At 37.0% G+C, this 122,001-nt stretch overlaps 7 protein-coding genes across 8 annotated transcripts; 3 read left to right on the forward strand and 4 right to left on the reverse strand.

Annotated features, from left to right (window-relative positions):
* The first annotated feature begins 16,301 nt into the window (after positions 1 to 16,301).
* On the forward strand, positions 16,302 to 17,925 carry LOC128866229 (guanine nucleotide-binding protein subunit beta-like protein 1). Its single transcript, XM_054106793.1, has 4 exons — positions 16,302 to 16,664; positions 16,726 to 17,242; positions 17,309 to 17,669; positions 17,741 to 17,925. Exons 1-3 carry the CDS (start codon positions 16,527 to 16,529, stop codon positions 17,635 to 17,637), a joined length of 984 nt encoding a protein of 327 aa, XP_053962768.1. The 5' UTR covers positions 16,302 to 16,526; the 3' UTR covers positions 17,638 to 17,669; positions 17,741 to 17,925.
* LOC128866228 (double-strand break repair protein MRE11) lies at positions 17,852 to 22,013 on the reverse strand. The gene is made up of 7 exons (XM_054106792.1): positions 21,793 to 22,013; positions 21,596 to 21,719; positions 20,581 to 21,523; positions 20,403 to 20,516; positions 20,185 to 20,345; positions 19,618 to 20,122; positions 17,852 to 19,549 (listed from the first exon to the last, which is right to left on the reverse strand). The coding sequence occupies exons 1-7, from the start codon at positions 21,881 to 21,883 to the stop codon at positions 19,460 to 19,462; spliced, it is 2,028 nt and encodes a 675-aa protein (XP_053962767.1). The 5' UTR covers positions 21,884 to 22,013; the 3' UTR covers positions 17,852 to 19,459.
* Positions 22,014 to 22,312: 299 nt separating this feature from the next.
* LOC128867997 (uncharacterized) lies at positions 22,313 to 79,473 on the reverse strand. 2 transcript variants are annotated; one of them, XM_054109681.1, is made up of 4 exons: positions 79,336 to 79,473; positions 75,838 to 76,165; positions 29,429 to 29,996; positions 22,313 to 25,124 (listed from the first exon to the last, which is right to left on the reverse strand). In XM_054109681.1, exons 2-4 carry the CDS (start codon positions 76,036 to 76,038, stop codon positions 22,927 to 22,929), a joined length of 2,967 nt encoding a protein of 988 aa, XP_053965656.1. In that variant the 5' UTR covers positions 76,039 to 76,165; positions 79,336 to 79,473; the 3' UTR covers positions 22,313 to 22,926. The 2 variants fall into 2 exon arrangements, with proteins under 2 accessions (XP_053965656.1, XP_053965655.1); XM_054109680.1 differs by lacking the exon at positions 79,336 to 79,473 and adding an exon at positions 77,401 to 77,638.
* Positions 77,974 to 80,782, forward strand: LOC128868001 (LYR motif-containing protein 2). Its single transcript, XM_054109685.1, has 3 exons — positions 77,974 to 78,169; positions 80,033 to 80,387; positions 80,455 to 80,782. The coding sequence occupies exons 2-3, from the start codon at positions 80,349 to 80,351 to the stop codon at positions 80,752 to 80,754; spliced, it is 339 nt and encodes a 112-aa protein (XP_053965660.1). The 5' UTR covers positions 77,974 to 78,169; positions 80,033 to 80,348; the 3' UTR covers positions 80,755 to 80,782.
* A 70-nt stretch (positions 80,783 to 80,852) lies between these two features.
* Positions 80,853 to 83,218, reverse strand: LOC128867999 (membrane-bound transcription factor site-2 protease). The gene is made up of 3 exons (XM_054109683.1): positions 82,937 to 83,218; positions 82,417 to 82,872; positions 80,853 to 82,362 (listed from the first exon to the last, which is right to left on the reverse strand). The coding sequence occupies exons 1-3, from the start codon at positions 83,009 to 83,011 to the stop codon at positions 81,265 to 81,267; spliced, it is 1,629 nt and encodes a 542-aa protein (XP_053965658.1). The 5' UTR covers positions 83,012 to 83,218; the 3' UTR covers positions 80,853 to 81,264.
* A 343-nt stretch (positions 83,219 to 83,561) lies between these two features.
* LOC128868000 (serine protease inhibitor 42Dd) lies at positions 83,562 to 85,871 on the forward strand. The gene is made up of 4 exons (XM_054109684.1): positions 83,562 to 83,927; positions 83,994 to 84,913; positions 85,426 to 85,567; positions 85,623 to 85,871. Exons 2-4 carry the CDS (start codon positions 84,053 to 84,055, stop codon positions 85,751 to 85,753), a joined length of 1,134 nt encoding a protein of 377 aa, XP_053965659.1. The 5' UTR covers positions 83,562 to 83,927; positions 83,994 to 84,052; the 3' UTR covers positions 85,754 to 85,871.
* A 27-nt stretch (positions 85,872 to 85,898) lies between these two features.
* Positions 85,899 to 89,280, reverse strand: LOC128867998 (recombination repair protein 1-like). Its single transcript, XM_054109682.1, has 6 exons — positions 88,519 to 89,280; positions 87,990 to 88,457; positions 87,826 to 87,921; positions 87,438 to 87,530; positions 87,161 to 87,372; positions 85,899 to 87,100 (listed from the first exon to the last, which is right to left on the reverse strand). The coding sequence occupies exons 1-6, from the start codon at positions 89,273 to 89,275 to the stop codon at positions 86,441 to 86,443; spliced, it is 2,286 nt and encodes a 761-aa protein (XP_053965657.1). The 5' UTR covers positions 89,276 to 89,280; the 3' UTR covers positions 85,899 to 86,440.
* Between the last annotated feature and the right edge of the window lie 32,721 nt (positions 89,281 to 122,001).

Here is a 122,001-nt window from a genome sequence, read left to right on the forward strand (position 1 = left end):
GGTATATGACTGCTCATGTAAGAGACCACTTGGACAGCTTTTGAAGCATATATATTGCTTTTTATTTCAATTGTTGCTGTGAAGGTAGAGTTTTCTTGGCTGTAACTACACTCTAGGGTTAAATAAGTAGGTATTTTTTCTTTTAGTTTAGCTCAGCGCACTTTAATGCCACATACCGCCATTCCCCATTTAAAGGGTTAATCAAATATGAGCATTCCATTTCACTTAATTTAAAGCATATCACTGACACAATCCCCTATTGACAGATTTTGCTTGCAAGTCTTAATGTTCACATGCCCTCAAACACCTCCCAGTGGGATTGATGCGTCTACATACTATGCTGTGTGCAGACTCAGAAGTGTCAAAACAATTTTGTCAAAAATAATAACGGTACGAAAATTTTTAGAATGCCATAGGTGACACAGGCAATGCGAGGATAGAGGGGAGGGAAAAGTGAGAATAATGCAAATGTTCAGCACGCAATATATGTCAGCCTAAAACACGGTTTGACACCTCTCTGAAGTGAAACAAAAGACCCTACAATAACAAACGCAACACAGGGCTAGCAAATATTGGGACAGGCAAGACATATTTAGTATCATAAGCTGGACATCAGTGAATGGCACACCTATGCGAACTGAACTGCAACAACAACACGGAGCTGTTGGTGATGCGAAGATGTGTTGCGGCGCTGTTGCTATTGTTTTGCTTGTCGGTTGTGCACGCCGATGATACTTGACTTAATTTTTGGCTTCACAATAACTTCAGCTCCATTGAGCTGTCAAAGCCGATTGTCATTGTTCGAAGAGTACGACCAGCACTGCAGAGCGCAGGATATAGATAGTCACTGAGCAGAGCAGACGAACATGTGAGCGGTCAGGTGGTCGGGCAGATGAACCAATTGCGATGTTTTGGCGTTGACAAGTGAACAACACAACATAGGAGCACAATGGGAATTAACAGATAAATTGGCGAAGCGAACAGACAAATTTGCACGGTAGTTGTGCCAGGCATACATCCTTACATGCGTTAAGCTCTGTACATACATCCATACGAGTATATATGTATAAGTAGGTGTGTGTGACTTTTGCAGCTTTGATTGGCAAATTTGCATACTGCTGCGCTGTGATGCAATTCCTGTCGATATTTTTGCTTTTGCCTCGTATTAAATCACCTTTTCTTCATTAATTTTCGATAAAAGCAACAACAACAATAACGGCAACAAAAATTATGCCGCCTTAATTGCGTGAATTAATGTTGTAAATCATTTATGGTTAAGTGGTCCCTTAAAAGCCACTTTAACGCAACTCATTTGCAAATTTACAGGAATGCAGCGATGAAGTAGCTGTGAAAAGTTGCCAAGGCAACAACAGCAGCAACAATTGACAACAAGTAGCAGTAACAATTTACTGACCTGCTGAATTATTGGTGTTGCCACTAATTTGTTGGAATTTCACTGACACTCGTCGCCCCCACTACTTCGTCGTGCGTACAATAAATTTTGTTGCCAATAATGGCATATTTAAAACGAAATGCGCTTGCGGCTACAATCACTTTTGACATCATCGTCAATTACGCGTAAGTCAAGTGTCAAGTAAGTGGAAGAAGAAGGGTGAGAAATGTTATGTGGCTTAAGTGCACTTTAGCAATTTTCACAGAACCGCAACCAGGTTAAGGCAAGTGCTGCTTTCTTTTTAGTTTTATTGTCAACAAAGTAGCATCGCTCTCGGTAGTTTGATATTGGACGGCATTTATCGGCTTTTTATTGCAAAATTGTACGTGAAAGCCAGCATAAGGGTTTGAAAATAGTAGGGAACCACAATCACCAAACTAACAGAGGTAAAATAAGAAAAATTTAGGGGAATGTCATGGAAAAGAATTCGCCATAGACATATATATATGTAAGGGCGTGCTGCAAGCGGCGTCCTATGAAGCCATTGATAAAAGAAACAAATGAAGCAGTAATGATTATCTGTAATGGTAAAAATGCAAGAAGGCTGGTGCATTAGAATGTCAAAAAAAAATTATACAGCTTATTTCCTTTTTTTATATTTATCAGTGCCATCAATGCTTTGAAATTTACCATTGAAATCACTAGGGAAAATTTACTTTTAAAATGCTTACAGAGCGATATTATTTCATCTCCTCTTTTAACGTTGCTTCACAAATGTCCTTTATTAAAAAAAGAAAGAATTTAAACTTTTTTTTAAACTTAAACTTTCTCGGTAAGATAAAAGAATTTCAAATGAACAACAAACAAATAAAGAAGTTATATATAACAATAAATTGTTTATAAAATTATTGTAAAAAAGCGTTTAAAAAATAGCATAATAAAAAATACTTTTATTATTAAAAATGTCTTAGGCCCAAAAAACATATTAAATCGAGATAAATATTTTTGTTTTTTAATTTGTACTATTTTTTTATTTTTTTTTTTTATAGTCCCCATTTATTTTATACATCCATTAAGTTCCATGTTCCATTGACATTAAGTATGTTGTTTAACAATTTGGTCAGGATTTATATTCATCGCTTAATGGCCAGTGTCAAAAGCGATAAAATTAAACTAAATGAAATAATATACAATAATACAATACAGGTTTCACTTTACAGGATTACATTTTACAAGTATTTTTAATTACTTTTTTTTACATATTTATGGTTTTTGCGTTTCTTTCCCTTTCAAGAAGTTTGTTGATTTCTGCATTACTGTATGTGTGTTCAAAGTGCCTTGTTGTTATCTCTTTGATTTCTTCGTCTACTCTTGCTATATTAAAACTCCTGTGGATGTCATCATTTTTCGTGTACCTGTCAGACATGGTCAAAATTCGAAGAATCTTGGATTGCAGTCGTTAGATTTTTCCATATGAGTTTTTTTTAGCCGTACCCCACCTGTAGCCTGTAGTCCATATAGCCAGATTGGTTTAATCATAGTTTTGTACACTAAGAGCTTGTTCTGTATAGTGAGTCTGGATTTAGAGCAGACTAACCAATGAAGTTGTCGAAGTTTTTCTTTTATTTGTTTGACCTTTTGCTTCATGTGGTGATTCCAATTTAGTTATTTATTTTGTAATTAAGAGAATTTTTTTTATAGGGACTCAATTTTTTTTAATTTTTTTTAAATGCTAGAAATGTTTTTTATTTTATTTTTTAACACATTGTGTTTTAACTTGTAATATTTTTCAATTAAGAGATTTTTTTATAAGGACCCTATTTTTATAGCGACCCAGAAAAAAACTAAAACTTTTTCGGTAAGATAAAAGCGGTTAATAAATATCAATAATAAATTGCTAAGCAATTTAAAAATACGTTTAAAAAATAACTTAATAATAAATATTTTTGTTACTAAGAATTTCTTAGGCCGAAAATAAAAAAAGATCGGGATAAATATTTTTTTTTTTTAAGTTAAATAATTTTTTTTACTTAAAAAAAGTTATTTTTTATTGTTTTTAGCACTTTTTCTATTTTTCAACATATTTTGTTTTTTAAACTTACTTTAAAGAAAGTTCTTTTTTATTATTGTATTTTTAGCACTTTTTTAATTTCTAACATATTTTGTTTTTAAATTTTTTACATTTTTTATCAATTTTTAACATTTTTTTCTTAATTTAAACATTTTTTTATTTTTATTTCTAACATTTTGTTTGTTTGTTAATTTGGAAGGTTTTCATTGAACTTATTTTTAATCAAGAAAAAAACAAAATTTTTTTTGGACCATCCAACTGGTGCATATATCCATGAAAGGTATATTGATAATGCGCCTCCAATTTATGATTTGTGAATTTATGTTGGCCTATAAATGGAATACCATTCGAATGGCTTTAGCCACTGAGTCAAACTATCTAAGTGAGAGGAATTCGCTGAAATATGTATTTTTTAATAAGATCTGCTTTGAGCATGTTACGGCATGAGATAACAGCAAGAAGCTCGAAGCTCATGAGGCTGAAGCCAAGCACAGAGAATCTACGATGGGTTGCTATTACTTATCCAATGCATTCAAGTTCAATCAGAAAGGTTGTACATGACTATTAGCACCTGTTATGAACAAAGGGGACCTTTCAAGCTGGATACCTAATGAAAGCTGACTGACGAGGTTCAAAGTTGTTATTGAGATCCTGGCATGAGATACTGGCACAGCTGCGTTCTAGATACTGTGGCCATATTTATCGTATAAATTTATTTTTTATTACCAAGTATATATTCACGGCACTAGTCTTCCTTTCTCTAAATTGCTTCTAAATCCTTATTCCCCATTCAATCAATTCATTTCAATTACGGTTTATTACTAACAAATTTCGAACGCTTTTCGTTAGCGGCGCAGTGTGTGCAACAAATTGCCAACATGTTGTACCAAAGAATCAAATTAAATTTGTGTCTAGTCGACGACATGCATTTCCATACATATTCAGACACACATATGTACATGTGTTGCTTGTCGAGTTAGCTCCACAAAAAGCGACAAAATTCTATTAACTGCGAAGCGACGGAGCGCAAAAAAAGCACGAGTCAATAACAGCAGCAGCTACAATAATGGTGACAACGATAAAGACGACAAAGGCAGACGCGGATACCGCATTGCAGCACTGGGACAAGCTCACATACATACATAGGCTTACAACTGTACGCACATGCAATTTTGTGGGTGTCACTGCGTTTGCTGCAAGGCGACAATAAGGCAATCAAGCAAATAATTCGATTAAATCGAAATTAAAAGCGATTTACTACAAAAGCATAGAACCGAAAGTGTGACTGTGTGGTTGTAAGATGGTGATGACAGCAATGGGAAGCTTAAGTGAGTGCTTGCACCGCCCATACGATGCTATGCCTAATAGATTTTGTATTGATATGACATAGCGGATGTGACTCCCGTTCCTTAACCCCATAGCGGCTCCGGGGCCACCTACAAAAATAATTGAGTTATTGGATAATGGGCTCTGCTGGACGTACTAAGTTTTAATGGCGCGTGATGTAAATGGGAAGAAATGCTGTTCCTTCCTTCCTTTCTTCCTTTGGTCGACTAAAACATGATCATAAAATTGCGCTTACGAGTATTTTTAGGGCGTGTTTAGCTTAGCCAAAGTGAAGAATCAAGGATTGAGAGAGTTTTGCTTGAGCCTCAAAATAAGTCGTTGATTTATTTGAAGCTGATAGCGCGTAAGGTAAGCACACCATTGTGCTGCGGGTAAACACCATTTGACAAATTTATTTATTCTGATAGCTCGGGACTCTTGGAATGAAGTGCTCTTATTGCGAAGAGCTTCTCAATGCGAAGCGTTGGCTCATACTCGTAGTATGCACGTAGTATGCAATGTAGGTTCTCAATCTTTCATTTTATAAGCCCTTTAAAGGTGTAGCAAGTGAAATTATAAACAAAAGCGCAACTTGGTGCATACTTACAGGCTGGAAAGAAATTTAGCAGAAGAAGCATAAACAAGGCAACCGCCGAAGCCGAGTGAATTCATGGTCGGCACGCAGGTAAACAATTTTGGATACAATTCTCAGGGAAGTAAAAAGGTTTTTATAATAACGGTCGCGGTGAGGAGGTAATTAATTCAAATAAATATGTTTCCTTATTTTTGAAGAATTTCTTGCAAGCGGAGAGAATGCCACAAATTGGAGGACAAACGCAATCAAAATCTAAACAAGGATTTGCACGTCAGTTTGTCCAGTCTAATCGGCGTAGCAGACCCCCTGACCTTTTCTTGTGAATGTCGGCCTTAAAACGCGTCACACAAAAAATTCATTGTAAGAACCTGTATCTAACACTAAATCGTATACTGCATTATTCAATACTTTGGAATTTTATCCTCTAAACAACTGCGTTACATATAATCGTACAGATATTGCGCCCGTACGGTCAGTTAGTGAATTTCAAGTGGAAGTATTACCTCAACGTGGTTGTTTAACGTAATAAAGCTGCATGAAATAGGTCAAATGCTTTTGAGCATCTATATACGGCAGAAAACGTACGGTATGTGACAGAAAAGGTGCAATACAGATTAACATATTTGCTTGTTAACCTAATGAAGTCATAAATTTTGCGCCATCCGCCACAAAACCGAACGATACACACACAACCAAAGACGCTCTAACATTTGTAGGAAGATCTTGCTTGGTTATTGGATTTCAAAGGTGCTAAACACACACAAATATGTACATATATGTGTGCATACATACTCCCCACACGCATAAGGCGTGATTGCGTCGTTTTTTCTATGAATTTCTTGCTTAATAACTCTTTTTGTGGTCATTGCTGCTGTGGGGCGCCGATCGATCTATAGATTTAGAGCTTCCTTTTCAGAAAGAAATAAGAGCCAATAGGAATTCAGGACTTGAATAGTTTCAGAACAGTATAGAATTTGTGTAAAACTTATTCTTTGAAAATATGGAATTTTTTCTTTTTATTTCATTTATTTGCTACAATTTGTTCGTGCCTCACATTATATTAGCCGCAAGTGGTTTCTGCTGTATAGTGGGTCGCACCATTCGCGTCACGGTCCCCTAGTATTCGTTACTTTTCTCACTGGCTGCTGGTTTCGCGCTGTTGGTGGCTCCTGACTGGGAAGAGTAATTTGCTGCCGTTTATGGCATGATTATTTTTTACTCACATTTTTTCTGACTCACAATGGATATTAGAGCGCGTTACTCTGTCGCAATGTACTGGTAAATACGTTCTTACCACCCGGCCAATCGATGATATTCGACAGAGCGGCGAAATTCATCTCCCACCCGCTGTTTGTTAGGTTCGTATTTTTGTCTTCACCTTTTTCATTTTGCATGGCTTAGGAGCTTGAATACGTCTTTAATGCGACCACAACTAATCACACAAACACACCGCAAATGAAGTTATCATTTTGCCAAACATTGCATCCACGCCATTATTGGGTTTAAAGGAAAAAATAAAGCAGCAAATAAATTAAACATTTTGCGACTTTAGGGAACTTGCTTGGAGAATTTCGACATTTGTGTGTTTTTTTTTAGTTTTGTGCTTGTTATTCCGGTTAGGTGAAGGTATTCTGTGCATTAGCTGCTGTTTTTCAATGTACTTTACTTGCTTTATGTTGTTGCTGTCGTCGTTAAGGTGCTTGCAAAATTTATGTGATACTTTAATTCATTAATTTTTTCTTGGCATTGGTGGTTTAAAAGGAATTCGTGGCGCAGTGTAGCTTAGTCGAACAGAAAAAAGTTCCAATTTTTTTCCAGAGACTCTTTTCGCTTTACACAAAATTATTCTTTATTTTAAGCTCTATTGATACACTCATGTTGTTGTACGCTTTTACGAACTTTTTTTAAGGCGAATCTCTTTCTATTCCAAGTAAAAATCAAAATTGAATCCTTTTTAGCAAAAGCTCACGTTAAGTTCGCCTAAGTAGAGTCATAAATTTTGTCGGTAAACATTTCAATGGCATGCAAGACATTTCTCACTTTTGTAGCTTCACTTGTGTTTTTTTCTTAATTTATATAAACATTTTCGCACTTAATTAAATTTTCTTTGCCATTTCTTGGCAAAACAAATTATTTTTAATTTCTTAGGCGTCGATGGACGTACGAGAATGGAGAATAAAATTTCAAGGCCATGCAACGTTTTGGACATTTTCGTTCCGCGGGATAGAAAAAAGATATAACGTAAGGGAAAAGGAGAGAGAGAGCTACACCTTATATATATTTTAGATACTCTTTAGGCTATTCTTCCTGAGTTATTCCTTGTGGTGGCGAGTTTCTAATGAGAAATAACACAGCCCATTTTTGGCGCTTATTTGTTGAAGCAAACTTGTAGGAAAAATATTTTTGGTGCCTACTTTTTGGCGTTATATTTCCTTGATGCCTACTGTTTTGGGGCGTTTTTTGGTGGCGATTTTTTTCGCGTTTTTTTGGCGTTTATTTCCGTTTCGTGACTAGTGCTTGAGCGTACTATAAAGTGCTATTCATTCCGGCGTCGGATTTATTGGTATTACCTTGCGGTAATTTGTGCCGTTGCTGCGGTCCTGGAATCACTGCGTTTGTGCGGGCGATAAACGGTCGGAGTAGTGCGCGTTGTTATCACGGTTTGTGTCCGGCGTTTACCTACACCGGTCGAACCTTCTCCGTTTTTTGTATAGATATAGTATATATATAGATATATATTCTTTCTCTCTTTCTCTCTCTCATTCTCTCTCGGGTCTCTCCCGCTTTCTTTGTCTGCCTTGAAAGTTTCACTTCAGTTATGTGTATTACACTACACGCACTAAAATTTATGCAATAGTTTAGAATTAGTGAATGGTTTACAAGTTAATGAATTCATAACAAATTTTTTCTGGCAAAGGAAATATTTATATAAAAACAAATCATCTGCCAGAGCGTTTGTATCCATTCGAACTACATGACCTAGCCAACAAAGCCGCTGGATCTTAATTCGCTGCGCTATGTCGTCGTAAAGCTCTTACAGCTCATTGTTCCATCCTCCAAAAATCTTCCGCAGAGTCTTTCTCTCAAACACTCCAAGCGACGCTTCATCAGATATTGTCATTGACCACGCTTCTGCGCCATACGTTAGGCCGTCATGCCCGTCGAGAGGCTCATAAAGATGAGAGCCTTATAAAGATGGGAACTTGCAAAATAAAAAGAGTTTAAAATATTGTTAACTTATTAGTAGTACTTATACATCAAGTCAAACCATAAGGCTATAAATATTTACGAAAAAGTTAGTCCTCGTGTATTAACCCATTTGATCCCATTGAACTCTCTTGAGTACAGAAAAAGCATCTTTTTTGAAACGACGTCAAAATCCAACGCTTACAAATTTTTAAATGTACTTGCCACTTTATAATACAGAGCAATGTCGAAAAGGAATACACATGTTCCTCCTTCTTTTTTTTGAGTCCCGTTTTCCGTTATTCACTTGTCTTTGCGTGCATGTTTGCTATTTTTCTTCTTTTCATGGTTTAGTTTGGTTTATCACGGAAAAAGTTCAGTGTTGAAATATTCATAATAGATACATATAATTTGTATACTTTATAACAAAAATACGGAAAAAGTTGTGGCAAAGTGCATTTCGGTAGGTTTAAATTCTAGTGTACTCGCATGGGTACAGTGGGAACATTAATATATATTTTGTGTGCATATTTCATGTAGATTTGGTAATGGATGTAAAAAAATTTTACGGAAAGAGGTTTGACAACCTTTCTGCAGCCACCGACTATATTGAATCAAGCGACCGTAGTCACTTCGACTTCGCTATTATACCGCCAAATACCCACTGTGACACAGATGGGGAGGACATTGAAGAGGATAATTGCGTGATGATATTTCAAGGGATGTTCCGGGCGAAGTTGACTTATTTTTGAGCAGTGTCAGTGACAGTGATGATGATATTCCACTTGCAAGCTTACAAAAAAGGCAAAAGTTGCCAAATATCTAAATCCAAAATGGAGAAAGAGAATAACAAGTGCGCAAATTCCAGAAACGCATTTCTACGAACAATCCCAATTTGAAGCGTGTTCTTTATTGGTAACTAAGAACCCAGTTGAAGTTTTTGAAACAATTTTTGACGATGAGGTGGTAAAATTAATAATCGATCAAACGAAAATATATGCCTTGCAGCATAACGAGCATGATTTTTGTTTCAATGAGGAGGATCTTAAAATTTTTTATCGGAATTTTACTCTATAGCGGCTATCACTCAATGCCAAGAGAACGCATGTACTGGCAAATGGATGAAGATACCAGAACACCTTTTATAGCCAACAATATGTCGCGAAATTGCTTTCAAGAAATTAAACAGTTTTTGCATCTTACTGATAACCCTAATTTAGATTTTAGCGATAAAATGGCAAAGATAAGACCACTCTCTCAAATTTTATGTAAAAAATTTTGTCAGTTTGGTTATATGCACCAAAAGCTGTCTGTTGACGAATCTATGGTTAGGTATTTTGGAAGCCATTCCGCAAAACAATTCATACGAGGTAAGCCAGTTCGTTTTGGTTTCAAAAATTGGATGATCACGAGTAGCAGTGGTTATTTATATGAGTTCGACACATATTGCGGTGCGAAAACGGTTGAACGTCAGAAAGAAAGTCTCCCATTAGGTTCAAGGGTCGTCCTCGATTTTGGCAAACATTCCACATCCGACCGATCACATCGTATTTTTCGACAACTTCTTTACGTCATATGACCTTCTTAGAATTTTGAAAGAACAAGGATTTAAGGCTACTGGAACTGTTCGTGAACGGCGGACCAAAAAATGTCCTCTGAAAACGAACAAAGAACTACAAAAGAAGCAACGAGGAGAGTTTGATTTTATGTAAGTTTATCATAATGATTTATTTGAATAGTGGTTTTGTATCAAATTTTGTAGGTGTTCTGACTCAGTAATACTTTTTGTGACAGTGGGAACAAACTTTGATAGAATTGAACCTTTACATACCGTCAAACGATGGTCAAGACAAGAGAGGCGCAAGGTGAATGCCCATCAGCCGAAGTTGATAGCGGAATACAACTCAGGAATGGGAGGAGTTGACCTCCACGACCAAGCTTTGAATACTTACAATATAAAGTTTAGAGGAAAGAAATGGTGGTGGCTTCTTTTCACCACAATGATAAGCTCGTGCGTAGTAAACGCATGGAAGCTTTATAAAATGGCAAGTAAGAGTCAATGTGACTTGTTGACTTGACTAATAACCAAGGAAGTCTTTGAAAGTGTCTTTTTATTTAATACTCCTTATTTTCATATACAGGCAATGTATATACATATTATCCCATTGTACTCGTTTGGGTTCAGCCCAAAAAATGCATTTCTTTGATTTTTTTCGTGTTTTTTTTTTTTTTAAGGAGCTTAATTACACTATTTCAATAAACGTTTTATAAACGCATTTAAAAAAAAATTGTTTTATATAAGGTTGGGATTTAAATTAAAAAAAAACACTGGAATGAGGAAGAATTTTCAAAATACAACTTTCTATAGTGGAATTCAAATTGATAAACCAAGTTCCAAGACAGCTTAATTTATTTTAGTTTTATTATATTAATATAACATTTAATTTTTTTTCTTATTGTAAAAATTTCGAATAAATGCCTAACCTATAGTAGACATCGAAAACTTATTTTTGACAATTTAACGTAGTCTCGATTATTTGTGGATACTTTTGGAAATTATTAAAAATATAGTTGAAAGATACAAACACATAATTTTTTTCTTGATTATTTTCAACAGCAAAGAGGTTAGGTTAGGTAAGATTGTAGCGGTTGTCACCTTGGGATACACCCAGTCTCATAGACAATTGTGACCCGTTCAGAAACTTTAAACGACCCTTGATTTCCATCGAGCTGCGATCTTTCAACTTTCTGAAAAATTTTCTGCCTAAAACAGTAAATATGCGTCGGAATAGTCGACCACAATTGTCAGGCTATTTTGCAGGTAGGTCCATAACGCCATCGTTCGCTATTCAAAGCTGAGTAGCTCAACTAAGGGAATGCCTGTCTCGCTAATTCATCAGTCCTACAGTGCTCCTCGGTCTCGCAAGGGGCAAAAACTCCGGGGGCATGCCAAGAAAAAGCTCATAAAAAACCGCCTGCCGATCGACCGACTGTAGATCCATCCATTTATGAACAACATCAAGGCGTACACCACAAATCGGAAATAAAATGATATAGACTTATATGTACGTCAATTATATATACATATGTACATATAAAAGTATATACATATGTACATATACAATAATTAAATTCTCGCTTATGAATTCCGCTCTCTGGTGTTAATTGACTGCTTTCTATTGCACTGCCTCTTTCTACTTAATATTACAATGTCACTACACCATACGATTGTTATAACAGCATAAACCTTCTCCATGCATATGAGGAGAATGCTGCTGAAGTGACAGTCCTTGGCTGGATATAAATCCGGATCGTTCCGATTAGGTAGAACTGACTGTCGTGGGAACGACAGAACCACACGATGTTGTTGTTGTAGCAGTATCTTCGCCCTGTCAGTGTAGTGTAATTACCGGTCGTCTTCGTCTAGCTCATCTAACGGTAGGCCCAGGAAACTGGCTGTTTCGACGGGTTGGGTCCAGAGGGAGAGAGGTGTTAGATGAGTGGGTTTGATGGGGCATGTGAAGAGGTGGTTAGTGTCGTGCGGGGTACCTTCACATGCTGGACATATGTTTAGTATGTCGGGGTCGATTCTGGATAGGTAGGAGTTTAACCTGCTACAGTATCCAGAACGTAATTGTGCCAGGATTACGCGGGACTCTCTGGGAAGCTGGAGCTCTTCGTCTGCGATAGGTGGTGGTTGGACTCCGATAACGGCATTCGGGGGTCGGGAGCTTAGGAAGGTGGTAAGGGTCTCCCGATGAATGTCGTTAATGGCCTGTCTGTACACTGTCTGATCCTGGAGTGGTCTGTCCGTTTTGTCCTGGATCTCGTCCACGTAGTTGAGGAAGTGTCTCCTGATGTGCCTGGGAGGTGGCTCGCGCTTGAGCAGGTGTCTGCATGGGTGAGGCCTACGGTGACACCCAAGCAGAAAGTGCTTGCCGAGCATTTGGTTGTGCTCCTTAACAGGGAGCATGCACGCCTCGTCATGCAAGTGTTGGATAGGGGACATCAGGAGACATCCTTCCAGGCGACCAGACAGGCGCGGCATAGTTCAGAACGGGTCGGCCTATTGCTTTGAAAGTCGACAGCAACATTTCTTTGTCTTTGCCCCAAGTGCTGCCGGCGAGCGACTTGAGGACCTTGTTGCGATTCTGTACTCTCGTTGCAATAGCGGTTGTGTGCGCTGAGAAGGAGAGCAAGCTGTCAAAGGTGACTCCCAAAATTCTGGGATTATTAACCGTCGGTATTGGGGTATCATCGTCGTGCACCTGTAGTGGCAGCTTGACCTCCTTTGTCCAGGTGGTAAAAAGGGTCGCCGTGGATTTAGTGGGAGAAAGTTTTAAGTTTCTCGCAGTGAAGAAGCGAGAAAGGCGGGCGAGGTAGTCGTTTACTTTAGAACATAGGCCATCAATGTCATTGCCCGACGCCATTATCGTGCAGTCGTCGGCATATGAGACCAGTGAGACTCCCTCTGGTGGCTGGGGGAGTTTCGAAGTATAGAAATTAAAAAGCAAGGGTGAAAGGACACCACCCTGCGGTACTCCTTGCTTTATTTTTCTCTGTTTTGAGGTTTGGTCTCGAAATATTACCGACGAGTGACGACCACTCAGGTAGTTCGCGGTCCACCTCTTCAGTCCTGGCGGTAGTGTCGACGGAGATGTAAAATGTCATCTAATAGCGTGGCGTGGCTGACTGTGTCGAAAGCCTTTTGTAGGTCCAACGCTACTAGGACAGTACTCTCGCAGGAGCGGTTTTGGTTTAGTCCGCGGTTTACCTGGGTGTTTATGACGGTGAGTGCCGTGGTGGTACTGTGCACTCTACGGAAACCATGCTGGTGTGGGGCTGGAGTCAGGTGTTCAGTGAGGAGTGGGAGTAGAAGGGCTTCAAGCGCCTTCACTACTGGGGAAAGGAGAGTTATCGGACGATAAGACTCCCCTTGGTTGGCGGGTTTCCCAGGCTTCAATAGTGGGACCACTCTCCCTAATTTCCACTTATCAGGAATGATGAGAGTGGCCGTGGACAGGTTGAAGACCTTTATGAGATATTCTACTCCCAATGGACCCAGCTTTTTCAACATCAGCATGTTTAGTCCGTCGGGGCCAATGGCTTTAGATGGTTTCATGTGTTTGATGGCCCCCTGAACCTCGTCACTGGTGAAAGCAAGCGGTGCACTATTGTATGGCAGTTTGTGCAACCGTCTGGTGGCACAACGTTTGGATCTGTCGACCGGAGGATGCAGTATAAATTGCCGGCTAAAATAGCTCACGCATCTCTTCGGGTCCGACGAAGTACGATGAAGTACGGTGATATCCACCTTGTCGTTGTGCTTCGTCGGGTTCGACAGGGACCTTACGGTGGACCAGAGCTTGCTCACACCAGAGGTGAAGTTACAGGACTTCAGATGCTCTACCCATTTGGTCCGCTTATGTTGGGTGACCAGTTGCCGGATCTCCGAATTGAGCTCCTTTATACGAGGATCCCCGGGATCGGCCTGGCGTAGGCGGTCACGCTCGTTTGCCATAACGGCTGCTTCGGCTGGGAAATTGGGACGTAATTCCCGGATCCGTCCAGCAGGTATGAAGCGAGCCGCGGCGGCTGTAATCGCCTTGCGGAATGCGCGTTCGCCTGCGCGCACATCGGTGGGAGTGGGTAGGGCTGCGAAGATGTCCTCAGTAAATTCCGCGAATCTGGTCCAATCAGCTTTGTTAAAGTTGATGTATGACCGGTGATCCGCGGAAACAAAGTCGGCAGGTCTCTCGATCGAGATGATAATGGGCAAGTGGTCTGATGCAAGCGATAGCATAGGTCGCCAGGTTATGCTATTTATTAGGCCAGCGCTAGCAATTGTTATATCAGGCGAGCTGCTACAATTGCCCACTACCCTAGTGGGGGCGTCGTCGTTTACAGTGCTGAACGTCGAATCGTCTATCTGCTGATGCGCGTTGAAGTCACCTACTACCAATCGGTTTTCTCCCCTGATGAGCGCACCAATATCGGGGAGATATCCTGCCGGGCAGCAGGTGACAAGGGGTATGTAAATATTTTAAATTTCGAGCTCGGCATCGGCAGACCGGACAGCTATACCTTGACGTTCTAAGGTGCTGTCCCTGCGGTCGATGCCTTCATCAATAAGACGATACTGCACTGAATGGTGTACTATGAACGCTAGGCCACCACCGTTGCCTCGCTCGCGGTCCTTTCGGGGCACGTTGTAGCCGTCCCTGATAATCAGGGGGGAGCTAGCGTGCAGTCTTGTCTCCTGGACCGCAGCTATCTTGATTCCGAACCGACTCATGAAGTCGACTATCTCGTCAATCTTGCTCGTGAGTCCGTTGCAGTTCAGTTGCAAAAGCTTGAAGCTTCGCAGGAGTGTCGTCGTAATTCGGGGGGTGAGGGATGCGTGATGTTGTCTGCGTTGGTCCTGCTGTGCGTTCCGCAACATGGGTAATGGCCTGATGTTGTCTGATGGCCGCGCCACGGGGGGCGGTTGCGGGTGCAGAGCTCTGCAGCAGGGGGCAACGTAGTCGCGTGTCCACTCACGGGTGGTGTGCAGGCCGGAGCACCTCCGAAAATGACACCAGCCTCTGCAAAAATTGCATTGAACAGTTGTCAAGTTCCGAAGAACTACGGTCTGACACACGGAGCAGACTGTGCGGAGGACCAAGAGCTGCTGGTTTGTCCCCGCACTGGGGTAGCAGCAGGAGGGTTGTGGGTTGGAGAGGGAGTTGTGTTGCTCTTGGGGGCTCCTGACCGTTAAGGTGTTGTTAGTGGCGGCAGTGTGATGTGCCGGCACTGAGGTCAGTGTAGCCGTGGAGGCGGGGGCCGCCTGTGAGCGGGAGCAACACGTGGCCACATACCTTGTGGACCACTCCCTGTGTGTCTTAAGGCCTGAGCAGGTCTTAAGATGGCACCACCCGTTGCACTGGTTACACCTAACTGAGGTGGAGTTCGGGTGGAGCCGTTTGTGGCGAATGCAGCAGTAGAATACTTCAGGTCCGGGGTTGAGTTCGACGCCAGCCCGGAAGAGAAGTATTTGGAGCAAACTGGCTGCAATGAGTTGCTCCTGTGACGAGAGATTTAGGGTAAAATACGGTACACTAGACAGGGCTAGTATACTGGGGCGGCAGCCCTTGGTCGGGAGTAAAAACCCGAGTCATTCCGGTAACGTAGAACCGGCTGCCACACGATCTATTATATTGGTTTCATTCGTCATGTTGACATTTCGAGAATTTGGTTTCTCCATTTTCAAGAATTTGGCTTCTCCATTTTTTGTAAGGGAATTTTCGAGAAATAACCGTTTACCGCAAAGAGACATATTTCCATTTCGATTGAGCCCTATGCTCCACGAGGTGATCAAGAGAGCAGTAATTAGTAAGAGCACCACACTCACTTAAACCAACATTTTCAACATCATGAATTATTTGCATTAATCAAAAACCCCTCATTACAAAATTTGAGCAGCGTGCCAAATGATTGTTTCATTTTACTTCCGAAAAACGTTGTTTTAAAAAGTTGCCATGGTTAACACAGGTGTCCCTGATATAACGTTTTTTAATTCCCCACTTCCGTTTAACAGCAGAAATTCCGTAACATGAAAAGAAATCCACTGAAATGGAGTGCTGCCACATTTTAGCACCGAATTTTTTTTGCATTTAGTTTATTTTCTGTGACTCGCTTTGAAGTTCTATTTGTTTTTGTGGCATTTATGCTTTGCGCTTATTTTCTGTTTTTATTTGTTCAGCGATTAGGCGGTTCCATTGACAGCTAATGTTTTGTCGGGTGTCAGCTGGACGTTTCTCTTATTTTTTTAATGTTGCATTTTCTTAAAGAAATTTAATTTACTTTCGCAAACAATTGTGATTACACTAAAACAACCTGTTAGATGTGCCAATAAAATAAGTACAAAATTTTATATTTTCATATTTATCCGAACGTATTGAGTTGCCTACAACGCCATGGCCGTTTTGCCGCCTGATCCAGTTTTCAGCTTGCGTTGTCCTGAAATGGGCCCAGTACATTCAATTTGCTTTCATTACTGTGACCGTTTGCTAGCTGGCACGGCCAAGGGTAGTGTGTTTTTGTGGGACTTGCAGGTGTGATAATATATATACATAAATATAAGAATTAACCTAAAAGGCTCTTGCTCTTTCGTAGACAAATCGATCATCATTGCATTTTGAAGTTGGTCAGCAGCCTATCACCAGCCTTCACCACACCGATGACATGTTGATCACCCAAGAGAAGGGTGGCACAGTGACTCTATGGTCAATGTCAAACAGTGGCTACGTGCGCGAACGCACGATTGAAGGAAATTTCGCTGCATTTTGTCGCACTACGTTGTACACACCACCAGCGGGCACCACAGAGCCATTACTCTTCTATCCATGTGATGAGAATTCCATTGGCATTGTTCATGTTAATGATGATACTACTGCACCGCCACAAATGCTTGTACCGAACGATCCACAATTGCCTAAGTTGGGCAGCGTATCTTGTTTGAAGCCATTTGAATGTGCTTCACAGCTGTTTCTACTTGCCGGATATGAGTCCGGGCATTTCCTAACGTGGGATTTAAGTTCTGGAGTTATTGTCGACTTGTTGCAACTGGATGCCGAGCCCATGGCAGTGGATTACGATCCGCAAACAAACCGCGGAATTGTTGGAGGGCCATGTGTGTATAATTTATAAAAATTTTATATATTAAGTTCTGTTTTAATTTTTTAACTTTAATCCACAGCTGAAAAACTAACGGCCATCACATACCAACGGCAATCGATGCGACTACAACGGGCAAACGACATTACCCTAAAAAATTCAGGCATTAATTGCATACGCATACGCGACGACCAAAAAGTATTCTCCACAGGCGGTTGGGATGGCCGTGTGCGTATCTTTTCATGGAAGAGTTTGCGTCCACTCGCTGTGTTGACTGAACATAAGACTGCTTCTGGTGGGGGCATTATGGACATTGCGTATTCAGAGGGTAAAGTATCCATGTGGAAAGCTCCTATTATGGCGGCCGCAGGCACAGATGGCCAAGTTTCCCTTTGGGATTTGTACAATTAATTCATAGGAGAAAAGCTTTGCTTTAAAGAAAGGTGGGTTAATGCACTTCGCGGAGATTTACTTTTCATTTATGAGGAAAATGATTATTTTACTCCTTTAATAGTCCTGCAACAGGTCAGCTCTCTTTTCAATGCCATTACAATAAAGATGAAAACAAGCCCTGAAATGCTATAAAAATGAAACGAAATCATGGAATGAATAAAAAGTTGTGAAGTGAGGGTTATTATTCCAATTATTTAATATTGATTCAGTTTATAAATATAATGTAACACAAAATTAAATAACAAATGGACTTAATATTTATTTGGAAAAATTAGAATTGGCGATTAACAGCGGAACAAAGAGACACAACTGGCATACAAAATCATAACTGCTTAAATACAGGGTGGCTGATGAAAGCCGCTACCAAAAAAAAATTGAATAACTTTTTTTCTTTTTAAGTTATCTGTTCCATTTTTGTTTTAATTTGCAGATTGATCTTTAAAATTTATTAAAATGGATAACTGGGACACGCAAACAAGAATTTGGATAGTCCGCCGCTATCACGCACTGGAGTCCGTAGTTTTGGTACAGAGAGAGTACAGGCGGATGTTTGGCGGCGATCCCCTGAGCAGATGGACCATAATGAGACTGGTGAATAATTTTGCTGAACAAGGAACAGTCGCAAGAAGGCCTTATCATCGAAACCCACCAGTTCGGATGGAGGAAACGATCGCTGCTGTAGCTGCAGCTATACAAAGCAATCCAAGGGTTTCAACAAGAAGCTTATCTGCTCAACTTGGTGTCAGCCGACGGTCTTTGCAAACAATAATGCACAAAGATTTAGACTTATTTCCCTACAAAATTCAAATGGTTAACAAACTGCATGCAGCAGACTTGCCGATTCGCTTGGAATTTTGCCAGAAGATCCTGCAAATGGTGGAAGAAGACCAAAACATGTTAAACTGCCTTTTCATGTCTGATGAGGCCCATTTCGATTTAAACGGCAATGTGAACAAACAAAATTGTCGAATATGGAGTACTTCTAACCCACAGATACTCCACGAGACGGAATTGCATCCTCTTCGCGTGACAGTGTGGTGTGCGGTTTCTTCACGCTGTATTGTCGGGCCTTATTTTTTTGAAGAAAATGGTCACACCGTTACGGTTACTGGAGACCGTTATTTGAAAATGCTGAAAGAAGTTTTCTATCCAGAACTACGCCGAAAGAGAATTCCTTTCAACTCTGTGTGGTTTCAAGAAGATGGGGCAACGTCTCACATAGCCCAGACTGTTATGACAGAGTTGCGACGAAAATTTCCCAATAAACTGATTTCAAGAAACTCCGAATTTCGTTGGCCCCCCAGGTCGCCTGACCTTACTGCACCTGACTTTTTCTTGTGGGGTTTATGTAAACAAGAAGTTTATAAAACAAAGCCAACAAATTTGGATGAACTAAAACAATCCATTCGGGCAACAATTGCGGCTATTCCTGTCGTAACTCTCAAAGCAGCAATGAACAACTTTTTACTAAGATGCCGCACTTGTGTCAACGAGCATGGGGGCATTTAAATTCAATTATTTTTAAAACTAGTTAAGCTACATTTAATAAAATTTAATGACCTTCAACTTGAAAAAAAAAATAAATGAATTCCATACACTAAAAAAAAAGTTATTTGAGTTTCTTAATGTAGCAAAATTCATCAGCCACCCTGTATTATATATCTTCCCGTCCATCGGGCCAAAATTAAGTAAGGTCTAACTGGAAATTGTATACATTTATGGGTGTGTAACTTATACTAGATAGCAAATCATTTTGCTTGAAATAATACAGAAAAAAAATTTACTCCGAATCGGAAATGTCAATAACTTGCGCAGTTTTAGGACCACGCTTGGCACGTGCATTTGCCAATGATTCCAATAGAGTGGAACGCTGCAATTCAAAGGAAACATATAACGTCTTACTTTAGAGAAATTAGTAAATGTAATGAGTTGACTAACCGACGAGTTCACCGAGACGTTCAATGCCTGACGTGTGGAGCGTGTTGGCGCAGCTGCTGTGCCGCGCCCTCGTCCTCTACCACGACCGCGACCAGCAGTTGTTTTGGCACTAGTCTCAGCTTTGGCTGTTTTACGGTCACGTGTAGCTGCTTTAGAGGGCGCTGGCGCCGCTTCCATATCACTACCATCGCTGTCATTAAAGTACAAGTTTTGTGCTTTGCTTGTGGTTTGCTTTTTCGTAACTTTTTTTGCAAGCGGTTCAACATCACTATCGCTTTCATCTTCGTTTTGCTCAATGTACGTATTTGAACCTCTCGTGGGTTGTCTACTCCTTCCGATTGTGACACTGCTTGTATTGGCTTTCACCTTCGCCCCTTGATTGTCTAGGCGGTTTATTATATCATCGAGTGATAATTTTTGATTGAATGCTTCTAGGGATTCTTCGACCTCATCATCGGCTGGGAGGGTTTCCATTAAATGGTCTAAAGCGCTTTCTTTACAATGTCTTCGAGAAGAAATAAATAAATAAACAATGTTTCACAAATTAGTTTGTATTAGTGGCATTACTTGATAATTCCCTCAGCTGCGTTCACATCGCCCTTTTCGACAAGCCGATTGCAAATCTCCGACAATATTTTTGGAGTCAGCACCTTGAGCTGGCGCTTGGCAGGTATCTCTTTAAAATAACTCTCAATGAAATTCTCAATTTTCATTTCACTGTTTGTATCCTACATGAAGCAAAATTATTTTGTATATTTTGGTGAGGTAATCGCATTCAATCTTACAATTTGTATGTCATCTAAGGCACCACGTATTGCATCTTTGTCTGCATCGGAATACTCCCCTTTAACGCGTCGAATCAACTTTTTGAAATGTATCATATCTGCGGGATTAGCCACCTAAGATTCATTGATATTATACAAATGGGTCTGTTAATCTTGCCTAAATTCCCAACCATTTTACCTGCTCATTGTACGACTGACCGAAACGTATAGCATTGAACATCTGCTCCTCATTAGAAAATATAATGCGTAGTCGGATAAGCGGCAATGTCGGTTGCTTGGGATGACCAGTTAATTGTTCCTTTGCCTTAGCTATCATTTCTTCTACACGCTCCTTTGCCATAGCTATTACTTTGTTTGTTACATCTCCTTCGTCCAACTTTAGTTCTTCGATCATTTGCGATAAATCAACCGAATCGAATACAAATGGACGAATAGTTTGCAATGGTAACGGTTTCATTTGAAAGCGTGTTTTATGTATTTCTAATAGCCCCACGTGTTTCTTAAGCGCCTCGCCTTCAGCTAATGACGTCGCAACAGATGAACCAGGTTGGCTAACGTAAAAGTTACGTTTCGCATTGAACTGTGGTTCAATATGGCAATCGTGTTCATGTCCCCAAACAATTAAATGCAAGAAATCGGGTAGCAGTTCTTCTGGTATATTACTTTTTGGACCACGATCAGCGTGATTCTGATGCAGCACCATTAAATGGAACCATTCACCCTCCTCAGAACTAGGGCACTCTATGCTGACTTTGAAATCTTCGAACAGTCGTCGCAAACGCGCATCATGTATGTGACTCAGCCCATACAGCGCTAATTGTGTTTGACCTTTACGCAACAATACCGGATTAATAGTTACTTTAGTAAGATCAGTCCAGCGACCAAAGTAGTTGACCAAACCAGTGGTTGAGAGTAAATCAAGAGAACTAAGACGCCCAAAACCGCTGGGATCATCGTGGTTGCCATGTATAGAAAATACAGGTATGGCTACATTCAAATTAGGATCCTCATAATTGACAGTGTCATTAGCTGCATTATGGAAATTTATCGACTGATCGCTGAGCACTTCAATGTTAATAGGTTTGTCACCAAAGGTGTAACGCCGAAGCAGCTTCATGCAGCTGTATGAAAGAATTACAATACAAAACCAATTCACATAAATGTATTTCCCGTTTAAAAATTATAGCACTTACTTGTGTAGCGTGTTCTGACTTGGTACGGCATCATGAAATAGGTCACCACCGAGCAAGATGAAATCAACATCTTCCTGCACTGCCATTTCGAGTATTTCCTCAAAAGCAATGAAGCTGTCTTCCCCTAACATGATGAAATACCAATTTTGAAACTCTAGAGCCCCTGCTCTTAACTTTTTCAAACAACAACCACTTACCGCGCACCGCATTCTTTTCGGCATAGCCCAGATGATTATCCGTCGCCACCATTATACGCAGCACATCTTCGGCGTCCACTTCTTCGCTCATTTCGCTTGATTTTCGCTTTCCTAACAGATATATTTACTGAAATAAATAAATTACAATCTAGCGTTTCTTAGTATTTGTTGTTAGCTGCAGAAATTAGCAAAATTGCGCTTTGATGCAGGGTTGCATGTCTATTGTGAATCACATTCAGTCAAAAAGCGTTGCCAATTTGAACTTCAATTAAGAGTAAACAAACTCACCACAGCCAAAGGAAAATATATATATATGGATTTGTCATTCAATTAAATGCCTTTTTTAATTATAGTTGACGTTGACGTCTTGTTCTACATAATATTCAGCCATATGTGGCATATGTCCTATATGACACATGCGAATTATGGTCGGTTAATCTATAGATATTTTACTAATGATCCATCCCCTTGTTTTTATAAATAAGACGAACAGAGTGAAGCATAAAGCAAGTTTTATATATTTAGATTTTTATTAGACATTTATTGTTTTCTTTATGACTGATTTTCCAAAATATTTCTTATGTACATTATCAGAATATAAACTAATTTTTATATAACCTTATATATAATTGCATACCCATAAGCATGAGATTCGGTGTATTAAGGTAGTAGAAAAGTAATTTTTCAATAAAAAACTCAAGCAATAAATGTGTATTTCTATTTCTTTCGGTGTAGAACTTTTTAAGTACACTCACCAATACAATAATTATTTTGTCTTGAAAGCAAATGAAAAAGTAAGATAAACACTTTCTAATATTTGTATTTATTTTTTAGTTTAAAATTTAACTTAAATTATTTCAGTGATTAAAAGTCGAGCCTAATAAATATTTTTTGTTTACTATACTATTTTAAATTTACTGCAGCACAACATTCGGTTTTTCTCAGCGTAACTAAATTTTAAGCGGCTTATGCCTTCTGTAGCATATGCGATTTTATCTGAGTAAAGTTTTTAACTCTTATATTAAATTCTTTGAACTCACATTAATTACTTTAAGCTATTTTTATAAATAAACATTCAAAAATTATCTTAAACATTTTAAAAACTAAAAATCAACTTCTATTTTTCAAAACTTTCTATTTTTTGCTTTGCGTTTTAGTATTGCTATTGCACGCTGTTGTTACTACACTGGTTGTTGTTGCCTTCGTATCAGCGTCCACATTGTGCGTTTCGGCAACCTCCTCAACATCGCCCTCCAACGTTGTAGCCTCCCTCAGAGCAAACTTTTGGAAATCGCAATCGATTATTCGTTTCCGCTTGCGCAGTGGGCGGCTGCATTCGGCCGCAGCTGTAGTAGGGGTGGTGGGTAATTCTTTGGTTTGTATGAGCGTGCGTTTCGTTTGGAGTCGTGTAATTTTGAACTTCGGTAGTTTTTGCTTTGCATCGTCCAATTCGCCGCCAACGGCGTTTGAGTCATCTATGTTCATGCTTAGATCACGTCTGGACGTTTCCGATTCATCTGCGCGCACTATGCAATGAGTTGCCTTGACGGATGTTGTTGGGGAGCACGATGAGTCTTCGGGCGAAGGTGTAACAGCTGTTGTTATGGTGACATTAGTTGTGGGTGTAGCTGGTGTGTCTGGTGGCAATGCTGTCGGCGTTACCCTCAAGTGCTCATCGGACAAAGTGCGTTTAAGATTAGATGCGTGCTCTTCTTGCTGATCCTCAACACGTTGGGAATGCATGCAATCTCTGGATTTGGTGAAATCTAATGGCTCTTCGTTTATAGCTTCTTCCGCCACTTCGATTTTTTGCTCACAATCACTATCACCCGATATATTTCTCGCATCGGACGCCTCATCTACAACTCCTTTGGTTTCGTTCTCTTCTTTCTCCTTCATTTTCGCACGCTCTTCAGGCGACAGATAAGCCTTGTAGAAGTCCATTACTGGCAGCGGCACTGGTATGGGTATAGGTAATGGTATAACTATAGGATATGGCACCATAACCGTAACAGGTGGAGGAGCACCCAATAAGGCTCCCAGACCCAAGCCACCCAATAAATCTGGAGATGTTTGTACAGCATGCGGAGGTAGTGGAAAAGTCGGGTATCCACCTATACCGAAAAATCTCGGAAGCATACCAGGTGCTGTTGGCGCTCCTGGATTTGGCAGAAAATGTGGTGAGTGTGGTGGAAAAGCGCCATGTGGTAGTTGCTGATGTGATACCGCGCTGTTCGGTGGCTGCCCTCCAGTCGGCGTGGCGAAGAAAGCCGGTGGTATGCTTGTAGCACTACGTCCGCTCGCATTCATCGTATGTGATGGCAGTGCATGCGGAGGAGTTTGTTGTTCCAACATGGGTGAGAGGGGCGGCACGCTCATATGCAGATCCTGCACGCTGGAGCCAGCAAATTGGCTTAGGACGGATGCGCCCGACTTCGCGCTGGATCCACTAGCACCAGCTACCGGTAGATGAATACCAGGACTTGTACGTAAGTTGCTGTTCGAAGTAGCACCAAGCAATGACTTTGCCTTACCTAGCAAACTGGATGCGGCAGATGTCGTTGAACCACTTAAACTGCTAACATCGCGCGCCATTGCACTGTGATTTCCTTTTACGCCAGCAGTGGACAAATCGGCATGATTACCGGCGCTGACGCTCATGCTAGAACGCAACGGTCGTTTCTTGCGGTTGTGCTTCGGTGAGACACGATTCGATGTCGGCACTGGCGTTGAACTCAACATGCCCACACTCTTCGACATGAGTTTCGATACGGGTGCTACTGAGATCATGGGCTTGTGTGGCGTGGCATTGTGTCCCAAATTTGAAGCAGCCGATGAAGCCGGTGATGACGAAGAGCCAGTGGCTAAACTGGTATTATTAGGTATAATTACTGTCGGACCCGACGGACCCGGTGAGACGGAGAGTGTGGACGCTGGTGAAGCAGAACGACTGCGACAATTACGCAGCCATAAGTCGGGTGTTATGAGACCGACGCCGTTGCCGGACGCCACCGCTTCCAGACCTTGTTCACGCAGATGAGGGTTCATGTCCAGATGTGCTTGTGTCTCCTTACAGAAAATTTGCATTTTATACTGATTCAGGCATTTGTCGGAGCAAAATTGGAGCTGTGAGGCACCATCCTGAAAGTCAACATAGCTGATGGCATGTCGCACGTGCTTACACCAATCGCAGGTTTTGGCCTTTTTGAAAGAGGCGCGACGAGATTGCGTGAAGCAGGATTCAGAACAATAGCGTGGGCCGTCGGAAGTGGTAAGAAACTCGGGTGCGTTGTCAGGCACAGGACGGCGACACCAGCAGCAGTTCTGGAGATCTGAAAAAGTGAAAAATGACATGATGAGTCAAAGAATTCAAGTGTACATACAGGTAAATGTATTATTATTACATAATTTTCGCACGGCACACTTTTATAATTCTAATCAGGCCCATGTAAGTCGACGTACAAAAAACGACCGATTATTTATGCAACTGCCTGGGCAATAAGTCTTAAAACCAAAGGGAACAACTCTCGGCAATTGTTAGCTTTGAGGGCAACTGCTTATTTAAATGCTTTAAACTTAAATAAGTAGGTTAAGTTAGGTTAGATCAGGTCAGATGGGCTGCTATTTAATTAAGTATAGTCTTTAGCCATAATACCCAATTCATCAAATTAATCAAAGCTCAGTATGCTGGTTTCAAATGTAATGGCATGATATATGTATTTATATATTTTTACCTCTATAGATGGCAGAGTAGCAGATGACGTTCAGTCTAGAATCGCCAAAGCCCGTGGTGCGTTTGTGCAACTTAACAATGTCTGAAACTCCTCAACGATTTCTCCACTATTACTAAGTTGCGCATTTTTAAATCTAGCGTCAAATCGGTTCTTCTGTATGACTGCGAAACTACAAGTTTTCGTCACCAAGTGCCTACGGTGGTTTCTGCGCATCTGGTGGCCCAGAACAATCTCCAGCGCAGATTTTTGGGATCAAGGCAAGCAAGTACCTAGCCAGTCTGAGATAAAACCATACCTTACAAAAATACCCAACTGAAATCTGCAGGCAGGCGCTAAAATGGAACGTGCAAGGTAGCAGATAGCAAAGTCGGTCCAGGTGCACATGGAAGAGAATGCTTGAAAAGGATAGTCATTTAAGGAAATTAAAGTCATTGTGCAGGACCGTAAGCGATGGCAACGTTTTGTGGAGGCCCTATATTTCGTTCGGCATAAAAGGAATTGATGATCATGACAAAGCTCCTCTGTGTAGCCGGCGAAAGATTACCCAAGCCTTATCCCAAGATGTAACTCAAGCATACCAACTCATTGGCGAGCCCAAACTTGCCTTCTAGTGAGACTGCGCTTGAGATTATTGAAAACGCGTTGCCTCAGAAAGCGGCAGCTCCTTTTTCGAAGGGAATGAAATTTAACGCATTTTACAAAATTCTTTATTTGAAGCTCCAGCTCTGATGGCATATAGTGTCAAAAAGTCCAATGCTCCGTTAGTATTCAGAAAAAAGTTGTATATTTCATTTGGAGAGTTTCATTAAATTTGGTGTTATTTGTTCATTGAATGCTGCCCAAAATGTGGGCCATACTCTACACGTGCTCATATTAGTCAGCTTTCTATTCTTAACTGTTCAAGTTTTCTCTTCCACTCCGAAATGTAATTGACTATCTATGTAAGAAGCCAACAACAGGAAAATGCCTTAGAAAAGATTAGGGAATTAAAGCTTACTGAAAAGTGCATAGGTAAACAAATATTTTCCATTAATTACTCCAATGCCCAGGCGTTTCGAAGCGAATAGCAAAGGATTTTAATTATCATTCGTTTTCAGTGTCGCTTACCGTGAAAATGAGAGGAGTATAAAACTATTGGCAACTTGATTACTTACTAATTTTGTTTCTGCTTGGGTACGATGAGCAGAAAAATGAGCTTGTAAAAAGCAAAAATCGGATAAAATCATTAAAAATGCAAAATTTGAAATTTTACACCACACAATATGAAAACTATGAACTCGATGCACGGCAAGGCTTCGACTACTGGCAAAGGATAGCGGGGGAAGAGAGCGGTACTCATATTTGATTTTTCATGAGCTTGGCTTCGTAGCAGTACACGAAATATGAGTGGTGGAAAGAAGAGGCGGTATATACAATACATAGTATATAAAGTTTTGTTATGCACTTTTATGTATGTGCTCGTGTGTGTGTGCACAACCTCCATTTGGTTAAGTTCAGCATATCATACACACGCTTATGCAATCATCCGCCGTCGCCCAGCTGAAATGGATCCTGCATACTTTTACCCAAAAGTATCCGTATATACACATACACACCATATACATATATGGCATGTACACATGCACACTTCCAATAACTTTTGCGAGTGTGAAATTGTGTGATGATGAGCTTAACAGACCACCGCAGATAGTCAAATATCCAGGTGGCCTGCAATGGCTGCTTTTACGAATTCAATTTTAATAATTACTACTATGTGCATATACAAATATGTACATGCGCACACATTTACATGTCCGAGCACACTTGTTGGTTAATGCGATTGAGCAACTGGCATAGGAGAATATGCCAAAAAGAAATAAGAACTTTTAGAGGACCAGCAAATGACTCATGGCTGAGTTTTCTCAAAAAGGTGCCCAACAACGCTTTTCACCTTTGCATACACATACATACATACACAACTAAACATTCATTGCAGTTGTATTTTATTCGTACGTGGTGATGTGATATTTACGTGTGCGCTACCCTTATACTTTTACATTTGGCATTTACCAGAATGTTAGCCCATCGATTTTTTGTTTTTTGAAATTTATTTTATTTATTTTTTTGTGAGTGAGCTCAACCGAGTAGTCAACATACTATCATATATTTCTTTCTACGGATACCTCAATCCGCTTGCGTTAGCATCACTCTCCCTGTGCCCTGATTCGTACAATATTTAGCGAAAGGTGGGCGGGTGCTCAACATTTACATGCACAGCATTGACAGTTGGCGAAAGCACACTGAACCGCACAGTGTGCCATAACTATTTTTTCTCTGAAAAAAATCGTAGTTTTTAAATATTTTTTCTGAAATTTTTGGCATGCTGTAGCTAATTATTTTTAATTTAAAAAATATTTATATTTATTTAAATGTTAAAAAAAAAATTTTTGATACGTCTTACCTTGTATTTCTAGGTAAAAATAGTAGTAGAATTAAGTATTTCACTCAAATAAATTTTGTTTACCGGAAATGACAAGGTTTGAACTTTTAAGCTTTACAACAACAAAAGTTCAGCCTTTTTGGGACAAAACAGCACGTCAAACTACTCGATCACTACATCTTAGATAAAAAATTGTTAATCTTTTGTTCGATGTTAATTTCTTGGAACACATTAACCCTTCAACTCTCATTGTGAAGGTAGTTTTGACCCCTTCAGAAGAAATATATAGGCGAAATTCCATAAAACATCTTTTAATATAATACAAAAATGTTTTTTATACAATTTTGCCATTTATCCTGTATACATAGATAAACTGAATATAAGGGTTAACTTCTTACTAATTTGGAGTTACTGCCAAAATGTCACACAAAGTCATTACCACACTTTGAAAACGTCGATTTGTGAAATAGGGATTATTTATAGTGTTGCTACAGAATTAAAATTTTGTAATTGTCATAAAAACAGTCTTTTCCCCGAAAACTACAAACTAAAGGAATGATGATGAAACTACAGATGCTAAAGATTAAACAAATAAATTGCGTACTTTTTACCTATTTACATTTTTTTTATTTATTATATTTTTTATCTTTTTTGTTATGCATATATTTTTTTGTGTATGAAATTTTTTAAAATATAAGAAGATTTCACATCAAAAGAATGATGAAACGTTAAGGAGAAATCTTAAAGAACTAAATTTTGTATTTTTATATTACACATGCATGTTGAAATGCTATTCCTATTTATAAACTTAAAATATTTAAGCCATATTTGCCTCAAACTAATGGTGGCTTAAAACAGTTATCTGCTATTTATTTTACGCTGTTTGAAAATTTTGCTTTTACCAATTCCAAAATTTTTAGTTTTCCCTAAATAACCTTCACGCAAGTACATAGATAGAATCAACACAAAAAGCTGTAGCTAGTAAAATTGTTGTTCTTTTGTACCGCTAATTAATTTAACACCATTTATGTAAGCATTTGCCCACTGTGCAGCATATCACCGACATTTGATGCATTACTCAGTATAAACCTACGTATATATATATCTGTTTCTATGCAGCAAGCGGCATTACATAATCAAAACTAGCACTCATTAGAAGAAAAGTGAAACCAATTTTGTTGGGGTCTATATAGGTACATATATTCAAGTTGAACAAAAATCACTTTTTCCAATATTAATTGTGAAGGTAATCGAGACTCATTAAGTTTATTGCTAAATATGTGAAACTCTACTTCCTGTTGTTATTTTTGTAATCAAAAAAATTGTAAAAGAATATTGATAATTACTGATTGGGTCGTATATTTGGCTATTATACTGTAGATATTTGCACGCAAAATTCTGCTAGCCTATACGAAATTCCACGCCATTGTACGCCGCACTTCGTTCTTCACTTTTTGGTTTTTGTTTGCCTTTTGCTACTCACCAATTTTCTCTTCCAAAACAGTATTTTTTCCCGCTGAAATCGGACTCTTGGAATCCTCCTCACGCGAGCTACGCGTATCATGATCCGATGCTGTGCTTTCGCCACCTCCACCGCTCGCATTTCCTCTGTTGCTGGTGCGATAATTTCCGCTACCACAGTTGAGCGCCATTTTTCTGCTGTTGCTGTTGTTATTATGTTTGTTGTTCGCGTTAATAATACCATTGTTGTTATTGTTATTGTTGTTGTTGTTCATTATATTACGCATATGTTCGTTCTGTTGTTGCTGCTGTAATTGCAATAATGTAGCTGCCCGACTGCGACTTCGTCGTTTCTCCATGCAATGCCGTTGTTGACTTATTGCGCTGTTATTACTGCCACCCGAGTTGTTGTTGTTTGTGTTGTTAGCGTTGTTGCTGTTGTTATTGGCAACACTCAATGCAGCATTGTTTGCTTGAGCAACTGCCGCCGATTGCAGCAAACGGCTAGTTTTTGTAGACAAATCAAGCCGATCCACACCATCAAATCCATACCAGCCGAGCAGTTCGTTCATTGTGTTCTCGGCGTATTCCTGCAATAATAAAGGGGAGTGCGTTTAAGTTTGGAAGCTCATTGATGCAAATTAATTTAAGAAGCCAAAAACTAGTACTACTACTAAAGGCGCACTTGGCTTGAGTTTAAAATTTAATATTTAAAGGACTTTGTACTGAATGCGAAGTGAAAATATAAATAGGTAATAATTGAATTAAAAGCAATAAATAAAAAGAAGCTTGTTTGAACCAGTATTTTTTTAAATATTTAATGGATAAATAAGCTATAAACTATAAACTGGATTTTTTGGACAAACTTTTTAAGCTTTAACTTTCATTACATATTTTTACCATTATTTTTATTATTTTGCATGGTATTATATGGATGTGTATACATAGATATGGTATATGATATATATTTTTTAAGAAAAGAAAAAAAATAAAGCATTCAGTAAAATTCGATTCCTGTTCAAACTATAATAATTTCTACATACGTTCATATGCATTTGTGACCACAAAGACCCACAAACTCATGCTGAATACGACACCTCCATGGAATAAGGATCAAATTAAAGGCGTACAAGTCGGAATGGAAGGCTGAACATACGTGGATATAAATGCATATAAATTACATTTGTAGGTAAAGTCATACATACATATTACCCTACAAAGGAAACCCTATACGAATGTAGGCTTCATAAGTCTGTTGTGGTAAGGGGCGAATCTGCAACGCATTTGCTTTTTTGCTTTATAAAAACCCAGAAAAGCTACAAGGATGCATTAGTTTGTCGATAGTTTCACTACTCGATGCCAACAATTTTTACGATATTACGATACGATAGTTTAATATCCAAATTTTATTGGAATGGCGTACGTAAGCCCCAACAACCTATGAATTTTTCAAAAAAAAAGAGTTTTATAAAAATTTCCTCGCTTTATTAGGTACAATAAGAATATATTTTCTTTCTTTAAGAACATTTTTAAGAACAGGACACTAGCCTCTACATGCCTCTTCGAATTAATGGCGATTTTTTAAAACGATTTCTTAAATGAGTACCATATCCCTAAGGTCATCTGCTACGTACGAGTAGGTCCTGTATATATGATATTCTGCAAAGGGCTAAAATATATACCAGAAATCGCAAATATGCAGATGTGCAACATTTTCAGAAATTTTTAAAATAACAAAAGTTCTAAGAGCTCTGAGTTGAAACACTCCAGAAGGTCCAAAATTCAAAAACTATTTTTGTCAGTTGTTGTCGGTGCTTTTGGGTTTTTTCTATTGTTCACGTCACTTGGGTATTCGGCAGCCAAATTCTGCATGATCATTTCACATACATATATTCACACATTCGTCCAATCAGTCGTTGTTCAGACGGTAACGAAGTGTCATTGATTAATTTTTTCGTGTATCACCAACACAATCTTTGTTTTTTTTTGTAAACACACCCCAAGTGACGTCAGCTCATCACTGATTCCGTAAAATTCGCTTAGAGCCGAAGAGCAGTCTGTTAAAGAGCTCACCTTTAAAATCGTTACATCATGAGGTGAATCTGCACAAGGTTGAATTGTTTCGTCAGCTGATTGGTGCCTGATTGTCAAAGTGAGAGTATAGCAAACAAATTTGACAATAGCCCACCAAATGTTTACATTTGAAGAATCGATAGCAGGTGATGCAATAGTTTTATAGAAAGCCTCTTCAAATATCTGTTTTTCATATTGTTTTCAATTGACATGATTTATGTTGAAAAATAAAACTCTTCTCCCACAGAGAGAAAAAAAAATTCTGCTAAAAGTTTTGGATTCATTCCAAGTTGGTGCGTTGAAGAGGTAAAGGCAGTAAAGTAGTTGATTTGAATTTTTTCTATTTATTTGATCCCTAAATTGTAAATTTTTTAAATCACTCTATACAATCAACCTGTTTTGTTTATAGGCTTTGACATTCTAGGGACCAAAAGCTAAAAGGCAATACATTGCTCTTGTTATTTTTACTCCACGGCTACTACCGGTTCCACGTGCCTTGATTTCAACAAACTTTGTTATAAAGCGTCGCCTAGATGTCAGTAGTGAATAATTCCTAGACTGTACCTTTTTTTATATCATCTTTGAGATTTGTCAAGTAGGCAGATGTAAAATTTTAATTATTGAAATTCATTATGAAAATGGTCGATCTTTAAGAATGAATTCTGTAATTTTTTTTTTTTTTTTTTGTGGAAATAATCGTCCGAATGAGTCGACAGTTCAGAGGTTGGGAAAAGAATTTCAATAAACTGTTTCCGTCGAGGATAGAAGAAAGACTGGCAGAGCAAAAACTGCACGTTCCTTTGAGAATATTGCTGCTGTTGCACAAAATGTGTCTGAACACCCTTCAACATCGATACCTCGACGTTCTCGACAATTAGGCATTCATGAATCGATTGTTTGGCGGGTTTACATTGGCGGGTGGACATTTAAATGATGTCATTCTTCGCATATGATTGTTAAAAGTCGTATATTGGATACAAAATTTATTTTAAAACAACATCTAGGCGCGACTCAGAAGACAATTTTGTATTGGAATATTTACTTCTTTGACTCAGATAAATTTTTTGCTTTGTCAGAAAATATACTGAATGAGTCATATGAATTAAAAACAAATTTTGTATATAAAAACGTTGACGAATTGATACAGAAAAACGCCCAGACGCGTTTATCTTAGTTTTAGTCCCACTCTCAAATGTCGCATGCTGGTGCTGATCGTAGGAGCCCAGGACGTGACCGATATTTGGCTCTTTCCACTATCATGATAGTAGCATGATTAAACTCTGGCTTATTCCCCTCTTTTTCCCAGATATAACACTGTGGGACAATTTTGGGGTCATCAAAATCAAACCACACCGGACCTTTTTTTTCTGAAAATATACCTATTCAGTAGCAAAACCCTCGCTGTGTTTTTAAAAGTTAGCTCGATTTTTTTTTATAGCGTTTTGAAGTTTTCTATTTTCATGAGATTTTGGAGTTTTACCTGTACGCTAAATTTGACTTATAAATCGACCTTTGTTTGATTTAATCGATTTATTTTGTCATAGCTTGATGCAGAAATTTCGTATATGTACAAATAAACTTATTTTGAGAAGAACCTATATCTCAATACGCAATTTTGAATACCAAAATTTCGAAAAATTGTATGTTTTTACCATTTTTTACTGTAATTATGAAAATAATTAAAATTTCTCACTATTTCTTCTAGCAAAAATGTTGCAAAATATACTAAAAAAGTCATTTATAAGATAAAAACATAAAACTGAACTTTAAGTTTGTTATTTTCTAAAAAAATAAATTTTTAACAAGATTTTTCTTCATAAAAATAATTTTTTTATACTCTGATTTAAATTTTTTTTTAAATATCTAAAAACTCTGTAGGTAAAAATATTAAATAGATTAAGTAAAAAGAATATAGACTTGAATTCTTATAATTTTTTTTTTTTTTTTTTATTAAAATAAAGAATGTTTACGTACTAAAACCTTAAAGACGAGCTCTTTTCGACAATTATTGAATTTCAACATCATCATTATCAGAGTAATCAGATTCATCAGTAAATAATTCCATAATAATAATTATTTTCATAATTACAGTAAAAAATGGTAAAAACATACAATTTTTCGAAATTTTGGTATTCAAAATTGCGTATTGAGATATAGGTTGTTCTCAAAATAAGTTTATTTGTACATGTACGACATTTCTGCATCAAGCTATGACAAAATAAATCGATTAAATCAAACAAAGGTCGATTTATAAGTCAAATTTAGCGTACAGGTAAAACTCCAAAATCTCATGAAAATAAAAAACTTCAAAACGCAATAAAAAAAAAAATCGAGCTAACTTTTAAAATCCCAGCGAGGGTTTTGCTATTGAATAGGTATATTTTCAGAAAAAAAAGGTCCGGTGCGGTTTGATTTTTGATGTCGCACTGTGTAATTTGTCGAATCCAATACTGGTTTAGAATTATCTAAAAAGGGCTGTAACTAAGAAAAATTATACTTTTCAAGGGCGTTCCTTGCATTTATCCAAATTGGTTATAAATTTAAATTCACTAGCAACGCAGTACAAGTTCGGTAGTGTATAAAAATATATACACGCAAACATATGCACATGTATGTGAACACACTCGCATGTGCAATAAATTCATATTAAATACCATTTTTTAGCATTTCATTGTTAAGTGACACCAACATCGTTGTGTCGGTCTCAATAACAAAAAAATTACCACTCTCATCCAATCCAGCAGTCAACATTTGAGACCCCATGATTTCCTTCAGCTTCCTTTTCAAGCTCCTCCCTTCTTGATTTCTTCCCTTGTCTGCTGCTTATCGCTAACTGGTGACCAGTATTGATTTCCTCGACGCAAGCAATTTTACATCTGCTTTCTTGCGATAAATAGCAACTGATGGCACCAACGACACCAATCGCGCAATAGGTGCTTGGCACTAAAATCGTACTTCAGCCACAAACGTACATACGAATGTGCACACACGTACATATTTTTGTGATTCCTTGTCACCGATACCATTGTGTGTCTCACTTTTCTTAGGTTGGTGATATTTTAATTGTAGATACTTATTTGTTTTTTCTCTTCTGGATTTGCTGACAGTTCGTACCAGTTGCACGGTGCAGGTCTCGCTGCTGCTGTTGCTGCTGCTCTAATTCAACACAATCGTTCAAAACAGCAGCGTGCTGTTGGAGCGTCAACTGATGCCTTCAATCATGCACTTCCATGCGCGACCAAGTATCAAATTTGATATCACACTTCCATTGGACTATGTTTAGTGGCAGCTAAAAAATATGCACAGCGTGAGGCATACAATGATGCACATAGTCATATTAATATGTATTTTTTCGCTGTTTAATGTGCGCAAGTGAGTGTGAAAATGTTCCAATTTCAATTACTAATTCGATCGCTTGTGAGGTGACATGTGTCAGTCAGCCGGCCAGGCAGCAAGCAAGCACTCGACTCCAAGGCTGCCAAGTTCCATTTGCTTTTTGTTGTCGGCAAATCGCCCCACAACTCTGAAATTTTTGTTGTTGCCATTATTGTATCATGTTGACAAGAGTGCTTCTGCAAAGTTGAATTTCATTGCTGTTCGTTACTGTTTCAGATTTCTTTTTTCGCGCCTCTTTTTATGAAAACCAATTTTTTGTTTCAACGTATCAAATAACGTGTTTGGTTCCTTTTGAAAGTACACAAGCAAAAAATAGTTCAAAATCGAGAGACAGCAAAGCAGAACGAGTTTCAGATATGAGAGTTACTAAGAAAGAAATGCTAATACATATATTTTCTCTAATATACATATATATTTGATAATCAAAAGCAGGAACTACTCTCTGGAGAAGTATAAAAAATGGTAATAAGATTTTCTAGTATGGCACTTTCTTCTCTGAAAAGGGGTTCCTGCAACTGCCCTCTTACATTAATATAGATTAAATTACATAAGGTGTAGAAGAGGCCTACTGCTTCGCCTCTCAGATAAACTATAAGGTACTGTAGATGACTACTGATTCCAAGTGTGCTAGACATCCAAAGAAGTAAGGGCTCAGACAGCGGTGCTGCGTTCTCGTCGTTCCTCCAGCTGTGACAGAAGTCAGTAGAGAGAAAACTCATACATTACCCATGTGTTACCAGTAAACAGTGCTTTGTGATGATACCAACCACTGTACTAATGGAAGCTCCATTTAGAATCATGAGGAACCTAGTTCGCTGTCCATTTGTTCTTGGCCAGATCTACTTAGTTATCAGCTCACTTGGATGAGCTCAGGCTTTTATATTTAAAAGTACTTAATCCTCAGAAAAGAGTGCAATGATTGTAGGGCGCACACTGTTATATTCCATGTTTCGCACCCATATACGACTATTGATTTCACATTAGCGTCGAGTATTCCTATATTCGTACCTCTGGAAATGTGGTTAGTTGTCCATATCTTGTCTAGCATACCAAACACAGCGCATCCCTTAGATATTCGAGACCAATGTCGCAATCTTTCCTTAACCAAGAACGAGCAAATTGCCATTCTGAGCGAGAATCAGATGGCACTTAAGGCATTGTCAACCTTTGACGTTAAGCCCTCACTGAAACTTGAGTGTATCGAGAAACTGAATTTGTGAGATACGCACAATTGCATCCAGCTCACATGGGGCACAGGGGTATAACAGGGAACGAAGTAGTGGATGCATTGGCTAGAGACTATAAACTGAGAATGTTCACGAGCATTCTGACAGGTCAATGCAGATTGCACATTCGCCTGCACAGGATTGGGATATGGTCTCCTGACCTTGTCATTTCTGGGATCATTTCCAAGAGACTCCCGGCCAATTGCAGCCAGAAGAAAGGTACATACTCTCAGCGCTACTCAGCTCTGTCTCAAGTTTAACAAGGGAGCTGGGTTTGGATGAGGTACTGTGATGAGTAGAGGGCCCAAAAGACCATGAGGTCGATATGCAAATCTCAAATTTATTCTATTCTATTCTCGGTGATCCGATAAAAAAGCTACTATAAAGTTTGTGGAAAAGTTCTCTTTTGAAAACTGAAGACAATGAAATGATAAGCTGTAAGTAGTTTCCTGTCCCTTGCGAAGATTACGTCACCCACATTAATCCAAATAATCTATTTGGTGGTGTTCGATTAGACAGCTATTGCCGGTGGTGAGGCATACTCTGCATTGGAAAGTTCGGTTCTCCTATCTTGCTCAAGTCCACATACATATAATGGTGTAACTTCGCATTTGTGGCGTTGTTCTCAGCTCAAAGGTAGGCAAATTCCCACAGTAGAACTCATTGAAGAGCAAGGTAATGAGATTTTGCTTAATTGTGGCACTGGTATTTTTGAATTTCATTATATTTGTTCTGTTCAATTGTAGAGAGTTCACAGGAAATGGCCAGATAATTGCAGCAGCAACGAAACTGGAAGGTATGAACTGTAAAGTAAATTTTTTCGTACGATACGATAAAATTATCCGAGAAAAATAAGCCGAACCTTTCGTCGTAGCTAATCGTGAGCTATGAGTCACCCAAGCACTGGTCAAACTAGCAAGCAGACTCACGACCATCACACCGTTTCAGATATGCAACAGCGAATGAAATCTGCATGAAATACAGAGTACCTATATCTACTATTGAGTTTTAGTTTAATTAGAGGAACAATTAAATAAATTCTTATTTTATGAGGTAGGTGGTTGTGAGGATTCGAATCATCGAATGCGTCTTATATTTCAAAAGTTGTAAATCTAAAGCGGAATTGCAAGTCAATGTGATTAAATAAAACAAAATTTTTATATTGGTGGCATGCTTCTATCGTGAAGGCTAGTTGTGCTTGGAGAGTAGAGTAGCAAAAAATGCAGCCAAACGAAAAAGCGTACATTGCCATCGGAACCAAATCTAAATATATCACATTTCCTTGCAGCTTCATTTACTTATTTCTACTTTAAATTAATTTATATATTTTTAGCTATAAATGCAATTTAGCAGCAGTTTCTTTTCGCCTGGCCTAATTCACTCTCTTTCGCTTACGTTCGTCTCGTTCGCGATCAAGTGGTTTCAGTTTCATTACAGCACCCAGAGGCAGTTGGGTTCTACCATTCACCGCCAACCAGACAAATAGCTAAACAGTCACAGAGTGCGTCAGTCAATGAGCCAACAACCAACCAGCTAACCAGCCAACCAGCCGGCTAGCTAAGCTGCCTATGCCTGTCCGCATGGCGATTGGGGTGGTATTCCCGGCTCATAGGCAGCGTAATCGAATCGCATTCATATCGCGAAGCGCACAAATCAGAAATTATAAACCTCACATAAATTAAATTTAATAAAATGGAAGAAGTATATAAGGTAAAAAATCTACCGGTTTGTAATTTGAGCAGCTGAGAGATCTCATATCGTTCGTCGTCAGCGTCATTGTCGTAGGCTTCGTCGTCGTCGTCATCGTCATTATGGTATGCTGGTGATTGAGTTGCAGTGGTTGTGGCGGGTAGAGGCAAGGGCAGCGATAGACACTTCGAGTGTGTGTGTGTGTGTGTGATTATTATAGAGCGCGAAAGGTATTTGCAATGTTTACATGCGTAAAGTTACCAAGTTTGAAAGCGAATCTACTGAATTTTCATGGGAATTTAAGTTATTAATTAAATCAATGCGCGCTTGGTTCGTGTTCAATGATACTTATGAGCATATGAGGCGTGTGTATATGTGCGCATGTACTCGTGCAGATATACTTTATTACTTCAGTTATATGTACTTACCTGTGCCCACAATAATAGCAGCGCGTCATAAAGAAAAACATTTTACTAATTTTTTTAATTATTTTTTTTTTTTTATAAAAATAAAGTTTATGCTGCAACAGAAACTATGTAACTGAAAGTTTCAAACTTTGTACAAAATGAAAAAAAATTACAACAAAATTTCAAACTTTTTAGTCAGAGCTTTTAGAGAAATTCTTGTCATGCAGTTTTGTCTTATTATGAAGTGATCTTTTTCGTGTCATTTTTTGGATTTGATTGCAGCGTTTCAACTTGAGCCAATCGTTTCAGTGACATAAAACATATTGATTTTTCATAAAAATTATTAATTTCTTTGCTCATTAGGGTTGCTTTATTGGCATTTTTTTTTTTTAATTATAGTTGAATGTAATCGGCGGTCGATTGCTGGAGGTGTGACCAGCTTAATTGTTCCACAAAAAAAAAATCTTATACAAGTATTAACACCCCTAATATGCATATCATTTTGCCTCCAAATTCACAATAAGCCTCTTACAAGGAGGCGCACCCCATCCGCAGATTTATAATTTTTGCAAATGGTGTCGTATGTCAATTCTATTTGGCACTTGTGCTCTAGAAAACTGCAGCGTAGGCGCGAAAAAACAGATTTCCATTACTCAAAATCATTTCTATTTTATTTAATAACAAATTATTCAAAAACAAAATCGGATTATTAATTTTGCGCCACCTTGCATATACGAACACATATGTACATAAATATGTATAGTGAGGTATTGCGCACGTCTCGAAATGGCGCTTGACTGCCAGCGTCCGAAATTCGCGAACTTTAAACGGCTTGGTATTACAACAAATTCTGCGGAACTATTTTTAAGTAAACTGAGCGCCCGTGCGAAGAAGTATTCAAAATACACACAAAGCACAGGAAAAAATGCTGGAATGCACTGATGTTAGTATTTGATATTTTCTGAAAAAAAAAAAACAGCTACAGGGGAACCCAGCAAGGTAAGTCAGGGGCAATGCCAGCGGGTAGGCTGACTATTGCAAATCCGAATACCTTCGACCATTGTAAAATGAGGAGTTGAGCATTTAATGTAATAAAATATTTGAAGAATTATTGTTATTATTAATACTTGAATTTTGCGCTTTTTCACAAGCAGAAAAAAAAGAACAAAATCAACAAAGTTTAGCGAAAAAAGCGTGTAATAAAATACATTGAAAGAGCGCGCCGAGCGAGGCACACGTGGCTTGGCACGAAAATATCAGAAACAACAATAACAACAACACCTAAAATAACAACAGTCACAGTGACAGCACTGAGCAATGGAAACTTCAAACCTCCGCCTCTGCATAATCACGCAACAGCAATAGCAACAACAACGATAGCAAGATACCCGCTAGCACCAATAACAACGATCGGTGTAATGTTGAAAAATTAATTTTATGCCAAACAACGAAACGATGTGTAATCGGAGACGCAAATGTAATAGGATATGCTTGCAACAACAATACCAACGCAACAGCCATAATAAAGAGTAACACAAGCAACAATAACGCACATATATGGAAGGAATAATGATAAATTTAAACAACAACAACATGGGAAAGTGATTCGCATAAAATATTATAATGAATGAGACAGGAAGAGGCGGTTGGAGTTGAAATGCTGATTTGCACAAAAGTTTGAAAGCGGGAAAATTGAGAGGCGTTACAAGGTCCGATTGGATTTGCCAAAATGCTGAGGGTAAATATGTATGTATATGCATATGTACTTAATATCCAAGGAATGTACCTCGATAGTGAATAAAATTTTATTTGAGTACATATTTTAAAATTAATGAATAAAAGTTGGTGGCATTTTGAAATGTAAGTGATTTTGGAAAATAAAGATGCTGTATTTTTCGATAGAAATTTGCTTTATAGAACGTAGCTCGAATTTTTTGTGTATTTCTTTGAAATAAAATCTTATGAGTGTTGAATTTTCTTATTTGTTACTCATCTCAAGTAAATTTGCCGCTTAGTGAAGCGTTGCATCAGCCGAACTTTCAGCATTAGCCGCTACTTCGAGTGGTATGCTGGGGAAAAATTCGAATGACAAAGTCGGGGTTAGCTATCACCTCTACCTCTGCAGCTATGTATAAGTTGTGGCGTTTCTTCACAATATCAACTCCAGTTAAAATGCAATACCCGAAAAGTTTAAGCATTCAGAAGTAAGAACGAAATTTTTTCATGGCGAAAAAAATATCATAGGTATAAATGAAAACAAAGTTGGAATTATAAAACCTTTTTTTTGTAAATATGACAATAAGATATAAAATATTGTTTTAGTGTGAATCATTTCTAAATTTCAAGGCATTTGGTAGAGCTTATTAGAAAATAGTGTCACTAAAAATAGTTCATGAACCATTCAACCAACTTTCACAAGATTATCAATGAAAATTTCTGTATCCGACCAACTGCGAATCACTTTGCTATGTACAGGGTTGTTTGTGTTTAATTGTGTGTTATTTTTATCTTTTTCGCTGGATATCTGGACAAAAGTCAGTAACGTAGCTACAAAATGAATCGCTTTACGCGTGAACAACGTTGGTAAACATTGTAAACTTATTTCTAAAGTCAATGTTGTTTAGCTCAAGTGGAGCTAGATGAATAAAATTGTGTTGGAAAAAAAGGAGAATGTTGGCACTTTCGTATAAAGCAATAATATAGCGAAAAACACTTATTTTTGTTTGCTGAATTTTCGAAAAGAAACCACTGCCTCTGTATTTTCTGACAGAAATTCATATTTTGATTTCACTGAATCAGAATCTTGACTTATGCAAGAAGATGATGAGATGCAGCGAAGTATTAAAAGACAAGATATACGATGTGAGTTCAAAAAGTATAGCGAATTTTGTGATTTTTCAAAAATTATTTATTTATTCATTAATATCTTTTTTGTCCCCTTCAAAGTAATCCCCATGAGATATTATGCACTTGTGCCAACGTTTTTTCCAATCTCCGAAACACTTCAAAAAATCATTTTTTTTTTTATCTTGTTCAGCTCCTCCTTCGATGCCATATTTATCTAGTCAATCGTAGCGTAGCGTCGTCCTTTCATGGGCCTCTTCGGGAACAAGAAAAAGTCAGAGGGGACCAGATCTTGGGAATACGGTGGCTATGGCATCATTAGTGTGTTGTTTTTGGCCAAAAAGTCGCCCACATGTGTGAGCGGGGGCGGTATCGTGATGCAAGAGCCAATTTTTGTTCTTCCACAAATCCGGGCGTTTCTGGCGAATTGCTTCGCGCAAATTGCGCATAACTTGGGTAATATAACCAATATTAACCGTTTTACCCTGTGGCAAGAACTCATGATGCACAACGCCCCTGCAATCGAAGAAAACGGTAAGTAAAACTTTTACATTCGACCGAACTTGGCGCGCTTTTTTCGGTCTTGGTTCGTGCAGCAGCTTCCATTGAGATGATTGAGCTTTGGTTTCCACGTCATAACCATATACCAACGAACGTCACCAGTTATGACTCTCTGGAGCAAATCGCACGAGCCTATCGATGTGTCTAGGTCCTCAGCAACTTTTCTAACGGTGATTCGGCGATTGGCCAATATCATTTTCTTTACTTCATCAATTTCCGACACGCTTTTCGTCGTTCACACTTTTTCGGCCTTCTGAGAACATTTTGTACCACGATAAACGTTGCTTTGGTCCAAAGTACCTTTCCGTATGACACAGAAAATATTCGGAATGCATCCGCGCACTTAATTTCGCTTTTCACACAAAATTTCATACAGGTTCTTTGATCCATCTTTTTGAATAGGTAAAAATCGAGGACGAGCCGAAACATGTGCAAGCAAAGCAGCTGTCAATAATTAACTGAACATTCAAAATGGCCGAATGAGAGGCATGAGTACCAACATATCGGCAAAAAAAATTGAAATTCGAATATACGTAACCTGCAAAAATTCATAATTCGGGATACTTTTTGAACACACCTCGTATGTAGTTCAGATGTAAGGCTTTACTCTCAGGGTACTGAAATGCTGTACTAAATCTATGGATGTTGAAGTGTTAACACAATTTGGCATTTGGAAACAAGACCTAAAGAACTTGTCTGATTGAATGGTTTGCTTAGGAGTCTATGGTCAAGAGCTCCCCATAACATTAAGTTTATTATTAATTCAATAACCAAGTGGCAATCCATACCCTTCGCTCCCTGAGGATGCATTAGAAATTAGTCAGAGAGCGCCTGACTTCTCTTTCGGACGCTTTTAAATACTTTACTATCTGACTGCAGGGCTTATGAGACTGATGATCAGTACTGGGGGAAAAAAGTAGTATGCAAGTTTGCAAAGTTCATCTAGGCAAAGGCAGTTGGCGAGTTTATAAAACTAACTAAGCCACAATCCTCGTTGGGTGGCCACTATCCGATGGAGTTGCTTCTATGGTAGCTGTCTGGATGATAATGAGTTTGAATCATACTAACATTTACTGCTCAGGTTCTATACTTTCCAAAATGATAGAAAGTATTTTCTAATAGCGGTCGCACCTGTGTCTTTTGTTCCTTTTTTTTCTTCACTGTATTGTGTTTGGTGTTACTACAAAGTGAGCGCCACTTCTTAAACCCTCCGTTGGGACCCCGAGCTTGGGCGTGAATTTATCATATTTTTATTATAGCCAACGACTTAAGCTTCCAGGTAGCTTCCTAAAATTTAATTTTCTATCGATTTATGGATATAACATTTAAAAAGATCCTCGAAGAGGACGAAAAAAGGCCAGTCCCACCCAACCGAAGGTTTTAAAAAAGGTGTTCAACGGACGGTTAAGGGCATCTACCTAACTTAAACTAAAATAAACTAGCGTTAGAACAGCAGCTGCAACAACAACAAATCCAAGCCCCATCATCAAAGCAAATGGAATAAAGAAGGAAGCTACGTAAAATGATTTAAAATGGCAATGAGCTGCAAATATGTGATAAAAACTGAAATAAACTTCAAAGGCTTTGGATTAAAATTGTCTTAAATACCATATAAAATATTAAAACTAACTGCAATACAGGCAAATCAATTTTCAAACATTGCATAACAAAAAAAAACAATAACAAAGCCAAAACTTTTTCATTCCCACTATAATTATTTCCTTTGTCATTTAATTAATTAAATTATATATGATATTTTTCTTCAAAATTTGTTGCAAATTATCGCCTCGTAACGTGCAACCTAATATCCTTTTCATGTGTTTTGCTCGTACATTCAATTTCATGCCGATTGCAGTCTCTGATATCAACCTATGCGTATCCATATTCACATCTGTATGTACACACACATACGTGCATACATACACGCATGTTATTCACACTCATTCTTGCACTCCTGCCACCTTACTCCTTGTACGCCAGCCACATCCCTACGGGTCCGAAGCCAGCTTGCCGGCCTACCAGCCTTGCTGGGTTGCAGTAAAAACCAGAGAGAGCATATCAAATATCAGGGTAATGACAGTTTTGCTGTTGCTATTTCTGTTGCTTATTTACCTTCCTTGTGCCTTTGCATGTGATATGGTTTTAACCGTGTTGCATGCAATTGTAGATGTGTGTGTATGTGTATGTTGGAGTATTTATTATTATTCATTGCTTGTTGTTGTTGTTGCTGGTGCTTTGTAATCGAATTGCCAAAAGGCAAAATACTACAAGCACTGCGGCAATATTAAGAATATAAAAAGAAGAAGAAGAAGAAGCATTCTTGGGGCTGTGCTGTGGCATATTTATTATTGTATTTCGTTTACATTTTCCTATAAGCATTGCCGGAAAGTTTGTTTATTGCGAAAATGCACATTAAGTTGCATGTGAGTGTGTGCTATTATGTGCCTTGCAACATAATTCCTTGGGTCACACGTACGCACCCCAAACACTATCGAATTTCTTTGAATGCCTTAACCTTTCCTTTCCGCACTCAGATGCTGGCAAGCGATCATAGCAACACCCAACTCCAGGCTATAGTTTGAGCTTGAAGGTGCAGTTTTAGCTTTCGAAATGCCTAATCGAACCAAAGCCAACCGAAAGGGGGCCGAGATTGCGGTGGGGGAAAGCTGCCACAAAGGCATGTGTTGCATGCCTTGCGCCTGTGGATGCCTTATGCCTCGTTTTTTTACAATTCTTACTTTTGCAACATTTGTTGCTGCAACATACACTCACATATTCATATGTATTTGCTCACTCACATACATAAGTGCAAATGCAGTTGTATTCTTCGCTTGCATGCGTGTGTGTGTGGCAGTGTGCTTGTGCTCAATTCATTATAAAATAAATATGATATGCTTTTGTAAGCTGAGATTTCACAAACGAATAGGCAAAAAGCGCAACAATAATAGCTATAACTGCAACAACAACAACAGAGGCAACAAAAGCAGCAGCAACATCAATGGCAATAAAAGCAAATGAGTGAGTGAAAAAATTTCACGTAATTATAAACTGCCATAAATATTGCCAAGTCGCATTGAACTGCGGCAAGGCAACGCATATGAGGACTTACATACATACATACATACAAGCAGGCAAACAAAACTGCAGCAGCTATGGAATCATTGCACATTTGAAAATACTGAAGCTTTTCTATATGTGAGATACACACACACATCTTTCTATGTATGTATGTATTTTGTAAACAGCACCACTCAAATTGTAGCCGTTAAATTTTAAATGATGACAGTTCATATGGCTGGTGTATTTTTGCGCTGCCCTCCACCATCAAACACTTCGCAAGACTCTCGACTTTTCGTTGCTTTGTGTTTTTTCCTATACATTTTTGCTTAAAACAAGGAAATTTGTAATTGAGAACTTCAAAAACAAGTACGTTTGGTTTTTAATGCCCACGCGAATATTTCGTAAGGCATTCCAATGGAGTAAAACATTAACTTCCGTTATTGAAAGTGTTGGCTACGATTTGTAATACTAAGAAATTCGAATATGCTTGAATACATACATACTTACATATAATTAGCCTTAATTAAAATTTAAGAACAATTTAAGCGCCTTTTTCAGGTATGCATGTATATGTGTGTCGACTTTCAGAAATCTCGTAACTTTTAACTTCAACTTGGCTGACCCAGAGTTTGCCTGTTTGATGTGAAATAATAGTAAAAATTACTTAGACATCTTTTAGATACAGAAAACTTAGCCAACTAACAATTAAGTCAAGGCGTACATTAGGGTCACCTCTTCATGTCGGTCTCCTTGCCGCGGGGATGAGGCTTAAGTGGCGAGTTAACCCCATGCTATGGAGATTAACTTACCACGAACTAAGAGGGCAGCTTCATATAGGAATTGGGTATCCACTCATCCGCGGAACGGCGGAATTGGTGGCCACCCAAGTACTATGTGGAGAGTACCGTACCGAGAACCTGGCAGGAGGTATAAAATGCATTTTCCTACGATGTGGAGGCTAAACAAGAATCTCTCTGCACGAGGTAACCCACTTTCGGGAAATCCTACCGTCGAACAATCGACGGGTCGGGCATCGGATGTGCAGGCCCGAACCTCACATTCCCCTATGACCGGAACTGACACCCAGGGTTCCGGAGGAAGCGCACTACTAGTGGTGAAACATGGCACATTGGTTATGCCAATGGAGAGCCGAGTGAGTGTGAGCGATATACCGTCGTCGAAACTATCTGAAGCAACTGAACAAGTTGTGGAGGATGTGGAGATGGCGGACAATCTCTTAGTAGACTCAGGCGGATCTCTGGTACCGAATAAGCCTTTGACAACGGTTAAACCTGGTGTGAATCAGGTAAGTACCGGTAAAAAGACTGAAGTTATTGGAGAGTCGAACGCAGGTGTTGGTCTAACCGCAAGGCAGATCAAACGAAGAAGACAGACGGCGAGGCAAGCACTAGCTAAGGCAAGGACTCAAGCTCCCTCAACTTCGACACCTGTAACGGAAACGGGAAAGCGTGGCAGAACAGAGGATTCCTCTGTAGCGCTGCGCTCTTCCGGAAACGAAACGGGGTCTGTGCCAACGACCGGGAAGAGGAGAAAGGCAAAGAAGAGGAAATTCGAGAGACGGAATTCGGAAATGCCTGCATCCTCGACCCAATCCAAGGCAGACAAACCTTTGCCTGACAAGGCAGAGGCTAAGGGACCTCAAATGTCGAATGACACTCTTCCGTCAACGTCTGGCGAATCATTCGCGAGAATGGCAGCAAAGGCAATGACGGTGGAGATACATACCGACAAACAAGATGGTCTACTGTCCAAAGGGCAACAAGACTATCTTGACAGCTATCTTTGGAAAGCTATCGGTGAGCCGAAAGACTTTCGAGGGGAAAAGCGTGGTGGACGGCATCGTAAAGGTGCACTCTTCCCATGCTTTTTCCCGAGAATGCCTAGAAAAAGCGATAGCAAAGATTCCAGCCTGCGAAAACAGCAAGTTTATTCTTGTTGAGAGTAGCAAAGAAAGGCTGGTACGAGCGAGTGTCTGGATTCCGGGTCCTTCCTGTAATTCAGCAGAACTACTCAAACGCATCCGTGTTCAGAATAAGGATCTTGACACGACTCTATCGAGAGTATACTCGTGCATCAGGCAGAAATCCGCCACCACTTCGGAGGCGGGTTCCCACCTGGTACTGGGTATCGATCTTGGGTCCCTCGAGGTTCTTAAGTCGAAGTACGGGTGCCGTCCTCACCTACATCTGGGGCGAATCCACTTCCGTGTCCAGGATAAGGTGGAGGACAAAGCGTAAATATACTCAGTCTCATGACTGAAGTAATATTTACACAGATAAATCTGTAGCATAGCAAAGCGTCTATGGCTCTCTTGTGCCGTAGGCATGCAAAACTGCAAAAAGCCCACACATAATACTTATACAAGAACCATGGCGTATCTGTGGTCTAGGTGCTATGTCGTGGGGACAAATATTTCATTGTGAAGGGAATGTGAGACCGCGAGCATGTATTATCATGTCGAGGTTGATCGAACACACGATGTTAAAAGAGCTATGCTCCGGAGATATCGTTGCTGCAAAAATAAAGTACTTCAAAAGTGGGAACAGTGTCGAAGCTATCGTAGTTTCGGCCTACCTACCCTACGACTCTTTACAGCCACCTCCTTCGAGGGAGCTAAGAGAAGTGGTCAAGTACGCAGAATCCAATAATCTGGGGCTAATAGTGGGCTGTGATGCAAATTCACAGAACATTGTGTGCGGAAGCAGCAAATGCAACCCCAGAGGTCTCAAGTTACTGGATTTTATCCTGTCATCCGATTTGGTTATTCAAAACACTGGTAACTAACCAACTTTTGTGACCAGAAGGAGACAAGAGGTGATTGACTTAATACTTACCAATAGGTCAGTTGGAAATCAAATCAAACAGCGAGACTTTGTAAGGTCCTTCATTTAGACCGCTCAGTAAGGCTGGATTCCATTCGAAAACCTGATGGTTCATACACCATTTCCAAATCGGAAACGTTTAATGCTCTACTCGAAACTCATTTTCCGGGTAGTATAACTCTCTCTGAAGTTGAGAGTGGCATGAACAATAACGGTATCAACGGTGGAACCTCTAGGTACAGCTGGTATATTGCTAGTCGGATAGTGACAAGGGAATCGATAAGATTTTCCTTATCTTCCTTTGAGAACTTTAAGTCCCCTGGACCTGACGGAATATATCCAGCAATGCTTAAAAAAGGAGGAGACAGGCTGATTGAGGCCCTGAAAAGGATCTTCACAGCCTGTCTTGCATTTGGTTATATACCATCCCAATGGCGACGCGTAAGAGTAGTATTTATTCCGAAACCAGGAAAAGATGACTATTCCCTAGCAAAAAGTTTTAGACCAATCAGTTTGACATCGTTCATGTTGAAAAGTCTGGAACGAGTGGTGGAGAAACATATTCGAGTGGGGGTACTGCCGAGAAGTCCACTTAGTAGAAATCAACACGCTTACCAGAGTGGAAAGTCATGTGAATCAGCCTTACACGATCTTGTTAGCAAGATTGAAGCTGGGCTGGAAGCTGACGAATACACAATGGGCGTGTTCGTGGACATTGAGGGGGCTTTTGATAATGCCACTTTCGGCTCGATATGTTCTTCTGCCGAACGACACGGAGTTAATCAAGCCATTATAAAATGGATATACTCTATGCTCTCTGAGAGGCTGTTAACCGCTGGTGAGAGCGGCGACGAGCAAATCACAGTCAGGGCCAAGCAAGGATGTCCCCAAAGGGGTGTTCTTTCTCCGCTGCTGTGGTGCTTCGTTGTAGACTCTATTAGTGGAGATGCAGGAACTCGGTTTTCACGTCCAAGCATATGCGGACGACGTCTGTGCGCTAACATCGGATAAATCCTTAAGGAGGCTTTGCACGAAAGTGCAGAGGATTCTTGACAAAATCGATGACTGGTGCATGAGACAAGGTCTTTCCGTTAACCCGGACAAAACAACCATAGTCTTGTTTACGAGAAAACGGAAATTGGATGGACTCATTCTTCCAACACTGAAAGGTGTGACACTTGGTCTTTCCAACGAAGTTAAATATCTAGGAGTAATCTTGGATAAGAAGCTGACTTGGGAGACACACGTTTCACTGAAGGTGAACCGTGCATTGAAGATTTTTCAGCAATGCCGTAGAGCCTTTGGCAAATCCTATGGATATACGCAGCACTTATCAAACCAATCATCACTTACGCTTCTGTGGTCTGGTGGCGACGGAGCATGGTTAAGTCCACAATCCGGGAACTATACAGGCTGCAAAGAAGTGTATGTTTATGCATCACGGGTGCCATGAGTACAACCTCTGGTGATGCCCTGAATGCTATGCTTGATTTGCTCCCCCTGGATCTTAAGATACAACAAGAAGCAATAAAAGCAATGTGTAGACTCCATAAATATGGTTTCTGGCACGAAGATGGAACTTCGGGACACAGAGAAATCTTTAAGTTGCTGTCGGAGCAGTATCCACTGTTTTTGGCACCTAAAGATGACCTGATACCCACCGTTTCATTTGGAAGAAAATTTTATGTCAGATTTCCATTGCGTGAGCAATGGAGCAATCCAGAATGCATGCAGAAGTTTTTGCCATCCTAAAAGTAGCCGAATAGATAATCGAGAGGAGATGGAGCGGGAGACAGATTGGAGTCTTCAGTGACAGTCAGGCTGCATTGAGGCCCTGGAGAACGCGAAGCAAACCTCAAAGATTGTTCAAGAATGTAAGAAGAAGCTTAATTCTGTCGCAAGACAAAACAGGCATGTACTTATATGGGTTCCAGGACACTCCGGTGTTCAAGGAAACGAAATTGCCGACGAATTGGCCAACCGTGGATCAGCGGTGCCTCCACAGGGGCCAGAGTCAATAATCGGAATCAGTCCCGCAGGAATCAAGAATTGGATCAGCGATTATGTAGGCAATCTACATAAAGAGCGATGGTCCGGTCTAGAACGCTGCAGAACTGTAAAGTGTTTTGTGACAAGTCCGAACAGAAAACTGTCAAACTTTCTACTAAAACTTAGAAGGAAAGACATTCGGTTGATGGTCGGCATCATTACAGGACACAACCCATGGGGTCAGCATATGACCACCATTGGAATCATCGAGGACCGGGTATGCCTGTCATGCTTGGAGGAGGCGGATAGCACTGAGCACTTTCTCTGTGAGTGTCCTGCCTTTGCTAGAGCAAGGCTACGAGTATTGGGTTCCGAAGTCATGAGAATGAGTGATATTCGTTCTCTAAAACTGGAGGATATTTACAGATTTGCTAAAGAATCTGGAAAATTCTCTCAGGACTAACTATCTCGATCTCTGTCTCTATTCTTCTCTATCTCTTTCTCTGATACTTTTCTCCCTCCCTTCTTGACTATCTACCCCCTTTCCAGAGCTTTACATACAATGGGCCCTTTAGCCTGAGTGTTTTAGGAACCATCAAATCTCCTGGTGCTCCTTGGCTCGACCTTTTCAAATTCAAATTTAATTCAACATTAGGGTCGAGTGATTTTTGTTTATAAATCGCGAAATAATATTTGCCTGACCGTATGTTAAGAGGTGCCACCGACATCATTAATTTTTGAAAAAACATTAAATTCAACATTTGGTTGTTGTTAGTGTTTACATTGATTCCAATGCGTTTTCGTCACCTTCTAAGGGAGCTTATAATGCGCTTTAGTGGAGTTGATGTAAAGGGTTATGTAGTAGAAAAATTAATTTTTTTATTTGAAATTTTCTGATGCGAATCATAAGAATGGTGAAGCAGATGAACCAGAGTTTCCACGGAAGAACAAACACGAGACTAACTTAAATGAAAAAAGGAAGAGCGGAAGTACCTTCGGGGACCTCTCAATTGTTATTAAGTATCCTTAGAGTTTTTTTCATTTTTTTGGAGTCTTTAAAGGTAATACTGAAACTAAGCCCACAGAGAAATCTGGAGTCTATCTATCAATGTAATGAAGCATTTTCTAAAAATTGCGCACATATATAATATATCAATAGCGAATAATTCTAGACGGCGCCGCTTTTTATGTCATCTTTGACTTTGGAAAGTATACAGATAGATATCATTTTACTCGATAGTACGATGCGTTAAAATTATTGAAAATTATTTATATGAAAATACTCGATCTTTAAGAGAAACACATCGCAAAATTCGAGATTCTTTGAAGGAAATAGTCGTTCGAATGAGTCGACAGAAATTGGTTCTGTCGAGGATAGAAAAAGGAAACAGATAGACCAAAAACTGAGTGAATATGTGGAGAGAGAAAAACTGCCGATACCTAGCGAAAACGAACCCATAGTTCTAGAGGATATTGAACAACTAGCTTCTTCATCAACATTTCGAAGAAATGCCACAGAAAACTATTAGAGGAAGGAATAGGCATTGCTGGTCGACTTCGAAACAATCTAAGCGTAGCCGGGTGTGAGCATTGAATACTGTTAGATCACAAAGGGAATCTCAGCGAATGTGTCGTAGTCTACTTAAATGATAATGTTTTACGCTGAATTATATTTTTTACTGATGAAATAATTGGCGGGATCGTAAAATGGTCTAACGCTGTGTTGTCTTCGAATCGAAGCATATCTATGTTTCTCGGGGTGAGAGCTTCAGAGCTTACTTAGATTCGCAAAAGACGCAGGCTTATTACTAGAAGCCTACAACAAGGAAAGGTATGGGTCAAGCTCCATCTGGTATCACTAAGCACCAATAGGTCTATGCAATGGCTTTCAGCCAGCCAGGTCAACCTAACCTAACCTATGAGCGGTGCTACATTTCGTGACACTTATGAAGATGAAATATAGTACGCCCTTTGATTAGGGTTCTGGTAATGACAGGAGAATGCAGAAGGATAGCCACATTCCTACAGAAGAGCTATTTAATCGATCTTAGATATGAGATAAGTGCTCAAAGAAATATTCCTCAAAGTTTTGTTGGTTACGATTACTGAAGAAGTTGAATTATTTTTTTTTTCATAATAAATATTATTATTATTATTATTTATTAAAATATAATTAAAATTATAGATTAATCTAAGATAAAAGCTCTAGCTACCAGGGCTATCGGCTTTCATAATAAATAATATCAATATGTTTTTAATTCAAGTATATTTATTTAAGTTTTATCTAAAAATATAACCCATATTAGTTTATTCCAAATTAATCAATAAAATCTGACAAAAAAGCTAGTCAATTTCACGCATGATTATCTTTTAAACTCGTATATGTCCGACTATGATTATCTTTCTAGGGTTAAAGGTTCTTCATGTTATATTAATGTCTCATCCTCAGTATACTTGTCGGCACTTACTAATATACACATTATCGCTTCTTTGAGTGAAAACCCAAGTAAATATAACGAATCAACAAACTTTAACCAAATGGCTGATCCTCCTGATCGAGACAAAGCTGTAGAACAGCTCTCGTACCAAACTAATCAAAATAAATTATTAACCAGTAATTCAAAAACTCCTAAATACTTGATAATTAACAGAATCGAAAGCGCGGAATCTCTCTCAAAAGTGTCCCCTTTTCTTATTAAAAAGGTCATTGACTCAGTATGTGGTGGCGAAGTTGAAATGTGCAAGAAATTGAGGAATGGAAGTATTCTAATCAAAACAAAAACATTTGTACAAGCATGCAAATTAATAAAACTGTCTGCCCTATCCCCATATATTAAAGTGGAAGTATGTGAACACAATACCCTCAATCAATCAAAAGGTGTCATCTTCTCCCGTGAATTAATAGGTATATCAGAAGAAACAATAAGAAACGAACTAAAAAACCAAGGAGTAAGCGAAGTAAGGAAAATCAAGAAAAAGGTTGACAGCATTCTAGTCGAAACAGGCTTACTTATTCTTACATTCGACAACTCCATACTACCAAATCACATTTTGATCGGATATGAGAAAATAAAAATAAGACCCTACATCCCTCTCCCACTAAGATGCATGAACTGTTTAAAATATGGTCACTCAGCAAAAATTTGCAATAACACTAAAATATGCGCAAATTGCGCCAAAACTTCTCACATTGACCGCGAAACTAATGATAAGTGCACTGACCCATCAGCTTGCGTTAGTTGTACCAACAATGGATCAGAAAATGCTGACCACAATGCACTTGATAAGAAATGTCCGGTATTCATAAAAGAGAAAGAAATCCAAGCGATCATCACACTAGAGAAAGTCGATAGGCGGAGAGCGATAGCCACATACGAAGAACGTCACCCACTCAACACAGCAACATACGCATCAAAGTTAGCAAAAACAAACCCACCAATTACCTACAACAAGAGCGCAGATTCACCACACTCTCCAACACTCTCACGAATGATAGCAGAAACCACCTCAGTAAACAGTATAATACCAAATTCCAGCAACAGCAGTAAATCCTCACTCCCACTCAACTCTTCGAATCCACCATACACATCTCAACCAACACAACCAGCATGTACCAAACCGAGAGAGCAAACAGACTACTCAGATATACTCAATAGTAACTTTTTAACTAAAAGCACTTTGCAACAAATAACAAAAGATAATAAAACTAAAATCTACCCTAAAAACATTTCTAACAGAACAAAAGCCATGTTAAAAAAAATCAACAAGTTGAAGGGAAATTCTAAGCAAGATTGCGATTCAACATTACCTATTGCAGATATCGATTCTGATTCATCAGAATCAATGTCTACAGATCAATAACTTAGTTACTCAATTTATATCTTAGATTCTATTATACATTTATACTTATACACATACATATATACTTAGATAAACTCATTCATACAATTTATCATGACACTACTTATCATACAATGGAACATAAACGGATATATTAATAATTATAATGAACTGCTAATTCTTATTAATAATTATAAACCTAAAATTATTTCTATCCAAGAAAGCCACATTCCGACACAATTCCAAAACGTCCCAATTCCAAACAACTTCCTTTTGTATTCATTCAACTCAAACCCATCATACGGTGGTGTAGCTATACTGATACATAAATCTATACAACACGAAATAATTCAAACTGAAAAGGACTTTGACAACATTACTTTAGAAATACACTCAACAAAAAAATTCAGAATCACGTCAGCCTATTGTCCCCCATCTTACAATCTTCATTACCGCAACCTAGAAACTGTATTTAATCAAACTAATCACTCAGGCATTATCACTGGCGACTTTAATTGTTGGCACCAAAGCTGGGGTTCACGCGTCAACAACCGGAAGGGCAACATCTTGTCAAATTTTATTAATCAATCTCACTTCGTTCTACTAAACGACAAATCACCAACACACTTTTCCACACACAATACACTCACGCACATAGACCTGACTCTCTGTACCCCCGATCTTGCCGTTCACGCTGATTGGAGGACTCACAATGATTTAAACGGAAGCGACCACTTCCCAATTTTCATTTCTCTCTTCCCACCTATTAACCAACCGAACGCAGCAAGTAAGACTTCATTCAAAACTGATCTTGCAAACTGGGAACTATTTGAAAAGAAATGTAGACAGTTCGAGTCAACCCGACCTATCAGCCGTAATGTTAATGCAGAAGCACCCAACCTTAGGAAAATTATTCTACAGTCTGCTAATGAATCTATACCAAAAACTTTAAATAATAAAAAACAAAGATCAGTGCCGTGGTGGAATCATAACTTAGGTAAATTAAAAGCTGAGAAAAACAGGCGGTTTCATATATTCAGATCGAACATGACTGAACTAAATTTAATTGAGTATAAAAAAGCAAAATCTGCCTTTAAACGAGAAATTAAAACCTCCAAGCAATGTTCGATACAAAAGTTTACAGCAGAAATTAGTCCTAGCACCCCCACAAAGAAAATTTGGATGACTATACGACGCTTTTGTGGATACAAACTCCCCCACGGTATACATTGCCTACAGTCCCTAAACAATCCCAATCAATCTCACACAGATCCAAAAGATATCGCTAATGAGCTGGCTAAATACTGGAGCAATTCAGCTTCGGACCAAAATTTTCCAAGTAGCTTTCAAAACAGGAAAAGAGCGACCTTACAATCTCAAGTGTATGCACAACCCTGTAGAGATGCGAATATATTAGAACAAGATATAAATCATCTGGAAATGATATCTGCACTAACTAAGCTAAAAGGAAAAACTCCAGGCTTAGATAGGATAACATATCCAATGATTCGAAACTCTCCTGAAATTTTTAAAAAGCGCCTTTTAAATTTATTCAACGCGATTCTTCATAACAAAATTATCCCGCAGTCCTTCAAACACAGCATTATTATACCAATACCAAAACCAAAGTCAGATAAAACACAAGCAAAATCATACAAACCGATATCTTTAAACATATGCTTCGCTAAGGTTCTAGAAAGGATAATAGCAAATCGGCTTTGGTGGTTTGTAACAAAAAACAAATTATTGAATAGCCGACAAATGAGTTTCAAGAGAGGAAAATCTACAGCAGATAGTCTACTACTGTTAGACTATCTAGCTGCAGCCAAGCTCTCATCAAAAAGCCATTTAACAATTATTTCTCTTGACTTTGAAAAGGCGTATGATAAAATAGGCATACACACGGTAGTTGACCAACTCGTAAAATGGAAGGTTGGCCCCAAAATCACCAATTATATTATCAATTTTATGTCAAATCGTAAGTTTATGGTACGAATAAATAACCATTTCTCTGATTTCTGGTCAACAGACAATGGTATTCCCCAAGGATCCCCTTTATCTGTCATTGTGTTCTTGATTGCGTATGAAAAACTATGCTCTGTAATATCATTCCATAAAGAAATTGACTTTTGCGCCTACGCAGATGACTTTAACATTATTATTAAATCAAATAAAGAAAAGTGTCCAATAATTGACCTGAATAACCTTTTTCACGACATCTTAACTTGGTGCGATTACTCAGGAGCAAACTTATCACCAACAAAAAATCGGTACATTCATCTCTGTCGAAAGCACAATTGTCAATGTACTGTGCTTTCACGAAACATAAACCTCTTTCCCTGTGATGAGTTAAAAATTTTAGGAATCATTATCAATAAGAGATACAGATGGAACTCCCACATCGATCACCTAAGCACTTCCCTGGTCACACAATTAAACATTGTGAAATGTCTAGCCTCCCCAAAATTTCAATGCGACACTCAATCTATCTTAACAATTGTAAAAACATTATTTATACCCAAAATCAGTTATGGCATTTTTCTTTACGGATATGCTCCTAACTATCTCATAAACAAAATCAAGTCATTACTTAACGCTGCAATAAGAACCGCGTTGGGAGCCCTGCGCTCTACACCAATCGCAAATTTATTTTTTGAATCAAAAATATTGAATTTCGAAAATCAAAGAGACCTAACAACTGCTAAACTATTTAAAGCTCTCATAACAAAGCAAGACAACCCGCTTTACAATATCGTCAATAACCTAAAAAAGAGGACAACCACCCTTAAAATACAGCCTGCTATAAGCAGAACAACAGTACTTTGCTCAGCAGTAGGTATACTTTTAAAGCCAACTAAATACGATATTCATATCCATCCCCCATGGTCCTTTAACCCAAAAGCAATTGACACTTCATTGCGTATCTTCAACAAGAACAACACAAATCCGATTCAATATCATGCAATGTTCAACGAAGTTAAAAATAAATACTCCAACTATACTTTTATTTATACTGATGGGTCAAAGATAAACCAAAATACATCATATAGCATAACCCTAGAAAATGAAATTATAAAAATATCAATTATTCCATATTATAGTTCTATATATTCAGCCGAAATTATTGCCATATCTGAAGCAATAAATTTAGTAAAGCACAAGAGAAAAAAGGTTGCTATATGCTCAGACTCACTCTCCGCTCTTAATTCCATAGCCAATATAAATAACAGCGACTATTACCCAAACAAAATCAGACACATTATCACACAACACTACCCAAAAATTATTTTAATATGGGTGCCTGGGCACAATAATATTGTTGGGAACAGCCTCGCTGACCAATCCGCGAAACAAGCTCATCGAAGCCCAGTAACTAGCACAGACAATTTCAACTTACTCGATATTAAAAATCATATTAAACAACACTTCTACTACAAACAACTCCTTGAATGGAATCTAACCAATGACTGGTATAAAAACGTTAACTACACAAAGACCAATATAACAGATTTTCTACAAAAAACTAATAAAAAACCTTCACGACTAGACATTATAAAATTCGAACGCCTTAGGTTAGGACATACGAAAATAACACATGGCCATCTTATGAATAACACAAACCCATTATATTGTACTTGCAACACAGATATCTTAGTCACAGTAACTCATCTTCTACTGAGTTGCCCCCTGTATGCTACCCGTAGAGAACAAATATTCACTAACACAAACCCAATTTCACACCTCTCAGTCCCTTCTCTTGAGTCAATATCCCTAATAACAAAATTCCTCAAAAGAACCAATCTTTACCATAAGATTTAAAATAAAATTGTATCTACTAAGTTTAAGAATGGAAGTATGCATATGTATATAAAATTATCAAGCTTAAGGCCTCGCTGCTATAGCTCCTAACTTAAAATAGCTTATAAGATTTATGTTGTAAGCTAATTTTATATAAATAAATAAAATCCTCAATACTGTCAAATTCCAAACAGCACACATAATTATTTTAACGATTGAGTCCAAGTCTGTATTTTCCCTGAAATGAAGCAATCATCTGATTCTGGTTTTAAGTATCACAACGATTCTTGTGGCAATATTTCTTGTAGACTTATGTAACAAGTTGTGTACGTTTCTTCTTCTTCATATTTAGATATCAATAGTGTTATGACTATTCTTCCTCTTTCGTCCTGGCCTATTTTTGTATGCACCTCAAAACATTCATTTATACTAATAAATACTTGCATTGAAGTGTCATCTTGAGGTATCAAGTAAAATTTGTATGTATGTATATGTATTCTCTCTAATAATTAAACCACAAATCAATGACATATCCAAAGTATATAATGGAGGTTTCGGATGCCAGTTACCTAACAAAAATATGTATATAAGGGTATATTTTGCTTGCATATCTTTAATAAACTGCGCACTGTGTGCCTCTTTAGGCCGCCCGTTTTTCCGCCTCTTTTCGAGAATCATATTTGACCATCTTTTCCTTGTCATTAACTCGGTGCGTTAACAAATGGCGCCTTATAAAAATATGCTTTGCAATTCGATATGACTGCAGTGTACTGCTCACTCACAAGCTAATACTCGGCCCGATATTCTGCAACAAAAATAAAAAAGAAAATCGCAAGAACAAAAGTCTTATAACCGCCTTGTTGCAACAAGGATAAGAGGCATATGTACGATATTTTTTTTGTTTTTTGTTTTGCAACGAGGTATAGGCTGTGTTACTGTTACAATTCTGCCGGCTGACGTTAGAAGGGAATCAGATATGGCGCTAATAATAGCCATCAGTTGTAAGAAATCATAACAAATGTTAGCAATTAATAATGAATTCGGTGGTGAGTTAGGGGAGAAGTTTAGTACGTTTTACTTAGCGAATCTTCGAGTAATTTTATGGTGATTACAAGCACTACCATAATTTATGTTCAATACACTGTAAATGATTAGTTATGCGTTATTATGCGAGCTGTGGTTATTAAGTAAAGATACTGGCGCTGCTATAGAAGAAATGCGCTTCCGTCACACGTTAGCGATTGTCAGTTGTTTAGCGTAAAGCTTCATTTTTCGAATGTAGTACCTCTCGCTACTGAAACCTAATCATTTAACCTTGGGTTCTTCTTCTTCTTCTTAATTGGCGCGATAACCGCTTACGCGATTTTGGTCAAGTTAAGCGCGCCAGTCGTTTCTTTCTCGTGCTAACCGGCGCCAATTGGACACATCAAATGAAGCCAAGTCCTTCTCCACCTGATCTTTCCAACGCAGAGGAGACCTTCCTTTTCCTCTGCTATCACCAGCTGATACCGCATCTAATACTTTCAGAGCCGGAATGTGTTGGTATCCACTCGGACAACATGACCCAGCCAGCGTAGCCGCTGGATCTTTATTCGCTGCGCTATGTCTATGTCGTCGTAAAGCTCATACAGCTCATCGTTCCATCGCCTGAGATATTCGCAGAAATCTTGCGCAGAATCTTTCTCTCAAACAGTCCAAGCGTCGCTTCATCGGATATTGACATCGTCCACGTTTCTGCGCCATACGTGAGGACGGGCATGATAAGAGCTTTGTAGGGTGTTAGTTTTGTTCGTCGAGAGAGGACTTTACTACTCAATTTCCTACTTAGTCCAAAGTAGCACTTCTTGGGTTACCTTGCTCAATATCGCAATTCACACATCGGGCGAGTGAATGGAGAGCCCGGAATGAACCAAGAACAAACAAAAACCACGTAGTTTTCAGTGAAGACACCGATTCCCGCGGCTTTTATCGATTAGGACGGTATTGTACACCGCGAATTTTCGGTAGAAGGTCAGAGAGTAATAAGGACTATTAATTGGCCGTTATGAGACGTTTGCCTGAAGCAATTCGCCAAAAAAGAAAGGATTTGTGGGAAAAAACTCATGGATTTTGCACCCGTGGATAACGCACCGTTGCTCAGTACCGTCATTATCCGTGAATTTTTGACCAAGAATTCGCCTGATATTGCTCCCTTCGATTTCTTTATGTTTGAGTGCGTCAAAAACCCACTACGGGGAACCAGTTCGGCGTTTTAACAGCCGTGGAAACGGTAATGGAAATATCGTTCTAAGTTTCTAGGTTCTTTTGAGAAAGTTGGTCGACATTTTAAAATATCAAATACCACGCGAGTCCCACTCGCGAGCAACAGTTTAATCCTCTCTCGCGAAAAAACCACTTTTAGCCAAATTGTGCCAGTTAAACAACACATACATGCATGCATGTATGGATGCATATGTATATATGTAAGATCATTTTTGTTTTGTTAATAATTTTGCATTTTACACGAATGTCATTTAATATCGGAAAATGCGCTTACGATACGCCTTGTAATATAATAGCCTCATGCATATTTATAACATTGTATTCATATACCCGCCATATTCAACAAATATGCATGCACATACATATGTACATGCACTATATAACGGCATTAAACACTTAATATTGCATATATGAATATATTCTCGGGCGCATGTAAATAAATACGCACCCCATTTCGATAGTTTGCTGTTGCTGCTTATATTTTTTTGTTTTTTTTTTTGCAAAATAGAGTAGTAGAAAATATTAAATTGCAAAAACAAAAACAAAAACAACAAATATACATACATACATACATCAAACGTAAGAAAATTGCTACCAAGAAGAAGGACGCGAGCGTTATTCAATCCCGTGCTATCGATATTCGATTACACGTGGTACCCGGTATGTGTCAGCACAAATTCAATACTCGCTGCCATACATAAACCATACTGCATATTCTGGCAAATAGTCTGATGAGTGTAATATCCTCCGTGCTATATTAGGTAAAGTAAAGCAAAACCGAAAAAAAACTATTCCAAGTACATACAAATCGTAGACAAATAGCGAAATATTAGCTTTTATTTAAGGAGTGGGGGCATCGGATCGAATATCTCTTACCGGCAGTTGATTGCTATGCGATGCCTCACTTCTCGAACGCCTCCCACCCACTGCCTGCTGCTTGCTAAATGTCGACTCTAAAGTTTACAAAATTATTTAAGGCTTCGAAATGGATTTTGCTAAAAGTACTAAATTTCATCAAATTTGCCTTAACCTTAATGGCTGGCATTTCAGTTTATTAGCGTTGCTGATCATTATTGTTTTTTTCTTTTTTTTGCATTATCTTGTTATTCATTATCCCATTGAGTTTTATTAATGTTGCCCACAATATACACAAGAGTGGTAATAATAGTTGTACATCACCTGAGCTGAGTCATGAAACAGCTGGGTGCTGTGGAGAGTTGGATGTGTATCGATACAACGCCCACTATTGCCTGACCCTATTCACCGCCGCCACACCATCGTCGATTTCTCGCCAGCGGCTTGGCTAACACTAACATCGTTAGTTTGCGAGAACTTAAAACTGACTGCCAAGACTGTTAGAAATATTAGATGAGGCACAGTGGGATGAGTTGTAATTGAAGTGTTTTAAAAATGTATTTGCTTACAAACGTCACACCTAAAACCTTGTTTCCAAAGAGTTATATAATATTAATTAAATCTTAGAGTTGGAGTGTTAAGACCCTCATTACATAAAATATGTAATTCTTGATAAAGTTTGAAGTATAAGAGCGATTTTTTTTTAAAGCAAAGAGGAAATTGTGCCAATCTTAGTCTAACTACGCGTGGCGACGTCCCATAGTTCACCTTCGTCAAGGTGGATGGATCTAGAAAAGTAATCATTATTTTAGTTATATGCCTTTGAGGGATAATATGTTGAAGCTCTGTTTTTCTCTTCAAAAAAAAAATCATAAAAATTGTTCAGTAAAAATATGAAAATTTTGCTTTAGTGCCACTATTCGACTATCGTATGAAAAGCTCATGAAAGGGCTCTCACGAAACTTAGGGGAATTTATCATGGTAACTTTGTCGCTTGTAAAGTGGCCAGCAGGTGCATGGCCGTTACTATTTTTTGGTGTGTATACATACAAATGCGTCCACAGTGCGATATATTGCAAAGTTTTAACTATTTATTAAATTTAAAAAAAATATCGTTTATTTTGCAAGAAAAACTATATAACTTAAAGCTTTGAACCTTGCACAAAATTTAGAAAATTTTCAAAACAAATTCATCAATATTTCAAACTTTTTCATCAGAATTTCTAGAACAATTTTTAGCCCATTAAATGGTATAATAAAATGCAAATTTGAGGTAGCTCACAAATCGTGTTGATTTTTCTATTTTTGTTTTTTGGTAGCGATCGAGTGCTCCAGTTTCTCCATATAAAAAATTCGAGCATTTGTTATATTAGAGAAAAAAATTCAGAACACCGTCAAGAAAAAAGTTGTCAAAAGTCAATGTATTTTGTACTCACTTGGAGCTTGCACTTCGTTATACCAAAATGACCTATACAATTACATACCAAGAATTTTTTTTTTAAATTCTATTTAAAAAGTTAGAAATTTCGGTGAACATTTTTTTATATTTTTTTATTTTATTTTAAGTTTGAAACTTTGAGTTGTATGGTTTTATTGGATAATGATCTATGTTTTTATAAAACCAAAATTAAGAAAATTAACTAAACTCTTTAACCCTTTTTAATAAACTCTGACCCAGGTAAACGAAGCATGATAAAAAAAAATTAGGAATAATAACTATGTTCAATGGAATTCTTCAGCCTTTAAAGAAATAACTCTTAATCACTACATATTATAAAACAAAGTCGCTTTTTCTGTCCCTATGTCCCCTTATACGCTTAAATCTTTAAAACTACGCAACGGATTTTGATGCGGTTTTTTTTTAAAGATAGATTGATTGAAGAGGAAGGTTTATATCTATATAATGTGAAGAAATATATAAAGGGGGCGTGGCAATCGGTCAAAATGTGGCAAAAAAACATAATTTTTTTGTTTTCACGGCCATAAATCATAAACGAATCAACCAATTAAAATGAAACTTTCTTGAAGTTTAACTTTGAAATATTTACTTTCGTTCTGCATCAAAAAAAATAATTGATTTATTTGTTATTTAACCAAAATTGTTTAAACAAAAGCAGCTCTTTTTCCAAAAAAGCTGTTTGTGTGTGTGTTCGCTGTCAACCGAATGAAACAGCAGGCGTTAAGCGATAATCTCACCACACCTCATTAATGTTGAATTACATCGTATGGTGACGTATGTATGTATGTATTTACGAATCGCTCGCATTATTTCATTTCGGACATATGTACATACATATGTATCTATGTATGTACTGAATTCCATGTAATTATATGTACATACAATTTTACAGCGAAATAAAACGCTATTTTCAGGTTCTATATTAGTAAATCGCACATAATTAAAATACAGTTTTTGAATAGTTTTTATTGATTCGGAGCGCGTTTAATTTGCTATCAATTCCATACAATAACATTTTTTGTCATTTACTTTTTACGACAACTAATAGCTTATTTTCGAAGCGATTTCAACAAATGGGTAGAACATTAATCCTTATCCAATTAAATACCTTAAATACATTGTTGTTTTCATATAGATCTATGTATATGGCTCTTTACAGCATATAATTAAAAACAATATTTTTCAAGATATTACAACAGTAATTAGTAATTGAGATCTACCGGAAAAATTGCGTTAGCTGTTGCGTCATCCGGCATTGCCGCTACTCTTTTGGAAAGAGTCTTTTGGAAAGAGGCCGAACCACACACTCTACAATGAAGCACCCGCTGAAAATCGCCACCGATGATGATAACAGCGTCTGTAGTGTTTCTAGACAGAGCAATACAGGAAAATTGATGCGTGACTGCTCATTAATAGTCTGGGGCGAAGCTACCATGTCAAACAAGACGTCTGTGGAAGCACTGGATAGGACAATGCGCGATTTGCGCAACAAAAATGCACCTATGGGTGGATATACAATTCTGTTCTCAGGAGATTTCCGTCAAATCCTACCAGTTGTGACTCGAGGAACACGTGCTGACGAAATAAATGCTTCGCTAAAAAGATCCCACCTTTAGTCGTATGTCAATAAATTAGAGCTTAAAACTAATATGAGAATTTCGTCATCTTCACGTGAGAACAGGCTATTTCCAGAGATGCTGCTAAACGTTGGCAATGGAGAATTAACACAAAGTGAGGGAAGGATTAACCTAGAAAACCTTTGTGTTTTGATAGACAACATCCAAGAGTTAGTCAACAATGTCTATCCAGACATTGATAACATAAGTTATAAGACAATATCTTGGTTTAAAGAAAGAGCTATTCTGTCACCAACTAACGAACAAGTAGATAAAGTAAATAACTTGATTATTTCAAAGATTGATGCGCCGACGAAAATATACTACTCGGTCGATACTGTTCTCGATTTGGAAGAAGCTGTTCAATTTCCTACAGAATTTCTAAATTCTTTGAAACCGTCTGGACTCCCTCCTCACCAAATGGAGCTGAAAATAGGTTATCCTGTTATTTTATTAAGAAACCTAAGTCCACCTAAACTTTGCAATGGCACGCGTTTGATGGTAAAATCACTGAAAACTTTCATAATAGAGTGCACAATACTCACAGGATGTGGTACCGGAGAAGATGTATTGATTCCCCGAATCCCTCTGATACCATCGGATCTACCATTCCAATTTAAACGCTTACAATTTCCGGTAAAGACATCTTTTGCAATGACCATTAATAAATCTCAGGGTCAAACCTTCAACGTTGCAGGCTTAGATTTGAGTGTTGACTGTTTTTCACATGGCCAACTGTATATCGCTCTTTCAAGAGTAACCTCTAGAGAAAACATGTTTGTATTGTCTAATGACAAGAAGGCTATGAACGTTGTATATAAAGACATTCTGTAATATAGTAATTGTTGTAAAAATAAAATAAATACATATGTAAAAATGCAAAAAGTTAATATGCAAAAATGTAGGGTATGAATTTAGATATCCCAAAGATAGCAGGAAATCTTCATGCTATAAAGAAAGGAGAATTGTTTTACTCCAAATTTAACGCGTGCGGGCCACGGGCAATAATGAATAAGCCAAAACTACTGGATCGATTTTAATCATTTTTTCAGTGAGTGACATAGGGTATATATTTTATACCCGTGCGAAGCTGGGCGGGTTGCTAGTTTACTATATAACAAACAGATCTCAGGCCAAAGAGTACAAAATTTGTTAACTTCATTTCTCACCGAGGATCTCCAATTTTATCTACTTCTCTTCGAAGGCGGCCGCCGTAGTTTATCGCTTCTTTGGCAAACTTCAAAAAAACTGAAGAGAGCAACAATTGCAAGCAATAGTAAGACACTGTTTTGGGTTGAACAAATTCCCAATAAGGTGAAATTGCTATGTGGGTTGTTGGGTGTCCTCATGTACTATGTACTACACTATTGATATATGATATGTGATTGTAAGTCTAGACTTTGCTTCAAAGTTTAAAGAGAAGAACAACGAAAGCAAAAGACATGGAGCAAACCAAACAACAACAAAATGCATTAAAGAAATATAAAGAAAAAACAACTGAATTTACAGCAACAAACATCCAACTAGAGAAATAGAAAACGAAACTGAGTGTTAAATCATCATCCTAATATAGAGACTTTGGAAATGAGATATGCTACTTGGTTGTGAGCGCTTGATGGGCCGTAATGGGTGGCGGTAGGTCTTGCTTGTTTCAAATATACACTTATATACATACATTGGTTGAATAAACGCCAATAATGTTGTTGCAAATATTCAAGTCGATTTTGTTGTAGAGAGCTGGGTGTTGGGTATTGGGTGTTTCAGCGTATTTCTATTACTATTGGCTGTTGGTATTGGTGTAGGTGTTGAAAAACGCCTAAAGTTATGTTCTTGGCGTTGTTGTATACATCCATATACTTAAGTCATAGGAGTATTCACTTGGAGCACAGCGCACATGCAATGCTCTCTACTCGTGCTCGGTGTGAGCACAACGCGACATGACCTTCTCATTTGCAAGAGGTTGAGTAATGCTAATGCTGCTGATGTTAATTACGATATTGTTGTTGGCGCATATGAATTGCATTGGAGAATTTGTGTTACAACGAAGAGAAGAAAAATGTAGTTGAATCCACTTGATAATACTTTGCATTAAAGCGCTTCTTTATTTTTTATATTGTAAAGGGTTATTTATGTATATTACTTTCATTCAGTAAATAAGACAATTTTGAAATATTACTTATACATAAAAAGTGCATATTTTTTGCTTGCGCTGCAAATGACAAATGTTTATACTCAAAAAAGGAATTTGAGACTTGAAAAGTTTTTTGTTTTTAATGTGCAGGTCATGTATGTAATAGAATTCTTAGGAAGTCTTAGGGCCACCACATTGTGCCGGAAAAAATGTTTACATTTTAATTCAAAATTTACATTAAACATATTTTACTTTCATTATAGTTCACTTTATTATGCCGATAAGCATGTTTTCGCCCTTAAACTCTCAGCTCGCTATTTTTTTAACCTTAAAACCTTGATGTGACTTTGAAAGATATTATCATTCTTGAAAATTGTTGAACAGAAAGTGAATTCATAATTCGTTAAGAACTGTTTATTGTCTCGATGTGCACAACTTGATTACTTAGATGAGAAAATTAGTGTTTTGATGCTAAAGGTAAAGAATGTCCCGTCGTAATATGAGAAGGAATATGCAGCAGTGAGTTTTCAGCATGAATTGCTCGGAAATATTAGAATACAGCGCTACCCTACCCAACATATTTACCAGGCACTGCTCCTCACGATTGTCACTTGAGCTGATTAATTACTAATCAGCGATTATATACATATTTAGTCAAGATATACAGATGCGAAAATATTTGTGCATGAATGTATTCCATTACCAGAAAGTTTGTAAGATAAAAGATTCCATTGGTTTTTTTATTTTCTTAAGCAAACATAAATAAATAATTAAAAAATAAATAATTTGCGCCTACATTTCTGTTATGTGTTTGACCGAGCTCCTCCTCCGATTTGTGGTGTCCGTCTTGATATTCCACAAATGGAGAGACATACAGTTTTAAGCCGACCCCGAACGGCAAATGGTTTTTTATGAGGAGCTTTTTCATGGCGCCCCCTGCCGAGGGGCGACCGCTATTAGATACATTTTTTCTATCTTTTTGCTGGAGATTTGAACCTACCCACTTCCGATTGGTAGTCACGCACCAAGCCATTCAGCTACGGCTACATTAATTCTTCTAAAAAATAGTAATTACTTATTGTGTTAAATTTAAATTTTGTTTGAAATCGAATGAATTTTACCCGATCATGTAGTTTCAATTAAAGCTTCACTTTTAAAATTGTTATCAGAGAACTTTCGAAATTAAAAAAAAAAATAATAATAAAAACAACGGCTCCCTTTCAGCTTTGAAAGCGAATCAGCATGCATATTACCTTATTTAAAAAAAAATCTCTTTGTACGAGTTTATTGCGCGCAATTAATATCGGTTACCAATCAAGTACTTTTTCAATTTCAAAAACGAGTACGGCAAAGTGACATTTTATCCTGACACCCAAGTGGAGCACCTTCACTCACTCAAAGAGGCGCTTACAGCTAGCAGTAGGCAACTCAAGCTACATGCTCTCCATACTCTCCTAACAGCAAAATCACTCAAACTGTTACAACCCACTTATATGTATATGTATGTATATACAGACACACGCACATGGTATGCATTCACTACGACTCACTACTCTTTTGCCGTAACTTGCTTTTTACTGCCATTTGTTTGTATTTTCTTACGGTTGATGGTAATTTAATATGTTTTTTCATTAATAAAGAAGGCAGCGGTCATTCGAGCCAAGGCACTAAGTATCTAATATAACTACAAGTATAGTACGTGCGTCTAAAGTGTGCGTATGGATGTGCATGAGAATATGTAAGTGCGTATATGCGTGCGTGCACTTTGTAGGGTGTAAGACACACGTGTGTATACAAACATGCGTGTATGTATGTGTGGCTTTGTGTATGTTTGTGGTAGTTGGTTTAGAATTTCCTATAAGCGTGTATATATATGTATACACTTACATATATCCATACATATGCGCACACCAATGCCTAAGACATCTCATATCTCATAGTTTCTTCTTCGCATGCTTTTAATGCTGCAGTGTAAGGTTATTCTCTATGCCAACCGACACCAAATGCTGGGTTACCCCACTCTCTGCGTTACTAATCTTCAACTGTTTTAGAAAAAAAAAAAACATATGTATATGTATATGTGAATGCTTGTAAATAGTTTGTGCTATTGTAATACGATATTTGCTGAGCTTTTTCCTTTGTGTAAACCTCCTCGAAATATAACGATTCTTTGCTTTTTTCCATTTTTCTCACATTTTAAAAGGCACAAGGACATAATGCAATATTTTACGTTTCCTCATACGAGTATAGCAATGGTCATTTCAACAATGGCCAATTGTCCACCTCTTTGAGGCAGCAAGCATGCGTGCATATTCACATATAAAAATTATTTAAAAAGGATAGAATTATTTTCCGAAAAAAAGCGAAAAGTAAACAAATCCTAATGGCCCTTACAAAGCTCTGCCATTTGGTTAGCTAAATTAGCTGCATAAATTCTTGCTAAACGAAAACATATGGTCTCCCCCAGCCACACAGTCAGACGCCCAACTACTCAAGCGTGTTGCTTAAATTAGCATTCGTATTAAATTGTTTCTTTTTATTTTCCGTTCACAAAATGTTATTTTTAATCTTAAGTATGTGGATGCGACTGTGGCGGCTATGGGCTCTTTTGACTGCATTTTATGCTCTCGCATACGCTGCAGCGTAATCAGGTCGATACCCCTCGAGCTGTATGCAGACACGTCGTGGCTATAGATGGGGTATACACTTTTTTTGGAGCACAGAGGATAACGCACATATATTTGTATATTCGATGAAGCAATGCGAGAAAACGATACCACATATCTAAACCTTCGCACGGAAGTATAAATATATACGTGAAAGTTTGTGTGTATGTATATAAGCAAGTATTCATAATGAATCTATGCACAAATACATATAAATTCTTCGCTTTTGACACACCTCTTGCTTAGTTCGAAATCCTCCAATATGTGGTATAGATTTAATTACGAGATGTTCTTTCATACAAATGTATATGTGAGTATGTGTGTGTCTTTCTTACTTAAGTGTTGTTGTAAGTACATATACGCTACTCTGTTATTTTTGTAGTTTTTTCTTAATGAAACATAAACAACAACAAAAATAGCGACAGCTCGATAGATCGGCAAGAGATCAACGTCAACAGCGGCATTCAAAAATTCAATGCGGCGAAGATAAAAAATATATATATATATATTATATATCTTCATATTAATGTGTATTTGTTCATAAATACGTACGTATACACATAGGTATAGTATGTATGTAAAAATATTATACACATTCAATTTCACTTTCATTTGGAAAACCATGTACATATATACAAAAGAATATATTTTTCAACTAACTAAAATATTTTCTTTGGTCTAGTATAATAAATAATTTTTGCAGAGCTTTTTCGTCGAGTTTTGCATTACATTTTTAAGGTCGACATTAATTTTTAGTTTTTGTGTTTATTTCGATTGTTTTTTTCTGAGAATTTGAATTTTTTTGCATACATATGGAAAACAATATTATAATTTTCCGTTGGGAGTTTTTGTTGTAATTTCAAGGTTTTGTACAAATAACATTGAAGTCCGGAAAATCGCGAAAAGGCGCGGTAATAAAATATTGCTCGGGTTAAATGTCAAGTGGCACAGAAAATAGAAAGGCAAACCATAAATTGTCGCAAAGAAAATGGTTGTGAAAATATAAGAGTAAAATACGCGCCTAGTTGTTTTTTTAAATAAAATATGTTAAAATTTAATTATTTTAGGCTTCACTATTTTTGTTCAAAATTTGGCTCTTAACAATTATATAATATGTGGAAAAGAATATCATTTAAATTTCCATCATAGGCACGTCTATCCGCAAGAGGTGAAATCCGCCGAACAGTCGAATCATGACTGCCCAATTGTTGAGAATATCGAGATTTCGATGTTGAAGGTTGTGCAGCAACACTTTGAGCTACAGCAGCAATATTCTCAACAGTTTTTGGTCTGCCAGTCTTATCCTCGAAAGACCAACTTGCTCCAACTTTTGAATTTTCGACTAATTTGGACGAATATTTCTACCAAAAAAAACCAGGCTTTTGCGATATGTTGTTCTCTAAAGATCGACCATCGGATCATTTCCATAATAAGTTTCAAAAACTTTTACGAGTCGTTCTATCGTGGAAAATATTACATCTTAGACAGATTAACACTTGTCAGAGATGACATACAGAAAAGTATCGTCTAGGAAGTATTCACTACTAACATCTTGGCGTCGTTTTTGAAGCTCCGACCCCAGTGCTAACTCCGGCTGTCCCGTAAACGCAACCAAAAAAAAAATGAGTGAGAAATACGTGAAGCGTTTCGAGGCGGTATTTTTATGCTCGCATTTGAAAGGGCTGAAGTGATCAAAAAAAGACAAAAACACATTGAGAAACAACAAAACAAGAAAATGGAGTCACAGTATTGGACTGACCTGCATGTTATAATAAATACAATTTAAGGTTTCGCTCACATTTTTTGCCCATCCGCAACACAGTTTTTTGTAAAGAATATAGCTTTGTAGTTGGTAATCATTTTGCATAGAAGAAGGCCTACTCGTATTGTATGAAAGTGACCAAATACCAAAAAAGCACCCCAAAATCGCACAAAAATCATGGACATTTTAAATTGACTGAACTTTGACTGGGTGTTAAACGTTGCCGACATGAAGCTATTGCAAAAAATGTCACACTTGTGACTAAAATACTCTCAACGGTATTTTTATGTTTTTTGTTAGACAGTTCACTGTACTTTTATAAATCATAATGAGTATTAAATAAAAAAAAAATTGTCAAAACTGGTTGAAATGTTGAGGGGCTATAATTTTTTCGCGAGCTGTAATTGCTAATTTCACGATTTATTTATATTTATTTATTTATGCACTCATTTTTCGTGATCATTTGGGGCCAAGTTGTTCCACCATCACCGTATTACTTGATTTAACTTCACGTAACCTCCAACAATAAAAAAAGAAGACCCACTCTGAGAAGGTCGATTAGGAAATAGAGTTTGGCATAAACTTATTTTGTACGAGGGAAGCTATTTTGAAGGGAATGAAATATATTTGGAAAAAATACGCCTAGCACCATCAACAAAAAATTTGCCAAAAATCAAAGGTATTTATTGTAATATATGGTATACAGTATTGGTACATTGGCACATTGTTTTTGGCGTAGAATTAAGTATATTTTTATATAAAAAAATATGTGTTTATAATTTGTTGAAAATTCTGCAATTGGCTGTATATACGAAGCAATCGTAGGGGCACGAATTAATAGTGACTAAAGTGCATACATACATATTTCACCACAGCATCACAAACTTATATGGCCTTCAGGACACAGTGAATTTTGCTACATTATTTTTAATTATTACAAATTCTTCTATTAAATGTAAGTCCACTAAAACTCTTATGGCTCTTATTGTTCTTCATCTGCTTTCTTTCAAAGTCAAGATCAAACACTTTGTAATAATTTCTCACTCCTATTTACTTATGTGATACTACTGTGATTTAACAAAACAATTTGAGTCACTCGCTCAATTACACAGCGCTGCCTTCGACAAAATGCATCCAAAACAAAGCTCCTAAATGCACACACACTACTCACCTATGCATTTGTGTGTAAATGTATGCACATACATACATATTTATATCATTTTCATTAATCTGCCAAAGAAATTCGTACCCATTTGCATACAGCCCGGGAAAAAAATTAGCACCTCAATATTTTGAAAAGTTTATTATTATTTATTTTTTTAATTTAAAATTAATTAACTTAAACTAAAGATATAGCTTATTCTATAATAAAAGCTCCTTTAATCCAACTTTTTACCTTAGCACAAAATTTATTAAAATTCGTCAAATTCTTATCAAAATCCCAAAATTTTTTATCAGAATTAAAAAAAAAAATTATATATATATATAATTGGCGCGTACACCCTTTTATGGTGTTTGGCCGAGCTCCTCCTCCTATTTGTGGTGTGCGTCTTGATGTTGTTCCACAAATGGAGGGACCTACAGTTTCAAGCCGACTCCGAACGGCAAATATCTTTATGAGGAGCTTTTTTATGGCAGAAATACAATCGGAGGTTTGCCATTGCCTGCCGAGGGGCGACCGCTATTAGGAAAATGTTTTTCTTAATTTAGTGTTTCACCGAGATTCGAACCTACGTTCTCTCTGTGAATTCCGAATGGTAGTCACGCACCAACCCATTCGGCTGCGGCGGCCGCCAAAAAAAAAAAATCGGGTATGCAGTTTTATAGCCCATTAGATTTTGGTATAATAAAGTGCAAGTTTGAATTGGCTCAAAATTCTCGTTTTTTAATAATCTCTGACGGTGTACGCAACGCCATGGTCCATATACATAAAAAAACCATTACAAAAAACCAGGGAATTTTCCAGAAATCTCGAACTTACACTTTAACATACTGAACTTTAATGGGCTATACAATTCATAATCATCACAGTTCCTTGAGATCCATTGCAGATCATAGACCAAAGCAAAATTTTTGCACTCAGTTCTGCTTTTTTCTTTCTTTTTTATTTCACTTTCGATGCAATGGTGCCATGAGCACCTAGGCCTGCCTCAGACCCTGGATCCTGGCGATTCCAGTCTAGTGCTTGCCTGCTGATCTCCGTGCCTCCCTTGCGTAGTGCCACTTCCACTTGCGCTCTCTGATTTCTTGCGCGAGTGACATCGTCGGTGTAAGTCAGCGTTCGATATCCAATTGTCTGGCTCCCAAATGCGCACGATGTTCCTCAGGCTACGGTGTACAATCACTTGCACTTTTTGAACAGTTTCTGCTGATGGACACTATGTTTCGCAGGCATAGAGAAGGACAGACTTAACATTTTAATTAATTAATGATTCGAAGTTTGGTATCCACGTCGAAGATTAGGAAATGCGTCTATTGCTTGCTGCGGTCTTGTGAAAACATCACTTTTATATCCCCCATCTGTCGTGAATTGGCTTCCAAGATACTGAAAACCGCTCACTTTGTCAATGCTGTTCTCTCCAATATTTGCATGCGAATGACTATAAAATTGCGTACCCAATTTTTTTTTAATTCTGATTAAAAAGTTTGTCCAATTTTTTTAAATTTTGTATAAAGTTTGAAATTTGATTTATATGTTTTTTATTAGGCTACACTTTTATAAAAAATAATGAGTATTAAAAAAACAAAATTGTCAAAACTGGTCGAAATGTTGAGGAGCTATAATTTTTTCGCGGGCTGTACCTGCTCTTTTCACGCTTAGCCACATCCACCATGCTGAGGTAAGTATTAAGTCATTTGCTAAATTTGAATTCAAAAACAAAACAGTACAAGAAATACATATGTAATAAAAGCAAAACAAAAAACATCCAAATAAACAAAAATATTTAAATATTATGTATGCCTCTATGTGTGTGTATGTGTGTGTGTGTAAGTACATATCTATTTGCAAAAGCAATGAAAGTGAAATGTTTTCTAAAATTGCATATCACGAGGCATCGTTACAACAAAATAGTAAAGTAAAGTAAAAATTAAAATAGAATGAATAAAATTTAAATAAAATAAACGCAGAAAATATTTACTTGCAGAATATTAAGGACGCCAAGTGATTTATTTAACGGCTAATAACTTTCATAACTTTTATTTCGTGGCTAAGACTGGATCCTTCGCTAACTAGAAGTAATTTTTTGCTGAGGCAATGCTTGGATAACACCGTACAACAATATATAAATTTTTCCAAAATAAGATGCCGTGTCTCGATTTATTAAAATATACAATATATTTTTTTTAATATCGCTGGCGTGCATTGAAAAAAATGCTGACAAAAGAAGGTTGAATAGAAGAATGTGCAAAAGTGAGTGAGAACTTTAGTCCACACTTAGAAAAACAATTCAGAGAATTTGAAAATGAATTGAGATGTGTATTAGTGTGACTTATAAAATAAGTTTGAACATTTAAATAAGAAACATGGGTTAAAATAAAGAAATAAAACAAAAAAGTAAAAAAACAAATTTCACAAAATTCTCAAACACAGGATGTCCCAACATTATAAAGGGTTTTCCAATAACAGGTGTTATCTATCGCTATCGAGAGATGATTAACGATTTTTCATGGCCGGAATGGGATGGTATTGATCTGAACAACGTTTATTTTCAACAAGACGGAGCTACGTGCCACAAAAGCAACGAAACCATTGATCTTTTACGGGAAAAGTTTCCGGACCGTATTATCTCTCGAAGAGGTCATCACAATACCTTGTGACTTCTTTTTGACTTTGTGAAAGAGAGGGTCTACGCCAACAGCCCAGGGTCGATTCAAGACCTCAAAGATGGAATTCGTGAGGCTATCGAAGACATAGGGCAGCCACTATGCAATTCAGTTATGGAAAATTCCATGTGCCTGATGTTATTTTCCACTATTAACGGCATACCGTCCTCTTTATAATGAAATAAACATCCGATCATTTATATTAAAAAATAGCATTTTTCTTTGAATATCAAAATAACACTTCTTATTGAAATATCAAAATAACACTTCTTATTTGGCCGAACTCCTCTGCCTATTTGTGGCGTGCGTCTTGGTGTTGTTTAATAAATGGAGGGACCTACAGTTTGAAGCTGACTTCGAACGGCAAATGGGGTTTATGAGGAACTGGCACAAAAACACTCGAAGATTTCTTATTGCCGAGGAGAATTTCGAGAGAGAGTCCTCAGAAAACAGACCTCAGATTGCGAAAACTGATGGTAAAATTAAACAAGAATCGCATGGTCTCAGGGTCTGGAATTTATCGAACTTGCACACATGTGAGAAAGGGGTTTCTTTGAGGGTAACTTTAGTGCTTCTAACATTTCAGTTGTCGGAAATAATGCAGCTCCAGGACTTTGATTTAAGACCTACTTCAAAATCACACAAATGGGCTTCCAAGTGGTTGACTTTTCTCACCAGCACATTGAGATCTTTTAATTTATGATATCATAGTTACCGTTATTTAATTATTATTTAAAAGTATGTATCAGAATGAACCTATAATAGTTCTGCTTCCAAATATGCATCTTCTGGAATACCCAGTTCAACATAGCTTTTGTAAATAATGTCGATGGTTTTCGAGAAAAGCGACACAACTCAAAATTAACTCAAAATTCGGAGTTTTGCCGTTAAAAGCAAAAATCAACTACAGAGTTTATATATTTTTATCTGGAAAAGCCTCATAAGCGAATCTTGAAGCAATTGTGAGAGATGGCGTTAGTGTCGTTTTGTCAGGTGAACGAATTGGCGCGTCACTTATCTAGAAAACTGACCCAACTCAGTATTTTGTATTTTTGAATTATGTCACTTTTCTCGAAAACCATCGATATATTGCCGAGCTTGCATCAGCTTTGGCTATTTTGGAAATGTTTTCGTTTGATTATAAATCAAAAAAAAATATGGAAAAATTGCACGAACCTTCATTGAAAAAAATACTACAACGTAGTCTACTCAATGTCATAGAAAATGAGAGTAAACGCAAAATCTATAAAAATGCGAAAATTTTCAAAAATCACAGATAGGAATAAAAGTCGCGCGAAACTGCACAAGCCAACAAACATGCATTTACTTATGTGCTCATACATATTTACATACATACATACGTATAAGAATGCATGGTAAAATGTTTCAGTGGTGTATATGCGTGTGTATGTACATGCAGATACATGGCATAGATATGTATGTGTGTATTACATATTTCTCACTCTCCATTAAAATGAATTGCTTATTGTCATTAAGTAAAATTGCGTTCTTATACATATAAGTATGTATGTATTTATGTATATATGTGCGTAAGTAAGTATTATTAAGCTTCGTCTTTATTATGCACGCATGTATATGTTTATTTGAGTGTTTTTTTTTATAAATATTTGCGAGTTTATAGTCACCAGCAAGGATTTCACTCTTGGCATGTTTACATGCAATCGTTTTTGTTTTTTTGTTGTTGCAAAATTGTTGACAGCATGAATGTATTATCTGTTTACTAGTGTCCGCGAGAAGGTGAAAGTATGAAAATAAAAGCAGACATAAAGATCAAAACGATAGGCATGAAAAAAGTATTTATTATTTTTTTAACCTTCATGCTTGCGTAAAAAAATTTCGAGTTCAAAAAAAGTATTGCTAAATATTTACCAGGTCAGATAAATTGTTCATGCGCTTTAATAATACATTAGCTTATTTAAAATTTAAATTACATTTATTAGTTTTTTTTCCACCCTCTTACGCCTATTTGCACACTACGAATTCCCCTGTCAGTCATATTTTATATTACATTAAAATATGTATTATATTTATATTAAACGTTACACACGTCCATAAATATACATATGTACAATATATATATGTGCCTAAGTATACATGTAGAAACTCACCTTTATCTCATCACTTGGCAGCTCCTTTTTTATTTTGACCGCCTGCATGGTTGTTAGGCTGCTAATATCGCTGGACGCTTCGTTCAAATTGGAACTTGTTGCTATTGCTGCTGTTGTAGCTCTTACTGTTACTGCTTGTGTAGTAGTTGTTTTTGTTTTTAATTTAGAACCTACACTCAAAGGTGCGGATTTTTTGGACATTCTTTTTTTTTTTAGTAGAAAACCAATATCTTTGCAACTTCTCGAGAAATGTTTTATTATTTTTTAAATAAACACTTTGTCGGCAAATACTGAATGCAACAAATTGGCATTTTATGTATTTTAATCACTATAAATAGTAAAAAAAAAAAAAATTTTAATGTGTTCATAATATAATAAGCAGCAGCTCTGGCAATATGAGAGGCTTGGCACAATGATTGTATGAAGTTTTGGCGTATTGTTGTTTTTATTAGTTTTCAAATTCCACTAAAATAAACTACTTCAGTTTTTTTAATAGAAGTATTATGAGAATTTTATTTTGCAAATTATTGATAACTTTTTTTCGCTCTTACTGCACGGTTTTAACAAAGCTATGTTTCAAGCTTACTTTTCAATATTGATCTACATATTTTTTCGTATTGAATTAATTAATTCACGTCTTATTAGTGTTGTTTCTTTGTTTGTTTTTCAGTAGCACAAATTGCCTGTGAATTGCAGTGATTTTTGTTTTTATTTTCTCCATCAGAATGACTGTGGAATGGTTATGTAAACCCATATACACGCACACGCACACACACACACTAGAGTGTAAACCCCAGGGTAACGTATCTTTTTACACATTGATTTGCGTGCGTTTGTTTTATGTCTGCCATCCCGTCAACTTTTCAGTAATTTAATACTTTCGTTGAAATGTTACCAAGTATCGAGTAACGCCGCGCAGTGCTTGGAAAACGTAAAAAGTTCCGAATAAGTGACATGCAGTAGAATTGTCGATGCCAATGTTGGCAAAGTTAAAATTCATAAAATTTAAGATTTAGAAATGGCAACTGAATATGATTCACAAACGTACGTATGTATGAAAGTACATATGCATACATATGGTGTGTGTCATTTTATTGAATTTGGTTTAATGGTATTCACATTTATTTTATTTTAAAATTTGTTCTGTTTTAACTAACTTATTTTTTTTTTCTTTGCTTTTATTTTATTATTTTTTTACCACTTATTTATCATTTACTTCACTTGGGATTGCTGACTTTTGTATTTCATTATTTATTATACATACACATTTCATACAAATACAAAGTGCATTTCGAATCAAAATTGATTATCTCATTTTAGATACAGAAAAAAATTATAAAGTTTTCATTGCTGATATTTTCCATATTTTGCCAGACGCGTGCTGCTTTCAATCCAAAAATAGCTTTCAATTTTCATTTACAATATTTGAAAAAAAACGATGAGCGCAGATTTACAAATGAGTAAATTTTTTTATCACAGCTGCCCATACATAAATATGTAAATAATATATTATTTTTTTATTTTTCTTTTAGTTAATTACTTAAATTTATATAGTTATTGTACCTTTCCAAAAAGCACTCAATCGAAGCACTTCCCTATGCACACAAATATTAAATGTACATATCTACACATGTAGATATTGTACTCATCGAACGAATCACTCGCAAACCGCCAGACTCATCGGCCAACCGCACACGCTCACGTTTCGCTAGCAAATAAGCCTTTCGCGCCATATTCTACCTGTTTTGCTCCGAAATATCTTCCTACAGACTATATTGTTGAAAGAGCGAATTATAAGAATTCACTCTGAGTGGAGCATTCACTTGCCTGCGCGAATCACTCATCCACTCCTCTAAAACATTGCACGTGAGTAAAAAATTCACCTTTGTGCTCTCTTTTTTTCTACGACCACAACAATGCTCTCCATGTTGAGAGTTTTATTTATTTTTAACTTTTAGTTGCGTTTCTTTTACATTTTCTTTTTTCTTACTTAATATTTTCTTTCGTGCAATTTGGCTTTAGAATGAAATTGAAATCAGTAATGAAAACGAAAGCAAATTGAGAAGAAATTTAAAAGCGCATTAAAAAGAATATTTATTTTTCGCGTGAATGCATTCACATTCAAATAAGTGCAATTAAAAATAGTATATGCATAGATTACTTTTAATTCGGCTACAAAGTATTGCACAAAATAGGGGTCAATATGGGACATAAATGTCATTCTGTTGTATAAACAAAAAAGAAGGAATAGAAACTGTAATGGCATCGGAAAAAATTATTCATATTTCTACAGTTGCCTTTTTACTTTAAGTTGACTGCATTTACATTTAAGGTAATTTCGTATTTAATATGAAATAATATGCTCAAGCAATATTAAATTATTCACTTGAATTTTAAACTTTGTCAATAGCCGTTAGACTGAAAAGCCTTCTCTCCCCATATCAAATTGCAAATTTGCATACCGACCATTTAAATTTTGTGCTGTTCGTGAAAAACAACAAAGGCGATAGCGAATGAGAATAGCAACAAAAATTGCATGAGTACTTCTATGCTAAGAGCAACAAACACTTTGAATGATTAGAAGAAAAACAACTTAGTCGGTTAATTAAGACAATTTCGCAGATGTGTGTGCATGTTGAAAGCGAGAAAGCATTTGTGTGGACGAATAAATATTGCCGATATTGTTGTAATTTACACTAGCATAAAAATTCGTTTACTACGTGTTAAGTAGTATATACATACACATGTATGTATGTAAATGTATATGCAAATTTAAATATTAGTCAATTAAATAGTTTCATAATTAGGTGTGACAAAAGTCAAAGCTAAAGTCAGCAGAAGTAATTGCTTTTCACTTTAATTGCTTTCACTTTTAATCAAAGCATTAGCGTTTGGTGATTACACGTAAATTTGTGTGTACAAAATGTGTGCAAAAATATTCGTATTCACATGCACTACAACTTTTCTTCAAAGTGTACATATGTATTTAGATCCTTAAATTCAAAAATTTTGTTTCTATTTACTATCGCTCATCGCAAATAGAAGGCGCTTTTCGCTTTCTGCTATTTTTCCAATTATTTCTGTGTCACATGCGTTGCTGATTTTTATTTTTATGTTTTGAGTATATATTTGTATCGCTTGATCACATTTCAGAGATTTGCAGTACAACCAGACCTAACCTGCTTAAATGTTTGTAGTATATTTAATTTTTTGTTGTTATGTATTTCTTTTTTCTGTGTAAGAAGACCAACTGTCCATGTGCTGATGACGGAAAGTGATGCACTGCTTCTTTTGCACCTCGCTTTGTTTACGGATATAAATATTTGCTTATGATACTTTTTTCTAAAATTAGTTCTAGTTCTGTTTTTTTTCTGGAAAACAGATTTTCATGACTGTCTGTCCATTTCTAAAACCGTTGTCACTTCCCACGTCAATTGTTTCTTTAGCTTATTTAACACCTGTCTAAGAAATTGCACTCATACATACATATGTACATACATATATTATTTCGCATTTTCAGAAATTTAGGAAATATATATTATATTTACTAAATTTTTGTTCACAAACACCGGTCACCGCCATTCTATGTATTTCCGCTATTTTCACTTTTACATCCGTGTTAAACAACCCTTCAAGTACGTTATTCATCGACATCTGATTGGATGTATGGTGAGCGGCTGTACTGTGGTGGACTTCTGAGTGGCAATGGTGGTGAAATTGAATACCCCATTTGCGGCGACGTCCGTTGAGGTCATGGTTGGTACATTTGTAATTATACATAGTTGGATAAAGCATTGAGGCTCAAGGCAACTGCATTCAGGACTTGTGCCAAATGATTGAAATAATATTATATTTCGTTTTCTGCTGTGTCCACTAGAATTTTTACTTACTTATTTTAAAATCGATCTTAAAATAACAAAACAAATAAGGGAAATAGACAGATAGTTCCCTCAGAAATTTGCTTACATGCAGTTTGTATGCAGTATTAAAGCCGTTATATGCATGCATATACATACTTATGTATATAATAATGTGAAAAAAGTCATTTCACAGAAAGAAACTCCAAATGTATTCGCAGTAAATGCATAGCCTTCACCGAAATTTCCTGTATGTTTTAAGGGATATCGCAATAACTAAATATATATATACCCAATATTATTGATTAAATAAATCATAATCAGCATATAATTCTAAGTTTTTAGATAATATTAAACAAACTTTGCTATGAATAAAAACGATTGGGTGAAAGTTTGAATTATTCCATTGCACAGCAGAAGTGCAAGCAAGATGTGAGACAGCCCTAGCAAGTGCAAAACAAACAAAACTAAAAAGTGACTTCTCCAACGAAAAATCATAGCACAACAAAACGTGGAAACAGCTGTTTTTGGCATTCTAAATGAAAAAGTTGTAGGATGCACAAACCAGTCAGCTGAAATCCTGGTGTAAATATATATCGTCCTTGACTGAAGCTAATAAAAGGGGAATATATTTCACAAATCTCTCAATAAAAAATGGCAAAACTTCAAAAAACGGCATTAAATTTGAAGCAGGTGAATTAAACAAAAAATGCATCTACGTATTAAATTATACCTATTCCACTGTACAACTTTTTCGCAGTTCATGCTACGCCAGGAGGTACTCAAGCTGTATCGGGAAATTTTCCGCACCATTCGACTTGTGCCGGACGAGAGCAATCAGCGGGAGCTACGTGAGTGGGCCCGGCATGACTTTCGTACACACCGTGGCCAAACAGATGAATTGGCCATTAAAATGATGATACAATACGGGCGTCGCAGTCTTACTGAGTTGCAAACAAGTTTGGATTTGAGTGGTGCCGGTGCTGGGAAGGGTTCGAGTGCGAAAACGACGGAAAGTAAGAAATCCAGTAATGAAGAACTAAAGAATAAAATTAGATAATAAAAAATAATATGTACCGAAAGCAGAATTATTGAGGCGAATCAATTTTAAATATTACACCCCCTTTTATTTTAGAATGAAGTTCAAATGTACTTAAATCAGTTTGAATTCAGCGCCCTTTTTATTTGCTAGTTTTGTGCATATTATTTGGTAATTCCGCAGTTACGATTTCGTGGCCGTTCGGATCCCCTCGAAAGCGTCTAATATAAATTATTTTCGTATTTTCGTACGTAGTACCTAATTAGGTATGTTATTACAAAATGTTAACTCGATTTAACGCGTGCTATTTGCACCAGCTTCAAAATCTCTTAAATTAAAGATAGCAGCAAATCCTCCAATTAATTACCACAGCGTCTACGTGTGTTTGGTAGAAAACTTATAAATTAATAAATTTGTATTCGTAAGCATGCATTGTGCCTGCGTTAATCTACATATATCATTTAAAATTTGTTTTTAAAAATAAATATACAAAGTAACATAGAAGTAGTGAGAGCAGAAACTCGTTTTAGGCTAATATACAAATCGCATCACACTCATCCATAGCACTTTGAGGAGCGCTGAGCCAAACAGCAATGTGCCTGTGCCAGCGACTAGTAGTGCTATAAAATCGCGCTTCGGACGTTCTGCGATGCGCTGGACTAGAAAACTATGCACAATAGTGCTTGTAATGTGGTAGCCGTCGAGACCAAAACATGGTATGGCGTTTAAAAGCGCTTGACCAAAACTGAAGATCACATTATATTTTAGGAAGAGAGCGTAGGCATCACACCATTGTGATGATACATAAGACCGACGGGGCACATATGGGGAAATCCGTACAGTACTAAAAACGTCAGTTGGATGACCAATATAGATAACGTCTCGCAATTTCGTCGGCTGATTATTAACACTGTTGCTAGTACGTTTGAACGTTAAAATCGTAGTTGTATTGCGAAGTAATGGACGCAAACAAAAGCCGCTCTGGCAGGAATTGCCATCTTTCGAATTGCTGCTTTTACCATTGATACCGCTGCAGAAGCCATGTGAATCCTCAAGTGTGCGGCGTACATCTAAGCAAACGTGTTGCGGTATTTGTGCGTGTTCTGCTGCGTCTGTCATGTCAGCAGTTTCTAAGCTATTGAGACTTTCAGTTACCGATTCGAAACAGCACAGTTTCTCGTTGCGTTCATCACAGCACTGCAGCATGCCATCAGCGCTATGATGTGAGATTTCGATGCTTTCATCATTGTAACGTATAAAATCATGAGAAACACAGTACCCAAGGCGAGTGCCTCGTATCGAACGTAGAAGGCACTCATACCAATCGGACTCCTTGTTTACCTTGCAATCGTTGATTTGCGAAACAACATCACTAACCATCAGACCTTTCCCAGCTGTTCCAAGGAGCGGTGAATTGCGCGACATTTCTGTTACAACAACACCATGATCAATGGTGTAGAATGGCGCGGCCACATAGTTTAACGTGGAGAGAAGAAAATAACAAACGCATGCAAAAACGAAATTATGCCAAATTCCGGCACAGATTATGCGCAATTTCTTGAGCCATTTTAAAGCATTAAGGTGCTCGGTGGAGATCTCTGTGTACGCGAACGGCAAACATAGATATAACTAAAAATTAAATATAATTAGGTCCTTCCAATATACTCGAAAAGTAATGCATACTTGGAACCCGAACCCAATAACTGGTATATCCTCTTGTACTGCTGCTAATGCGTGTCCGAATTCGTGCACCATTGTGCATAAAAGTAGCGTTAACGCATAATAACCAACCTCTTCCAGCGGCAAATTCACACCAGGCAATAATATTTCTACTTTTGGTGCATTTTGTAATATCCCACTCTCAGCATTGGCTCCATTTCCGCCAGCGTTTGAAGCACCATTACTTTCTTCATTAAATATTGTTATGAACAATAAAATAATACCAATTGGTAACAATGCCAAAGCCACCAAAACTCCGACAGTGTAGCTGCGCGTTAGCCACACACGCATCCAACCGCTGTTGTTACCCCATCGCAGCATGGCACGATTAAACGCAGTCGTATGCCAACGAATGCGCAAAAATTGTACCGTTAGACCAGTATTTTTTAGAAATGTCTCATACGGATAGTGCATACAACTCTACAAAAAAAAATTATATGAATTTGTTTATGAGTAGTGCAAAGTGCAGCTGCGGGTGTCTCACCTTGAAAAGGCGATCAATGAAAAAACAGACGCCATACAGCACCACGACAACGCTGAGAAAAATCCAGGGATCCATTTTCAAAACAAGTGTTCAAATTTCTCTCCTTATTCGTTCTTTTGTACACAACCTATTTATTATATTTTAGTTTCACCATTATAATGAATTACTATTTTTTCGTTTACGTATTTTTTTATTTTCACGCCTGCTATAAACGCAAATTTATTATTCGTTCTTGTGTACAAACGCTGTGTGTTTTTCTTGCCTTGGGATTAATTGACATTTCGATTTCGGCGTAATCAGCTGAGTTGTAAGCTGTCAGAAACGGTGGTAAACAAAAAAAGCGACAAACCCTCAAAATGGGGGATTTTTTTGAGAAATCTCGGATACTTGTAAACAACTGATTAATGTAATAAATGATGCTTAATAATAATAATACCGCGAACCAATCGGATCATAAATGAGTTATATTTATATATACTTATATTATATATATTATATTATATACTTCATTCTGGAAAATTGTTTGGCACAGAAAGCTTTGCATTATTCCATAAAATTCAAAGATATTCATTTATTGACAACAACAATTGATTTGGCTACGAGAAACCACTAATCTGAATATTTATTTATATAACACAGCTGGTTTATTTTTCTCAGATTAAGCACAGTGCTATTAAGGAATATGTATGTAGAAGTTAATGGGCCTGCATATTATCTTTGCCTGCACACCTTATCGAACAAAACAGTAGCAACAGTAGAAAGAGTACGCCGGGTTCAATGTGTGAGTTATATCTTTATCGCCGAGTGATTCCCTAACATCCCGTTGCTCCGCTCTACGGTTGAATAACACGTACTGTTGTGCAAAATATTCGGCAATACTTAAACGCATTGTTTAGGAAATGAGTCATGTTCCATTAAGGCCACAGAGCAATGAGTGTAGGCCTTGTATTAAAACGAACCGAGGCGCATTCCAGCAGTGGCAGTGGCAAAGGTAAGGTGTGTTAAGGTATTGTAGCAAAATTTAACAACCATGTATTTCTTTCATACATTTTTTCAGATTTTCGAAGTACTACTAAACTTCTCGCTGATCATTAAATAAGTCCTAAGAGTGGAAAAATGTTCGATTTCAATCTAGAATTTGCTCGTGGTGGCGCTAAAGTTACCACCGAACTCTTCGAATTGCTAGCAGATGGAGGCGTTAAGCAGAACATAATTTTCTCACCGTTTTCCATACAAGCTTGTGCTGCATTGGCATTTGCGGGTGCCAGCGGAGAAACAGCCGATCAGATTGCTGAAGGCCTCAAATTCGCATCGAATTTTCATCCCGAGGTGGCGGAAACCTTCCAATTTGTTTTTGACAAGTACAAAGATAGTGAATTGCTTAAAATTGCCAACAAGCTGTATATTCAAGAGGGATACCTACTAAAAGCCGATTATGAGACGTCATTGAAAGAAAGTTACAACGCTGAAACAGAAAATGTTGATTTCGCTGAAAGCGAAAGTACTGCCGCTACAATAAATTCGTGGGTGGAGGACAAAACTGCTGGCAAAATTAAAGATCTTGTGCAGCCAGCAACTTTCGATGCATTAACACGGCTTGTATTGCTGAATGCGCTACATTTCAAGGGCTCATGGGCTAATAAATTCGATGAAGAAGAAACTGCCGAGGACGATTTTTGGATATCTGAGGAAGAATCTATTAAGTTGCCCTTTATGAATAAGAAAGCGAAATTTGGTTATGGGTTCTTTGAAGAGTTAGACTGCCAGGCGCTCGAAATGCCATACAATAATTCAGATCTATCTATGCTTGTGCTATTGCCCAACGAGCGTGAGGGCTTGAAATCGCTTGCCGAGAAGCTGAAGTCGGTGAATTTGGTCGATTTGGCTGCCAATCTTGACGACGGCGACAACATTGTGGTCAAATTCCCTAAATTCAAAGTGGAATTTGAAGTAGAGCTAACAGAGACATTGAAGAAGGTGAGTTTGGAGAACGTTTTTTGTGATTACTCCTTTGTATGACATTTGATATAGCAAATATCACTATGGTAACTTAGTAATTTGTTGAGCCACATCATAACAACGGTAACGGTTATGCGGATGATTAAACTGCTGAATGATGAAATACCCTAAAAATAAAATTTACGGCAGCCCAAATTTCCTTATCACACCTTTAACTTATCACCCAACATTTAAATTGCTTATTTACGATGTGGTATTAATTTGGCTTGCGATAGTATCTATACAATGCCTACTTGAGGCAGAAGCAGTATTTAACGTTAAAGAAAAACCGCTAACTGCAAGTTACGTAGGTGTTAGTATTTAGGATTTATGTGCAATTCTCAAACGACTTTATTACCATAAAAGTTAGATAGCTTAGGATCACATATGAATATGTTCGATTTCTCAAATAAGACGCAAGACAAGTCAGCTACAAACTATATTATTTGAATTTGTAAAAATAATTTTTAATATTTAATATTTAATTCCAGCTCGGTATTGACAAAATATTCAGCGACGAAGCTGAGTTTAGCAACATGCTTGAAGCGCCAGAGGCTCTTCACGTCTCTAATGTATTCCATAAGGCAGTTATTGAAGTGAATGAAGAGGGCACCGAGGCAGCTGCCGCTACCGGTAAACTTTACAAATCCAATACATGTTTTTAGTATTTAATGATTTCTCTTTCCAGCGATGATTATGATGGCGCGTTGCATGCTCGTAGACCCGCAATTCATTGCCGACCGTCCATTCTTCTATGCTATTTGGAATAAGAGGAATATCTTATTCGCTGGCGCCTTTGTGAATGCGCCAATAGCTTAAATAGCCAAGCCTACATTTGTAACTAACGTCGAAAGCAGCAAAACATGACATAAACGCCTGTATTTTTTTTTTTTACCAAAAATTATTTTATTAAACACTCTACGAATTTGCAAATCAATGCTCTATATTTTAGTCAATATTACCATTAAAACGAGATAGGTAGAGCCTCGCTCTTAGAAAGTACTACATATCAGAGCAGCGTATATCTCGCGCATTGTCAAAACATACCAAATATAAATTGGGTCATACACTAACTGCATTCACAGATGTAATCGAAATGATCAATTGACTGGCCAATATTTTTCTTTTTTTTTTCAATTCAAATTTCATAATTTTTATTCTTAGTTACACACATCTCTTATTTATTAAATTTTGCATTTATGGTTTATGAAATGACAGATGTTAAGGATACCTAAAACGTATACTAATGGAAAGTTCTTTCTTTTTTAAATTGCTTCAGCAGTATTGTCTACAACTACAGCGTTACAAATTACGCTACTAACACACAATTAACTGGGAAATGCATTCAACTTCTAATATGGAATGACAGATATTTGTGACATGGAAATGCATTTGTGATGCTTTAATCAAATTACTACAACAAATAAAAGTACCAATAAAAAATATAGAAAGTAGGTTGACAAAACATGAACGATTCTTAAGAGTACAAAACAGAGTTCTCCTCTCTTACATTTTCAAAAACAATGTGATTGGACAATGGTCGCTGCCCATTACTTGTGAACGTATACAGTTCTCTAAAACTCGTTTAGTGAAACGTTCGGATACTATAAAGTAATCCAATCGCCAGCCTACGTTGCGTGACCGTGCTTTTCCCATGTAAGTCCAGTATGTGTAGGCAGCAGTGCGATCCGGATATAAATGCCTAAATGTATCGACGAATCCGAGAGCCAACAATTCAGTCATTTTGTCACGTTCTTCCTGCGTGAAGCCAGCACTAAGTGTATTGGTTTTGGGATTTGCGAGATCTATGGCCTGGTGTGAAACGTTCATATCGCCACATATTACAACTGGCTTTATGGCATCCAAACGTTTAACGTACTCTTGGAAGAGTTTTTCCCAGCGCATACGTGCCTCCAAATTTACCAGCTTTCGTCCCGAATTAGGCACATACACGTTGATTAAGAAGAATTTCTCATATTCAGCCGTGATCATACGCCCAGCCGAATCGAACTCTTTATTGCCAATACCATATTCAACGTTAATGGGCATAATCTTTGAATATATAGCAACGCCAGCATAACCACCCGGCATACAAAGCCAATAGGGATGATAGCCAGGTATGCGTGCAACCTGCTCCGGCAACTGATCTATAGTGCATTTTATTTCCTGCGGTTTGATAAAATACATTTTATGAATCAGTCAAATTCCGAGTACTCTGTGACTAACCTGTAAGCAAAAAATGTCTGGTAACTCGTAATCCAAAAAGGTTAAACCATCTTTGTTTAACCACGAACGCAAACCAGCCACATTCCAACTGGAAATTTTTAAATTAAACTTTTCTGCACCATCTTCACTTGATTGCAGTTGGAAGTCCTCTTTGTTATATTTGGTGACGGTCGTATTGACTAGTGCACCTGCAGTTTTCTTTGATTTAGCCGCTGGAAGTACGAAAATAAAAATGCTTTTATATCTTTGTAGAAGGTAGACTTGTGGGAGCACTCACGTTTGGCACCATCAGTCTCATCAGTGTTTTCGGGAGCAATATTTTTTGCAGCGCCTCGTTTACGGGGCTGACGCTTTTCTTTTTCTAAGATACCTTAAAAAAATACAAAAATATAAAAGGTTTCAATTAAACTCTTATGTGATAAACGCAGATATGTAAACATACTAGTAATTTTCATATTTCTGGGCAAAATTAAATGTATAAATTAAAAAAAAAAACATTAACTTCGAAAGAAAGATAGCTGAGCTGTCAAGTAATAATTGAAAATAATGCTAAGTACTTGTACTCGTTGTAACAGCCTAAAACATTCCCCGTTCCGGTAACGTAGAACCGATTGTCAAGGGAGAAATATGTTTCCAATATTAATTTTAAACCCTTTCGCACTCACCATTCTCCAATTGTTCCTGTTCCTCTAATTTAGTAGTTCTTGCTCTTGGTTTGGTTTCCTTCGGCTTCTTTTCTTTAGGCTCCTTCTTGGACATTTCTGTAGAAAATATAAACAAATTTCAATGCTAATTCACCCGATTATAGTTTTATTAAATCTCGAATTACTTTTTGGGCTCGGTTTTGCATCTTCCTCCTCAGGTTCCACTTTTAATACCACTTCACTTGCTTCAACTGAATTTTCTAATTCCGGCGCTTTCTTATTTGCCTTACGCTTATTGGCTGCACTTGCTTTCACCGGCTTTTCGACAGGCTTCTCCAATAATTCGCCATTCTGTTCTTCCCTAGGCTCTTGCTGCGGCGTCTTTCTTTTTGTCTTTGATTTCTTTGGTTCTACGACTGTCTCCGATGCCTCATTTGATTCAATTTGCTCGCCTTTGGCTTTTGACCTTTTAGTTGCTTTCTTTTTCACATCCTTTAAGGCCATTTCTGAACTTTCACCATTTTGCTTCCCCTCATCTATTGGAATATCTTTAGCAGACTTCTTCGGCTTCTTCTGTTTGATGGGTTCCTCTAGCTTTGACTGCGTTGCTTCAGGTTCCTCAACTGCCACGACAGCATCTTTGTTCCCACGTCCTTTAAAAACCGAAGTTATATTAAAGCATTCATGATATTGAGAAAATACATTTTCATATACCTCGTCCTTTTGTAGCTGGTGCTGCAGTAATTACAGGCCCACTGTCATTGTTAGTGGCACTATCTTCAACTTTTGTTGCAGCTGGTTTACGTCCACGCTTCGGTGGCGCCTTCACTACACCATTTTCTTCATTTGTATTAACTTCTGCCAGCAATTGACCTTCAACAGTCGCGAGTTCAGCAGACTTTTTCCCTCGAGCTTTCGTAGAAGAAGACTTTTTATCCACTATTGCGTTTTCTGCTGGTGTTGCTTGAGTTTTCTCTTCCTCATTCGACAACTTTTTGCGTCCTCGCCCCGTGCCAGATGCTTTTGCTGATTTTACTACCTTTTGTATGGGCATTGCATCTACTTCAATGGCTAATTCCTTTTTGGCTTTACGACCGCGTCCTTTACCTTTTGTAGAAGTTACGGCATCATCTTCGCCACTTAAAAATCCGCTTGACGAAGACACCACGGCTTCTTCGTTAACGTTCTCCAATGATTTTCGTCCTACAACCGGTTTCGCCAACTTCGCCATTATCGTTTCGCTTCGTAAAAATCGCAACGGTAAAATCAGTGGTAATCTCTCTTCTTGTCTTTTCAAAAGATTTCTTGATTTAAGTTTATATATTTGCTGTTGAAATTTATAATATGTAGTATCAAATTTGCACTTTGCAAAAATGCGAAAAACCTTTGTTGCTGTACAAAATGCGCTACATACGAAGGAATGATGAGAAATGCCGCACAATAGGCGCGAAAACGACAAAAATACTGTCATATGCTTCTTCTTACTGAACATTCAGGCAAAGTTTAAAAATTCAAAACTAGAAAACTTAAAAAATTTTATGTCCATATTGGAATTAGTGAAGTGAATAAACAATTTTATGAGACAGACATGGCAAAAGAGTTGCTACCTGTTTCAAAAATTAAGTGTTTTATAAAAATATGTTACTCTAAATTTGTATCTAATTCATTATCATTTCAAATCAAATGATATTATAGAAAACGTTTCTCATGGGGAATATACCCAGCTAGAACAGTGTGGCTTATGTAATGCCTTGTATGTGCCATACCACTAAGAAAAGTATTCCTTATGAATTTTATAGCATTCCATTATATTACACAGGCCAAATGGAGAAGCATAAGGGATAAGTTCATACGTGTGAGCTTTTGTCTCTCTCTATCATATGTGCTTTTAGTATTTTTGTATGCTATAGTCCTCTCACTCGAACACCTTATAGCTAAGGAATAGTCTAAGAGATTTTATAAGGGGCTACATTAGTAAGTATGTAAGGTTAATTATAAGGGATTAAATAGCAATTATCTAATGTACAAACATATTGCACATACGTACACGAATTCGTTTCGATAAAATGAAGCGTATTTTTTAATTTATTAATATATATATTAAGCAAAATGTTAATGACATTTGTGTATAACTTTTATTTATTGATTTTTATTTATATTTTAACAAATACTAACACAAACCATATATTCTCGTTTGCCGTTTACGTTGAGTTGCCGAAAGCCTGAAAATTAATATAAAAAAAAAGTTAAACAGTTAATTAATTACAAATAAATTGCAAAGTTTGTTCCAAATTCTTCAAACGAGCATCCAGTTTGGCTTCAATCATTTTTTGATTTTCCAAAATTTTTTGCAGAAAGGATGTTAAATCTAAAAAAATATACCCCGAGTAAACCCATAATGGTCGGTTACTATATGTAACACCAATTCCAACACCAAAATATAGCCTTGAGTATAAAACTGTGCATACGACCAATAATAATACCTGAGGGAGAATTGCACAGTTTTGCAATTTTTATTGTAGATGGTCTACTGTATTCACCGACCGCTGCCTGGTTGAAGGTTGGTTTGTTGCAAACTTTTTCTTAATTACAATCGCTGCTATAATTTATAAAAAAAAAATAGTACTAAAGTTGCTAAAAAACTATATAAAACGGGTTAACCTTTGTTTGTCTGTGGTATAGAGGGTACTTTTACGACCTCAAATATTTCAGCCATTAGATCGGTATTGCTGTAATACACACTGCCTTCAAAAAATAAACGAATACTTTTTAATTAGTGTGTTTTCATAATACATACACACCTGGGAATCCCGTCTTGCTAAATACATATAAGAAAAAAATGACCTTCCATGTATTTGGAGGTTTAATATCCCTATTTTCATTTCAGCGCAGCCTCGTTTGTAATAATTTATTTCCATTGCGTAGACATATTATAAAAGACTTAAAGTCTTACAAATACACACACATACCTTAGATAAATAAATGAATAAATAAAAAAAAATTAGTTGACATATCAAAACGATAAAATTTATTTCTTCCTCTTTTTCTCTAAAAGTTTTATTATTTCAGCAATTTGTCATATTTTCCTCATCTGCAGTTCAAAAAACCAGTTTGGATACAGTAAATTTACGCTGAAGAAGAGAATATCTACCATTTGAAATGGTATTCGCTAGGAAATTAACGATTGCCAGTACGGATGTGGTGCAAGTGAAATGCGCGTTCACAATAGCATTCACCAAAATCGTTTTTTCTGTTCTGACAGTTTGAATTTGCAATTTATTTAAAAGCTTAAATTTTATCTTAATAAAATAGAGTTTTAGGGTGTGCTGGGCAGGTTAAATTACCTCTTTTCTTGTGCACATATTTCAATATTATTTGAACTACAATAAAATCTGTAGGGACTGCATTAAAAGGGTTCGCAAACTACACAACTACAAATTATCCCATTAAAAAAAAAAAAAAAAGTTACTCCTTAACAACCATTACTGCAAACATAGAAATATTTAATCTATTAAATCCTCAACTAAGTGAGTTTTCCCAGAGAGAAAAATGGGAACTTGAAGTAGTGAAACGGCTCATCCGGCATTCGACTGGTCAAGGCGGAACGACCTAAGCAAATACTTATATGGCAATTTACTATTTGCAATAAGTGTGGAATATAGGTGCAGTTTTTGAAAGTTTTGAAAAAAAATTTTAAAATAAGTTTAACCCTGCCAGAGCCGATTTTTCAGTATTGGTTTAACTGTGGTGAATTTTAAACTTGAGCCTGAAAAATTGAGCATCTAACTTTAGTCTACACTAAACTGGACTACAACTTTTGTACTGTGGACACATCAAGCACAGCTTTTCTGAATTGTCCACTTTTCTTATTTCTCTGTTAAATTTAAATGCAAGCAAACTAGCAACTGTCGTGAAGAATACAAGTAGTAACTGGTTTTCTATTCATTATATTCTATCTATTGTGATCTATTGATGCCCTTTCATGGATTCAAAGAGTTTCTCTCAGCAATTACGAAAGTGCTCCCGAGAGCAAGAGAGGAATCCAAAGTAACCTAAATCACCTAAAAATACGTTCTCTATGCAGTGATTAGCAATAAATCCACAAACATTGATTTGCGCGTTGACAATCAGCTGTCAAGGCTAGCTTGAAAGGTTTTTCTTCATAAAAATTGGTTTGACGATATGAAACAATAGCAGTGTTAATTTAATTGCGTAATGGCAAACCTCCGAGTGTATTGCTGCTATCAACCAGCTCCTCATAAAAAACATTTGCCTAGAGCCTAACCTAGAGGTACTAGGCGCTTCTATGGCAGCCTGCCGGTTAAGCCTTTAAGCCTTTAAGCCGCTGCCGACCCCCCGTCCCCTAAAAGAGGTTGAGGTGAAATGGGGATTGCTCGCCCTAAGCGGAGTTGATCCTGACATTCCTGCTGTCCCTATTGCTCAAGCCCCCTCTATCTCATATTAATGGCGGTCTGACCACTACCTTGCTCGCAGCTGTGACAGCAGTCGGAGTCACTTTCGTCGGTTTTTTGGGAGGACCGACCTCCTTGTTAGAAATATACCTATTTCTTTAAATTCATCTCCATTTTGGTCCCACGAGTGTCGAACAAGGGAGGTCCGCCTGTACAGGTAAGGCTAGATAGAACTGGAGGTCGCCAGGTATCCGGAGCACTCCGTTCGCGACTGGATTATTTTTGATCTAGGTCCCCAGCCAGGGTGAACCTCGGCACGGGTCGCATTACACCTTGTTCCAACCCAGAGCAGAACTATGTCATCATTCAAAAAAGCAGTCCGAACCATGGGAATGGAATGCACTCGCTCAATACTGGAGTGTAATTGAACGACCACACTACTATCCATTAATAAGGTCTGGTTAATGATTCGACTAAGCCTCTGCACCACGGCACGGTGCCTGCCTTCCCGGAAGTTTATATATTTTTATTTTTTTTATGTACTTGAATTTCTTCTTCCCCCCACTTCTTCTACAGGGTGGGCCATATAGCGTTTGCTTTTTGAACCACCTATTTTTTTGAGAATGGTAACACAAATGACATATCAAATGTGTTCATAATATACTTAAATGTTTGACATTTACGAAATGGGACGCTATTCGCTTGAACAAAATTGTGAAATATTGAAAACCTATTTCCAAAGTGGTGAGTCTTCTTCTTCTTCCACGGTTACAATAAATGGCGAGCGTTACCGTGACATGCTCAACGAGTTTTTGTTTCCAAAGTTACACTCGAACTTTTGGCTACCGTTTTTGAATTCCGATATCAATTGGCCGCCTCGGACCTGTGATTTAAGCCCGTCTGACTATTTTTTGTGGGGAGCCGTTAAGGACAAATGCTATGCGAACCATCCAGAGACGATTGATGCTTTAAAACGCGAATTCGAAGTTACCATTCATGAAATTGGAGCCCAAACAATCGAAAATGTGCTTAAAAATTGGGTTGATCGAATGACCTACTGTAAAGCCAGTCGTGGCAGTCATTTGTACGATATTATTTTTTATTCATAAATGATGATCAATCTTCAAAATAAAAAAAAAAGTTTGAAAAAATATTTATTAGTTTTTTCTTTATAGCCGATTCAAAAGCAAATTTTACATGGCCCACCCTATATTTATTTTTTTTTGAAAATTCATCGTTTGATTTATGTTTTGAATATTTTTCATTTTCAGCAATTTTTTGTGCGCCAAGCATAAAATTACAAACACAATGCAAAGCGGAAGCGGAAGAAAGGAGCATGGGAAAGGTAAGAAAAACAAAAAAACAAAAAAAACAATAAACAACAAAAGAAAAGAATTGCGGATGTAAATACCGGAAGTGCACAGATGGCATAAAATCACGAAGCGTAAAAGGAGTATAATTCTTGCAACAAAAATATTAACAACAACACAGTATAATTTACCGATAAACTGAATACAAAAAAGAAAAAGAAAAGCGAAAAATTAAAGAAACACAAATTAAAGAGGAATTAAACCGAAAAAGGTAGCTTTGAAAAGTTTATTGCAAAGTTGAAAGTGGCAGCTGACGACTCCGTAAAAGGGATGCCTGAACGTGTGAAGGATAATGCGCGATTGGCATGTTGCAATGATTATGTTACGAGTGTTGCCAAGAAAATTACTAAAGCAATGTCACACCAATTTAATTGAGCGGAAATAGCGGTGCAGGTGCTTTTCTAGTACTCATTTATATGTATATTGGGATTGCCGGCGCTGAAATATGGAAGAATAGGATGACTTTATTTTCGTTTTTTGCTTTTGAGAATAAAATTATTTGGATTACCATAACTGGTAATATGTGTGGTAAGTGTCATCTTCATCAGTTTCACTTGAATATAAATAAAAATAAAGTGAATTTAAAAGAAAAATATTGTGTTCAAATTAATAGTGGGGCGACGATGTTTTTAACTTTTTTATATTTAATTTTAATGTTTTTCAACATTGCATTCTACAACCATACCGCATAACTCAAAACTCATAACTTTGTGCAAAATTCACAAAAATAAAAAAAAAAAACATTTTAATTCAAATTTAAGACAATTGCCATCAAAATTTTCAACTTTTTAACCAGAATCTTTAAAAAATTTCCAGACATACAGTTTTAAAGCCCTTTAAATTTTAGTATTTATATCAGTTTGGAGTCGTTGAAAAAGCCTTTTATATGGAACAAAAGGACCAACACCTCTTCGAAAATAATATGTTAAAAGTCTACGATAATTTTGAGCCACTTGAATGAAACGTGTCTTTTTTTTAATTTCTAAATAAAAAGTTAAAAATATTCATTTTTTTAATTTAACAAACTTTTGTTAATTTTCTAAAAAGTTCAAAGCTTTCAGTTTAATAGTTTTTGTTGTTGAATGCATTATAATTTAATGAAAACATAAACAAATTAAATACAAAAAAGCGTAAGCGTCGCATAACGCACAACTAGTAGTCTTTATTAACTGACAGGCCTTCTGGCAAAAATTGGGGTGTACAATATTGTGTAACCCATAAAAACCGTGAGCGTCGCTTTCTTGACTGAAAACGACGTGTTTTTTTGTTCTGGGTTCATTCCGAGCTCTCCATTAACTCGCCTGATGCCCAGATTGCGTGCCGCACTCATTAACCCACGTCTCGTCTCCAGTAATGATGCGTTTCATGAAAGTTGGGTCGGATTCAGCCTTGGAAATCACATCGTTGGCAATATCATCGCAGCCCCTTTTTGCATGAAATTCAGGTCCTTTGGGGTCAACTTTGCAGCAACACGGCGCAAATCCAAGTCATTAGCATCAATGCTCAACCCCTCTGCCAGTTCTCTGATGCTTAATTTGTGGTTAGTGATCAACTTTTCTTTCACTTTATTAATGATTTCATCAGTTTTCGATCTCGACGGCTTGCCACTATATTCGTCAGCCTCGCTGGACTTACGATGCCTTCTGAAGCATTCATGCCACTCGTAAACGGCTGTTTTCTTTAGAGTATCATAACCGAAACAGTCTCCAAATATTTCTAAGATCTTCACACCTTTGAATCCATTTTTAACGCAAACAAAGTCGTTGTTGCGAATTCAAATCCATTTTTAAAACTGTAACTAATCGAAAGCACGTGCAGAGGTAGGCGGCGTCACTTTCAAGCAAAATGTTAAGCAATGGCAATAAAATTGGAGTATAAATCACAAATTTGGCAACGTAACAAAACAACCAAAAACAGAACTCAAATCAGTTGACTTAGAGCGTCACCTGGAGGTTGTTCCACGCACTTTTTGATCAAGGTATTATTATTATGAATGAGACTTCCAATCAACTGCTACTTTTATACAATATACATACATACACACACATTTGCCTTCGGAATCGTATGCGGCCTGAAAATTACTTACTGACAGAAGTGGGTTTGGACGGAGCACTCCATCAATAGGCTGCTGTGCATTCCTTGATTATGTACGTATGCCGTTATTTATATAAATATTTTTGAAATTTTTTTAATAAACCGTTACTTTGCGTATTTGACTTGCCAGGCCGATAGCCTCAGCTGCTAGCTGCCTTACTTCTGTAATGTAATTTATTATACTTCATATAAATCAACAAATTGGGGTTTTTTCATTGTGTTTAAGTTAATTTTTGTCTTCCCAATGACATTAAAAAATGTACTGTCGGTGCTTGTCAACTCTGTTGACGAGACTTTTGCCAAATATGCACCAGAGCAATAGCATCCACGTTCCACATTTAAAAATATCACTGAGCTTACGATGTTGAAGCCAAATTAAAGGATTATCAAGACATTTAGAGGGTGTGTTATCGCTACACGCATACCAGTACAGTTCAAATAAATCATTAAGGCTACGCGCCACGGCCAAAATTTAAAATTGAATGGAATTTCAAATAAAAAAAATACTTGTACCTATATACTCGTACACAAGTATGTAGGTACATCCATTTTGTCAGATTTGTGGATGTAAGACAGAGAGTCGTAAATTTAGGTCAATAGCGTTGGGACGCAGTAAGGTTTTGGTTGTTGTCAGTGCGATAAGAGATTCAGCATTCCAAATGGAATCCCAGCAGCAGTGCCGATAACTGTGTTCGTATGCCACTTCATGAAGCTACATGTGCTCAAATATGCTTGCGACATAACTCAGTAATAGCCACATACTTACATTTGAGCACAAAAGCGCCAATGCCCGCATGTACACATTTACATGAAAGCGATTTTAGTGAGTTTGTGTATTTACTACATTTTGTTGCATTTCAATAGTAATGCGATTACTAATGTAGAAGGAAATCGGTAAAATATCCTTTTTGCCAATAGTAGGTAAAGCAAAGATGTTGCCAGAGAAAGTAAGTAAGTGAGTGCAGTGGAAAGGAGAAAGTGAGTGATTTTGGTACACACACATGTATACATGCATGTATGTGTGACCAACACTTCCTGTAGTGAAGTGTTTGCTGTGTGTATTATAGATGTGTGTATGGGCCGATGCCAGGTATCTGTATGTGTGCGCTACGTATACACCTGGAGTAATGGCGGACAGGAGGCACAGTTCGCTGTTGCCTTGTCTTTGCCGGCAAACTCCATTGATTTATGACCCAGAGAAAATGTGACAAAGTCAAATGCTTTTAGTGACGACGTAAGAAAGGTATTCCACTGTATTCAGTGCTTTTTTCTCCACAAGGAAGCATTATTGATGCCAACATTAATGGAAATAAAGTAGGAAGATAAAGAAAAATGGTCAATATACGCCGTTGGTCAACGTTATGCATCGTTTAGAGAATGATGCAAAGCTACAAATACCTATGCAATATAATTTATTATCAATAATAATATATAATTTATTTATATGCCAACTGTCTATGCAAATATTTATATGGAAAAACAGCTTGAGTTATATCCGTATTTGCCAAAGTTATGGAAATTTGAATTTAGCTCCCCAAATGATGGATTTCAATTTCAAATTTTTTTTCATATTATATTAAAAAGCTTTAAAATAAGTTTTAAGCCAAATTTTTGGTCTATTTTTGGTAATTTTTGCACTCATCTCGTATTTTGTGTACAACTCTCAGGTTATTTATTTAGTTAGTCTAACTGGGCCGAATAGATTAAGTGGCCCGTAGAAAAAGGCAACCGCCACCACTTAACTTTTCAGGTAACAACAGCGTAGGCGGGAATACGAAGTTTACGCCCATCGAGTTGAAACAGATTAAAGAGTTGGAAGACTCAACCAAAACAATTCATTTAGAATGGAACGATATGCCACAGGTAATATCCAAAATTCATACATGGGTTAACACAGGTCTTCTAAGATTGGAAAAAATATCTTTTTTGTGGCAAACTTATAGTTTAGGTCGTTAAAGCTTTTGTGAAACATGCTGAAAGCCGCACACATTTTTAAAACTCCCTTATTTAGTTGAAAGTTAAGTTGTATTTTATTTCTAAATGGTTTTGGTTATTGCAATTGTTTGCCAAACTATGAGCTCTGTGATTTAGGATATTCATATTTCTGAAACTTGAAAAAAAATCATAGCAATTTTAAGAAACTTGAAAACAATAAAACATGAGGAAGAATACCATGAAATATAGGACATATACGAGTGTAAAGAACTCGGTAGACGCCAATCACAAGCATGGTCAATATGTGATAAGTCAACGGGAATGGTTAAGTTAAAAGTATAAATAATTAAGTATAAAGAGTAAGGTGAATTTGGTTGTAAAATGAAAAATTTTAATTTATTCTTGTAAATCAATTTCATCCCCTTCAAAATAATCCCCTCTCGATGAAATACACTTATGCCAACGATTTTTTCAATCCCCGAAACATGCCAAATAATCAATTTCCGGTATAGCCATCAGCACCTTCTTCGATTCATCTTTTATCTCCTCAATCGACTCGAAACGCGTTCCTCGGAGTGGTCTCAGGCGAATACGGTGGTTGCGGAACGATATGCGTGGAGTTTTTGGCGAAATGGTCACGAAGAACGAGTGCAGTGTGAGACGGTGCGGTATCGTGATGCAAAAACCAAGAGTTGTTGGCCCAAAATTCTGGTCTTTTTAGACGAATTGCTTCACGTAAACGACGCATAACGCTCAAATAATATTCCTTATTAACAGTTGGCCAGGTGGAAGGAATTCATAGTGCACCACACCACGAAAATCGAAAAAAACTATCATCATGGCCTTTATTTTTGAACGACTTTGACGTGCTCTTTTCGGTCTGGCCTCGCCTTTAGCACGATATTCGCTTGATTGGTCGGTTTTTTCAGGGTCGTAAGCATAAATCCAAGTCTCATCTCCCGTAATGATGCTTTTGAGCTTGTCCTGATAGTCTGAAAGCATTGTTTCACACACATCAACGCGACGACTTTTTTCCAAGAAATTGAGAGTTTTCGGTACCAAACGAGATTTGACTTTTCGTAGGCCCAAATGGTCTTTCAAAATGGTTTTCACAGATCCTTCTGATATTCCGATCATATCAGTAAGGTCTTTAACAGTCAACCGACGATTTTTGAACACTTATAAACATTTTTCTGCGACATGGCCGAATCACCAAATGCCTTCTGCAACATGTTAACGTTTCCGCAGCCAAAATTTCATTCCGCAAACAAAATTTGATGGCACTTCTCTGCTCAATCAAATCAGACATCGTAAAAATCAAAAAATGCACTCTTGGTCGTTTGGTAAACACAAGCGTAAATATATTACTGATAATGACATTCACATGAAAGTTGGCCCAGATGTTATTAACAGTGCTGCGAATTCATGAAAAAAATAACTAGAGCGAAATTATAATCCCGCGAAGTTTGACAAATAAATTCACCTTACTTTTTGCCCACAGTATATCATTCATAATCGCTGCTCAAAAACAGTCCCCGACCTTAAATTCAAAAAAGGATTTACGGTACGTTTTCCACCGAGAGCCGAATAGAGCAAAGGGAAGGTGATTGGAAGATACGATATTGAAATCTATACCGATGGTTCTAAGATGAACTGTGGTGTGGGAGCTGGCTTCCATTCGGAACCACTGAACCTATCTCAGTCAATTCGTCTTCCTGACAATGCCAGCGTGTTCCAGGCAGAACTTTTAGCGACCAGAGAATCATGTAAATCCCTAAAGCTCTATAAGGAAGTTGGTGCAAGAGTAGCTATCTTCTCAGATAGTCAAGCAGCTATAAAGGCCTTAGACTTCAACTCCATTTCATCCAAAGGGGTCTTACAGTGTAGAGAGGGGCTGGAATTGCTTAGCCATTGGCTTGAAATCACTCTGATATGGGTTCCCGGTCATAGGAACATACGGGGTAATGGAGATAGCGGATGAGCTAGCAAGAAAAGGTTCGACACTAGACTAAGCAGAGGCGGTGGCAGTCTCCACCCCACTGAACACATTAAAAGCATCCATTGCTTCACACTATCTTGCTTTAGCCGAAAGAAGATGGAAGCAAATAACTACACGTATTACAACAAAAAATACATGACTGTCATACAAAATCCAAAGGACAAATCACCTGTTAGGATGTTCTCGGCCAAACATCTCACACGTCCCAGCAACCCTTACAGGTCATTGGAAAGTAGGGGAGCATGCTGCCAGACTCAACCTCCCCTTCAATTCCATCTGCAGAAGCTGTCAAGCGGAAAGAGTGAAGGAAAGTCTTTTCCACTATTGATATGAATGTCCGGGGCTAGCCAGGGCACGACTGCGCTCCGTCGGTAAGCCTTTCCTACAGCAAATTAAGGAGATTTCAGACATCGAGATAAAGGATTTGCTGTTATACTTGGGCCTCACTAAATGGATCTGACTTGGAAACAAAAAAAAGGAAAAAAAAGACATCATCACACGAGACACTGGTAGTAAAACGGCGCTGGTCACTAATTAGGAGTATTTAAGTGGAAATATTCAACCATTTCAACAACAAAAATACAACAACATCATTCATAAAACAACATAAAATTATTCTGTAGTATAAACCGACCTTTTTCAATTTTTTACTACCTTTACCTTTTCAAAAAGGAGATAAACTGAAGCCGCTTTGGATTAAGTAGCATCCGAAATCAGTTGGCAAACTTTGCACAACCTTTTATTATTGGATAATGACATTCAATTTTTGTTCGCAAAAGTTGGCTGTTTTGACACGTTCAGTTCACTTTCGTAGGCTGCTCTAAAATTAGGTCACTGTAAAATACGAAATCAAAAGCCCATTAAAAAAATAAGCGTAATCTTGTTTCTTATCATTTGTCTTACAAAATGATTATAACAGCGTCAAAATTTAATTTTAAATAGGGGTCTTGAGAGTTCGGTAAAGCTAAAATTCGGTATTCGGTATGCGGAACTCGGTACTCGAACGCACTTATTTTTCCCTCTTCTCAGCTGATTTAATTTCTTTAGAGCCACAAAACAAGTTTTAAGCGGCTGAAATATCGCGTTGATTTGTGAAAATTTTTTTTTTGGTGTCGGTGTCACAAAGCATGTTTGATATATTTTTATATTGAAAATACAAATACAAATACATTTCCATTTATGTAGTAAAATAAATTAATTTCACAATTAACTAGTAAATATAATTCTTTTTTTTTAATTTTACACCAATTTTTTTATATTGTACAAACTCCCCTTTTTAGTAAAATTTATAAAATTATGTGGTTGCTTTCTTCCTTTACTGTAAAATATTTATTATATTTAGATTATAAGCCCAAAAATTTGCCACTGAGTTTGGCGCCATGAATTTTACACACATAAAGCGGCTTCCTTTTTATGTAATAAAAATCTCCATATATCAAAGTGAGCCATTTGTCTGTAATTTATTTAGTTTAAAAGCTTTCAAAATAAAACTCAAGCCTAAGAGTATTTTATTTAGAGTACTTGTAATTTTTCCCAACACTCTTTATGATAATTTATGAAAATATGTGATTTCATGTAAACACCTCTTAGGTGAGAGAGAAAATGCCGCAAACAGAGCGGAGCAAAAATACAAATGGGTTACTTCTTTAAGGAGAATAAATGTACCAGAAACAGTCGGCAGTAAGATCCAAGCGCACACATGTATGTGTGTGTAACTTACGCACGTACATACCTACTCACCTTAATACTCTTGTAGCTACATGTCATTCGACGTAATCAGGTACTCAACTGTATAGCCACAATGGAAAGCAAAAAGTAAGGGAATGAAAAATTTATAAATATTTTTATTATTACTCAAGACAGCTGCTCATTGAATACAGATGCACGTACATATGTGTGTGCATGCGCGCATAAGCACACTCACGACTACTCCACGCTGACACATTGAAATATATCATACAATTTATTAACTCACACACTCACACTACAGCTACAAACAGTAGGTGTGCGAGTATATTCTGTTCACCAAATTGTAGGAAGCATGCTTTAAGGCGCGAAACTTTACCATTTTTTCATGTATGCGCGAATGCCTTGAATTATGTATGAATGCTCTGCGTTTTATATTCATATAATATTTCTTTTAAGCCTATTTGACATTTTTCTTCACTTGGTTTCATTGAATTTCACCAGTTAGCTCTCAGTTTACCCTTCGCACACATTCTAATCTACTTGTTTGGGTATGTGAAATAGTCAAGAAAAAAAAACAAAAAAAAAAAAAACAATTACAAACGGCGCATATCAGCAAACGTGTATGATTTATTACCCTTTTGATTGGTCTAATTCAGTGAAATTATTAAAAGAAAATTAGGCACCCTTGGAAGGTAATGCGAAATGGTGCTGACAAAAAAAAAACGCTGAAAAAATACTTTTTTAGAAAATTAGGTTGTGTCTTTTATATTGGCACATGTTAGCGGTCATATGTGTTTATATCTCCGCTTTATTTTGTGCTTGAGTTTTCTACCTCAGTGTTTTTAATTCTAGGTGGTATACTCGTAGCTTTAGCAATATTCGATTTTTAGCTTGTGCAGTTTTGGAATACTTTTGCCGAGTTAAGGGGTTATATACCTTGTGTTTTTCAAAAAAATCAAAATAAATTTTATTTCTTTATCGTAAAGTACAATCCCTTGAGAACATTTTCCAAAAATTTCATAGAGATCTGAGCAATAGATCGAAAGTTACAGCGTTTTAAATTGTGCGTCGTCACGTCCTGAGCGTACGGCCTCATGCGGCGCTTGAAACTTTAAACGCGATTATCTCAAAAACGTGTTTTTCCAAAAATGCTTTTGCGGTGGACGCGATTGCAAAAAAAGTATTCAACCGATTTTTATAATTTTTTTTTTAAATTGTTCGTAATTGATGTCGCCTCTTAGTGAACGATCAACTTTTTATGTATAAATTTTTATTTTGCAGATATGAATTTTTTAATGCCAATTTTAGGACTGTAGAAGTGGAGTTTTTTAAAAACATGTTCCTATTTTCACAAAAATCAAAATATTTAATATATTGATCGTTCACTAAGAAGATATAACCCTATACTAATGAAATCTTTTCGATTTTTTGATTTCAGTTGACTTGGTGGACTTGAATCGCGTCCACCGCAAGCCTCTTCCAAAAAAAGGGTCTTGGGGGAAAACGCCATAACTCCGCCATTTTTAAATATTTTTACACAAACAAAGCCTTTTTTTTTTCTTTAAACATTGTAATATCCAATAATAAAAACTTTTATACAATAAAATTATTCCTACATATCTTTAAAAAAAACCCAACTTTCGCTAATTTCACCGGACCACAAGGTATATAACCCCTTAAGCTGACGGGGCTTACACTCGAACGCTTTCGACTACTTTCTTCTGCTTTCCTTCGTCGCTATTTCTAAGGTGTTTCCACTTATGCTTCATGAATTTCTAGTTAAGTGCCATTTCGAGGCTAAGAATATTTTACAAGTCTGCCAAATGATACAAACTTCCGACTGAAGTCGCTGAGTTGAGTCGGGTAATCGCATAGCCTTTGCGATGTGAGCAGATGTTTACGGAAAAGTAGTTTTGTTTATCTATTATAAGAGGGTTGTTAAATTTTAAGGGCCGATGTTGAATGTGAACCACACCTAAATGTCAACCTTTTTTCTACATCTCATTTGACATTTTTCAATTTCAGATTAACTCAATTTAAATTATAGAAAGATACATAAATATTCAGGCTTATTGTGAAAACGGGCGTTCACATCAAAATGTATATCGCGCACTTCGTCTTCAGTGATGAGGTACATTTTCACCTCAGTGGATTCGTCAATAAGCAGAATTGCCACATTTGGGCGAATGATAATCCAAGAGTGATTACCGAAAAACCAATGCACCCAACGCGGTTTATGGGCCGGCGGAATGATTGGGCCGTATTTTTTCCAAAATGAGACCGGTCGGGCAGTTACTGTGAATAGTGTTCGCAATCGTGAGGTGATAACGAACTTTTTATGGCCCGAATTGGAAGATATGAATGTGGACAATATATGGTTTCAACAGGACGGTGCACTTGTCATACAGCTAACGATACAAAGGCTCTTTTGCGCGAAAAATTTGATGGCCGAATAATCTCCCATCGCGGCGATGTCAATTAGCCGCCAAGATCATGGATTTGATACCGTTGGACTTCTTTCTTTGGAGTTATTTGAAGGAAAAGGTGTACGTCGATAAGCCAGCAACAATTCAAGAGCTAATCGATGAGATGATTCGGCACATTAACGGCATAGAACCTCAATTATGCCTCAGCGTCATCGAAAATTTGGACCATCGGATGGAGGTGTGCCGTCGAGGCCATTTGGCCAATATTTTGTTTCATACGTAATTGAGCCATACCAATATTATCTTAGTAAAGAGAAATTACAATAATTTCTTTAAAAAAAAAAAAAAAAAAAAACTTAACCACCCTTTTGATAGCCCTGCGGTATAAACACCTTTAATTAATTTAGTTTTCCTAAGAAATGCGTCCTTCCTGCTCTTTTTTACCTTCTGCGTAGTATAGCCTTTAATGCACAGAGGCCGATCAACCGACAACGAAAATCCCATACGTTTTAACGGTAGTTTCTCATTTAAATTTATCATAAATATGCTATTGCTTTGCTGACATAATTACTAACTACTTTATACATATTTGTTCTTCTTATTCGCAAATGTTGCTGTTGTTGTATTGTTCACAAGCAATCATTAAAACGAATTATTCAACAATACAGCAAATAATCTGTGAAATTTATGCGCAATTCACAGGTCTATCACCACGGCGATGCTCGTGTTGGAGATTTGTAGTAGTGTGGTGACTGGTGTGGTGTGGAGAAACATGGTAAGTATAGTGGTGAGTACGCATTGCAAATGGGAGTTCAAATGAGTGGAGCGAGGAATTGTCATTATGTCGGCGTTTTATTAACCATCAGCAGCGGAACAATTAAATCGTCATGACGGTCATAACTCAATTTAATAGCTGTTAATGAAAACAATTGAGGTGCCCCAAGGATGCGGTGCTATAAAGAGAGGAGAGATAAATAGATGAGCAGACTAGCTAAGGAAGCTGAGGTGAAGCAGAATCTTCAGATATTCGCATTTATGCATGGAAATGCGGTAGTTTATGCAAAGCCGAGTTGTGAATTATTGCTAATGAGACTTTTAAATAGACAATATGGAAGAATACTGTGAAAAAAAACAAATTAAATGAAAAAGTCAAATGGGAATATTTTTTATGCTGCTTTCAGTTGCAACGAAATATAATAGAAACTGTAAATTGTAATCTTGATTAAGTATGTATTATATGTAGCTTTTTAAAATGCTGATATTTATAAGAAGCAATATTATGACAAAGCACGCACATGGGAAGTATGAAAAATAGTGGATTTGGTAGTAAATTACATGGACTTGGGGGCAGTCATAAGGTGATATCAAGGGCATGCTAAGACAGAAAACGCATATTTATGTGCGCTAGCGAAATAAAATATAACAGCATCAGCTCTGATTGTTTGTCATCCCATCATAAAGCAGAGACGGAAAGCCGGCGGGGCTCATTTAAATAAATAAGCAGACGCACCATGTGCTCGATTTCATTCGTCAAATTTCCTTTTCAAGCTTATACAATAAATTCATTGGTAGGTATGCTTATAAGACAGGCGGCGGGACGTTAACAAGCGGCGGATCTTAAATTAAACCGCAGTAGAACATCAGACTATCAATCCACTGAAATCGCTTTGGGCCACAACTTCAACGTTCACTTCGCTGATAGAAATTTGATGTCGTTCTTAGCAATGAGGGCACTCCAGTCCGGACAAAGGGTATAAAATTGGAACTTTAGAATCCTTTTTCTGCAATTATCATTCAGTTAAGCTTAGAGACGTTCAGACTACTGCAATAATTTTCAAACCGAGATGAAAGCAATCTAAAATTTAGACACAACTGGCAGGCACTGGAATTTATTGCTTCAAAACGCATCTTCATGATGGCAGTTCAGTTGACAACGACTAACTTGAAATATTTGCAACAAAATTAAAGTTTTATACAATACGTGTGCCTGCACATTGACCCACGACACCCAGCCTGTACTGAAATATGGGCAAATGTAGTATTATGGGAAATGATGAAGCGACCGAGCGCGTTGGGAAGAGCTCTGAAACAAAGCTTGGAGATTCGAGTCTTCTATGGGCTTACTGTTTCCACAAGTAGGGTAGGTACCAAAGACAATAGGCACCCTCATCCGGGTGTCTGCAGAGCATTGCGCTTACTTTGCTAAGACTCCCAAAGATGCTCGTTTGAGTTCTCGAGTACACTGAACTACTGGCCAGTTGGCTGGTAGTTGCAGAGCCCGAAATCTAACTTTTGTAGGAGTTGCAGAGATCATGAAAATATTAGAAGTTCTGTTCAGAAGTTCTTTTGTTAATTCTCTCAAATGTCGCAGGATACACTTCGAATTCATGGCGGATTATTTTATTAAGCATGCAGTTTTAGCAGTGCCCCGATCAAGCAAAATATCCGACAGGTAGGGAAAGGACAGGAAAAATGTTTCAATGCATCGCAATGGACCTCTGTGACAAAAGTAGCCCATCTGAACCACTTAACTATGAAAATCCAGGATACAAGGCTAGTAATGGCGAAGTCAGCTTTTTCGGCTCACTAACTGAGATATATTTTTGCTGCTAAACCACAAAAAAAAAGGTTGAAATTTTAAATGTTAACAAATAGAATCCATTTTAAAAATTCATAACAAAAATGATCTTGAATCAGGTAATTTATGCTATGCTATCGCCTTATTACTCAACGAACAATTACCTAGAGATTTATGCTTTAACAACAATAACCTTCCCGACCAACGCTATGAACTTCACTCTGCCACACACTTAACAGCTGAGCACCAAGTAAGTACAAGTACAATAGCGAGGCTGTCAATTTCGACAGCAATAAGCGAAAAGCTCCTTGTTCATATTCATTATAGGCCACTTACCTTGGCCGATGGCCGCAGTGCAGCATTGAGCATTCAAATTAAAGCCAGCTTTGCAATCCATTTTCTACAACTGACCTTCCTTCAATTGATGACTTGCAGTTGCCGGAGTGGGCGGGGAGGCGCGTTTAAATAGGCATGTTGGTTGGTAAATGTGTGGCTAAAATCAGCGCAGTGCTGCGAAAATCAATAATCGTTATTGCAGCAGCGCGAATGAACTCAAAAAACGGATGCGATGTTGAATTCTGTGGATGCAGCAACTGCACTGGCTATTGCTCTCATTTGTTGTTTGCTGCTTACTTGACTGCCACTACTGTTGGCGTTGACTTTTTTGAAATATTTTTGCATAGTTTTTACTATACGATGCTTTATTACGATGCCTTTGATTTTTTCGGTTAATTTAAAATGCTTGCAAATATCCACTTCCCTGTACTTTATGCTTCCAGTGGCGACGGTCAATTGCACTTCATCAATGTTACGAGTGGGGTAGTAAAAGTTGGTTAATTGCATTTTCATGCCGCTTTAGCTAGCAATTGACCTTCGGCAGAGCAGCTTTTATTTAAAAAAAACTTCCAGTCGCTTTAATTGAGTTGATTGTCAATGGTCATAGGAGCCGTGAAAAATTCAAACATCTGAAAGGCGTCATAATAAATTAAAATAATAAATCAATATGTTTTTTACCATACAGTTAGCAAAGAAATAGATTCCCAGCAAAGCCTAAATTTAATACAATTTTATTGGCAATTTGTTGTTCTTTGTCAAAGCTTTGATATTTGAAGGATTTATGGTACTAAAAATTTGACAAAATATTTGTTTAAAATTAGGTCGCACTCATTTCGAATATATGGGCAGTTCTATTAAAAGAGATTTTTCTCAAAGTCTTCTTGGGCGGATTACATTCTTTCTTTGACTTTTAAATTTTTCGTAGCACTTGGAAGCCAAAAAACTGATTTTCGCTAAAGAATCGGCCAATTTGTTATTGTAATATTAACTTTCCAAGAATACCTTCATATTGGTTGCTTTCGATACACCGCTTCTCTGCTCGCCAAGCGAAAAATTTTTATGTGAAAGCAGCTACAGTTTAGTGGTATTCAAACAACCTAGTTTTTAGACCCTTAATCAATTAGCTCTTAAGAGACATGCTTAGGTCAGTGCTTTCAAGCATAGGTAGGGATATTTTTTATTACACATATTTTGTACTAGTCAAAAAACCCATTTTTCGATGGGAACAAACCACTTTTCGTATTTTCATTCGGGGTGATTTGAAAAGGAAGAGTTTGCCAAAAACAAAAACAAAAAAAGAAATGCAGTGCTACCATATCATATCAAATATTAACGAGACTGATTTAATAAAACACAAACGGTTAATTATTGTTAAATTTTTATTAAATCTCCTTCAAAGTAATGACCATTGGAGGCGATACACATATGCCAACGTTTTTTCCAATCATCATAGCGTTTCTGGAAGACCGATTTCGGTATGGATTTCCGTTCCTTCTTCGAATTCTCTTTTATGACTTCAATTGTCTCAAAATATATTCCACGGAGCGGCAACTTGAGCTTGGGAAACAGAAAAAAGTCACATGAAGCCATATCAGGCGAATACGGTGCTTGCGGAACGATATTAACATTATTTTTGTTCAAATAATCGCGAACAAGACGTGATGTGTGAGCTGGTGCAATATCGTGATGCAAGAACCATGACTTGTTGTCCCACAATTCCTTCCTTTTAAGACGAATGTTCTCGCGCAAACGCTTTAAAACGTCTAAATAATATTTAGCGTTAACCAATCGGCCTTGCGGAAGGAACTCCGAGTGCACCACATCTTCGTAATCGAAAAAAAACAGTCAGCATAACCTTAATTTTTGAGCGACTTTGGCGTGGTTTTTTGGGTTTCGGCACCTTCGGGGAGGGCCCTCTTTGAAGGATTTGTATCACTGGAAAACACGTGCACGCGATAGAGCAGAGTCCCCATAGGTTGTCTGCAACATTTTTAAGGCGTCTGAAGCCGTTTTTCTTTTTGGAATAACAAAATTTCAAACAAATTCTTTGTTCAACTTGAATTTCCATCGTTAAATTCGAAAAACACACTCGAGCTTGACTTGTTTACAGTGGCACAGAAAACAAACTATGTGACATATCACGCTAAAATTTGCCATGTAAGCTTATAACAGTCCTACCATCCAATAAAAAAATTATTTTTGCCATATGTCATCCGCGGACCGTTTTATTGATAAAGTCTCGTTCATATTTGAGCAGAAGGTATGTATGTGTATGTTAAGTATCGTGGCATTTAAGGGAAATTTTTTGTTTTGTTCACTAATCGCTAGGTGCTTGATGAGTCGAAAGCAGCTATTATAATTATACCTTCAAATTATTTGTCTCTACACAGACTCGTTTTGAAAAAAAAAAATTGTTTATAAGTGCAGTTTTTAGAAAAAAGTAGAATTTCCCGAAATTTTAGCACTGAAATCAAGTTTCATTAAATTTTTATTATATTTTCTATTTCAGTTTTAATACAGAAATATTTTTTAAATAATACAGATAATATATTAAAAATAAAGTGATAGGTATTTGTTGCTCATATTGCGATATTTTATTTTTAGTTTTGTTGAATAGTTAATATAAGTGGCAACATTATTTAAAAATATTTTTGAAAACAGTTAAAAACGTCATTAATTTGCTGCTAATATTGCGAATTTTTGAATAGCTAAATAGTATGTGGCAACCCTACTGAAAAATATTTCTGAATTAAAACAGCCAAAAATACTGTTGTTGCTATCTATAATGTGATTTTATTTATAATTTTGTTGAACAGTTAAAATAAGTAGCAACCCTAAGTGGAAATCCTATTTCAAATATTTTTAAATTAAAACAGTTAAAAATACTTTTAAGCCTTCATCCATATTTTAATATATTGTATTACTGTTATACTGAATAATTCAAATAAGTGGCAACCTTGTTTAAAAATACTTCTGAGATAACAGCTAAAAATACCACTCACTTACTGTTAATATCGCGAAAAATGATTTACAATAATACTGATATAAATAATAATAAAAATAAATAAAATAAGTGACAACCCTAATTAAAAATATTCCTTAAATAAAACAGTAAAAAATGCCATTTATTTGTCACCCATTTTTTGTATTTTGCTTACAGTTATGTTGAATAGTTAATATAAGTGGTAACCCTTTTTAAAAATACTCTGGAATTGTAACAGTTAAAATTACCATTCATTTGCTACCCATATTATTATATTTAATTTATAATTACAATGAAATGGACAAAATAAGTGGCAACCTTATGAAAAAATATTTTCGAAAATACCATCCATTGCTGCTGATATTGCGTTACGTAATATAATATGTAGTTGTATTGAATAGTTTGTAATACATATAAGGGACAATCCCATTAAAAAATATTTTTTAATTAAATTGTCACAAATGCCATTGATTGCTGCTAATATTGCTGATTTTTTATTTACAGTTATATTGAATAATCGAAATAAGTGACAGCTCTATTTTAACGTATTTCGGAATCATAAAAGCTAAAAATACCATTAATTTGCTGCTCATAATGCGATATTTTATTTATAGTTATGTTAAATGTACGCACTTCTAAGGGTTAAATTGTAGATTATGAAAACTTCGGTTTATAATTTCAAGGATTGGCCCTATTCACACCATTTTGCATCAGAGTGATAAGAGGGCACTGTTTTTTCTGTTTAATAAATTCTGGTAAGTTTTTATTAATCCCGAAATATCGTCAAGTTATGCTTTTCCTGTGGCCGCTGCTATTGCCCCTAACAGCTTATAATTTATCTTTACTTTACTTACTTTTACTTTTCTCAAATATTAACTAACAAATATACTAAATGATTAGCCCAAAAATAAGTCATAAAAAACTTGACCCTCTTCTATACTTTTTATACATTGCAAATCCAGTTTTGCTCATAACATAAATAGCTTACAATGAAATTCCTGACCTTAATTCGTTCAAGTAACCACAAGAATTCAATTCATTACTTATGCAACAACCATTGGAAAAGCCGCTGCAAATTCGTGCTGCTTGCTATCAACAACCAACTGGTCGGCCGGTGTATTCACTTCCAATAAGCAACCCATTGCTGCTGTAAATGTGTATTTATTGCATTTTCACTTGAATAGCCATCGAAGTGAATGTTAAATTGCATTCCGCGCGAATTGCTTTCCTTAATAAACTCGCGCATTTGCACGCTCAGTCTGTTGCTCAGTAGCTCGCACTTTCTTTTTTTAAGCTGCATTCCGCTATATTTCTACATAGCATGGCATACTCGTTTTGTCTGCTGAGAATAATGCAATTTTCTTTAGCAATAAATATCAGCTACCAGCGCAGGAACAAGGAGTAATGACAGCAACTATAATAAAACTTTTAATAATGGTTATAATAATAATAGTAATAAAAATAATAAACAGAAACCGCCAGAAACAGTTGCATGGCGAGCATATGGAAAACCTAAATATCGACAAAACGAGGAGTCAGAGAGTAGGGCTTCATGCTGAAACAGAAGGGTTTATAATCGTAATCCTCACCAAAAGCTATCACAAATTCATAATCAAAGACCCGATTATAATAGTGACAAATGCCAAAGATGCTAAATACACCCAGAAATAATGTACCACATAACTGCACGGTGCCAAATTCTAGCAGGCACATATACACAACACAGTTGCCATAATAAAACATCAAGAAATAGCCAATAAACAACACTTAACAAAAATCAAAGATTTATATAACAAATATACGAGATGCGGGAGAGAGTGAGGTGAGACAATAATGAAAATAATAATGAAAATAATAATGAAAATATAAATAAGAACTTTGCACTCATTATCTGCTGCAGTCGCTCATGCATTCATGTACTTGCGTAAGCCATCGATAATGCGGTGGATGTTCGAAAGCGCAGATGAATACCAAAGATTGCTCGGGAATCAATGCCAATTTTAAATGCATACATTCAATCGACTCAATCAACGTTGTTATGAGCGGTTTTCCGCATTTCATACGGACTCTTTGTGCAAATGCGAAGCTTGTTTCGGGAGTTGTGAGAAAATGAAAAAAAAAATTTAAATAAGTTTTGATTATATTTATGTACATATGTATGTACTGCTGCATATGCTTAAATAAATTTGTATATCATAATTGATGCTATAAGTGAATGGGTGGTGCAGCGAGTGGAGATGAAGCAATGATACGTAGCAAGTGCTTTCAAGAAATTAAATCATTTGTACAGTTCAGATGATCTGTTCAACTGTGAAAAAGCTGCGCGCTTACTGCATATTTGTACCCTCATGCATATGTATATGTGTATGCAGACGCGCAGTACTCAATATTACATACGGTAGCTCAATAATATTTACTATTGGAGGTCTACCAAACGGCTTCGTTAAAAATTAATTCATATCATGCGTTCGCACAGGTGTTATTGTACAGCCAATGCTGGGGCTGGTGCTGGTGCTGCTACAGCTGCTCCTTTGCGCTGAAGTAGCGGTCGTCGCACTACTATCATGTGGAATTGAATTTATTGGCCAGAAAAGTGCAATTAAATGCAGACACGATAAGAAAAAATGCGCTGTATTGAATTTAATATAAATACAAAATAATTTTTTTTACTACCAATAAGCAAGGCAGCAATTAATAGCTGTGTGCGCAGCTGATACCATCGGTGTTGCTCACAGGTAGCGTGGCGAGTTGTGCAACAATACGCTATTGATGCTTGCCCTACTGATTAACTACGAGTGTGTGTGCGCGCACGTCAGTATATTTGCAGCTATAAAACAAAAGAATGGCACACAGTAGACAAACATTTATTTAAAATGCATGCGCGCTAATTGAATTTAAGTATTGAAATAAAATTCATGACTATTGTTGAGAGTGGTTGGTTAAAAGTAATATTTTTGATGTTTAAATATATGTGTGTGTGTGTAGGAGCAGTAAATAAGCAATATGTACATATGCGCTATTTCGCTATTTATGCAGCTATTTCATTTGCTGTTAAGGGAGCAATGAGTGTGATTACTCATACGTCATGGCGGCCATCGTCTGTTAAATACTGTTTGTAAGAGTGTGAATTGCTTAAAGGACTGGTACAAGGCAGAAATATTCAAACTCCGATATTGGACAGGATTAGTTGATATCCTCCAGTTTTTCCGCGCTATTAAGGGAGAAATTAAACAAATTGAGTATGCGCAATAAAAAAGTTTGCATTTTTGCAAGGTTTTTCATTTCATATATTTTCAAAAGGATAAGTACAAAATGATATTATTGAGTTCAAGTATGAGGAATAAAATATTTATAACTTTAGTGTATTCGCCACTGTTTTTTGGTCAACGGAATTTTCAATATGACCGTTTTTTATATTATTAGTTATGAATTCGTTCTAAAATTCGGCACCCTGACTTTTTTCATAATTGCATCGAAAGTAAATCAAGGCTGCGTCTGAACCAACATTCATCAATTGCAACATTTCTGGAGACGAGATGTGGGTTAAAGAGTACGACTCGTGGAAGTAATGGAGAAATCGAAGACGGCTCTGATGGCTATGCCGAAAATAGAGTTTCAAAAATGTTTCGTCAGCTGGATCAAAGGTATAAGTGTGTTTTAGTCGATGGGAAGTACTTTGGAGGCGATAATACCACTTTTGAGAAATTAACTTGCATTTTGAATTTTCTGAACTTTTCCGGGAACTTTTTGATCAAGGTGGCTTTTGCTACTTTTTAAAATGTCTAAAGTGCCTCGAAAAAAGTATTGTCATTAAAATACCGAAGAATATTTAATAATTTCGTTGGTTTTTGCATACAAGTTACAACTTCTTCTTAAACTTTGATGCCACGCAGTGGTGTATTTGTAATAAAATGCGTTCGCTTTCTTCGTTTTTCCAATTGCTTCAACCACCTGAAGGTAGTGCAGTGTCTTGTTGTTGAATTCAATACCATATGGCGTTTGAATACAGTGCTTTGTGTAGAGAACTTTGAAGAGTCAGTGGAAAATACCATACCAATACAATTTAATTACATTCCTTTGCTGCATTGTTGAGCCAAACCTGTGATTACGTATACGCTAAGGTGCACACCTTAAAGCAATTTCGGTTAATGCCAACTTGCATGCTTCTATGACTCTTATCACTTTTATTTCAAATATCGTAGCTGTTGCAAAGAGGCAAAGATGTTCACAGCAATGAAAAGTAGAAGCACAGAAAGCTAGAATTTCAGCAAAGCAAGCAGTTCTAATGCCATAGCGAACTCACTTCCTTGAATCCCTCGCTAGTCATTATAATTTTTTTTGTATTTTTTATTTTACATTTTGTTATTTTACTTGGCAAATTGTTGAAAATTTCAAATTGGAATATTTCCACTTCATTGATTTTCTTCAATGTGCCAAAGCTTCAGTTGGCGAATGTCTAGCATGTGTGTGTGTGTGTGTGTGTGACTGTTGAGTGTAGATCCTTGAAATACTTCAGTGCTATAACATTTGCATGTTGAATGCTGTAAATAAGCAACATATTCGCATAAATATAGAAAATTGAGACAATACGCAAATAAGTGGAGGACGTGTGGAGGTGAGCAGTGTGTGGGTGTGCACAAACAGCAAGTAATCAATTACGTTACGTAGCGTTTAAGCACTAGAAAATAACAAAAAGCAAATAGCAAATAGCAAATACGAAATATATCTGAGCATTTAAATGCTTGAATGTGTGTGTTGCTTAATGTGAGTATCAATGTATGTGAGTAATTCGTATTTATAGCGTGGAGGTGATTTTGCTGGTTTTAGAAAATGGGTAATTGAAATTTTCTTTCCTACATTTCGCAGAAATGTATGCTGTAGATTTAAGTTTGTAGAAGCAAAGATGTATTTATTTGTCTTTCGCACATACTAATGCATGTATTGATAAACTGTGCACGTGTAAATGTGCATTGCGCTGGTTTGAACTATGCAACTTCTGCAAAAATAATTAAATGTAATTTAAAATGACAAGTGGTTTCTTGAATCAGGCTTTTTATTTTGTTATATAAAATATTTTACACGCCGGAATTCACAACTTTTTTTGTTGAATAATTATTTTCATACAGGCTGGGCCATATAGCGTTTGCTTTTTGAACCACCTATTTTTTGAGAATGGTAACACAAATGACATATCAAATGTGTTCATAATTTACTTAAATGTTTGACATTTACGAAATGGGACGCTATACGCTTGAACAAAATTGGGAAATATTGAAAACCTATTTCCAAAGTGGTGAGTCTTCTTCTTCTTCCACGGTTACAATAAGTGGCGAGCGTTACCGTGACATGCTCAACGAGTTTTTGTTTCCAAAGTTACACTCGAACTTTTGGCTACCGTTTTTGAATTCCGATATCAATTGGCCGCCTCGGATCTGTGATTTAAGCCCGCTGGGCTATTTTTTGTGGAGAGCCGTTAAGGACAAATGCTATGCGAACCATCCAGAGACGATTGATGGTTTAAAACACGAAATCGAAGTTGCCATTCATGAAATTGAAGCCCAAACAATCGAAAATGTGCTTAAAAATTGGGTTGATCGAATGGCTTACTGTAAAGCCAGTCGTGGCAGTCATTTGAACGATATTATTTTTCTGGAAAATTCTCACAGAACTAACTATCTCTACCTCTGTCTCTATTCTTTCCTATCTCTTTGTCTGATACTTTTGTCCTTCCCTCCTTGACTAACTACCCTCTTTCCAGAGCTTTAAATACAATGGGCCTTTTAGCCTTAGTGTTTTAGGAGCCACCAAATTTCCTGGTGCTCCTTGGCTCGACCTTTTCAAATTCCAATTTCAATATAGTTTCGGCCATAAAAAATCATTAAACATCTCTCGATAGCGCAATCCATTCACCGCAACTGTTGTTCTAGCTTCATTTTCGAAAAAGTAAGGCCCAATGACTCCGCCGGACCATGAACCGCACCAAACAGTCACACGTTGAAGATAAAGAGGCTTTTCAACAATAAGTCTTGAATTTTCTGACCCCAAGTTCAGACAATTTTGCTTTTTGACAAAGCCACCGAGGTGGAAATGAGCCTCGTCACTCAAGATGATTTTTCGATGGAATTCCAGATCATGTTCATGCATTTCAACGACCCAATCAGCCAAGACACGACGTTGTTGATGATCGGCCGGCCTGAGTTCTTGTGTTAACTGAACTTTATTAGTCTGAATACCCAAATCTTAATGCAAAATACAGTATAATGACGTTTGTGGAATGCCTAATTCCAAAGAACGTCTAGGAATGGACAAAACTGGGTTGTCTTCAACACTTTCGGCTACAACAACAATATTTTCGGCTGTTCTTGAGCGACGTGCACGGGTTTTATTATTCACATCACTAACTTGTCCCAACAGCTCGAATTTTTTCACCAATTTCTGTATTGCCATCCGACAAGGTGCTTCACGATGACTCAAAAATGTTCGAGTTTTACGAACCGTTCTGTCAAATTTTCACCATTTTCATAGTGAATTTTAATAATTTTAATGCGTTGTTTAAGCGTGTATCGTTCCATTTTTATTAATGGCGTAGTTTCTACGTGTCAAATATGAAAAAATTACAGCTTCAAAAATGACATCTACCGAAAAGCGGGCTATTCAAAATAACACCTGGTATTGGAAAGCCCTTTACATGCATCCATACTTAGATTAAAGTACAAAGATATTTATCTACGCGTATTCACCGATATTCCTAAATTCAAATATACGTACATATTTTCTATTACCTCAACCAGTTACATATATGTATGCACATATGTGTGCCCACACATTAATAAATAGTTAAACCATTTTAACCTCATGGGACGCTAAGTCTCGTGGGAAACTCTCAGCGTGAATGTTCTTTAACAACTGTTGCGCTTTTTTTCCTATTTTCCGCGAAGCATATCAGAACTGCATAGTGGTATCTGGTGAATAGGTGTACCCAAGAGAATGGAAAAATGAAGTAAAAACATTGCGTACACACTTGAAACAGTGAAAACAAAAAAAATGTGCTCAAATAAAACACTTAACAATTAAAAATACAAATACTCATACTTCTCTATCAAACAGGAAAAAATGAATTTATTATGCTTGCTGTAGACCATAATTTTTGAGCATAATTATGTGCATGCAATGGAGTTTCATATGCGCTTCTCCAGGTTAGAAAAATATTTGGAAAATAAATCACTACTAATTTAAATTTTGAAATTTTTTAAATTTTTAATTCACTGTTGAGTTTGTTCTTCACATGTACCTATATGGTATACGGGCTCAAAAATAATTTTGTTTTTATTTAGCAAAAAAATTATTCAAAACCAAAATTGAATGATTAATTTTGCGCCGCTTTGAGTAGTTTTGATTATTCCATTTTTTTTCTGAATAACTATCGTTTACGGGCTACCCAAAACTCATTCAAATCCATGTTCAAATGTACAAAAATTAGAAAAAAGTAACAAAGATTAGAAAAATTGCACAAATTTTTCATTCCAAATTCCACGGTTCTTATTATGAATTTCTGGAAGCCGAAAAGTGCTGAAAATTCGGTTGATTTCTCATAATTTTTTTTCCACTGCATGTCTGTTTGTATACTGAAGTTCCCTAGTTTACAAGTGTCAAATATGATTGATGTACAAAGCCAATAGTAAAAATTATAACTGTCTTCCACTTCTCATCGCTTCCTAAATAGAGGAAGGCATTCTTCGATGAACACAACAGCATATCCAGCTAAACATTTTTTTATCAAGTCCAAAAGACCAACCGCAGAAATGAGGATGGCTATAGAGTTTCCTTTTGTCATACACATGAGTGAATTTAGTTGTATATATTGAGGTTTTAGAGACGATAGTGAGACCCTGGGTTGATGTGTGCAACATCACACAGCCCATACACGATTAAGCAAGACTCTACTTCTTTACACAAAGTTCTGACCATCTCCAGTTAGTTTTTTGAGCTTAGAACCATTGAGTAGCTTGAGCCATACCTCAGGATGTATACGTTGCTTCGAGTTTTGCTAAGCGGCACTTAGCACCTTTAAACATTAATAAAAGTTTTCTGGCAGTTTCGTATTTGGTGAATGCAGCATACATTTTGACGTGATAGCGTCTTATAATTCGATTTAGCCGGCTGCACGCACGAAAAAATGTGTCGTTACCTTGCTCATTAGTGTTACCTTGCTCATTTGTCGTTACCTTGCTCATTGCCGTTACTTTGAATGAACTGCAAGCGAAAGCGCGGAACGAACAAAGCAAACGAACGGCAACGTTCGACATCTTGCTCTCTCCTACTTAAGTGAGCGTATATATGTATGTACATGCGCATATGTACATATTAAAATTCATGTATTTGTATTTGCATATGCCTTCTTATTGATTATTATTGATTATTATTAATTTGATTTACTTGAAGAATTTAAAATAAAAAATAGTTTAAAAAAACTAAAAGACACGCTTTTATTGCTAATCGAACTAAAAAGTAGAAAATAAAAAATAGTTTAAAAAATCTATTGTTATATTTAATTCCTTTCTTATCGACTGTGAGTCTAGAGCTATGCAGTTATCGGCCGTGATAAAGAAGTAATCGGGATGAAGAACTTATTTCGTGGAGGGTGCCTGAGAAACTGATTTACAAGAATAAATAAAGATTTTTCATTTTACAACCAAATTCACCTTACTTTTTGCCCACATTAAAAAAAAGAAAATATTAATCCTGGCAATCCTAATAAGAATAATGGAAAACTTTTATCAAATTATTGCATTGCCATCGGTCCTTGATAGGTGTGCAAAATTCCAAGTCGATCAGATTTTTAGAAGCCAGTGAAAATTAAGCTCAAAGATTCCGTTACATACATACATACAACCCGACCTAATAAAAGTGTGTTAATAAAACCAAGTTTGTTAATAATACCTGTTGTTTTAATACTATTATTATTAATTTTTTTATTATATATGAAGGAAAAAATGTATGGTAATATTTACCATATACCTTATAAGATATGTTGTATACTAATATATGCATATAAGCATGCATATACATATACAATTTCGCGCAATTTTCAAAAAGAACAAATCTATATGTAAAGATGCATACAAGTCATATGGGCATATCAAATATACGAATCTATTCCGTACGCAAGCAAATGTAAGCTAATGTGCTTGAACTGCAAGCGAGAGCGCGGAACGAACGACAAAGAGCACAATCGGCCCCGCGTTCGGCAACGTTCGACATCTGGCTCTGTCCTACTTGAGTGAGCATATATATGTATGTATATGAGCATATACAGGTATATAAATTCACATACTTGTATTTGCATATGCCTTCTTCCTGTGTGCATGGTAATGAACCATTTCTCTGTTGAGAATAGGTCGATGATAGAAAAAGTAGGAAGTGAAAGGGAGTGTTTCGAGTGTTGTAAAGTGTCTTGAAAAAGGCAAATCGATGATGGTGCCTCTTAGTGTTGTTGACTTATTAACGTCTGATGCACAATCGAAATTGAAGATATCTTTCATGAATTTGATAAATTTTTCGTCATTTTTCACGTTAGTGTAAATGTAACTTGACCTATCCCATTGCAATTCCATTTACCTCCTCCTCTATATCCATACAAAATATCTATCAAACAAATAAAATTAAAATTTTGTTTTGAAAATTGCAACCATTCCATCAATATTTTCTAATGACGTTGTCACGTTAAACTATCGTCAGTAAACCGACTTTACAGACAACCTCTTTTTTAAAATGAAGGTGATAACACAGAAAATTGTTGCATTTTTTTAGTAAGACCACGACCATAGTAAAAATCGGCGTTGGGGGAAAAAATGTGTGCTGCTTATGGATCCAATATATTTAGTATTGAATGCAATAGCGAAGCATTGGTTCTAGTGCTCAAGTGGACGTCGAAGGTGTGATATGGTGCCTATAAAATCAGGGAAATTGTGGAGCATGCGAGCAGTAATTCCATTATCGAAGAATTGAAGGTACAACTATATGAAGAAATAAATTTAAGTGAGAATAAGAATAAATTTAAGTTAAAGTAAAGTATTTTCAGTGCGTATTTATACCCGTATAAGTATATTGAACTACTATTGCACAGTGCACGCAGACGGCTGCCTATAACTAACGATTCAAAACTACTCATTAATGTCGTTTAGACTACCTCATTAACAGCAAACCAGCTAAAACGTATTTGTTCCTCAAGAAAAAAAAAATTGTCGCAGGTATTCACTTCAGCACTTAATTAGCGCCAAACGGCTACAGTCCAGACGCTTGATGATGACATTCTACACGTCCGGTATGCGCGCGTCTCACACCAACACAGCTGGTGGCTACGGTCATGTCAATGGACCTGTAATACAAGCTAAACTGACGGCAAAACAATGGCGGTGCGCAAATGCCACAGCCTGCCTCCATGTATGAGCATGCATGTATTTGTGTGCGTGTGAGTGTGCCTAAGCGCTTGTTTAGCCGCGCGCAAATATTTGCCACAAAGCGCCGAGTCAAACATTAGCCACTGCCAACGCCACGGCGGTTGAGATGGCCAAGGAGATAAAGGTGTACTGTCACAGCTACAGTTGGTCTTTGTCTTTTGCGTATCTTTTTTCGCACTGCCATTTAAAATAATGATCTCAGCCAGCCAGTCAGCAGTTAGTCGAGCCTGTCATACGCAAGCATTTTTTTTGCGTCTTTGCGTTGCTTGTTTGCCAGCAAGCAGCTTGCCGTTTAGAATGTCCTCGCCAGTGGTGTGTTGCTGTTGCTTCTGTGTGCCTGTGTCGATGAACGTTAGTGTTTATGTGATGCTTATTTACGCCATTAAATTGGATGCGCTGGGCGTTGGGCGTGGCGTGTGGTGTGAGTGGCCAGCGTCTTGGCATCGTTAAGGTGACATTTAGATAAATATTATTAAGCTTGTTTCTATTTTTATTATTATTGTAATATACTTGCACTCATTGTGTTGTGCTATGCGTGTTGTTGTTAGCTTCAGCTTTGCTTCTTTTGTTTTAGAATTTTAATACTTTTGTTCTCTTCAGCCGCCATGTGAAGTTTTTCGCTTTTTGCCGTTTGCCTTTAATGGTTGGCTTGCGGTGACTCTTGTTGCTCTGCGAGTGACACTTTATTTGTTGTGCTTGACCCGCAGTTTACTTTTATCACCGACGCAGACAGTAACTTCGCTTGGTAGTAGGCGAATGGAAAGTACTAATAATGGCAGCCTGCGAAATGAAGGCTTGGGAAATTATGAAGCTATTTCTGGTATACTATGCGCTGAATTTATTAAAAATTCGAATGCAGCAAATTGAGTTTTGAACTTTAAATTCAGCTAATAGAAATCATTTAAGTATATACGAGTAATATTCAATTACTATTAGCAGCGCAAAGCAGAAAAGTTTAGACTTTGATTTTTGGTTTTTTAGCTGAAAATTAAAAAAAACAAAGAAAAAAATTAATAAAGCCTACTTGACGCCACAACCCCTACCTATGCGATAAATGCATTTAATAATACTTAATGAATGAAAATTGATAATGAACCTTGTTATTTAGGTTTTTTGCGCTTTAAAATTGGCTACCAAGCAAAAAAAAAAAGGAACCTTGTTATTTATGTTTTTTGCGCTTTGAAATGGGCTACCAAACAAAAAAAAAACGATAAACGGATTTATAATGTTAATTACTTTATAAACAATGGATTAATCGCAATTGATTTCTATGAACTTAACTATGATTAGATAAAAAAAAATTGCATTGAAAAAAAAATCCAAAATAGAAAGTTTAAGTAAAGCCCACTAAATATTTTACAAACAACGTTTTTACTGGAAGTGACGCCAATGCACAAAACAATTATTAAATGCTCAAAAAATAAATATTTATTTCGCTTTCAACCCTTTTCCTTTTTCCCCCTTCATTTCATTTTTTCAGCGCTGCATTTTTCCTAAATGCCTAGCTTAAATTTCATTTAAATTCCTATCTATTTTTGTAAAATATTAAACAATATTAAAAATTCAAGCTCGTATTCCTCATTAATATTCAAATTTAATAATAGTAGAGTGCCGTGCTTGAGTATCACTAAATGGAAACTTAGCCGCACTTGACGCGCGCTGAAATATGTGCTAAAATCAAAGCCGTGGGAAACGTTACATTTTAAAAGCCTGAAATGCAGCCAAACATTTTGTGTATACAAATATAATATACACACATACACAATTTATGGCCTGTAACATATTGCCTTTAAAACGCTTTCAGTTCATTCAGCGTTGCGGGTAATTCAAATAATAACTTCCATTATTTTCCCTTGCCGCATTTTACGCTGAAAAAATATTAAACTCTAATAGGTGCCAGTTTTGGGCATTTATT

Source organism: Anastrepha ludens, chromosome 6, assembly GCF_028408465.1.
Source record: "Anastrepha ludens isolate Willacy chromosome 6, idAnaLude1.1, whole genome shotgun sequence".
In the NCBI taxonomy this organism is placed as follows: domain Eukaryota; kingdom Metazoa; phylum Arthropoda; class Insecta; order Diptera; family Tephritidae; genus Anastrepha; species Anastrepha ludens.

What these genes read in the sequence shown, in the direction of transcription:
- LOC128868001 (XM_054109685.1), top strand. Translation starts at nt 80,349, where the DNA reads ATGGCAAAACTTCAAAAAACGGCATTAAATTTGAAGCAG. An exon ending in CGGCATTAAATTTGAAGCAG is followed by an intron (nt 80,388 to 80,454) that starts GTGAATTAAACA and finishes ACTTTTTCGCAG; the next exon opens with TTCATGCTACGCCAGGAGGT.
- LOC128867997 (XM_054109681.1), bottom strand. Translation starts at nt 76,038, where the DNA reads ATGTCCAAAAAATCCGCACCTTTGAGTGTAGGTTCTAAATTAAAAACA. An exon ending in TGCCAAGTGATGAGATAAAG is followed by an intron (nt 29,997 to 75,837) that starts GTGAGTTTCTAC and finishes TTATTATTGCAG; the next exon opens with GAATACGCCGAGAACACAAT. An exon ending in TGTTTTGGAAGAGAAAATTG is followed by an intron (nt 25,125 to 29,428) that starts GTGAGTAGCAAA and finishes TCACTTTTTCAG; the next exon opens with ATCTCCAGAACTGCTGCTGG.
- LOC128867999 (XM_054109683.1), bottom strand. Translation starts at nt 83,011, where the DNA reads ATGGATCCCTGGATTTTTCTCAGCGTTGTCGTGGTGCTGTATGGCGTC. An exon ending in TCATTGATCGCCTTTTCAAG is followed by an intron (nt 82,873 to 82,936) that starts GTGAGACACCCG and finishes TTTTTTTTGTAG; the next exon opens with AGTTGTATGCACTATCCGTA. An exon ending in TTATTGGGTTCGGGTTCCAA is followed by an intron (nt 82,363 to 82,416) that starts GTATGCATTACT and finishes TTTAATTTTTAG; the next exon opens with TTATATCTATGTTTGCCGTT.
- LOC128866229 (XM_054106793.1), top strand. Translation starts at nt 16,527, where the DNA reads ATGGCCGTTTTGCCGCCTGATCCAGTTTTCAGCTTGCGTTGTCCTGAA. An exon ending in TGTTTTTGTGGGACTTGCAG is followed by an intron (nt 16,665 to 16,725) that starts GTGTGATAATAT and finishes GCTCTTTCGTAG; the next exon opens with ACAAATCGATCATCATTGCA. An exon ending in CGGAATTGTTGGAGGGCCAT is followed by an intron (nt 17,243 to 17,308) that starts GTGTGTATAATT and finishes TTTAATCCACAG; the next exon opens with CTGAAAAACTAACGGCCATC.
- LOC128868000 (XM_054109684.1), top strand. Translation starts at nt 84,053, where the DNA reads ATGTTCGATTTCAATCTAGAATTTGCTCGTGGTGGCGCTAAAGTTACC. An exon ending in TAACAGAGACATTGAAGAAG is followed by an intron (nt 84,914 to 85,425) that starts GTGAGTTTGGAG and finishes ATTTAATTCCAG; the next exon opens with CTCGGTATTGACAAAATATT. An exon ending in CGAGGCAGCTGCCGCTACCG is followed by an intron (nt 85,568 to 85,622) that starts GTAAACTTTACA and finishes TTCTCTTTCCAG; the next exon opens with CGATGATTATGATGGCGCGT.
- LOC128866228 (XM_054106792.1), bottom strand. Translation starts at nt 21,883, where the DNA reads ATGAGCGAAGAAGTGGACGCCGAAGATGTGCTGCGTATAATGGTGGCG. An exon ending in AGTCAGAACACGCTACACAA is followed by an intron (nt 21,524 to 21,595) that starts GTAAGTGCTATA and finishes TCTTTCATACAG; the next exon opens with CTGCATGAAGCTGCTTCGGC. An exon ending in ACGTCTCGGTGAACTCGTCG is followed by an intron (nt 19,550 to 19,617) that starts GTTAGTCAACTC and finishes TTTGAATTGCAG; the next exon opens with CGTTCCACTCTATTGGAATC.
- LOC128867998 (XM_054109682.1), bottom strand. Translation starts at nt 89,275, where the DNA reads ATGACAGTATTTTTGTCGTTTTCGCGCCTATTGTGCGGCATTTCTCAT. An exon ending in ACAGGAACAATTGGAGAATG is followed by an intron (nt 87,531 to 87,825) that starts GTGAGTGCGAAA and finishes TATTTTTTTAAG; the next exon opens with GTATCTTAGAAAAAGAAAAG. An exon ending in TGAGACTGATGGTGCCAAAC is followed by an intron (nt 87,373 to 87,437) that starts GTGAGTGCTCCC and finishes TCGTACTTCCAG; the next exon opens with CGGCTAAATCAAAGAAAACT.